The following is a 144,179-nucleotide window of genomic DNA, read 5'->3' on the forward strand; positions in this document are numbered from 1 at the left end:
GTCGTGTAAGCATTCTGACAAGACAATATTTCAAATTAACTGTAAAAAAAATTATCTTACCTGGTAGCCATCTTGAAGTAACTGGTCCATGTGCTTGGTCACTCAAAATCAAACTTTATTAAAATTCTGTATGTGTGCTTAAACTGTTCTCAAAAAGTGTTGCGGAGGATGAGAACATCAGGCATGGACACATCATTTTCCTAATTTTTCTTCATTATTATTATACATGAATATTCAGTAAATATTTTTTTCTGTCATCTAAAGTAGTCTAGCAAAACATCCATTTATTTTTTTTCTAAATATTTTTGTGTTAATTTGATTAAATTACAACATAACGCATGTTCAAACACAGCCGGACACATTGCGGTAATGAGAATTTCAGCAGAAAATGAGATAAAATTGACAAATTATAAATTCTTATGTTGAAATCACACATTGTGCAAGGTAGAACACAGTATTGTGTTAATTCTGATGCTTTTTAATATGACTAAATTACACATTTTATAGCTAAAATCATTAGTGCCGTGGTGTTTCAATGGTTTCGTGAGAATCACCCATATCCTATAATAAATCTGCAGAAATGTTGGCAAACATCGGAAAGATCTAAGAATGTAGTTGTCATATTTCAACCTTTTAACAATAGCAATAATGTGGTGAGAGTAGTTTATTCATTTGTGACAAGAGTATGCAGCAAACCGTTGACACCTAGTGGCCGTTGTTGGTAAAACGACTAAATGTGTGACACAAACCTTACATTTTTACCCTTTCTGGCGTGAAACATTTTCAATTTTATGTATACAATATATACTTTATTGCAGTATTTTTATTTATTAAAGTAAATTTAAACTGCTATAACAATTTTCTTATTTAATATTTTTACATCCATTTAAAACCTTACACATGCCTTTAGTGCATTTATCAAGCTGTATTTAAATGATGTAACTTGTTTTTAATAAGACTGAGGTCAGAGTGAGTGAATAACGTAGTTATAAACTATAGTTATTTCTATTATTCTTTCTTTCTAAAGTTTAGATTTGTTGGAAAGCTTCAGAATGGCCCTGTAAATGGTAAGGAAAGGGTTAATTTACAGGATGTTGAATCAGCCCAGCCCTCTTATTTTACGCTGGGGGTCTTTCGAAGAAACGAATCGGTCACACAAATGAATCTTTTGAATCGTCTTGTTCACTCGACTCACAAAAACAAAGCACAATGTATTAATTCTTGATCAGTAACGTTACCAATTGTTAATGGATGATGTTCATTTTAAGTGTCATTTGTGGGAAATGGTGAGGCTTTGTGAAATCCTTTTTTTTTTGCCATATATGCCGTAAGAAAAACACAGTGTTTTATGTTAATCTTAATGCGTAATTTTGTTTACTAAAATATATATGTGAGAACGAATTATTTCTTTATTTTTGGGTGAATCATCTCAGATGGACTCATGAGTCGCGAATCAGTAAAGAGTCGCTTCTCTTTACATTCGCGCGCAACTGATCATCGTGAACGTGCTTTTGTGCTGCGCGAGCTCTCCGTTACATCCAGGTGTGTGTTTTGTGAGCGAAATCTTTTATGATTGTGATAATCTGAGCAGATTACTAACATTTCTGTACTGATTGTTTCTCTTTAGTGTTTGTTGAAGCTTCATTTACGCTTTCCAAATCATCTCAAAATAACTCAGGCAAGTTAATGTATTTCATTTATCACAATGCAATCTTTTAAAGTATTTCAATAGTAACAATATATATATACGAGTTTGTTTTTCGTGTTAATTTCTTTGTTTTATTAATTGTTTGCATGAGAACTGTGTCTTGCCTTTGCCTGTGTTTCATTAAGAAACGTTTGTTTTGTGGTAATAAATATCTCTATGTTACAGATACAGTATATATAATGTATAGTTTGTGTGAGTGGTTACAGAGAAGTGGGATCTATTCACTTCATGTCTGGGCTTGAATAACAACAGCTCGACCCGCAAACTTGCAACAGTTTTATGGCACTCTTTGTTTGAAGTTGTCTTTGAAGTTTACTTTATAGAGTCCACTGCTTTTTTGTTATTATCTCATGAAAACATCTCCAGGTCATCCAAAACAAAAGATTTCATTGTGTTATTAGATTCTTATTTTTGTAACAGAGATTTACAGTTTTACCCACAAGTAAAACCCATATTAGTACAGCTTTGTATGCATATTGTTGGCTGTCAATGTAATAACTCTAAAATATGTAATAACTCTTCCATAGCTAAAAACATGATATGATATGATGTGACCTGGATGTGAGCAATTTCATGCAAGTGTCAATTTTACCATGAAAATGAACTTTAACCAAATTTTTAAACCATACTGATATCTCAGATGTTAATATCTGGTGGCTTAAATACCAGTGCGAGCTCTCTATTATTTTTATAAATTATTTTTCATAGTTAGGTAAGTGCAGTGTTCAGAATTGTCACATCCATAACATTGCACAGGAAAATGAAAATATATTAAATATTATTTGTTTTTTAAGAGCCATACGTTCTCCATTTGTTGGGTATTATTGCTTCTGGTTTGGCCATTTTTATTCACAGAAATCCTACAAAGTATGTTGTCTCCTAAAAGCGTCTCATTTTTGGGTGACATCCATAAAACATGAGCAATTCCAGCATTATGGTTGTGACATTTGCAGTCAAAACTTGTAATATAATTGATCAGAGAATGCATTTATTACCAATACATTACCGTGAAGACATATACAAATATCAGTCTATGTTTTCTATTTTAGATGAGGGAAACGCATGCGTTATGGATGTGACAAGAAAAGGACACAAGTTTTTGGGAGACAACATACTTTGTAGAAATTTTGTGAATTAAAACGCACAAACCAGAAGCAATAATACCCAACAAATGGAAAAGTAATGGCTCTTCAAAGAACATTTAATATTTATTCATTTTAAGTTTTGTATGCGCATTTCTGAGCAAGAAACAGTGGGTCTCATTCACTTAGCATGCATACGCACGTATTTGTTCATGAAATATGAGTTCAGACGTTTTAACTAACAAATCATGAATCAACAAAAATTTTTATACTAAAATTTCCTCTAAATGTGTGCAAGAACAACGTAGACGCAATAATCATAAACAGGGAAAACGAACCCTGTAATATATATCTGTGTTATATATTTTATATATTTTTTCCTTGTTCATGATTATTGCATATGTGTTGTCTAAGTTGTTCTTACTTTTTGCATACATTTAAAATAAATTTTAGTATGAAAGTTTTTGTTGAATCATGATTTGTTAGTTAAAACGTCTGTACGCACATTTTACGAGCAAATTTGTGTGTGGGCATGCTTAGTGAATGAGACCCAGTGTTATGTATGTGATATTTCTTCGTTATGGGCTTGACAATTCAAAAATTGGCACTTACTTAACTAAAAATGCTTTAAAAACATTATTTCAATAGTTAAGTGCAAAATGTCACATCTATAACACTGAATCGCTGTATTCTAGACACATGTAAATGTTTATATATGTTAAATGAATATATGTTATGTTGTATGTGTAGTATGTCAGTCATATGGTCTCTGTCGGTGTTTGTTGTGCTGTTTGCGACTGAAACTCTCATCACAGAACAAAATGAAGCTCTGAAACATGCAGACACACAAAACATCATGGATCAGGTGAGGAGGTTTCACTTCTGAATGAATAAAATATACTCAGGATTGAAACAGAAAGACGTCTTTCATCCATGAATGTGTGAAGTGTCTCATGTTTGTGTTTGTGTGAAGAATGAAATCACCATCAGCAACTTCAGTCAGACGTCACAGGAGTCTCCATCACCAGGTCGCACACATACACAATAATACACGATGTTATATATCCATATCTTTCTCGTCTTAAACCCCATCAATCTTTCATCCTGTCACAGGATTGGCTGCTGGTTGCCATGGAAACCAGGTTCAAATGGATGGTAGGAATTGTTCGTGTGCTGCAGGCTACAGTCAGATTGAGATGAATGAATGTAAAGGTACATCATAAACACTTGGCTGGAAAACTCAAACTTTTAAATTTAAAGTACACAACAATCTCAGAAAATCATAATTTTCTTTTTTAGATATAGATGAATGTCAGCAGGGTGAGCCTTGTGGTTCAGGTGCCAACTGCACAAACACACCTGGATCTTACCTGTGCAGTTGTCTGCGTGGTTACCTGATGGGTCCAGACGGTTGTCAAGGTCTGCAGATGTGTTCAACATATTTACATCCAGCACAAATCTGTGCACTTTAACATTGCATTTGTGTGTCTTTGTGTAGACATAGATGAGTGTGCGTTAGCTGCAGTGACTGGACTCCGTGCGTGTGGAAACCGAGCCGAGTGCACAAACACACGTGGATCTTTCATCTGTTCATGTCCGGTCGGATACGTGCTGGCGCTGGATGGGCACAACTGCGTCGGTCTGTTTGCTGTTATTGGGTTTAATTGCCGTGTTAATATAAAGTCGATGTTAAAACGTTCTCGTTTGCCTCGATAGATATCGACGAGTGTAATTTTGAAGAGAGATGTCGCCGGGAACTCGGAAACATTTGTGTAAATACAGAAGGATCATACAGGTGTGCATGTCAACACGGTTTCAGAGAAGTAGACGCCACCTGTGCAGGTATAAGTCTGTCTCTCTTTGTCTGTTACAAGTCTTAATTTACACGCCATGATTAACGCATGTAATCGCCATATTCGTGTTGGTTTGAAAAAAAGTAAAAAAAAAAGTAGTTTACAATGAAAATAAAAATGTGTGCTTACATTATAATGTAATGGTTTAAAACTTTATTTTTAATGACGTCATCCATGAACATGATTTTTGAGTCCTGGCACATTGATTCCTATGGACATTGAATGTGAAAACTATAAGTCCCATCATTTAACGCTCTTTAACAGCATTATTAAGCTGAGGCGATTGTTGTTGTTTAGTGACCTCTACAGGCAAAATAACATTACATATTACATATTGTGCCTTTAATTCAGAAGCTGAAAATTTTCATTACAAGCTGGGTTTCGTAAAGCGATTATGTAAAAAATTTGCAAAAAAAGAAAAACAAAGAAATGCAAATTAGGCACATTTCCATCAAGTTGTTCCATCAGTTACGTGGGTTTAATGTTTGCTACGTCAGAATTTTTTCGGCAAATGTGTTTCCATCTCCCATTATTTGCATTTACTCTTTTTCGCATAAATCAAGTTAAAGGGGACATACCATGAAAATTTGACTTTTTTCATTTTTATGTGCTATAAATGGGTCCCCAGTGCTCCTTTTAACCTAGAAAATGTGAAAAAGATCAACCCAGTAACTTAGTTTAGGTAAACCATTTAGTGCAGATTATTTGACATCTTAAAGCGAATTTAGGGATTTTATTTGACATTCTGCATTTCCATCACTCGTTTCTTATGCGATACTTCATAAGGGGCGGTTCACATTTTGCAAATAAACCGCGCAGAAACCGCGACCGTTGGTTGTTTCTTGTCACATGATCTGCGGTGCGCTTGCAGTATTCTGAAAATGTGAAATGTTTTTATCTCGGTGCGGACGTGTCTGGAAAAAAACGAGCGCGTCGCGACCTCGTCGCTTCCGTTATGTGCGCGTATACCGCACGCCTACATTTGAAATATAGAACTTGAGGGCACAAAAGACACGATATGTGAACCGCCCCTTATGCGCACAAAATCAGGGTGATGAAAACCCAGCTACAGATGATATATTTTCAAAACGTGTCTGTATGTATAGCAATTTATGTATAGTTTCAAATAAATGAATACATTTAGACAAAAATGCATCACATTATGGATTCGGTTGTATGTTCTGTGTTTATATACATTTGCAAACACGCTGATTTTGCTGAGTAAAGAAATTTTCCTGTGTTTATTTTAACCTATCATAACCTTGCACTAAAGAAAAATAACAGATGGATTTGTAGCCCTCAACCCAACAATGGCACTAAAATCTAACCCTAAAATCTCTCATCGTTGCTTTGCTAACTACAATGTTGAGTGCTTTGGCTGCTGACTTACTGCTGCTTCATTCTGTCCACATTGTCTCTATCTCTCTCTTTCTCTATCTCTCTTTTTCTGTCAGGTGGTCTGTGTGCAGGTGTTGTAGTTTGTGCAGGTAGCTGCTTTCATCTCTAGAGCTGCTCTGTTTGTTTGACACTTTACATTTGACATTGTATTTGCAGCTTATTTCTGTCTCGTATTAACATTATAGTAGGGCTGTCAAAAGATTAATCGTGATTAATCGCATACAAAATAAAAGTTTTTGCAGAATATTTGTTGGTGCACTGTGTGTAATTATTTTGTATATATAAATACACACACATGCATGTATGTATTTAAGAAACATTTATTTATGCAAACACAAACTTTTATTTTGTATGCGATTAATCGCGATTAATCTTTAAACAGTGCTTACTCTGCCTGGTGTGTAATTTAAAATGACCCAATCATCACTGCATTTTACTGGAGTGACTTGTTTTTATAAAAAGTCCGTTTGTCCAGTGCTGGTTACTTTGTTTGGTGTTTCACAGATGTTGATGAGTGCATAGAGGAGCAGAACGCTTGCGTCGGTCGAGGGGAATGTGAGAACACGTTGGGCAGTTACAGGTGTGTCTGTCAGCGAGGTTACCGTGGAAACGGCACCCACTGCTCAGGTGAGGCACATAAACACCTGTGTGTGTACAGTCATGATACAGGTACTATACCACAGTACAGTGGTGTACCGGAATTTACAGGGTTCAGTGTGGTTTGATTAATTTCAATTTAATTTACCTTCATTTAAGTGTGATTATTTGCCCTTGTTTGTGTATAGACATAAATGAGTGTTTGTCTGGCGATCATGGCTGTGATATCAACGCTCGCTGTGGGAATATCATTGGTTCATATTTCTGTCAGTGTCATCAGGGATACAGCGGAGATGGATACGCCTGCTACGGTCAGTCTGTAAGACTTCTGGAAAACAGAATCTCAGTAATGTTTAATGCTGTAATGATGTGACTCGTGTGTTTGTTTTATGTTCAGATGTAGACGAGTGTGCTCAGGATAATGGACTTTGTCAACATAACTGCACAAATCAGCTGGGAACATACAGCTGTAAATGTAGTACTGGATTCACACTTACACACGACCTACACAACTGTACAGGTACACGTCAATTACATTACTGCCTTCTCTCTCTCCTTTTCTCTCTTTATCTTTCTTATGGAGTTTTCACACTGAGTCCATAATACTCGTACAAAAATTTTTCGCAGGTTAAAAAATAAATACTCACGTTGGGTCAATCACGTGTACACACTGCCTCCGAAAAGTTTGTCCATCATAAAAAATTTGGATTGGGTTCAATTTTATGTGTTTTTCGCATCCGAAGCTTTTTGACGCATTGAAAATCACAGTTTAATATTTTATGTCCCTGAAATTATTTTTGTGGTAAAAAAAATAAATAAATCTGTCTAATAAGTTTACCATGAATGAATACAATACATTATCCCTTAAATGCCGTCTTGTGCAAAAAACTATGTCGCATGTGCGTGCCTGCGTCAAACTAATTCTGGCTGGACAGGATTTACCGCAAGTTTTCAAAATCACGGTAATCAAACACGGTTGTAATGATAATTAAATTTTAAACGATAATACTAACCGTCAGGACATTTTATCGTGGTTTATCGTGAAACCGGTAATCGTCCCATCCCTAACGCGCATGCGCGACCTACACGTACAATGTACGTACACTGAGCCTGCGGACACGAAAAAAATCGACCAGAACAAAACGGGGTATGAAAGATTATACAGTATTGTGCTCAAGTTAGCCAACAATAGCTTGTTGCTAATGTCATTCATTTATTCGTAGTGAATAGTGCTAACTTCATGAAGACTCCATTTTGTATTGTTTTGCGAATTTTATTGCAATGGATCAATGAATACATATCAGACTCTTGCACAGATTTCTGACGAATTTTAAGGATGATGAATACGAACGCATAGGAAAATTTTAAACTTCAGTGTGCAAAGATCTTTACTCTCTTTACAAGCAGTATGTCATGCAGACAAACCTCAATCGCTAGCAGTACAGCAGATTACTGAACTATACATAAAACTATCGGTGTTCGTTTAAGTAAATAAAGTTTCTTGTGACCGCAGATGTCGATGAGTGTGTGCGCAGTAATGATACATGCGAACAGATCTGTACGAACATTCATGGATCATACCTGTGCTCCTGTCGCCATGGATACCAGCTGCACATAGATGGACACAGCTGTGTGGGTCAGTGTGTGTGTGTGTGTATGTGTGCTATACATTATAGGTAAACATTCAGAGGGTATTCACTATTGTGTGTGTGTGTGTGTTTGTGTGTGTTAGACATAGACGAGTGTAAATTACAAAATGGTGGCTGTTCTCACGAGTGCACAAATACTCTGGGAGGGCATCTGTGTCACTGCCCTTTACCCCTGCTTCTGGACCATCGCAACACCACCTGTGTCAGTACGTACTGTAATGTATTTTATATCAGTGATCTAATCATGATTTTTACATTCATGTATTTGTATGCAATGTCTAAAAATGGCTGATTGTGTGTTAATAAATTCATGATTGTGATGTTTGAGGACCTAAAGGAGGCATTTTTGAATTTGTTAAGTTTATAGTACACATAAACCATACTGTATTTATTACAGTCATATGTTTGTTTTGCTGATGGCAGATGTGAGCTCATGTGTTTTGAGGAATGGAGGATGTGATCATATTTGCTCACTGGGATCAGAGGGTCGCATTCACTGCAGCTGTAAAGCAGGATGGGAGTTGAGCTCGGACCAAAGAACCTGCGTCGGTAAAACACAGAAACATTGACCTGAAACACTTCACGCAAGATTACGAATGCAACACTGGTGATAACTTGATTTTATACATGTAAAATGTTAGTAAGTGTCTTCTTTCTCTTTGCGTCAGATGTAGATGAGTGTGTGAGTTTTAATGGTGGATGTGAGCAGGTTTGTGTGAATGACGCCGGGTCTTTTACCTGCAGCTGTCGCTCAGGTTTTGAGTCACGTAAAGACGAGCCCACGAAATGCCAACGTGAGTTGCAGTCATCATTACATACACACACAGAGCCGGCCTTAAGCATCTGGTGGCCCGTTTCAATAACTAATAGGAGGCCCTACCCACATAAAACATAAGCATAATAGAGCAAAAAGCAAGGATTCCTGTTGGTTTGCATCAATGGTATATTATTTTATTACGTGCACTTTTAGCTTCACGAACAGGCAGCTCAAATGAAATGATCCAACCTTATTTAATTACAACTATACAATTATAGTTGCCTCGCCCTTTCATGGACGCTAAATTCTCTGCTTAATTGATTTGCGCAGTATATTTTCAGCTGTCTGGGCTGACTTTAAAAAAAAACATCTCAAACATCCCCTCAACTTGAATTATTTAACAAAAGCAAACAAGACAAGTGTCTGACTGACACTGAACCGAACTTATAAATAAGGATGGGCTCCGCGTTTTTTCAGCACCGTAGACAGCTCACCTGGCGGCGAGCGTAGATTTCACCTAAACCTTATTAGAAATCCACCTTTCTGTGTTTGGGTGCTGAGAATTCCCTGATAAGTTTATCTTTGTCCAGCGATTTTGTCACCTCGTGCTCAATAAAAATCTGAACGAGAGCTGACGGCATCTATGTTCAATAGGCTATTATAAAAACAGTTTACATTGTTATGCGGGAGCAAAACAAAAATAGACGATTTCCAAGCCACTGTAAAAAAAAATCACCCCTCATTTATCTAAAGTTCTTGGTCATTATGTTCATTTAATGGAACATTGTGTGGATGTTGCGTTAGAGGAAAATGCCGTCATGCACAAAATATATTAAAGGCAGTCAGTAAATGCACACAGATGTTATACACATATTTTAAATACAATTAAATACTGCATTAAGGTTAGTATAAAATCCAATAATATTATTTAAAAAAAACCCCATTGAAATCAGTCCCTAAAATAATGTATTATTAAAAACCTGGAATCGCACTTGCACAGACAAGCCTGATGAGAGAGAGCATGGTCGAATTCAAAACTGCGTTTTTGCGCCCTTGAAGGGCACTTCGGGAAGGGAGCCGCTTAAACTTTCACTCCAGATAAAATGAAAATGACGTTGCTTTCATTGCTCTATTCTCTAAGTGTATTTTAGCGGTCACAGTCACGCAATGAGACACAATTGCGCAACTCTCTGCACAGCTCTGATATTTGAAGGGAATAAATAGGGCATATAGCGATGAGTACTTCAAATTGATATTCTCTCCATTTGTGACGGAAAATTTGTCGGAATGAATGCGCACGGGCTAACTACGACAGGTAACACATTTAAGAAATGTCGGTTTTCACAAAAATAAGGCTATTAAGCTCTCGTCTAGTGATCCCGATGCTAAAGAATAATTAAACCTCTAGAATTATCCACATGTGCACGTTTTCTTAGAGTTTTTATGAAGCACTGTGATGCTGCTGTAAACGATTCTACATTGATTTATAAAAATGAAAGAAATTACTTTTAAAAATAATTTAAATGACATATAATAAATATTAATGCAGTTCTATATTTTTTTTATAAAATACATTCATTTCATATTAATAATCCGATTTCTACAGGCTAAAGCGCGTATGAACGTCCGAGAGAAAATAAAGAGCAGAAATTAATTGATTTAAAATGAAAGATATGTGATTGCTTAACATCCACAGGCACTGACAATGTGAGCTCCCTCGTGCAGGAATCATAGCCCCACGTTCAAACATTCTTGCGCCGGGCTGGGGCCCTCCTTTAGGGCGGGGCCCGTTTCAATTGAAACGGTTGAAACATAGCTAAGGCCGCCTCTGTACACACACTGATGTGTTTGCACACAGATTCATATACACACTGATTTACATGTGCATACAGAGAAACACACACACACACACACAAATTCATACACACACTAATGCACATAAACACAAACTGATTACCATACAAAGATTCAAGCACAAATACATAATCATACACACACAGATTCATACACAAAAGTGATTCATACACACTGATTCAAACACAGATTCATACACCAAAACTGACACATTTACACACTGATTTAAACATAGATTCATATGCTAATATAAAATAATACACAGACTGATTCATACACAGATTCATGCACAGATTCATAAACAAATACATAATCACACACAAACTGATTCGTAAACACAAGCTAATTCATACACATACGCAGATTCCAGCACAGATACAGATTCATAAGCACACAGATTCATACACAAAAGCGATTCATACAAACACTTATTTATACACAGATTCATACACTAAAACTGATTCATATAGACACTGATTCAAACATAGATTCATATGCAAATATATAATCATACACAGACTGATTCATACACACTGATTCATATGCAAATGTAGAATCATACACAGACTGGTTCATACACACTGATTCATATACTATACAAACAGATTCATACACAGATTCATATGCAAATACAGAATCATACACAGACTGATTCATACACACTTATTCATATACTATACAGACAGATTCATTCACAGATTCATATGCAAAAACAGAATCATACACAGACTGATTCATACACACTGATTCATATACTATGCAGACGGATTCATACACAGACTGATTCATACACACTGATTCATATACTATACAGACGGATTCATACACAGACTGATTCATACACACTGATTCATATGCAAATACAAAATCATACACAGACTGATTCATACACACTGATTCATATACTATACAGACAGATTCATACACAGATTCATATGCAAATACAGAATCATACACAGACTGATTCATACACACTTATTCATATTCTATACAGACAGATTCATACACAGATTCATATGCAAAAACAGAATCATGCACAGACTGATTCATACACACTTATTCATATACTATACAGACAGATTCATACACAGATTCATATGCAAAAACAGAATCATACACAGACTGATTCGTACACACTGATTCATATACTATACAGACGGATTCATACACACATTCATATGCAAATTTAGAATCATACACAGACTGATTCATACACCCTGATTCATATACTATACAGACAGATTCATACACAGATTCATATACAAAAACAGAATCATACACAGACTGATTCATACACACTGATTCATATACAGTACTATACAGACAGATTAATACACAGATTCATATGTAAAAACAGAATCATACACAGACTGATTCATACACAGATTCATATGCAAATACAGAATCATACACAGACTGATTCATACACACTGATTCATATGCAAATACAGAATCATACACAGACTGATTCATACACACTGATTCATATGCAAATGTAGAATCATACACAGACTGATTCATACACACTGATTCATATAATATACAGACAGATTCTTACACAGATTAATATGCAAATACAGAATCATACACAGACTGATTCATACACACTGATTCATATGCAAATGTAGAATCATACACAGACTGATTCATATGCAAATACGGAATCATACACAGACTGATTCATACACACTGATTCATATGCAAATGTAGAATGATGCACAGACTGATTCATACACATTGATTCATATACTATACAGACAGATTCATATGCAAATACAAAATCATACACAGACTGATTCATACACACTGATTCAAATACTATACAGACGGATTCATACACAGATTCATACGCAAATACAGAATCATGCACAGACTGATTAATACACACTGATTCAAATGCAAATACAGAATTATATACTGATTCATACACACAAACTAATTCATACACTAAGATTCCAGCACAGATACAGATTCATAAGCACACAGGTTCATAAACAAAAGCGATTCATACAAACACTTATTTATACACAGATTCATACACTAAAACTGATTAATATACACAGTGTTTCAAACAGATTCATATGCAAATATAAAGTCAAACACAGATTGATTCATACACAGATTCAGGTTTCTACTCGCATACAGATTTATATATACACACCTAGATTCATACATAAAAATGCACACACAGATTCATATTTACACTGATTCATACACACTTTCTCCATATTGTTTCTAGCTGTATGTGAGCCTGCCTGTCAGAATAATGGAGTTTGTGTTGCACCGAACACATGTGACTGTCCGCCTGGTTACCCTGGGCCAGGATGCTCAGGTATAGTGTTGTGTGTTTGTTTTAAATGGATTTTTCTGGCATGTACATCAGATTTGATAGTGAAATGATTTTGAATTGATTGTTGCCCTGTTTATGTTATCCAGCAATGTGTTCTCCACCCTGTGCTCATGGTGGTTTGTGTATGAGGTGGAACATCTGCTTGTGTCCTCCAGGCTGGACTAGTGATGGATGTCACACAGGTAACAACTGACCGGACAGAAATGTACACACACATGGCGTGACTTTGTGTTGATAAAATATGTGTTTGTCTCAGCTGTTTGTGAGCTTCCGTGTGCTAATGGTGGACGATGTGTCGCTCCAAACACCTGTCAGTGTCCTTCAGACTACACTGGACCTCAGTGTCTGATTCGTGAGTATGTGTGTGTCATCCTAAACATTACTTCTGTGAATGTGTTTCTGATTTGAGTGTGTGTGTGTGTCTGTGTGTAGCTCTCTGCTCTCCCCCGTGTGTTAATGGTGGCAGATGTGTGGACATCAACACCTGCAGTTGTTTGGATGGTTGGAAAGGAGCTCGTTGTCAGATAGGTGAGCACACAAACACATTCATCTGACTTAACGTTGAGGTAATATGGGTAGAATTACTAGAGACAACCTGAGTTTTGAGCAGAACAATACAAAGTTTTGGCACTTTAAGAAGTAAGTACAGATATAATTCAATCTTTGAACTGATTTTTGATTTGAATATGTTTCTTAAGTAGTTTGTCATTTAAACAAACGAGATTTTGTATTTACAGATAATGCTCCTTCAGATCACAGACACAGGTGTACATGTGTGTGTGTGTGTGTGTGTGTGTGTGTGTGTTTTCTTCGACAGAACCTATCAAATGTGTGCCATCATGTAGGAATGGTGGGGTGTGTGTTGGGCTGAACAAATGTCAGTGTATGGATGGATTCACAGGAAACCTTTGTGAGACAGGCATGTGTGACATCATTAATCCATTATGACATCATTTATTCAATCATCCACTGACATCATTTATTTGTTGTGACTTTATTTATCCGTTCATTCATTTATTAATTCATTCAGTTCATCCATCTTAGCATCTTTCATCCATTATGACATAATTTGTCTATTATGACATCACTTTTCCATTGTGACGTCACTTGTCCATTATGACATCGCTCGTCCCTTATGACATCATTCAACCATTATTGCACAGTTTGTCCATAATGACATCATTCCTCTGTTATGACAAAATTAGTCCATTATGACGCCATTCGTCGATTATGACATCACTTATCCACTGTGACATCTCTCGTCCATTATGACATCATTCATCCGTTATGACATCATTCATCCGTTATGATATCATTCATCCATTATGACATCATTCATCCATTATGACATCGCTCATCCATTATGACATCGCTCATCCATTATTGCACAGTTTGTCCATTATGACATCATTCATCCGTTATGACATCATTCGTCCGTTGTGATATCATTCATCTATTATGACATTGCTCATACATTATGACATCATTCATCCGTTATGACATCATTCATCCGTTATGATATCATTCATCCGTTATGAGATCATTCATCCATTATGAGATCATTCATCCATTATGACATCGCTCATCCATTATGACATCACTCATCCATTATGACATTGCTCATCCATTATTGCACAGTTCGTCCATAATGACATCATTCATCTGTTATGACATAATTTATCCATCCATGATGACATAATTCATCCATTATTGCATTATTTATCCATTACATGACATAATTTATTAATTTATCCATTGACATCATATCATTATTATCTTGTGTGTTTGTTTAGTTTAGTGCTGTGGTCTTTCATTCATCCAGTAATGTTTTTATCAGTAAAAATCAGGGTAGTATTATTAAAAATGTGTGTTTATGTTTATAGGTGTCACTACACCATGTGTCCCACCCTGCCAAAACGGGGCGACCTGTGGCCCGCTTAACACATGTGTGTGCTCGAAGGGAACCAGTGGCATACGTTGTGAGAAACTGTAAGAAAACACAAACAAGCACACACATGCACATCTACACACCTCACAGTCACCTGTGATCCTCATGCACTAAAGATTGTGCTGTGACATTCACCTGTTTACTGTAGCACGTGTCCTGTGGTGACTACGGTCGTCAGTATGGCTCGTGCAGTACGTAAAGGATTCAGAGAAAGTTATGTGGACCGCTGCGGACCTCTGGGTGTCCAACTCTGCACTAAATACAGGTAACAGATCAGACATATTCTCACTTATATACATTCTCACAATAGTTAAACTCTTCTGTCTTTGTAGGATAAACCAGGCGCGTGTGTACGTACAGGCGTACAGGGTGGGTTATAAGATCCAGTGTGCAGACAACACAGGAAGATGAACCACTGGACACAACACTAAACACAGTTAAACACTGTATCTGCATATTATGCTATAATCACAGATTGATAAACATGCAAAATTGATGCCTGATTTTAAGAGGGACCTTGAAAATGTGTGTGTGTGTGTGTGTTTATGTTTATAATAAGTGTGTTCAATATCTGTGCACATTACATAATTGTATATAGTTGTTTTTGCACATTTTCTATGCCAAACAAATAAAGAAATGTCTCATGGGCATGGAGTTATACATTAAAACATTGTGTGTCACTAAAACACGGAAATAAATTCGGTATAACAAAAATAATGATTTATTTAAAACAGAAACATTTTTAAGTGTTAAAAAAAGTTCTTGGGGCAAAAACCAAAATACATTATTGATATGATGCATATGTCTTCAGCTTTATTTCTATGATTAATTTTATGATTAAACTCTTTGACCGACCAGAGTCCACAGTGACTAAGTTAAAGCAGTGATGTATTCAATGAGCAGGTAGTGTGCGTGTGTGCGCGCGCGTGTGTGTGCGCGCGCGCGCGCGTGTGTGTGTGTGTGTGTGTGTGATATTCTGCAAACAGAACTTAGACAATCAGTATGAAAGACATGTCTGCTGTGAGGAAGACAACCAGAGACCTGACACCTGATGAAGAACTTCATGAGCAGGCTGAAATCATTACACATCAGCTTAAAGAGGTGAATAACATACATAACAGTTTAATGATCAGTTTCAAACACAGCTAAAGTATTTTGTGATTTACTGTTTTCTACATTAAATCATACTACATGATGTTAAGATATCCTGTAAAAATATAATCTTCATATCTTGAATATTGACTTAGGAAGATTGAAATCAGTGTGAAAATAATTTTTAAAGGAATATTCCACTTTCATTAAAAATTCTTGTAATTTACTCACCCCCCATGTCATCCAAGATGTTTATGTCTTTCTTTGTTCAGTCGAGAAGAAATTGAGTTTTTTGAAGAAAACATTTCAGGATTTTTCTCCATATGGTGAACTTTAGTGGACCTCAACAGTTTCAATGCAGCTTCAAAGAGCTCTAAAATATCCCAACCCAGACATAAGGGTCTTACCTAGCCGAAAAAATCTTAATTTTTGGCAAGAAAAATAAAACGTACTTTGAAAAGTAGATCTTTTTTGGGTGAAAATACCGATGATTTGGCTAGATACAGAGGTTTAAAAAGTACTCAAAAATGTTACTCAAGTGAAAAATCAAGTACTGAGTGTTAATTTTACTCAAATAAAAGTAAAAGTATCTGGCCAGAATCATACTTGAGTAAAAGTAAAAAAAGTACCACATTACAGTTGTACTTGAGTATTTATAAAGTAAAATTAGCTGGAAGAATAAAAAAAATTGAGATTCTTGTTTAAGCTTTTAATCTCTAACAACATACAAGGTTTTATCCTGCTTTACAACTGTTTGTATTTAATTATCAAACTATAATTTCAGTATGCAACATGCTACTCAAAGTTGTAAAACCTCAAAATTGTGAGTATCAAGCCTCTCACAGCAGCCGATGCTTGTTCACACTGTCAGTCCAAATCCGAAAGTACTTAAAGATTAAAAAGTACTTTTTTTCTTTAAAAAATGTAATTAAGTAAAAGTAAAAGTATTGATTTTTAATTGTACTCAAGTAAAGTAAAAATCCACAAAAATAATACTTCAGTACAGTAATCAAGTAAAATAATACGACTTAAAAGTGCTTTTAACCTCTGGCTAGATAAGACCCTTTGGTTGTGATCGTTTAGATCCCTTTGAAGCTGTATTGAAACTGTAAACTGTTGAGGTCCACTATATGAAGAAAAATCGTGAAATGTTCTCCTCAAAACTTTTCAGAATGTTTTTTAGGAAAGTAGAGTTATTCCTTAAAATCAAACTTTGATGCTCCAAATCTCAGAATTTGATTTAGAGATGTATAAGCCTTTGTTTTACAGACAATGTCAGACGTTATTCTATTAAACTGAACTCTTTCCAGTGTGATGATTGATCATACAGATGTAATTTAATGAATAATTTATATTTTAAACAATCTCTTTAACAAATATTGTTATAATAAGGTTATATGAAAACATTCACTACTGTTATACACTAAGATTTGACTTCAAAAAGATGACAGGGTTGACAGTTTTAGGTCAGAAAACTACAATACTTCTTAGAAAGAGAATTCAGTGCTGATATTTCTACAAATACATCCAATTACTTACTGTATGATTTTTCTCACAATAGAAAGCATGCACATTTACATGAAATTATTGTTAATTTGTTGTAAAAGCAAAAGTATACATGCATGCATGACATTTAAAATAATGTTCAACACTTTATAGATGTCTTGCAGAATTGTAAAAGTACAAGAGTGTATAAAGTTACACTCGTGTGCAAGGTGTTTGTTTCATCATTTTCCTCTCGGTTTGATTCTGCTCAGAGATTTTTAATTTTGCTTTAACAGCAAAGTATAAAGTACAAAGCACAGTGTGTGGTTCTAGTAAGATGGTATATTAACTTGATGGTATATTTTCAGAAGAGTTTGGTTCCAAAACGAGATAGGCCTAAATGTTTGTCATTATTCTGTTATCATGTTTTTATTGTGCTACTAAGCTGTTTATTGTTATGAAGGCTTAAATCAAATCAAACCAACTGCAGTTTCATTGATATTTATTGAAATGCACAATCAAAAAACAAAATATCTTATTTTGAAACCAAACTCTTTATATATTGACTTGATTATACATTAACTTTCTATTATTTAATCAATCTATAAGCATGAACTAAAACACCTGACGCTCTATCTTTCTAAGACTTTGTTGTCTTTCTTTCAGTCATGGTGTCTTCATTTAGTCTCATTGCTGTATGAAAGATATTATAGAGTGATTTTCTTTCTAAAAGCAGATGACATAATATGTATTGTGTGACAAGTGATGAAGTTTGTTTTAATCCGAATATAAAGGAATTAAGTATAATCTTACTTTACCATTATGTTTTCTATATGAATATAACCAGTTATATGTATCACTAAGTTTACCAGTGTTTGTGTGTAAGAAATTTACCAGCATGCATTGCAGTTTGTTGGTGAGAATCTACATGCTGAAGGCCTAGACAAAGGACGTACTGTAATCTTGACAAAGTGATGCCATATGTTTTCTATATGATACAAACCATATGTTTCTGAATATTAGACCAATGTATGGAGTTCACATTTATGGGGGTGGGTATATATACCACTGGTGGTACAGTAAAATTTTAGTGGATCTTGCAAGATCTCCTCACGGCTTTATTTCGCAAACAATAAAATCCATCCTTGAAATCAAAACCTAAGACTGAAGATTGTTTCATTTGAGGAAAAGGAAAACCACAACACAAGACAAAAATATCATATGCTGTGCAATGTTCAAAACTGATTTGCATCATGTAGGTCTCAGTGAATTTTACATCTTTATTCTCAGGGTCTGACTGTGAGCAGATCCTTTAACAAAGTTCTGGATGTGAGTTCTGGTGATATTCACAATGCTGGATTGAAGCCCATAACCTTTGTCAGACAAGTCAGTGATTACTTCCTTAAAATTGTACTTTAACAATATTGCAATCTTATGTAATAATTTACTCAACAACAACTTTCTTTGTTTTATCCAGGCCATGCTGGCTGCTTGTCATGGTCATTAATGTTAACCAAAAGCCTGAAACATTGCATTATTTAGTCAAAGTTTTTTTCTTCTGTTGTCAGTAATGCATTGTGATCATAATAGGAAATCCATGATGATGTTCTGACCTTCAGCCTCCTCAGAAGTGAATGCTGGTGGATGTTCAGGGGTTTGTGTGTTTATTTTTGTCAGGTCATCGCTGGATGTTTGTATCCCAATCTTCTTCATGGTGATGATTTTCCACCTGATGTTCGAATGAGAGCACAAACGCTGCTGGATCAGTGTGATGGAGGCAGTGTTGGTGAGATTCAATGTGTTTTTGTGTGAAACCAGAACCACAAAAACACATCTTTGTCATATTTCAAAGGATTTTAATACTAAAGATTTATTTTCTAGACCATGATGCTTTTATTTTGAATTGTGACATTATTTTCAAATAGTCAATTGAGAATCGATGTTAATTAAAGAGCACCTATGATCTGATTCACGTTTTTACCTTTCCTTTGGTATGTAAGTGTGTATCAATGTTACAAACTCCAAAGTAAATGATGACACCAGTTATCATCTCCAACGTAATTCTCTTTTCTTGGACCACAACAAACACACGGATTGTAGGCAACAGTTTACCTCCTGTTATTGGTAATGTAGAGAAGGCCGACATTATCATAATTCCTCCCTCTTTAGGCTCACAGCCTGTAAGTTAACTCCTGTTAGCATTGCATTGTGGGCGAATCTTTCAAACACGGTCAATGCATGGACGTCAGAGGTATTCAGGCCAATCACAACGTACAGATTAGCTGGCCAATGAGGACACAGAGCTTTTCAGATCGATGAGTTTTGTACAAAATCCGTGCGTTTCAGGAAGACAGGGATATCTGGAGCTACAAAAATGTGGAAATAATGTGAATAAACCACGCAAACACATTGTATTATACCAAATACACAAAATAACATTGTTTTTAACAATAAAATAGGTGCTCTTTGAGCACATAGCTTATTCTTATATGAAAAAAATTAATCTTATTATTATAATAAAATAATTTATTTTAACTAAATATTTATATCATTATTATATCATTATTTGATCCATTTAATTTGACATCTTTTTTAATTTTGCTGGGAAACTATTCTTAAAATAATACATATTTCTTCAAGTATAATTGATTATTGGCTAACTTTTCACTTGTTTGGTCAGGTTCATACACAGCTTCATGTGGACTGACGTATCTGAGAAGCACTGTGGCAAAGTCCATTTCTCTCCGAGATGGCGGCATCCCGTCCAGTCCAGAAAACATCTTCATCACCTGTGGATCCCAGAGAGGATTAATGGTACGATCCAGAATAATTGATTTATGCTTTTTATTCAAACTGTATCACAAACATGCTATTGGTCCTCAGGTCATGATGAGATTACTCTGTCAGTCAGAGGGTTTGACAGCGGTTCTGATCCCAGACCCCGCCCCTCACACCCTGACTCGCATCCTTGAGAGGGTGGGCGTGGTTCCGGTGCCCTATAGACTACAAGAACAGAGTGGGTGGAGCCTGGAGAGGGCGGAGCTAAAACAAGTCATCCAGACCTGCAGAAAGCACTGCTGTCCACGAGCAATTTATATAAGTAATCCCGAAAACCCTACAGGTACAGATCAGATATTCATAATATATTCATTAATATTATGCTGTAATATTATTTTAATAGGGCCATTAATTACACTTCAGTACAAGGACATTAAAGTTTTTGTGTTCAGCTTTTGTGCAGTTACTCAATTATCTCTAAATGAATTATTGACATGTTTCTAGTAAAAATAAGCTTAAAGTTTTGTATTGCATGCATTTGTATAATTGGTGGGTTGAATATTAAAAGTAAAAACCTTTGTAGATTTGTAATCATTTGCACATGTTTTATAATAAGATATAATGTTTGTGCTTAACTAACAGGCCACATTCAGAGCAGAGAATCTATCCAGGACGTCATCCGATTCGCTGCTGAAGAAAATCTGTTTTTGTTGGTAGAAGAGGGAAGTATTTTATTCTTGAATAATTTTGCTGGCTACTATTGGATAGCTTTGTAAACGTCTTTATAATGCTACACTGTAAAAATAATCTGTAGAATAAATTACAGTATTACTGGCAGCTGGTTGCCAGTAACTTACTGTAGTTTTTACATTTACGTTATTTTCTGGTAACAGTTTGTTTAAAGTTAAATTAACATGAAACGTTTTCAGTCTTTATCTTCTACAGTAAGTTACTGGCACCCATCTGCATAATTACATCTCATTGTTTACAGTATACGTTTATCTCTTTGTATCTTAATGTATTGCAGGTTTATCAGAACACAGTTTTTGCAGATGGTAAAGAGTTTGTGTCATATAAAAGGGTTCTTGCGGAGATGGGTGACCCTTATTCTGACCACATACAACTGGCTTCCTTTCATTCACTGTCCAATGGCATCATAGCAGAGTAAGATTTCATTTCAGTCTTTCATGATAACAGACCTAAAAAAAAGCTCTTACAATAAAAGGGTGATTCTCACAAATTCTTGGTTTTAAGATGCAAACGTGATGTTTTTTTTTTAAATGCATCAACAAATTTCCTTATTATTCATTAAATTAAGTTCTAATATGTTTAAAGGCATTCATGTAAAACCTTTTACTGACAATTTAATAATTTTAGTGATGAGATTGTGAATTGCAACCATTTACCCTCCCTTTCCAAGCACATAGAGAAGCTACAGTAGCCGCTACAGGGCAAACATGTCATTGACTGACAAAATTTAGTGGCGAAACGCGCTTTGTAGAGCAGTTTGTCCGTTTAAGGATACTGTAGAAACATGGCAGCGCAAAATGGCAACTTTCATCTTAGTGGGACCACAGTGTATGTAGATAAATAAATACGCCTCTTTCTAACGTAATAAAAACATAACAGTTTATTATGTAAGGTCTTTATACACGACCACTGATAATATAATTATATACATTTCTGTCAAGAGATCCTCAAGATGTACACACTGCACCCTTAAAAAAAATCTCATTACCATAACTATTTTAAAATTGTTTTGCTAAAATAAAGTGCAACATGCAACATTACACATGCAAGTTTTATTATGTATATAAATTATACATAATAAGACATTAATGAAGTAGGAAATTATATATGTAAATGTGGAAAACACAATTATGTTTGTTATGATACATTTTATTGTGTTACCGAATTATGTTTTATAATAAAATCTTACCTTATTCCCCGCCAGCAATTTTTTTTAGAAAAGTTGCCCGCCATAATTTTTTTGTGATTTTCACAAAAGTTTCACAAAATGCCTTCCAGGACAATTTTCTTCTAAAAATATATAAACATACAAATATATCAAATCAAACAACAGACCCTCTGCTCTCAAACTAACAATAAACAAAACGGGGGGAAAAAAAACTTTTCGTTCTATCTATATTTTTTCTCTTATATACTCTTAAATATGGATATTTTTCTTAAAAAAAAAAAAATTAAGCAAAAAGCTAAAAAAAATTGCCTTTTTGTGAAGGAATTTTGTTAGAGATTCAGAACGATTATCAAAAAAAAAGTTTAAAATTTGTAAATAATTTTTTGCTTCAGTTTTTTTATAAATTGGGTCAATCGCTGTATTACAGATTAACATAAAACCTCATCAGGAACTTGTTTTTTTTATGCAAATGTTTTCGCTTAATTTACGAGATAACTCGTCATGGCGGGGAAAGAGTTAACTGCTATGATGTGGTTTCGAGAGACGGACCAAAAATGCTAAAATATAATGAGGATTTTCTTATCAAACACCATTAATCTTAATTTAAAATAATACAGTAAATGAGTTATTGAAGAGGAAATTATAATGCAAGGTTAATGTATATGTTTGTTTGTGATTCAGGTGTGGTTTAAGGGCAGGTTACATGGAGTTGATCAATGTTGATCAAGTGTTACTGTCATACACTGAAGTTCTTCTGACGGGGGATATTAACACCCCTGTTACTGGTCAAATCGCTCTTGATGTAATGCTTGATCCACCCTGTCCTGGAGAGCCCTCCTATGATTTATACAGACAGGTAAAACATATTAAACAGATCTCTGAAAGGTAAATGATTGCATGAACCACAACTTTGTTGTGAAAGATCTGATATTCAAACACCCGTGGCTCCACATGCATTGAATTTTAAACCAGCAAGTTGGTACAATATGTTGTTTTAATTATAATGTGGGTTTGTTCAGGAGGTGTCGTCCAGGCTGAACACACTGAAGTTAAACATGTCAAGAGCTGTGAAGTTCATTAATGATTTACCAGGATTCACCTGCCCATCAGTTCACAGTGGCATCTTCATATATCCTCACCTGAGTCTATCTCACATAACAGACGCACACTCACAGGTACACACACAATCATTATATCACGGTATACCGAAATAACAAAATGTGTGTGGGATTGTGTGAATAATGATACCATTGTGTTATAAAGAAACAGTATTGTTGTCATGAAGTGAGGACTCATGTATTGTGATGTATTTCTTACAGCAAGCTACAGTAAAAGCCAAGGCTGGGTTGTGTTACTGCAGGAGACTGCTGGAGGATCAGTGTGTGTGTGTTGGGTTCAGTGAATGCTGGAATAAAAATCACACAAACAAACAACAGTCCTGCTGTTACCTCAGGTAAAGACACACACACACACACACACACACACACACACACACACACACACACACACACACACACACACACACACACACACACGCACACACGCACACAGGCGTGCGAACACAGTCTGAATCCTGCCATTGTGTGTTACAGGATCTGTGTGATGATGTCATCAGATGATCTGGAGGATTTTCTCTGTCGCCTTCAAACTTTCCACCTTAAGTTTCTCCATGAATGCTGAATCTCAGGAGATATTTACTGATCTCCAGCAGAACATATCAGTAACATAAATTAATTTAGAAATATACACTCACCTAAAGGATTATTAGGAACACCACACTAATACTGTGTTTGACCCCCTTTCGCCTTCAGAACTGCCGTAATTCTACATGGCATTGATTCAACAAGGTGCTGAGAGCATTCTTTATAACTATTGGCCCATATTGATAGGATAGCATCTTGCAAATGATGGAGATTTGTGGGATGCACATCCAGGGCACGAAGCTCCCATTCCACCACATCCCAAAGATGCTCTATTGGGTTGAGATCTGGTGACTGTGGGGGCCATTTTAGTACAGTGAACTCATTGTCATGTTCAAGAAACCAATTTGAAATGATTCGAGCTTTGTGACATGGTACATTATCCTGCTGGAAGTAGTCATCAGAGGATGTGTACATGGTGGTCATAAAGGGATGGACATGGTCAGAAACAATGCTCAAGTAGGCCGTGGCATTTAAATGATGCCCAATTGACACTAAGGGGCCTAAAGTGTGCCAAGAAAACATCCCCCACACCATTACACCACCACCAGCAGCCTGCACAGTGGTAACAAGGCATGATGGATCCATGTTCTCATTCTGTTTATACGCCAAATTCTGACTCTACCATCTGAATGTCTCAACAGAAATCGAGACAGGCAAGATTTTTCCAGTCTTTAACCGTCCAATTTTGGTGAGCTCATGCGAATTGTAGCCTCTTTTTCCTATTTGTAGTGGAGATGGGTGGTACCCGGTGGGGTCTTCTGATGTTGTAGCCCATCTGCCTCAAGGTTGGGCGTGTTGTGGCTTCACAAATGCTTTGCTGCATACCTCGGTTGTAACGAGTGGTTATTTCAATCAAAGTTGCTCTTCTATCAGCTTAAATCAGTCGGCCCATTCTCATGACCTCTAGCATCAAAAGGGCATTTTCGTCCACAGGACTGCCACATACTGGATGTTTTTCCCTTTTCACACCATTCTTTGTAAACCCTAGAAATGGTTGTGTGTGAAAATCCCAGTAACTGAGCAGTTTGTGAAATACTCAGACCGGCCCGTCTGGCACCAACAACCATGCCACGCTAAAATTGCTTAATTCACCTTTCTTTCCCATTCTGACATTCAGTTTGGAGTTCAGGAGATTGTCTTGACCAGGACCACACCCCTAAATGCATTGAAGCAACTACCATGTGATTGGTTGATAATTGCATTAATTTGAACAGGTGTTCCTAATAATCCTTTAGGTAAGTGTATATGTAAATAATAACAGGTCATTGAATTATTAAATAATAATGCACACCCAAGGTGGTATATAAAATTTTCAGCATTTTTCATAATGCAGGTCACAGAAACACTAAGGTCACCTGTCCTGTATAAGATATTTTGGCAATTACACAAAAATTTAACATTTTGACCACCACAAAGGCATAAATTAGGGGTGCACAGACATTTCTGCCTCCAACAACATTTGAATGGTATTAAACGGCCCTGGTGCAAAATTATGAAAAATCATAGAAAACTGAACCTTAACGGTTCTGCTTTCGGCAGTGGCTGCAGTAACTTCTCTTCCGACAGGCGCAAATTCAAAATATGTGTTTGGGGTCTCGTGTGTTGCTCGTCATGTCAAAATATGTGTTCGGTGCATCATCGTGCTTCGAAGGGGTTTATGATAAAAGAAACTCTCACGTTTTACAAAATAATTGCAAGACACTAACTTAATACTAAACTCTTGATTACACATGAGATTAAGCGAGTATCTGGCAAACTTGAGGATCTCTTTTATCATAAACCCCTTCGAAGGGTCTGCAGCAGACACTTATTTTGACAAGCCACACACATGACGAGTTAAATACATGTTTTCACGAGCTTCGCATCATGTGCCCTCAAAAAAGAAGTCAAAGAATTCTTAGTATTTTTGTCTAGTTTTCAGTAAAAATATCAGAAAATTCTTAAATTAAGATGCTTTTTCTTGATGAGCAAAACGACCGAAGAAATTAAGTGATTTTGTGCAATAAACGAACAAAACAAATCTGCCAATGGGGTAAGGGAAAAAATCGTGAAAATTTTTCTTAAACACTAAATTCAAGAAAAATTCAACATAAATTTGCTTACCCTATTGGTAGATTTTTTGCTCGTTTTATGCACAAAATCACTTAAATTTTATATTTTTCGTCTAAAAACTAGACTTATTTTCTTGGGTTGTTTTGCTCATCAGGAAAAAGCATCTTAATTTAAGAATTTTTATATATTTTTACTGAAAACAAGGTGAAAATATAAGAATTTTTTTCTTCAAAATCATTTTTTGCAGTGTAGCCATCAATGGCTTTCGATACTAGATATATTAAGAAAATGTAGTAGCCTATAAACCAATCACTGATTACCCAACTTCAGAATGATATTGTCATTTCAATACATTCTTTTTATTTTTTTGTCTGTCATTGTGAGGATAAGCAGTTGGCATAAATCACATGATATAATAAAATACATTTCTTAATTTATTATTTAAAAAAAAAAAACAAGATAAAGGTTTTTTTGTCATACGTTTTTGATCAGTTGTGATTTTCCCACAATGGCGCCCCCTTGTGTGACGCCCATGTACTGCATACACCGCAAACCCTGCAAACTCAAGATCAATAAAAATGATCTAATTAATGTTGTTTGTATGTTTTTGGAAAGGCGTTGTCATTTTTGTTATTTGTACCTACACGTGCTAAATAATTTTTGCTTCAGTATGTGAGTCATTCTACGAAACGGGTGCCATTTCCACTTTGCAATTTTCCAAATTTTCATTAAGAACAAACTTTATTTTTTTTACTTACAACTTTAAATATATTGTTAATCCTCCCAAAAAACATATTTTCCCAGCTCAGGTACAAAATTGTTAATAATATTATCAGTTTTATTCTGGCACAGAAGTCTTTCTTTTACCACCCCGTCACGGACAATATGTATGCCATCTGTGTAGTAAAACAAGAAATATATTTATAAAATCTAATGTTTTCCTAATAGTAAAATGTCCCTTTCTTGGAAACCATCAATAGAAAGTCTATAATTTAATTTAAATAATTATTATTCGTTTTTTAATCTTGAAATTTGAATTCGACATTTTAATGGCCTCATTGTTTGTACAAAAACATACGAATACACTTAAAAAATACAAATAAACTTACATTTATTTGATTAGTCCACACAACAAGAACATCATTCAACATTAATTTATTAAAAATTTATTTTCTATTACATAAGTTTTTAACAAAATGACCCCGTGACGGGGTGGTAACTGATGTCACAGATAGGTTCACTGTGACAAGGTGGTATGGACAAAGTGTGTATCTATATATGGTATGCTTGTTTTAATCTTTATAAAACTGGGGGAGGGGAAACATTAACATTGGAAACTTTGGTCATGCTGTGAAAAACTAAAATTAGAGCATCATTACAGTGAGTGAGTGAGTGAGTGAGTGACACAGTGAATGAGTGAGTGAGTGAGTGACACAGTGAGTGAGTGGCACAGTGAGTGAGTGAGTGAGTGAGTGGCACAGTGAGTGAATGAGTGAGTGAGTGAGTGAGTGAGTGACACAGTGAGTGAATGAGTGAGTGACACAGTGAGTGAGTGACACAGTGAGTGAGTAAGTGAGTGAGTGAGTGAGTGGCACAGTGAGTGAGTGAGTGAGTGAATGAGTGAGTGACATAGTGAGTGAGTGACATAGTGAGTGAGTGACATAGTGATTGAGTGAGTGAGTGACCCAGTGAGTGAGTGAGTGAGTGAGTGGCACAGTGAGTGAGTGAGTGAATGAGTGAGTGACATAGTGAGTGAGTGACATAGTGAGTGAGTGACATAGTGATTGAGTGACAAAGTGATTGAGTGACATAGTGAGTGAATGAATAAACAAACCATGTTAAGTTAACAGAAACAATTTATTAGTCTATATCAGAATCACCCCATCACATCCCTTACCACCACGTCACAATAAAACTTGTGACGGGGTGGTATGTGACGGGATGGTAAATATCATCCCAAAATGGCCGCAGATCTCCCATGTGGTCAAGTTCCTCACCAAGCATACATGCATTCTATCAGAAATATAATTTTATTTGCATTAATAATGTAAAAAAATATATCGAAATTAGTTTTCCCTCTCTATCTTGCGTGACGGGGTGGTTGCTTTGAGCTTGACGGAGCCTGTCTAACACGAAAAATCAACAAATAAAGAATGTAGAGGAATGTCAGTACTTGCCTGTTTTTGTTCTTGGTGGCAACAAGGCTCCAATGATGTCACTTCTGCTTTGTGATCTCATTTAAAGCAACAGTACATTATTTATAGATAAAACAAGTTAGTGTGACGGGGTGGTAAGTCAAATTGAGGGACGCACACAAATCATCAAATATTTACAAAAAAATAAGGTTTATTTTGAATAAAATGTATCTTATGTGAAAAGGGACACAAATATAATCATGAAAACAATATATTTTTTTTTAAAATACATAACTTATTTGGTGATATTTTGGATGCAAATGTCATGTTGGTCAACACGGACATGTGAAAATGGCTATGTACTAATGCAAAATTATTAAAAATAGTATGTTATTCTTTAAGAATAGTGTTTTTATCATATATCATATTAACAAGAACCCTTGAATGAATAACTTTAAGCTTTGTAAGAACATGTTGGGACATTTTTGTGCCTTATGCATCTCATCAAATGTTGCGGACCCAAATGGCACCCGTTTCATAGAATGACTCATGTGTCACTGTCATCCATGATGATGACTTTCTAGAATGAGTCAGCTGTAGGAGAAAAAAGGTCAAGTGAGGTAGATATACCGCATACGTTATGTTGTAATGCGCACCCAACTGAATGATCTGAGATCAGTCTGCCGCTATATTACGTTTGCCGTGAAATCCAGCTTTCTTTCAGACGCGGAATGAGGGAAGGGCAAAAATCATTCCGTCCATCCAACCAACCGCATCTGTGCCAGATTATTCATCATCCCGAACACGTCATCCCGGTTAGTAACCGTAGTACGGCAGCAGCTGCCGCGGCGCGTCCGGCACGACTGCACGCGTTCTGGATGCCGTCCATCCGCGTCTCCTGCATCCGTCGTTGTGGTTACGAGTCCCTGTCTGTAGATGCGTTAACGCAATAAGGAGGGGTCTTCGTCCTTCCTTACGGAATCTCCGCCGGTCTCTCCATCCCTCCTCCTGGTCTTTCGTGTCTCGGTTAGCGGGGGCTGTAGCGGGGGTCCCGCGCGGTCCTGATGGCGGCAGCGCCTGAGGATGACGATGTGGACCGGCGGCCCATCAGAAGAGCTCGGTCCAAGAGCGACACCCCGTATCTCACCGAAACCAGACTGTCATACACGCTACGGACAGGTGAGTTGGCGCGTGCGCGCGCGCTAGAGTTTATATATAGAGTAGCCTATACAGTGTATCTCTGATACCATCATAACACTCAATGTACCCTTTACAGCAGTGGTTCACAAACTTTTCATTTTGCGACCCACTTAAATAGGTATAATCTGTCCTAGGACCCACTAACATATTTTTAAATGAAAAGTATACATTTTTAAATGTAAGTTTCATTGAAATATCAAAATAATTGATGGGATATCCAGTGATGTAGTGCAGGGTATACGCAGGTACCCACTTCTTTATTTGATGGCATGGGGTATACTTTAAAAAAATGTGGCCATAAATTAAGAGTATACCTACACCACTGGGTATATCATATCAAAACCATTATGATTACTAGTCATTAAATGGACTAAACTGTTTGTTGTGTCATTCACCACAACAACAAAGCGACTTTGGTGACCCACCTTATCCCACAAGTGTGTCCCGACCCACAGTTTGAAAACCCCTGCTGTACAGCACCTTTATTTATAAGAGTATATCCCACAATATTGTTTTATTTAAATGAGTATCATGATTAGCACAGTGTAAGTACTTAAAACAATAGGTGCAATGTCGGAAAAAAATACAAAACTGTCCTTTTTCTGTAACTAGGGTGGTACCCCTTAAGGTTCTGTTTTGTATCTTAACAAGTATATGAAACAAAATACAATGTTGTACCTTTCTGGTTACACTACTGTACCTTAAGGACCTATTGTGTACCTTTAGATAAGCCTAACAGTTTAATGTTTTGTTGCCCTAACATTTAACTGATACATTAAAAAGGGTAAGGGAGAGTGGGGCACAAAGTAGCGCTTTTGGCTTTGGCTCTATCATTCAAAAAATATTTAAGTTAGCTGAATAATTTTTTTACACAATCACCACACACATCTCTGCTACAAACAAACACTTAAAGTTTGTTTGTGAGATCTACTGTTATCGTACAATGACACAGAAAGTGACAGGAGTGCAAACGTTACCCCATAGGTGGTGTTCACATTGTAACAAACAATTTTTGGGTTTGTTGTAACACCTGCTAGAAAATTTAGTTTAAACACAAATAATTCAGTCAAATTGTACTAAAGGTGGATATTGTTTATATATCTGCCTATAATAGATGGATGTCCACACATTCATTCATCCACAATCCTTCATCTAAACATCCTTGTATTTTGCAGCAATGGATAAAAATAGATTTTTTTAAAAGGGCTGCACGACAAAAAAGCATCATAATTGTGAGTTATTTCCACTGATATTGTATTAACAGTTATCATTTTGATGAGTAGTATTTACATTGTTTTCATTTCATTATCATTGTACACCTGAGGCTTCATTATAAAACTGTGTGACAACTAACCCCGCTGTGTAAAAATGTTTTCAATCCCAGCTATCAGTTACTAGGAGTCGCTGACATGTTTCAAAATGCTGTTATGTTTTAAGTAACAAGACAGAGATTAAAATAATACAAGGTTGGATTTGGTGACTTACACACCCAACTCAGAAATTAAAAAATAAATAAAAATGCCTCCAAAACACTTTTTGTTCAATATCTTAACCAAAACACATTTTTTTTACAAATTCACTGGAGATCTTCTGACAGTAAGAAAAAAAGCACAGATTGCTCAGCTCTGTAGAAATATGTGAAGTAGTTGTGTCACAATTAACCCTGCGTCAGTTTGGCCCAGCTCTTTCCTACTTAGGGTATAATATTGTACCCAAAAAGGTTCATCAAACCCATAAAGGTACATAAAGGGAACCTTTGAGGGTACCACCCCAGTGACAGAAAAGGTACAGTTTTGTAGGCTATTCTTTTATTTCTGACAGTATGTATGTCAAAAACATGCTATTACTGTTTTAAATTTGTTTTCATCTATGATAGTAATGTGTCCAAAACCTGGCAATACAATGCTGCTGAATCATTGTCATATTTACATACCACAGTGTTTGCAAGGTAAAATTAAAGGAAAATAAAGGTTCCCTGCGGTTCTTTGATTTCAAGAACCTTAAACATGCACAAATCCTTTCTGTTTAAAAAAAGTTCCAGTAGTACAAAAATCAGGGTTCCCACCGGTCCTTGAAATCCTTGAAAGTTTGTGAATCTGGGGAAAAAAATTCAAGGCCCTGGGAAGTTTTTGAAAATTAACATATAGATACAAGTCATTGAAAGTGTTGAAAGTTTTCTGGATATAATAATATATAATTCCCTGTGTAGGATAATATCATAGAAATTCTAGACTTTTTAAGCACACGTGCTAATCTTCTGTATGTGAATGTTGATTCATACCAAAATGCTTTTTTGCATAGTTGTGTTTGAACCATGAAAACGTCTCTGGTTACGGATGTAACTGTTGTTCCCAGAGAAGGGAACGAGACGCTGTGTCTCCCTTGCCATACTTCCTGCGTCCCTGTAACGCTGTCTTTGACAATGTTTCAGATAGCGATATACTTCCTGGCTCCCGCGTCACCCTGTCTTTGTCGTTAAGCCTCACCATTGGTTGAATTTGATATACACATTCAGACACACTTACCCCTGGAGGCGTCCCCAAAGTGTCACTGCAGTGACGCAGCATGAGTTCCCTTGAAAATGGTACTGGTACTGTATACATGCTGTTACCCATGCTAAAACCGGTTTTATCTGTGATGGTACCGTGGTAAAGTGTCAAAAAAACCACAGTATTTACATGGTTCTCTAAAATAATGGTAATACTTTTGTGATTGATAGATGTATGTGTTGAGTCCATGGGTTAAATAAACTCTGTCATTTACGTCAGATGTGCTCATCTTACACGGCTTGTGGATCTTATGTGTCGTGGCGGCACTATAGACCCCTGTGAGGATTTAGCAGACTGACGTTCATTATTGCATGAAAAATTAAAAGTTTTTTCACACTCTTATTTTATTTCATGAAACACAATGGGAGAACATCTGAGCTTTTGTTAATACACTGCCTTGCTGACTACAGAAGTATAAAGTAATGCATGTGATTCATGCACTATACTGTACTGCACTGCTTCTGATACCTTTGTGTGAGGATGGATTTCAGTCTTACGCACGTTCTAGTTTGTGTCATGATGATCTAGCTTTGTTTTAGCTTAAGGTGATGATGACGTCAAATAAATGCGCATGGAGTCGCAATAACAGCTCGTGGGTTTGTGCACATTGAATCTGTCCACTGGATAACTGATCTGAATGCCTAATGAAGGGGGTTTTAGCTTAACTATGAAATATATCAAGGCTCATTTTCACCATGTATTTTTATGTGTATAGACCTTTGAATTAGCACAAAAGGTCATGGGTTTGAACACACTGACAAAAATGTATAACTTTATAATGCACTGCAAGTCTTTGGTGCTTGCCAGATGCATAAATGCAAATGTTTTGTGAAGGTTAATCCTCATAAAATCTGTCCCTGTCATGCTTCCTTCTTATTTTCTGTGTGCTGATGGTTAAATTGTTTCACTTTAAATCTCACAGCCCACCACTGCATGCAGAAAATGCGTTTTACATTCAATTGTATGCTAATAGAGTACTGTTGGAATAGCCGTTTTAGGATTTCTTGAATAATTGAAACCGTTTCCATCAGACTTTCACTTAACAACATGATTGAGGTCTGCATGCATGCATGGTAGTAAATAGTTGCCAAGGTGTTGCTATGTGACTCCTATGATGTTTAAGGCCATTGCTGTGCAGTGATTTGCGTGAGTAGATTACATACAAAGTCAATGCAAAGACGTGATCAGATGCATCCTCGCGGGGGGCGATGCGAATGACATGATATGGGCGGTGCGTTTGCCACGAAAACATGTGCTATTCGCCTCAAACGCGTCTTTGCCCAAGTTGAAAATATTCAACTCGAGGGAAAAATTCGAAAAGTTAAAAATTGGCACGAAGTTGAATTTAGAGCGAGTAACACAATGCCCCGTGTTTGGTGTGTATGTAGCATAAGTCAAATATGATATTCAAGTCTCCAGATATGGCTCAGGTCTTTCCTTCAATGTAAGCATGCAAAATCACTTATTAAAGTGATGTCACGGCTGTCCACAATGAGCTGAAGGATTTTAGGACCACTCAAGTCAACCTCTTCTGCTGAATTTACACCAACCAAGCGGCAAATTCACGTCTACCGCATCTAGTTTGCAGCTTGAATGCATTTTGAATGCATTCATGCATCTAGAGCGAAATAGACGCGCGTAAAAAGCAAGCATCTGAAGCGAAATTGATACGCGTCCGAGGCGAAATCCGCTTCTTGTGGGAGGGGCAAGTGCTAGGCGGTTGTCTGTTTGCAAGATGGCTGATGTTAATCGAGCATTCATCGAGAGAGTTACCGCTTTGTATTTGTTCTCGAGAGCAGAACAGTGGCGTAGGTGTCAGCGTCGCCGTACTCTGGTCCACCAGACCCTCCGGAGGTGTTCCCAGTGTGGCAAGTTTCATCATTTGCTCCAGGAGCTGCGCCTGGATGACAGCTTTCAGCAATACTTCCGCCTGTCTCGTGCCTAATTTGATGACCTGTTGCCCCACGTTGGAGCAAGGATCACCCTCCAGGACACCAACTACAGGCACTTTATCCCGGCTCCTGATTGGTTAACGAATTGACACCAAATGTCAAATTTTTCGACTCGGTTGTCAGACGCAGATTCGCATCAAACTCGTAAATGCACAAGATGCACCATTCGCATGTAAAGCCCGATTTATAGTCAATCCGTAGCCTATGCATAGCTCTGCGTAGCCTGACGCACACCTCACAAAAATTTCAACAGCGCGTCAGTTCTACGCGGACCGCAAGCGCTGTGATTGGTCCAGCAGAACCCCTCCCGTCAGGTAAAAAACTGCGTCATAGGTATTTTCGTTTGCAACGGTGAAAACAAAGATGAGCCAAGTTGAGGAGTGATTTCACTCAAACTGCAACAAAAGTCGCTGTTTATTTACTTCCATCATTGCTGGACTTTTCAAATCATACACAACAAGTTGCTGTTTCTTCTTCGTTTGTGGGTTAACTTGCCAGGCTGCTTCTTTGACGGTCGCGCTGCTACTGTGGTTACACGGGTGGATACTGCCAACCAGTGGTTTGCGCGTGTGTTTGCACGTTGACGCGGACAACGACGCAAAAGTATAAATGAAAACCGACGCGGGTCCTACGCCATCGCGGCTACGCACAACTATACGCACAACTATAACGAGCCCTTTACTCGCACTAGATTACTCGTGGGATTTAACTTCGTGTCATGCGAATTTTTTGCTCAAGTTGAATATTTTCAGGCGAATAGCACGTGTTTTCGCGGCAAACGCGCCACCCATAACGCGTCATACGCATCGCCCCACACGAGGATGCGTCTGATTGCTTCTTTGCATTGACTTTGCATGTAATCTACTCCCAGAAATCGTTGAACTCGCGTTTGGTGTGAACCCACAGTTAGGGTGAAGGGTTTGTTCACATCACTTTTCACACAGACATTATGGAAAATACACGGAAAATGTATCTGGGATTTGTCCGGGATTGTTTGATTTTTGGTTCATTCACACTGCCAATGATTTTCTGAAATCTGTATGTCCGTTCACACAACTGTTTGGTAAGTGATATCACTGATGATATGATACACTACAGTTTGAGATTTGACAATATTTTAAAGCAACAGAACTGTATTGATGTTTCTCAAACATTCTCTTCATTAGGGTTTGTTTTAAACATCTAAACCTAAACATCTACACTTAAATCACCATGAATGTATACAAAATCCATTTAAACTTTGTGTTGTTAATAACTTTAGCTCTCTTCCCAGACAACAGACGACTCCGGGTCGGATCCTCTCCAAAGACAAGTCAGCAGCTCTGGTGTGGATCCGGTGCAGATCCCACACGGAGTCGTCTGCTGTCTGGGTTGGTAGTGCGTTTTTGTGTGAAAATTTTTGTTTGAAAATATCTCATTCACTTAGATTGATAGAATGTTTAGCATTGAAACTGTTACTTAAAATAATTTCGAATATTTAAAGGGATAGTTCGCCCATAAATGAAACTTCTGTCATCAGTTACTCACTTTCATGTTGTTCTAAACCTGTATGAGTTTTTTATTCTGAAGAACACAAAAGAAGATATTTTGATAAATGATGGTAAACACATAGTTATGGGTACCCATTGACTTCCATTGTATTTGTTTTTCCTACTATGGAAGTCAGTGAGTGCAGTCAACTGTGTTATCATTATTTACTAACCCTCATGTTGTTTGAATCATAGATATGTATAACTAGATACGACATTCGACCACTCACAGCTTTTCACTATTTAGCCTTTGGTAGTTTGGTTGAGAATCTTGTACTAACTTAGTATTACATTTTTTTTAAATACAGTAACTTTTTAATGCGGTGTTCGGTAACACTTTCGTCTTTTTGTATTGTGTAAGCAGTTCAAATGTTTGGGTCTACACAGCAGCACATAACATTTGATAAATATAGGCTACGGTTGTTGGCGCACGGTCAGCTTGCTTGCTCTCGGGCTTGGCAGGGTTGCCAGATTTGTAAAAATCAAGTCTATCCCATGTACCTTTTCCCAAATACCAAATTTTTACTTTCATAAATAAAATAATATTATCTTAATATTTACAGCAGGTGAACAAAATCCTTCCACATTAAATCTGCGAGAAAAAAACATTAATGTCAGATTCTAAAGGAAAACCACCAACTTGGCAACACTGGCTTTCATACTGCCTAGGACCATTCCAATATGGTGGACGACTTACACATAACGCCCTGATTAAAACAGCTGCTAATGATGTATGTAGTTATACATATCTATGGCTTGAACCCCCAATGTGTTTTATTTAAACTCAAACACATTTTATTTAAACTGTTGTTTGGGGGTTTTCTGGTAACTATGCGAGTGGATGGTGACCACCCCATCCTAAAACTGTCTAAACAACAGTTCAATGTGCACTGAAAAAAAAACTGGGTTATGATGAACAAAGAAAGACAGTAGGGGTTCAAACAACATGAGGGTGAGTAAATAATGACAACATTTTCATTTTGGAGTAAACTATCATTTTATTTACTCACCCTCATGTTTAATGTAGCGCATTTACAAATGTACATTTTGGTCTTAGGTTAAGAAGGAAAACATAACTTGCTTTGTCAATCCAACATATAATAATAGTGTCAATGTAATAAGATCACAGCAATGCTTAAACAAATGTAAGAAATGATTTGACAAGATGTCTAGTGGTTGTATTAGATATCATATGAAATATCACCTGCTCAGCGTTCTTCAGTGATGAGGTATTGTACTCAGTTTTACCGTGGTGGTGTTCTTGCGGTTGAATGAGCTCATGAATCAATATGGTTTGCGAGTGTTTTGCTGAGGCCAGACACAACAGTGTGACTGAGGATTTCATACAGACGTTGACAAGCCTGCGGCTTCTGTCCGATTTCACTCCACACAACATCTGTGTGTTTGTGTACACGTGTTTGTGTAACAGTCAGAGGTGAGCTAATCACTGAATCGTGTGTGAATGTCAGATGGTATTAACACTCGCATGTGTGTGTGTGTTTAAAGGGGCTAGCGTTGCATAACAACATGGATTAAACAGTTTGTCTTTGTGCCAACACTCATTCTGCATTTCTGACAGTCTTGCACAGCTATTTGGATCATAATGATGGCCGTACACATTTCATTTCACATTGCACACAAATGAAGCCAATAAGTTTACAAGAAGGAATAGTAATAAAGCTATCAGTTGACAGCATAAAGACATTTGTTGAACATTAGTTATAAGTTAGGTGTATGCAGAAGATATCTTTGGTTGTTTTTAAAGCATTCACAGCCAGTAGGGTGTAAGCTGACAGCTCAATCATCCAGAAACGAAGAGAGTTTAGGTAAATGTTAAAAATTGTGATGTGTGAGGGAACAATGAGGTGTCGTTCATTTTCTGATGGCAGGAGAGAATATAAACCTATAGGAGTGAGTTCAGGTATGAGGGTCCAGATACAGTTTTATGGTCCTGAAATATCAGTATGATATCAAGAGGGGTTTGACACTGGCTTTCATTAACCAGACAAATAATTTGCGGGGCAAATACTGTAATTTACTGTAATTTAATATACTTATCTTGTGCAGTGTTCCTTTACAAAAAAGCATGAAAAAAATCATTTTCATAATAAACCTAAAAAGTCATGAATATTATATGTGCAAAAACATAAAAACTTGATAATTTTCATTTGAATCATATGGACAGTGTGTCACCACATGGGTTTCACATGAGAATTTAATTCAGTTCAATGTTTTAATGTAGCGCTTTTCACAATTGTTCATTGTTACAAAGCAGCTTTACAGGGGAAAACAAAGAAAAGTACAAGGCAATTTTAAGGGAATGTTTCAAAATTCATTTCATAGATCACATGTAATTATGCACGTGTATGAATGTGGTTTTTCTGTAAGGTGTTTATTACACTGCAAAAAAAGATTTTCAAGAAAACTTTTTTTAGTATTTTAGTCTTGTTTTCAGTAAAACTATAAAAAATCTTAAATTAAGATGCTTTTTTTTGATGAGCAAAACGACCCAAGAAAATAAGTTTAGTTTTTAGACCAAAAATATCACATTTAAGTGATTTTGTGCATAAAACAAGCAAAAAATCTTGAACATTTTTCTTAAATGCTAAATTCAAGAAATATTCAAGAAAATTTTGCTTAAAAGATTTTTTTGCTTGTTTTATGAACAAAATCACTTAAATTTGATATTTTTGGTCTAAAAACTAGACTTATTTTCTTGGGGTGTTTTGCTCATCAAGAAAAAGCATCTTAATTTAAGAATTTTTAGATAGACAAAAATACTAAGAATTTTTTTTCTTAAAAAAAATTTTGTGCAGTGTAGGTAAATAGTTAGATGTTACACAATGAACAAATAAAAAAATGACTTTCTTACTTAGTATTTTTGTCTTGTTTTTAGTAGAAATATCTAAAAATTCTTAAATTAAGATGCTTTTTCTTGATGAGCAAAATGACCCAAGAAAATAAGTCTAGTTTATAGACAAAATACAGTTTAAGTAAATTTAAACTTAAAACAAGCAAAAATATCTGCCAATGGGGTGAGAAAAAAAAATCTAAAAATAAGTTTTCTTGTTCTTAAACACTTAATTTATGCTTTTTGCTTCACTTAAATTGTATTTTTTTGTCTAAAAACTAGACTTATTTTCTTAGGTCATTTTGCTCATGAAGAAAATACATCTTGATTTAAGAATTTTTAGATATTAGTAAGAAAGTCATTTTTTGCAGTGAATAAACATCTAAAATCAACAGAAAAAAAAAATATTATCTTAAGTAAAGTAAAAATTATGCCTAGTTTGAGAGTATTCATAAATTGTGACAAAACAAAATTTTGATCAAAGAACATAATTTTAGTGATTTCAGTAAATTTGTCATTACAAAATGTTAGACTTTTTCTCCTAATTATTGACAACAAATCAATTATTTTACTCCAAATCATACTATTGAGAGCCATATGTAAATATTTGGTGTATATTAAAGTGATAACACCTTACTAAGGTATGAAAACAGGCCCATTTTTTCCCTTAGATTTTTTTTTACCTGAAAATTTGCCTGTTTTAACAATACTACATTGTTAAAAAAACTGCAAAGACAGCATCATACTGTATGTTAATCATATACAGAATTAATTATGGACAATATTACAAACGGTTTTCAAAGAAGGTTAGACACACAGTCTCTCTCAGTGGAAAAATATTACCGTCATTTATTTTATTTTAATACTTTTGCCTGGGTTTGAATAGCCGCAGCCTCTGCCGGTGCGACACTATTCGAAATACAGTGACGTAGACGCGGTCTCTCGGTAGATCCGGTCTGGATTCTTTTAACGGACTGAATGTCCAGTGAATAAACGTGTTGTACTATGGCGAAGCTCGGCGTAAAGGACGTAACCAGATTAATATTCATAAGCCATTCCTTAACCCACTTACGACAGTCAGCCAATCAAATAGGCCGGACGTCACGTTACATCCTTAATATTCACGAGCCAATGTTTTAATTATTCAACAACTGCCAACCAGTTCTGTCTACAGGGCGAGCCTCACAGACGGTACGTAATTAATATTCATGAGCCAAGCCTTTCGCAACGTCACGCTATATTCATCATAAGTCTTCGCTTTAGTAGAGTTTGTATACTCGTTCCCGTTAACGGCGGATTCCGGTCCGCGTATTTTGACGCGGCATTGCGTCACGTTGATGAATTTGAAGTGATGCTACCGAGAGGCGCATCTGCTCGTGTATGATAAACAAATCTGCGCCGCCCTTCGTGTGTTCTTATTTCGGGTTAATTCGCGATTAAATATCGAGGGATGCTGATGAATTATTACCGTGAACGGGGGATATTAACGGCGTGATATATTAACGACAGTACCGAAGGAGGAAAGTAGCTTACATCAGCTGGTGTGTTATACACACTCAGGTGGGCCAAGCGATTTTTGCGCGTGGCGTCGGTGGTCTCGCGCTCGGCACGGGAAAATCAACCCAGTTCGCGCGTCTCGGGATGGTCGGTAAGGCTCATGAACGCGCTCTTCCGTTCGATATCCGTACCATCCCGGGGTGTGACAGATAGACACGGATCCGCGGCCGCTGCGCCCATGGCGGGTCCCGCATTCACGGGAGCGCACGGGACCTGGATCACATCTCGGTTGCGGGAGGACGGCTCACCTTCATCGTCGTTATCGTCATCATCCGCAGAGAAACCGCGCAAACGGAGAGCCTTTAACTTGGTGAAACTGCGGCAACCGGCCGCCCCCGGTAACAACAACACTCCGTTTGTAATCTCCGGCCATATCAAGCACATCTGCAGTAACTGCAGCCGCGGGAATGAGATCCGGGACGGTGAGTGATTTACCAATGATGCTCTAAAATCAACATTATTATTACAGATGCTTGCGAACGTAATTCAATGACAATCTATTTATTAAACAAAATATGCATTTAATAACCAATGAAAACATTAAACCATAATAGGCCTTAAAATACAGAACAGTTCACTTTAGTAGCCTATATCCCTAAATCATTGTAGGCCTCATTAGCCAAACCAACAAGCATTATTTCATTTATTCACACTATAAAAAAGTCTGGGTTATTTTTAACCCATGCTGGGAAAATATTAGACGGAACACATGCTGGGTTAAAATTGACTGTTGTGCAAGCATGGGTTAAAACCCAGCAGTTGGGTTAAAGGGGCCATGGCACAAGACTTTTTTAAGATGTAAAATAAATCTTTGGTGTCCCCAGAGCACATATGTGAAATTTAAGCTCAAAATACCATATAGATAATTTATTATAGCATGTTAAAATTGCCACTTTGTAGGTGTGTGCAAAAATGTGCCATTTTGGGTGTGTCCTTTAAAATGCAAATGAGCTGATGTGCAAACGCTGATCACAATAATGCTGGGTTGTTGCAATTGAAACACAATTGTGCTTTCAATGATTTTCTCTCTCCTTCTTTTTCTCTGCACTAAACGGCAGTGCTGTTATTGGATAGTACAGATTAAAGGGGGGTATTATTATAATAAGAGCTCCTTATGACATCATAAGGAGAACAAAATTTCAACGACCTATTTTTTCATGTGCTTGTAGAGAATGGTTTACCAAAACTAAGTTACTGGGTTGATCTTTTTCACATTTTCTAGGTTGATAGAAGCACTGGGGACCCAATCATAGCACTTAAACATGGAAAAGTCAGATTTTCATGCCACGGCCCCTTTAAAACAATCCAGCATTGGATGATATGAGCTCAAATTCATTTCAAGGTATTTTCAACTCTCCAGCCGGTATATCGGTATTGCAGTATATTGCCATATGGGAAAAACAGTTTGGAATCACATTGAAGTAAACCTTAGTTAAATGACTGGCAGAATATGTATTTTTTTTACCTTATATATCTAGAAAACACTGTCGGATTTAAATATTGTGAGGCGGTTTCCCAGACAGGAATTAGACTGGTCTAATAACATTTTTCCTTCTGGATTTTCCTTTAAGTCCAGTTTAACATCATATTCACACACTGCAAAATTACTACAAAGATACACTTATTTCTAATCATATAAATTATTTTCTAACATGGGCTCAGGGTGGCATTTTGCAGGGGGTCGACACAGGGCGCCCACGAAAAAGAAACTAAATACAGCCTTGACTGGGTTTTATCTCTAATTTGCACGACACATCAATTGTTTAATTTGCACTCAGTTACTCTATACGGACTCAGAGCGGTGACAAGAGATGGATGGCATTGGTTTTGTAAAGGTATAAACCCTGTTAGTGTTAGAAGTTGCAAAGAGGACCAAATTGAACAATGTGTATTAGGGCTGGGCGATATGACAAAAAAAATTATCGAGAAAATGTTTTCCATATCAGTCGATATCGATAATTATCATGATAAATAAAAAATCTTTACTCCTGTCAAATTTAAAGGCGGATTTTTGCTCCTGAATGAAAATTGTAAAAACCAGACAGTTAATAATGGTTTTAAACTACTTTTTATTCAGAACATGACACATACAAATACTAAAATCTTGTTTTAATGCATCTGTATTAAATGTAAATCTATTTGTTATGAAATCAACACATTTCTGACACAAAAGCAGCAGACTACTGTCACTTTAAGACCCAAGACAGACTGCTTTACGTTTCAATATACTGAGTAACGGCTGTTTATGTTCACTTAAACAAGAAAGAAAACTTAGTTCAGTGATCACGCGTGTGTTATACATATACGAGCTATAACTCGCTGATAAATGGATGTCAAGAGTGTCACGTTGCTGTGGGAGCGCACATACGCAAACACTATATTCACTGCAGTGGTGGATCTGCTGCTTTTCCTCAGTTTCTTGAATTTGTGAATATCCAGTAAATATACTTTTAAAGCTGTGCGGACGTGTGCGTGCGCAAGGCGGACGCTGAATGAAAGTACAGTATACTGCACGCACCTGTGTCTGCTGTGTTTGACGAACCCTGTTTGCGTGTCCAACATTACACACAAGAAAATGTTTCCGCGCATTTGGATTCCGTGATTCCGTCCGCGTTATCCGCATCACGAAAATCATAGGTCTCTACTAATAAATGAGTAACTTGCCTCATCTTCCACTCCTTCAAGTCTAACGGTCACTGTGATTGTAAACCAAGAGCGCGTGCCGCATCCGGAAGTGCTCGCGCAACATTACGGACAGTGCGTAAACATTATCGATCACTTATCGAACTGTCCTTATCGTTTTATCGAAAAAGTTTATATCGGTAAAATTATCGTTATCGAATTACCGCCCAGCACTAATGTGTATGTAACGGTATCAATGGGATTGCTAAATCCGTATCATCAAGCAACACAATACCAGTAATCACTTTCATACCGGTATATCGTCCACCCCTACCCAGAACTGGGTTAATTTCCACCCAGCGGTGTGTTCTGTCCAATATTTACATTGCAGGTATCAATTCAAGTTACACGTTCATTTCATAGTTTGTTATTTATTTTCTGTTTATTTGTAACACTTTACAATAAGGTTGTATTTGTTAAAGGGATAGGACACCCAACAATTAAAATTCTGTCATCATTTACTCGTTCTCAAGGTGATGTTAACCTGTATGAGCTTTTTTATTTTGATGAACACTAAGAAGATAAATGATTGTAACCATTGACTTAGTGGGAAAACAAATATTATGGAAGTATTGTGATTAAATGATAAAGAAGATATTTTGATAAATGATGGTGAGCACAAACTTGACGGTACCCATTGAATTCCATCGTATTTGTTTTTCTTACTATCAGCTGTGTGCTTACCATCATTTATTTTTGAAGAATAATTAATTGTTTGGAGATTGTTAATGGACGTTTCTGAGTGGTAAGTTTGTGGGGTTTTTTTCAGTATTGACCTGCCAAATGTACTTGTAACTTCAATAGTATACTTTAAAAAATACTATGCTGCCTTAAAAAATTTTTGTTGAATCAACTCGGATTTACAAGTCATTTCAACTTACTATTATTTGTCTTGACTACAGATGAGTTGTTATAGCTACAGGTGAGTTGTTTTAACTTATAAAATATAGTTGAAAAAAGTCAACTTAATTTTGTAAGTTGTAACAACTCATCTCTTGTCAAGATAAATAATAGTAAGTTGACATGACTTGTAAATCTGAGTTGATTTAACAAAAAATTTTAAGGGAGCAAAGTATTTTTTACAGTGTAGAACTTCAGCCTAAATGTTAGCATATAGCATTAACTAGCATATAGCATTAATTAGCATATAACGCTTATTCAGCAGTCACAACTTTGTAAAAACATTGAACATAATTTAATTTGTAATTTAATGCTGAGGCGTACGTCTGGACTGTGACATCACAATTGCTGTTATGTTGTGATTGGTCTGTTTTTCAGCATTCTTTTGCATGCACAAGGTTTACATAAGAAGGAGAAAACAATGGTGTTTGAGGCTTACGATATGTCATTACCATATACAGAACTCTTATCATTCGTCTAGATAAATAAAGTTTTACATTCTACGGCACCTTTAAATGAAATTTGAGTGCACAGAATGGCCTCTGCTATTTATATATAATCATATATATATATATATAGGTCACTCTATTTATCTTCAATTTATTACCAACATATTATCAACAATCCACTTATAAATCAGATCATAGCACAGGCACAGTATAAGTGTAGTTATTTGTCGGTGTAAAGGTTTAGTAAAGGATCTGATCTAATGTTCAACCTCCGTCAGCACTAAAGCTTTGCTGGAAAATAAGCATGGCTCTTTCCATTACCTGCTGACCTGTTTGTAATGAACTCGGACTATTTTTACTCTTTCTCTGACAGTCAGTCTGTTGTTGTAGTACATAACGAAAAAACATTCAGTGCGTCTGTTTAGACCAAACATTTACAACTGCTGTATCCCGTCATCTGTTTGTTTGTCCTTTAAATTGTGCTATTTATATTTTCACATAACATTTGGACTAGAGATGCAGCAGTTGTGATTATTCAAGGCCAATTGTGATTTTTCTTCAAGCAACAGCCGAACAAGAATGAGCGTGAATAAAAATAGATTATGAATTATCAGTGCATGTTATTCCAAAAATAACTCAATTATGTCTTAGTATCTTTTAACATACATGTAAAGAACGTTTCCCTTTAATATCCTGTTAAACTCAAACACTCACAGTGTCACATTACAGAAGTAAAATGGTTTGTAAAGATTATTTCACCTTAACTGCAACTACAGTCATGTATTAAAACCTTTTGCATTGATGTTATTTACTTGTTTATGTTTCTGCAATATTTTTGTTGATTATTATAGAGTAAATATTTCTGTTTTGGACTGTTTTCATCTTTTTGGACAAAAGATCATGATGATATGAAGTGTTTGAGAGCATTTAACATTTTATATTTATGCATTTGGAAACACTTTAATCAGAAGCGACTACAGTTCATTACAAGATGACACAAGAATGTACAAGTCAGCAGATTGTGTTTTTTGTAAAACTTTGATTGAATAAGTTCATAGATGCGTCTGCTTTATTTCATCTCATTTAATAAATGGAAAAAAGTCTGAAACCTTTAAAGTGACGTGAGACTGTATGGAAAAGGGGTTTGAAGTGTAATGTGTGTTTTAGTCATTTCTGGAGATTATTGAAAGTTTTTTCCAGTGATTTGATTTGAAAGATATTTGTCTGCTCTGCTGTTTCATTTGTGACTCACTAAGATTCCTTTAAATACATTCTGATAATGATTTAAACTTTAATGATTAAGATCTTATGTTTTACATGATTTGCTAAAAGTTTTCTCTTTCTCTCTTTCTGTCCTTCATTCTTTAATTCTTCTTTCGTTTTTTTCCTTTATTCTTTCCTTCACTCTTTCCTTTTTTCATTCTTTCCTTCTTTTTTCCTTCCTTCTTTCTTTCTCTCTTTCTTTCCATCTTTCTTTTTGTGAATCTTCCTTCTTTTTTCATTCATTCATTCATTCGTTCGTTCCTTTTTCTTTAATTCTTTAATCCCTTCTTTCCTTTATTTTTCTTCCTTTTTCTTTAATTCTTTAATCCCTTCTTTCCTTTATTTTTTCTTCATTCTGTCTTTCCTTCTTTCATTATTTTGTTCTTTCCTTTACTCTTTCCTTTTTCTTTAATTCTTAAATCCCTTCTTTCCTTTATTTTTTCTTCATTCTGTCTTTCCTTCTTTCATTATTTCGTTCTTTCCTTTACTTTTTCCCTTTTTTCTTTCATTCTTTCCTTAATTTTTTCTTTCCTTCTTTAATTTTCTCCTTCCCTTTTTCTTTCTTTTTTCATTCATTCTTTCCGCTTTCCTTCATTCTTTCTTTCCTTCTTTCATTATTTCCTTTTTTTCCTTCACTTTCTCCTTTTTTCTCTCATTCTTTCCTTAATTCTTTAATTTTCATTCTTTCTTTCCTTTTTTCTTTGTTTCTTTTTCCTTCCTTCCTCCTTTCCTTCCTTCTTTCTACTTTCATCCTTTTTTCATTCATTCTTTCTTTCCTTTATTCCCTTTTTCCTTCTTTAATTATTTCCTTCTTTCGTTCTTACCTTCTTTTTGATTGTTTCTTTTGTTCCTTCCTTTCTTCTTTTCTTCCTTTCTTTTCTCTTTATTCTTTTCTTCATTCTTTCTTTCCTTCTTTTAATCTTTCCTTTTTTCTTTATTCTTTCTTTCTTTCCTTCCTTCCTTCCTTTCTTCTTTTCTTCTGTCCTTTTTCCTTCTTTCCTTAATTCTTTCATTTTTTCCTTCTTTCTTTCTTTCCTTTTTTCCTTTTTCCTTTCTTTGTTTCTTGCTTTCTTCCTTCCTTTGTTCATTCTTTCTTTCCGTTTTTACTTCATTCTTTCTTTCCTTTCTTCTTTCTTTCTTTCAGCAGAAGGTGCTGAGCGTTTGGCAGCGATGCGCTCAGATTCTTTGGTTCCAGGGACTCGCACGCCTCCGATCCGCAGACGGAGTAAACTGGCCAGTCTGGGGCGACTCTTTAAACCGTGGAAATGGAGAAAGAAAAAGAGTGACAATTTCAAACAGACGTCTGCTGGTAATCACCATAGACTGTAAAAAATATGGACGTTGTGTCCGTGTTGTCACCTATAGGTTTGTGAAGAGCTTTTTTGAAGCTTAAAGTAGGCCATCTTGGCCGCGCGTCACCGTGCATCACTCGCAGATAGGTAAAGAGCGGGACGTGGGTGAAGCTGAGGTGACTGGTTTCTAAAACCACGCCCGTAGCATGACGGTAGTGACAGAAGTGGCAGTTCACCCGTCACTCAAGTGACAACACCCTTAATTATGCAGAACTTTAAGGCTTAATAAAATTTTAACTAATGAGTTACAAAAAAATGTACCCCCCTTACAGTTGTCATGAAGGGCAAAATTAGCTGTATAGAGCAAAAACACTCTTTGTACCAGGCTATAAACATATTATTTTCTTTTGGAGCCCACCTTTAGCGGTCAGTCGATGAATTGCTGTTTAACTCACTTCCGTATTGTTTTCATTAGAGAGATCGGAAGGTTGACACTCTGTAATCACGCATGCTGTAAAATACTGTACATGTGTCTGCATCTTGAATTGTTTTCCTGTCTTATGTGTGTTATGTCTGTAGTGCTAGAGAGGAAGATGTCGACCCGTCAGAGCAGAGAAGAGCTCATAAAGAGAGGAGTGTTGAAAGAAGTGTTTGAGAAAGGTAAACTGTGGTAGATGTTATAAACCAAATCTAAGCAATTTCACTAAAAACTTTATATTGTAGTAATTTATATAACTATTAATAATGCTAGTAATTTTTACCGAAAAATCATGTTTGTTGTCACATGTTTAAAGGTGTATTGATTGACTCTTTATCAGTTTAACTAAAAATGTTATTAATCCTCCATTAACACAGTTACTGTGATTTAATTATTTAGGAATAATAATATAATAAAATTGTATATTAGATTTTGTCTTTAGATTTTGTTCAGAACATGTTTCTAAATCATCAAAGAGAATTTTTGAGTACAGGTTTATAGGATTATTTTTGTGCTAATAAAAATAAATTCAAACTTTCAATAAACGAACAAAGATATAAAATCAGAGCAAAGAAAAACCCTCTGAAAATTAAACTATTTTTTTTATATTGACTATAAATAATTTGCGTTCTTTTTAGCAAATCAAGATGGAGTCCATCAAAGGGCTGCATAACAATTAATCACGACTAATCATTTGCCAAATTAAATTTTTAGTTTACATCATTTAATATAAAAATGTATATACACAAATAAATATTTCTTACATATATTCATGCACATGTGTGTATTTATAAATACAAAATTATTATACACAGTACACACATAAATGGTGTAAACAACAACTTTTTTGCAAACGATTAGTCGCAATTAATCGATATGCAGCCCTACACTAGAATGTAAAAGACTACCCAAACCTCAAATATCAATTACTAATTAATAACCTAACTACATACGTTACACAAACACTAAAACTATACAGACATCTTCATCCACATCGCTCTGCAAAATCCACTGAAGTCTAAACTTCCTGACCAAAGAGCTGCCAATCCAAATCTCATTAGCCAGTGAGAGTAAAGCATGGTTAAGTCCCGTCCACGCAAGAGGATTGTGCCAGAATGGCAAACGTAAACTTGTGAATCATAAATGCAAACTCTGAAAGCGTGAATGAAAACTCTGTCAGGAAATGAATAAATCTTGATTTGCTAAAAAGTTGCTTAAAAACAGAACGCAGTTTATATAAAATCCATGTTACATTTTTGCCTTTGAGTTTATTTTTATTTTCAGTGTCTTCTCCTGATTTTACATCTTTGTTCATAAGAATATTTAATAATTCCATACAGGTTGACATGAATCTTTCAGGCTTTTAGTGCATTTAAAATGTTTTGTTAAATCTTTACAAAACCTTGAAATCCTGCTAGACAGCCTGGCAAACAAAAGTGTTAAAATAATTACAGTTTTGAAATCTATAAAAAACTAAAATACTGCTAAATGTAATAGCTGTAAATCTCAAAGGTTTTCTAAATTGCAACATTTAGCATAAAATCACCCACACATGTTAGCATACACACACACACTCATACACACAATGTTGTAATGTAAGTAAGTCTCTCTCTCTCTCTCTCTCTCTCTTTCTCTCTCTCTCTCTCTCTCTATAGAGGAGTTGAGTGGAGAATCTGGACATGTGTGTGCTGTGGATCTGGACAGACAGACCATCATGAGTCCGGTTTCAGAGTCTCCAGAGAACAACCTCACAGGTGCAACCTTTTTTTTTCCGATTATTTTTTAATGGCTTTTTTTAAGATGTCAAATAAATCTTTGGTGTCCCCACAGTGTGTATGTAAAGTTTTAGCTCAAACTACCATATAAATCATTTATTATAACATGTTAAAATTGACACTTTGTAGGTGTTAGCAAAAATGTGCCGTTTTGGTTGTGTCCTTTAAAATGCAAATGATCTGATAATGTAAACACTGATCGCCATAATGGTGGTTTGTTAAAATTGAAACTTTATTATGCTGTCAATTATTTTCTCTCTCTGCACGAAATGGCAGTGATGTCATTGGATAGTGCAGGTTAAGGGGCGGTATTATTATAATAAGATCCCCTTCTGACATCACAAGGGGAGCTAGTTTCAATTAGGGCTGGGTATTGGCAAGGGCTTCACAATACGATACGTATCACGATACGTGGTACAATGTATCGCGATACGATACAGTACGCTGCGCGTTGCTATACATTGCAATACTTTTTATTTTTTATCAAAAATGTAAAAAAATAGAGCTGACTTTTTTTTCTTTTTTTTTACAACTTCCACATGTCGGCTTTGAAAGCTGCAGGTTTTTTTTTTTATTTTCTGCCATTTCCGCACTCCCGCTAACTTCTGAGACATTCGGTCGAATGGCCGTATATGACAGACAACTGGACAGTGACAACTACAGCAGCACCGGAGGAAGACATTTGATGCACACAGAGGGATTTGATGGGGTTTTAAAATACCGATAGTAGAGATTAAAATACCGATACACTATCGTGGAAAAATTATCACGATAGTTAGCTGTATCGATATTTTTGCACAGCCCTAGTTTCAATGACCTATTTTTTCACATGCTTGCAGAAAATGGTGTACCAAAACTAAAAATAACAAAAATAAAAATAGCAGCCCATATGTCAGCCACTGCAATATATCAGTCTATCACTTTTTAAACAGGACGCATACAAAACGGCTTTATCACAGTTTGTTATCAGTTCAGTTTTTGTATGTAAATGACCTATAGTACATAATAAGATCCAGATAAATTAAAGTAGAAAGAGGTCCAGTATGTCTGACATTGTCTTTGTTTTTATGAAGTTTCCTTTTCAGAAGCGCAGTCATCTGGCGAAAGTTTGTCGTGTCTCACAGATCTCCCCTCAAAGCCATCTCAAGCCCCACCCTCTGTCAAACCTGTGCCGCTGGCAAGCGACAGCGCTGACATCACACACGTGAGACCAGCGTCACTCAAACAGCCACCTGCCTTACCGCCAAAGCCATACAGCAGAATTCACAACCACCTGACAGGTGAGCTCAAACGAGGAATCAGACCTAAAGTACGAAAGCAACTTGTTCATGACATCACAACCACGTGCACTTTTACATATCTGCCCACATTTACAACAAAGCTGGACGATACAGTAGCATGTTTATTGAACGGGTCGGAGAGAAGAAGGAAAATTCTCATGAAACCAAACAAAATGGGAATTGATGTTGTTTCTCTTGTTCTTTGTAGAAACCTTTGCTAGACTGTCGCCACCTCTTCCTCCAAAGAAAGTCTTGATCTGTGATCCTGCACCTTCATTTCCTCTCAAATGTCTGCCGTCGCACCCGCACGCACACACACTTACACACTCACACATGCAACACTACGCAACCATACCTTTGTCTCTACATCCACCGAGTCGCATCATAGAGGAACTCAATAAAACCCTCGCTCTTACAATGCAGAGACTGGAGAGGTGAGTACACACAAACGCACACACACACACACACACACACAAATGCACATGTGCACACAATTAGTGCTGAAAAGGGGTCGACATTGGGTTCGGTACATTTGTGTTTACATTAAGTGTTTATTCATGTCATTATATACATATGCAGAATAAACAATGGGTGTGTCTATTATGTTTTGTGTGTTTCTGATCTCTCGGCTTTGTGTGTGTGTAGTTCTGTTCTGCAGGCGGTCCCATCTGTTCTGGTGGAGATGGAAGAGGAGAAAGAGAACAGAGACTGTATGCACCAATCACCAGCCAACACACACACACTCATCACACACACCTTCAGCACACACACGCACGAGGAAGATGAAGAGGAAGATGATGACGACGATGATGATGATGATGACTCTTTGTTTACAAGTACAATCTGTTATTACGGTATTTTGTGTGTTTAGTGGTGGATTTGATTTAGTTTTTAATAGCATTGCAGTTATTAAAGGCACAATATGTCATTTTCGCCACTAGAGGTCGCTAAACAACAACAAAGGTCACAGCTTGGTGATGATGATGATGATGATGTTAAAGAGCGTGGATGATGGGAGTTATAGTCTTCACCTTCAATGTCAATAGGAATCGATCTGACAGGACTCACTTATCATGTTCATTGATGATGTAATGAAATAGTTTTATAATCATTACAATTTAAACTTGGCATTACTATTGTACTTCCGCATGCGGCACTGCGCAGATGGGTTGACGAATGACATCTGGGTGATTCTTGCGAAATTAGACCTATGAGGTGTAATGAAACATTTTGATAAAAAGTAAATGCAAAGTAAGAGTATCAAAATAAGAAGCATACAGTTACAAACATCTCGTCATGTACTATTTTGCACATGATTTCAAATGACATCATACAAACCAATTTTGTTGTTTTCTTTTCACATTTAAGGAGAAATTTTTCCATGACTGGATTTGGGTTCTTTGACATGGAAATATTTATAATTAAAAAATCTAAAAAATAAAAAGCTTCAGTGCATGTTATACTATAAACATTTACAGTAAAAAAAAAACATGTGGTATTTGTAAATGTAGAGACAATAATAAGGAAAATAAATGTGTCTAAGATCAATTTTCTCATCCTCCGCAACAATTTTCAATCATTGTTTAAGCCCTCAAGGAACTAACATTTTTTTTTTTTAATTGTTGTAAGGGACATAAATATCTGTGACACTCAAGATGGCTACCAGGTTAGCATTTCTTATTTTTTCTCTCCAAATAAAAGTTGACATTTTGTTTGTCATAGTACCTAGACAACTTTTTAGTTCTCATTACCGAAACATGAGTTTGTAAATGCATTTTTAAATGTAATAGCATGTTGCGGTAATGATAATTTTTTATAATGATAATCTAAAAATGTAAGTAATTCTATAGGAAATCCTCTAAAAAGAATGGTTATAGTAAGTTCAGACCTTAATCATATATTTGCAAAAAAAATTGGCTTCAAGGGTTTTTAAAAAATTTTTAAGTCTGGATTTCGTGAGAATCACCCACCTATCGTGAGAGTACTGCATCGTACGAATCACTATCGCAATACTTTGACGTCATACACCTATCCGTGCATTTGAGATTAAAAAATAAATAACAGTGTTGTTTTGGATATTTTCATGCAAAAATTTTACGTATTGTGCCTTTAACAGGTTGTTTTTTTAGTAATTATTTATTTAATTTTAGTATTTACAATCAGGTAAATTCCCAGCAGTATAAATACCACTAACACAATCTATCTTAACACAATGTTGGCAAAAATCTCTAAATCTATAACTAAAGATAGACTGGGCAATGCAGTGACAAAAAAACACATACAACATTTTATAATCAAATCCAGTTACATTGTTTCAAAGTGGCTTTACTTGAATGCCGGCTGCCACTGATACTAAATGTTTATGTATGAATTATGTTTATATAATTTATATAATTTATTTCTCAAGGGGACCCATGTATGTGTGTATGATTTTTGTTTGTGTAGGTACATTGGCTTTAAGAATCTTGCGGAAAGATTCATTGGCGATTAAACTGAGCAATCGACCATCAAAGAGAGAACTGGAGGATAAAAACATTTTACCTATGATGTCGGACCAGGAGAGACTCGAGTCCAGACAACAGATCGGCACCAAACTAACCCGGTCAGAACCCAAACACACAACCAGCAAACACTTATCATCGAAAAGTTGACCATTTGAAAAAGTACTGTATGCCTCCTAGACTTTTATTCTGTAAAGCACAGTGGTCGACTCTTGTTTTGTTTATTTGTGCTATATAAAATGAATGAATGAAAATAAATTAAGTTAACTTTTGATAAGAATAAAGTGCTTTTCCTGAGCTCAAGGCATTTAACACAAACCAGAATAAAGATGCTTCATTTATTGTCTGTCTGCAGTCGACTCAGCCAGAGACCTTCAGCAGAAGAACTGGAACAGAGAAATATCCTCAAACGTATGTCATGACACACATTTCAGTCACGTCAAATATTTCACACATTTTTCAATTAAATCAAGATTTGACCCCAGTCATGACCCCATACACACGGCAAAGTTTCTGGAGTGATGAATGGCAGGAGTAATCACGAGTAATATTACATAATCACAACAGCCGTGACCAAAATTAAAGGGCTGTCTGGGGGGGTTGTGGCTAGAAGGGATACAGCAAATGCCGAAATCTAGTAAAATCACACCAGATGAGTGCTGTTTTTATCATAATCTCATGAGATTTAGGCGTTTGCTGTATCTCCTCTAGGGCTGTCAGAAGATTAATCACAATTAATCACATACAAAATAAAAGTTTGTTTTTGCATAAAACTGTGATTTTGATATTTTATATTATAAATAAAAAGATTTTGTATATTATTTATATATATAAAAAAATTCTTAAATTAATACATGTATGTGTGTATTTATATATACATAATAATTACATACAATACACACAAATAAATGATGCAAAAACTTTTATTTTGTATGCGATTAATCACGATTAATCTTTTGACAGCCCTAATCTCTTCTAGCCAAAACCCGCCTGGGATTCATCTATTTCTGGTATTTTATTGTATTAGTAGTTTTTTTTGTTAGTAGTTTTTTTAATGATAAGTAGTAGGTCATCCGAGTACTTTTCGTCTACTGTATTCAAAAACTATAGGTGTGTTTACGCCATGTCGTGATTACTGTGGTGACAAGATTTCAAAGCAGATTTTACGAATTTTGGAGACAGCAAGAGACATTTATCCCTCGTGTTGAAATAGTCATCAACAACTAGGGCTGTCATGGTTATGAAATTTGGCTGACGGTTAATTGTCTAATAAATTGTGACAATTATGACGATTACTTGCCTGTTTTATTGCTTTGACGTTTAATTCGAAGAAAACTTAAATTATCAGTGCAATGCTGGCGCTGGCAACTTTTTTTCAAAAATGCTGGCGGGGAAAGAGTTAAAGTTAAGCATTTGAAATTATTTCAATTTATCGTGGATTTTTTTTTGTTCATTTTTTTATGTGCAAGATCAAAGTCAATGCTCGAAATAAAGTGAAGCTTGAAGTCTGCTTTTGAAACTGTATCTCCAGTATAACAAGCGACCTCAAAAATCACTCAATACACTTGTGGAGCAGTGTGGTTCAGTTTAGATGTTGTGTGTTTTATATGTGAACACATCAGTGGTGTGCAGCAGTAATAGTGTTTAAGGTTTCATGTGTTGGATTTTCTCTCGTTCAGCTCGAAACGAGCAGGAGGAACTGGAGGAGAAACGTGAGCTGAAGAAAAGACTCTCGAGAAAGGTGAGCGGAGATTTGAGGGTTTTCGGACAGCGTTCCTATAGCAACACACTATTTCGGGTTACGGCACAGATTAGATTAGAGTTACACAACAACTTTAAATAAATGTGTTGTTTCTGCTTATGTGCTTTGGTTACTGTATGTTGGTTGCATTATACGATATGTTACCGTTAGTAAATACGATAAAATAACAAAGAACGATGCGTTTACATTTTAACAATCCTCTGTGTTTGCATGCGTGTGTAGTTGAGTCAGAGACCGACTGTAGAGGAGCTCAGAGAGGCGAAAATTCTCATCCGCTTCAGCGATTACGTGGAAGTGGCGGAAGCTCAGGATTACGACCGGAGGGCCGACAAACCCTGGACACGCCTCACTGCTGCAGATAAGGTTCATCTGTCTTAACCTGTCCACCTTTGACAACTATGATTATGATGCGGAAAGTCAATGCAAAGTGGTTATTCCATTACTAGCCTGGGTAGAATGGAATGCATAAAAATTAAAATCACTCTTGGAAAAGCTTTCTCATTTGCTTTGTGTCGTTTTTTTTTAAACACGTTTTTAATGTTTTTTTACACTTTCTTTTAAAAAAAAATTTATGTAATGCTCATTAAAGTTTTTTACACTTTTTTTATTATTAAAATGTATGTTCCTTTTTATGTATGTTTTTTGCCTTTTTAATTTTTATGCCTTTAATTTTTTAAACGCTTTTAATGTTTTTTTTTTGTCTTTAAAAAAAAAAAGCTTTTTTATGTTTTTGAAAATGCTTTCTAAAAGTTTTTTACACATTTAAAAAAAAAAATTAAAAATGTTTTAATGCGTTTTTAAATTTTTACTTCTTTTTTATGTTTTTTACACTTTCTTGCTTTTTTATGTTTTTTTAAAAGCGTTTTAAAAGTTTTTACACTTTTTTATTGTTTTTATGCTTTTTTACATTTTTGTTTCTTTTTTTGCTATTTTATGTCTTTTTTACATGCTTTTAATATTTTTTTAACTATTTAAACGGTTTTTTTTATTTTATGTTTCTTTTTTACGCTTTTTTTGTGTTTTGCATGTTTTTGCCTTTTTACTTTTTTATGCTTTTTAAGGTTTTTTTTACCCGCTTTTAATTTTTTTTTAACAACAAACAATTTATGCTTTGTTTTTTTAAAATGCTTTTTAAAAGTTTTTTTTACACATTTTTTAAAAATGTTTTTATGCCTTTTAAATTTTTTTTACAGTTTTTTAATGCTTTTTTAAAAAAAATTACACTTTTTATGTTTTTTTGCTTATTTACATTTTTGTTTCTCTTTTACGCTTTTTATGTCTTTTACCCTTTTTCCACCTTTTTTACATTTTTTACACGCTTTAAATGGTTTTTCCACTTTTTAACTACTTTTTATGTTTTCATTTTTTTTACTTTTTTAATGTTACACTTTTTGAATTTTTTTTAATGCTTTTTATGTTTTTTTTTTTATAATTTTAAAACGCTTTTTATGTCTTTTTAAAAAAGCATAAAAAACTTACAAAGGTAAAAAAGAAACAAAATGTTTAAACGTTTTTTTTACATGTTTTTTAAAAATGTATGCCTTTCTAAAAAAAAATTCTTTAAGGCTTATGTTTTTTTTTTTTTTACACTTTTTTGCCTTTTTAATTTTTTTTATGCATTTTAAAATGTTTCATTTTTATGTTTTTATCTGCCTAACTTGTAGACTTATCCACATTCCAAACAAAACCTGATGGATAAAATTTTTTCCTAACATCTGTTTCTCGTTGAATTTCCCGTTTCACTCAGTTATAAACGTTACGTTGACTTTATAAAGTTTTCTTTGCATTGCACTGGTAATAATTTGGCATAATTTGCATGGTTTGTGTCTCTCACAGGCTGCCATTCGTAAAGAACTCAATGAGTTCAAGAGCACAGAGATGGAGGTGCACGAGTCGAGTCGACATCTAACCAGGTGATCAAACACATGAGTATAAAGATTCCTGCTAGTAGTTAAAGTCTTAAGAGAGATTTAAAATGACACATTGTATTAGTTTTGTATTATTATAGTGTGTAAATAATAATACAATCTCTTCATTGCAGGTTTCATCGGCCGTAACTGAAGATTTTAACTAATAGATGCTCATATGGAGCCGTTTAATAAACTGAGACTCTAAACAGAGACCGCCGTTAATTTTCATCAGGAATCACAACAGAGCGACACAACACTCGAACTGAATTCGGAGCAACCGCACGGGAATTTCACTCCGTGTCCGCTGGCAGATTCACAGTACGATGAAGGATAAGATTCAAGAGCCAGTGGAACAGAACGAGAGAGCGGTTTATGTGCAGATATATGTGTATATTCTGACGAAACCTTTCAAAACTGATGTCTGTCAGTGGTATGTGCTATAATTTTGTTTTTCAGGTCTGTTGGCTCGTAATGCAACAGATAATCTGATTGATTTTCTATTTATAATTCAAGAGAAATAAGTCACAGAAATGAAGCAGATATAAAAAGACTTTTATAAAATGTACATGTCGCATTACTGATTTATGAATATCTGTGTTTTTGTCCATATATTTAATTTCTTTTTTGACAAAATCATGTTTTTTTATTTTTGAAATGAATGGTGACCGTTTACAGTGAAGATGTCAAAGGGACGCACTGCAGTTAAGTGACAGCAGAGCAATAACACAAACCTTCAGTGTTTTATCGTCGGCTGTGTGTGTGTTTATAGACCATGTGGGAATGTTTTTGTCTCAGATAAAGTTAAGGTCCCTACAGTCAAGTGCATGGCTGTAGTGTGCTAAGTAGGGTGTATTGTTTGCAGTGTTGGGCAGTAACTAGTTAACTAACTAGTAACTTAGTTACTGTAATAATATTATTTTCCCTGGTAACTTGTAGTGTAAATAATTACCAAAATTTTTTATATTACAGTTACCATCCCAAATTTGGCCACAACGTCACCAACACAGGACGCTATAGCTCTTTTTCGTTCTGCCAACATGTTTGGTTAATTCCACTTGAGCTTGAGCCCTGTTGCAGATTTTAGTATACGTGTTACATGTTTTATTTAATTACAGAAGGTGTTTAAAAAAATAATTTAAAACATTTGTCATTTATCTGTAACTTTCATGAATTCAAAGACTGCAAAAATTAAGCAATTACCTTGGGGTGTAATGGAAAAGTAATGTAACTAGTAGTGTACTAATAACTGTTGGCTGGGAGTAATTTAGAAATACTATTACTTTTGAAATGAGTAACTAGTAATGAGTAATATATTACATTTTTGGAGTAACTAGCCCAACACTGATTGTTTGGGACGCACCCTTTACAGAAGCATTCGTTTGCCAAAATAAAACCAAAACATTTCACGAGTTAAGTTTTACGAGTCAGTGTTACATTTGTTTTTGTATTTATTTTAATCAGAGACATTGCAACAATGTGAAACTTTTTATGTTGATATTTATATTTTGATACTGAACATAAATACACAAAGTAATAGCTGCACCTGATGGGAAAATTCTGTCATTGTTTTCCTACATTAAGTTTCAAACTGCTGCTGTTATCTGAAAGTAGAAATTCAAGAATCTTCTTCGTATTTCCATGAAAAACCCAAAACTGGATCTTGTCAATAAAACAGAAAACAGTGATGCATCTTCTTTGTGATCCACAGTAGAAACAAGTGACAGAATTTAGATTTTTGGGTGAATTATTTCCATCTCGAAAAACAGAAGGCGTCACGTTTTGAATGATTGATGTGTTTTTTTATTTCAACGTTCTGCTCTTGTGCTGCCATCAGCTCAGATAATCCAGGAAGAGAGCAGAACGTGCATGTTACCTAATGTACCGTCACTCCTGAATGATGTATGCAGATTCTGATGTAAAGGAATCGTAATAAAAATGAACTGCGCACACAGTTGTGAGTTTGACTTCATCTTTAGCTTCTACTGCACCGATGTCCAGTATGAAGCTCGAGCGATCTGTAGGCGATCTTGAAGCATCTGGATTACACAGCGGTCTGTTTCAGTCATTAACTGTAGTGTGGTGCTCTTACACAGAATGCATGGGTGTCCCGCAGTGTTTGTGCCAGAGGTCTATGGCTTTCGTAACTATAGCATCTGTATTCTCCTGTGGCATCTGTGAAGAAAAGGTGAGAAGTTTACAGGAGAAACAAGCATGTTTGGTAATGATTCATATCATATGAATCACATGTGTTGTTCTAAACTTGTATAAATTTCTTTTTTCTGATGAACACAAAAGAAGATATTTTGAAAAATGATGGAACACACAGCAGATAGTGACCATTGACTTCTATAGTAGAAATAAAAAATTGATGGAATTTAATTGGTACCGTCAACTATGTGCTTATCATCATTTATCAAAATATTTTTGTCTTAATTTTTTACAATACTTCCAAAATATTTTTTCCTACTATGAAGTCAATGGTCTCTATCTGCTGTGTGTTTACCATCATTTCTCAAAATATCTTCTTTTGTGTTTATCAGAAAAAAGAAATCCCTTTAAAACAATCAAATAGAGCAAAGGCAGATAAAAACTTTAAATTGAACAAAAAAGAGAATAATACAAATAAGTTGTTAACTCTTTCCATGCCAGCGTTTAAAAAAAGTTGACAGCACCAGCATTTTATTTTTATTTTTACAAAAGTTTAAGAAAATGTTCTTCTTTAAATATATAAACATACAATATATTAAATGCGCAGACCATCTGCTTTCAAACAAAAAACCTGTTTCATCCTATCTTTATTTGTTCTCTTTTTATCAACTCTCAAATATGGGCAGGTTTCTTTAAAAATACCAAATTTTGAGCAAAAAGCTTAAATTATTGCATTTTCTAAGCAATTTTATGAGATTTTACTGTTTTTGAATCAGTGAATGCTTCCGTGTTTTATATGTTGCGTAAGAGCGCTATCTAGTGGATAATAGCAGAAATATGGATTGCCATAAAAACTCATCATCGGTAGGGAAGCGTTTTCTCTTAATTGATGAGATTACTTGTGATAAATCGTTAGTTCTCAGACACGTAAATGCTACAACTCCCATCGTTCCACGCTTTTTCACAGGGTCATTAAGCTGCGGCCATTTTTGTTTAGTGACCTCTAATGGTGAAAATTGCATATTGTGCCTTTAAAACCGCTTTTTTTACTGCACACGACCGGTTGTGTCTCATAAGTCTTGAAAAGTGAAGCCTCTGGCTCTTTGATCACCCCCTGGTGGCTGGCTGCAGTACAAGTCATAAACCCCGCCCTCTACATTCAAACGAATGGGACTCTGCTCTAAATAAAAAAAATTTACACTTCCAATAAAAGTTTCAGAAAGATGGTTTTGGTCCTTTCAGGTAGTTGTTATCATGATATGAACATATATCTTGATATATGTTCAAGTGTTCATTTTTGTGCTAAGTTTCATTTTAGCTAGTAATTTAATGTTATAGAAATGGGGCGTGTCGTTATGATGGCGTGGTTGAATTAGGCGCGCAAGCATTTGGCGGAAGTTTGATACCGGGGCTCCGCCTCTGGGTCCACGAACGATTCCTTCTACGCATGTCTTGGCTCCAAACTGACGTTTTTACATAACATGGTGGCGACCATGGTTGGACATTTTTGGCTTCAATTCATTACAATGGAGGGAGGCAACTTCACGTCGTCCATCTTTTTTTACAGTCTATGCACACGACATTCTGACACGATTTCTGGAGTTTGCCCCCTAGTGGCAGTCGTAATGAAGTTTCAGTTTAATCGTACCATGGGAGAGAAGCTCATTTCAGCTTGCAAAAATGCGTCATTCAAGAGCCTTCATTGTAATATTTACCAAAGTGAAATAAATAAATGAATGCAAATGAATGAAACAATAAATAGCTATGCATATATGACAAAGACGTGTACATATTAAATGAATAATTTATTACTTAGCTATCAGTAATCAATACTTTTTTAAAAGATTCAAATATTATTGACACAGTTAAACAAAAAGGATTAAATAATTTTCACATCACACAGTGTTTTGATTGGAATTCACGGAAATTCATCACTTCCGGTCAGCGTATCGCATGCGATGTAGTCGCACGTTAAAAAAATTTTACGGATCCAACTTAAAAAAATGGATCTGAAAATTACGGATCCCAGACGGTCGGCACCTTACGCAGCCCCTGTGCGACTCTCTATAGGAAATGAATGACTTCCGGTTTATTGGCCGTCGTTTGCCGTGTGCAGTGGAAAGGCGGCTTTACAGATAAAATTTGTGTACTTACATTAGACAGAAAGTTGAAGACTCCATCAGGTTGACTCATTCCCATGAGCACGATCTTATAATTGAGCAGAATCTCCACGGCAACAAACACCAAGATCTTACAAGATCCACTGATCACTTTATCCCACACCCTGCCAACCAATCACATGACAGCAAAATCAATCAGCACATGCTTACCCCAAACTGTGAATGTATATAAGTACCTATGACTGCAGTGTGTACTGGGGACAGTATGTGAATTTTCATAATGTGCAATTTGTAGTACAGATGTTTGTCTTTTACTTCCATGATAGTGTGCATTGTGTGTACAGAACAATACTGTGTGTGTGTTTGTGTGATTGACCTCTGCAGACTGGACTCTGGTAAACAGCCCGCGAAACAGCGTCTGAACCACAGACAGTACGGTAATGAACCCAGACAGCCAGACGTCTTCAGATGAGCCAACAGACCGCTGTCCTCCTGAGACAAGAAGTGCTCCAAACTCTTTGGCTGAGAAAGAGAGAGGAACTAAATATTTCAAAACAAACCTAAACAAATAAATAAGTGGCTGTGCTGTAATGTAAACTAAAGGTCTAGTAATATAAATGCTAGTAAACAGCATTGTATATTTGCTGCAGAAACTTTTACATACATATAATACAAGTACATTTACCAGGTGAGGTATGGAGTCTCCAAACTTGTGATTAAACTGGTTAATAAAACATCGGATCAGCCAATAGCAGTCCACGGGATCATCAACGATCTCTTCCATCGCCTGAGCCACAGCCAGGAAATTTTCGTCCCCTGCGTCCTGAACAAAAACCATAAAACGCTCTTAATACATCAGTACATGGGAAATGATCCTCAAACACAAGAGAAAGTCCTCCTTACCGGAGGTTTAAGCTCAGATCTCCGGGGAAGCTGCAGGAATTCTAGCTGGTACATGCGGAGGTAGACTTCTGTAGGGGGCGTGGCTGAGCTGATGAAACGCATGCTTGTTAAAGCCGCACTGATGTCTTCAAACTGCTCGGTACGGTATCGAGATACCAATGCATGAGAATCAGTGTGAGGAGGTAAAATACCTGCAGACACAGAATCATCAGCCATTATATACAATGAGAGACGACTTACGGAGTTTATTTATGGTAAATAGATGGGTGGGTTAAAAGTGGGCATATAATATCATACACTGTGAGTTTGCAGATAAGTAACAATACTTGTTCATCTATAAATGAGATACTGGCGAAATCTCTTTTTAGATAGTATGGTTGCAAAATTCTGGGAATTTTCAAGACTGGAAACTTTCCATGAGAATTAACAGGAATATACCGTATTTTCCTGACTATAAGTCGCATCAGTCAAAAATGCGTTTACTTTTGAAGAAAAAAAAACATATATAAGGCGCACTGGACTATACGTTGCGTTTATTTAGAAAATTATTTCACAAAATCCAAGCCGAAGAAAAGACATTTAATCTGGAAAGGCAAGTTATTCAACTAAACAATAGCACAGAACAGCAGGCTGAATAGATGTCTGTACATGTTAAAGTAACATAAACAGTTATTTACAAGATACAAAACACAAGTTCAAAACGTTCCTGAAGTCATTCCACATCACAGAATCCATTGAATTACATAAATACAGAAGCAGCATATGGCAGACTCTCACTGCTGTAGACGGTAATGGTTTCACTCTGTTCATATAAAAAATATTGACGTATAAGTCGCACCTGACTAGAAGTTCCAGTACCCAAAAAACTATGAAAAAAGTGTGACTTATAGTTCGGAAAATACGGTATGGGAATAATTTTGGAATTCGAAAAAATTCGAGAGTTGCCTATAACAGGGAACTTAAATGTACGGCCCGCCGTCAATTTTTTCTTACGTGAAGACAAATACACTGACTGAGAAAACATTTAGGTGAGATCATTAAAGAAAGTACCCAAAAACACCCAAAACACATTACACATTACTATTTTTAATGTTTTTAACGGAGTCTCTTATGCTCATCAAGCCTGCATTTATACAATCAAATATATATCATCAAGAATAATTTCTAAAGAATTTTTGATCAAATTAATCACCAACTTAATGAGCGTAACTAAGTATCAGGAATCTTCAAAATTTGTATTACCTTGCATGCATGTCTGCATATGGTTAAACTAAATGTTTATTTATGTTTATTACACGGCTCTCTGGAATGCTTGATTCTGATTGGTCAGTGGAGACATTTGCAGGTTCGTTCTTTTCAAATAATAACCGCTCCAAATTAATAACGCATAGCCGGACTACTTGCACGAGTAAAATCGCTCCGCGCCAATAAAGATCAATAAAGATTACTGTCTGTTTGGCGCCATCTTGTGACAAACACTGGACAACCACGACAAGACACAGACAGCTTACTGAGACTGAACTTGACGAAATAGAGCATGACAGCTACGAAGCCAGCTCACACAAAAATACAGAATGGGGATTAAAACTTCTCAAAGACTGGTTAAAGAGAAAAAAATGGAGACAGACAAGTATGAAGCAGAGGATCTTAATAAGGTATTACGATCATTTTATGCATCTGTGAAAAGTTTCGCGGAAGGATAAAAATGTTAATTTAAAACAAATATGCCAATAAAATGTTTAAAATTCATATTCATGTCCAGTTTTTTTTCTTATGTGGCAAGTAGCAGTGTAATAAGCGGGATAATGTAGAGGCAGCCGGTAGTTATTGGGAAATAAGCCCCTTCAGTGTGATACAAGACCCTCCGCTTCGCGTCGGGTCCTGATCACACTGTCGGGGCTTATTTCCCAATAACTACCGGCTGCCTCTACATTATCCCTTACTTGTAATATATGATATAGTTTATATAAATGTCCCTAAACTTCCAAATAATTCCCATAAATTCCCATTATGTTTCCATTTTGGAATATTTCCAAAATTCCCCAGATAAAGTCCTCATGGAAATTTTCCACCCCTTTGTAACCCTACTAGTTAGTAGGGGTGGAAATTGGACAGTTTATGACGACGCGAAACAATATCAGTTTTCTTCGCCAGTTATGCGATATTATTTGCAGATACAGTGTGTGGTTCTTCAATGCAATTACAATTCAATTAATTTATTAATTTTTTAATGTTATGTGCCTAGTTAAGCAGTTACATTTTTAATAACTTACAAATGCAACTAATATATAACATTAACGTTTAATTAAACTCTTTAAAAATGGCACAATCTCTGTCTCAATTGGAACATTTAGAACAAAAAACTAACAAAAAAAGACACTTTTTGTGTTAAATAAAGAAAAATGAATAATGAGGGTCAAAGTCTTTCAGTATTTTATGCCAAAATGTGCAATAGTGACAATCACTGAGGTAGTTTCATAATAATGGGGTGGTGATAGCGCAGTGGATAAGACACTGACCTTTGGTGTGCCTTTGGTGAGACCCGGTTTTGAATCCACTGTCACACACCATTGTCTCCCTGAGCAAGACACTTAACCCATAGTTGCTCCAGAGGCGTGTGACCTCTGACATATATAGCAATTGTAAGTCGCTTTGGATAAAAGCGTCAGCTAAATGAATAAGTAAGTAAGTAGTTGTGGAAAAAAATAATTAAATAAAAAATAAATTAATATAAAAAGCTGTTAAACTTAAGCATTTGATTCGATTCAATTCCTCAGGTAGCTCATATCAATATTTTATGTGTGGGATCGATGCATCATATCGTCAGAAATATAATCGATGTATCAATCCATACCGATGTATCATTACACCCCTAGTAAGTAGACATGTTGTTAATTTGATCAGGACAATATGTTTATGCATTTCATAATAATTCAAATTCTCACCCAATAAGACTTTCCACACATGTATTCTGTACATAGAGGGCAGAGGAAACCTCTGACTAAAAGTGCTCAACTTCTCCACATCTGAAAGAGAGATTCAATTCATTCAACAAAGCTGATCACAGTAACTCTACAGTAAAGCTGGAAACACTGACGACTGGTGTTCACCAACATGATACTCAATACTTATACAGTTAACAAATGTATGAAATGATATATGTGATGATTGTTATTAATCACGGTTGGTTTTTTACCCAGTGGATTGTCCTTCAGCAGAATCTCCAAAGATCTTTTCTCCTCCACACCTCTGAAACCCACTTTCTCATAATACGCCGACCTGAAGTTTCTCTGGGGATCTTCGGCCATGATCACTGAAATCATAACACAAAATGTGGGACGGTATGACCAGATGGTATAACACATACACATGACCAGATAGTATTACTATGGTATTGCTACAAATTCTAATAAAAATTTTCTTTATTACTGTAAACTATAAGGTTACTATAGTAAAAACATGGTAATACCATAGCCCTACTGTATTATTGTCAGTGTTGGGTACAACTTTACTTTTAAATGATATTAAAGCAGACTTCCCACACCCATAATATATTATTTAATACGAATATAAAACAAGTCTGGCAAAATATCATAGTTAAACCATGGTAAATATTTGAAATAGCTACAACGGCTTCTACTGTAACCTGACTTTTGTAGCGTTCGGAACATTTACTCAATAAAAATAAAAATAAACTGACTTTAAATGACTAATGACTTAGATGCACATTTATCTATTTTTCTGGAAAAATAAATCCTTAAATGTTTGTTCACCTTCAATGTGATGCGATCGTGGGCCTCTGTCAGTCACATCTGCGGCTTCTCTTCACGCGAGTCTCCGCTTCGCTTTATTTAATTGAACAATAAAACATCAATCATATCGTAATATGAACTGAATTATTATCATATGATGTACAACAGACTGTAAACGTTATCTAACCTGTAGGTAAGCATGCATAGGTCTGTCAGCTCTGTACTCGGAAGTAATCCATGCCCTATATTTTTGTACTTCCGCTCGTGACCGGCAGGTGGCGGGAATGCCTTGATTTGCTGGCCGTTTCTTAATCCAAAGGATGCAGCCTGCGGAGGTCGCATTTGCAGGCTCCATACGTCATCAGCCTGTTTTTTAAAGTTAACTGAGCATTACATTTGCTAATTATAAGCATATTGCAATAATTCAAGATTAACTAACAATACTAGTTAACTTTATAATTGTCAATATTCTGAAATAAGACAGTCTTGATGATAGAATTGCGACCTCCGGAGGCTGCAACCTTCGAAATGAGAAACGGCTGTTGCTGCAGGGCGCGTGATCGGCGGATTGAATGCAAGTAGCCTTAGAATTCGTCTAATTTGAGGTAAGAACATAGTAAAATTATGGTGTTTTCCTTTAATCTGGGCTAAAAAAAAAAGATTATGTAAAGTACTGGTCTCGAACACACGTGGGGATGTTTGGCAACTGCTAGTGGGTTTTGCAAGCTCAGAAATGCGATCCAAAAAAAAAACAAATGACACAAGAATAGTGGTATGTACTTTATCAGGTAGCATCTTCTGGAAAATATGAAGAGTTTGCTTCCAAAACGCAATAAATCAATTTTGACAAATTTCGGTAATAACGTGTTTTCTATACCAAGAAAGTGACAAGATGAAAACCACTATTTTCTGTTACAAACTTTCACATAGCATCTTTGGGTTATAAAAACATAAAAAATTCAAATCCATAACTTGATTTTCAAAGATTTATTATAAAAACGAATAATTTTTTCCACAAAATGCAATAAATCCATGACAAGTTTTTATTCAAAAGTCTATAAATCTATTCAATCAATGTATAAATGTGCATTCATTTTTGCCATTTTATATTCATTTAGTTGAACAAACACTGATAAAAAAATTATTATTAATGGCATTAATCAAAACACTTTGTCATATTAGAAACACTGTCATTGCTGCGTGGTTTTACTTGATGTCGTCGCATAACATTTTTTAAAGCCATCAGCTGTGATTCTCGTTGACTTTGAGTAAAATTAAGGAAAGTTTTTCATAAGACCCCCTGGGGTCAATGTGTTATCACGGGTAGATGCTGTCAGGAGAACAAGCGATCGTCTACCGAGTGCCTCTCGCATAAATTATTAGATGTTGATGGCTTACGTTTCTTTCCCATCACAGAAAACCACAGGTTTATCAATGCTATTAAAGTATTATTTCGTGTTTGTTTGTTTGTTGATCACAAAGTACAAAGTAGATGAGGAAAACTAGGACTCTGTGTATTCAACGTGCCGCCATTGTTTGTTTACATTGCATGGAATGGTGCTCTGTAATAATTTGTGGAGCGGATTTATTGCATTCTGTAGAAAAGGAGGACTGGCGTTTATTGCGTTTTGGGAAAAAAGGGAGAAAAGATGAAAGATTAACACGGCGGATATTGGATTTTGCATAAAATTTAGAATTTCCTTTTAAATACTGACCTGATATAATACTGATTTTGGCAGTAACTCATTTTTTTTTTTCAAAAATGGCATTTATTGCGTTTTGGAACCAAACTCTTCATATATTATATAATCTATATTATTTAATATTTCCTTTTATTAAAACTTTTTGTTAACTTTTAATAAAAACAACTTTTCACTTCCTAGATTAATTTATGGCATTTTTTGGACGAACTAAAACTTCCCAAAGTGAAAGCATGCTGTCGCTGATGTACTCTAAAATTTCTAAAGCGATATTTAATTTACCTAATACAAACCAGCAGATTGCCTGCATTAACATCAACAGCAGCACACAGTTCTGAATGCCATATGTTAATTTTAATAGAAATGCATGAAGAAAGTGTTCCCCTATTAATACAAAAAGATACATAACATCTTTGGTGTCCCCAGAGTACATATGTGAAGTTTTAGCTCAAAAGACCCCACAGATAATTAAGTGTGCTTGCAAAAAGCACACTTTTTTATTATCTTCATAAGTTTTCTTATTATTATTCCGCCCTAATTTTTGGCCAGCTCCTGCGACTAGGCCATTTTACACAGAGACCCCGGCCCGTTCAAACTTTAAAACGTTCGGGCAGTGCCGGTCTAAGTTGCTTGAGGAGATGACATTACGGATCAATGTCGTTCTTTTCCGCCATATTGGATTGAACAGAAAAAAAAGATTCACAGGTCACAAATTTTGTCCAAACTTCACAAAACTGGATGTACATGATCCTTGGACCAAGCCTCACAAAAGTTACTAGAAGAAATTTTGATTTTTGGAAGAGTTTGCCAATCACAGCCCAAAGAAATCTGCAGCGTTGCATCCAAAACAGGAAGTCCTTCATATCTCAGGAATGCTTTCACTTATTGAAACCAAACTTTGTACATGAACTTGGGACTCCAATGTGCACAAGAAAAAAAAAACTAAATTGGTGGCACCAGAGCAAGCACACTTTCGCAGTTCCTCCAGAAATGCATTTTCTATTTTTTTTATAGCATGTTAAAATTGCCACTTTGTAGGTGTGAGCAAAAATGTGCTGTTTTTGTGTGTGACTAAATGCAAACACTGATCCCAATAACGGTGGTTTGTTGAAACTCAGCTGTGCTGTCAATTATTTTTTCTCTCTCACTTTCTCTGCACTGATTGGCAGTGCTGCGGTTGGATAGTGCAGATTAAGGGGCGGTATTATTATAATAAGATCTTCTTTCACAAAGAGAGCCAAATTTCAATGACCTTTTTTCATGCTCGCTGAGAAATGTTTACAAAAACAATGTTACTGGGTTGATCTTTTTCACATTTTCTAGGCATTTAAACCCAAAAGTCTGATTTCAGGACCATTCGGATACAAAAATCAAATATTTTCCAATGGCAAATCTTTAATCTTAAAGGGACATTTAACTTTTGTTGAAAATATTTTTCATTTTCCAGCTCCCCTAGACTTAAACATTTGATTCTTACCGTTTTGGTATCCATTCAGCTGATCTCCGGGTCTGTCGCTAGCACTTTTAGCATAGCTTAGCACAATCTATTGAATCTGATTAGACCATTAGCATCTCGCTAAAAAATAACCAAAGATTTTCGAAATTTTTCCTATTAAAACTTGACTCTTCTGTAGTTACATTGTGTACCAAGACCGACAGACAATTAAAAGTTTTGATTTTCTAGGCAGATATGACTAGGAACTATACATGGCTGCAGCAGGCGTAGTGATATTATGCACGGTCCGAAAATATATCTGAGGAAAATGTAAGGGGTGACCCTTCATGCAAGATGTTGAGTGGTTTTTAGCCCTTTGCTATGTTTTGGCATTGCTAAGTCTCTCTGTGAACATAAGTTCTTCTCTGTTTACCGCACATACATACCAGCAGAGTAAGACACTTTGACTCTTTCAGGAAAGATACGTTTTTCATTTGTTGTCAATTCTAACATGAACCCATATTCTTAAGTTCTGTCCTGTCCAATGAGGTCCCACAGAATAACACTGCATTCTTCTTGTGAAGAAACGTGCATTGCCAGTCCGTCCTTTCTCTCTACCTCTGGTGGGGCGAGGGGGAACTCTGGGCTGCCTTTAAACCAGATCTGTTTGGCATCGTATACTTTTCTTGCATTAGTAAATGCACACGTGATACGGGCACATCCTGCTCCAACAGTTATACGCTTCTGTTCCAGTTCCAATTCTATATCATCAGCTGCAACAGTTAGCATAACAAATGAGGAAACGCTTCACAGCTGTTTTGCGAATTATTGCTTTTCACCGAATCAATATTTAGTCTTACTTTCTTCATCAAATTACCAATTTGTTGATCCGATCCACATATGCATAACACAGATCAGAACCAAACCCACTGAAGACGTCATGCTAAAGTGTTTTTATAAAAACAGTATTTAGTTTTTCCAGCATTCTAAGGTTGATCATAAGCTTTGAAAACTTGCTTACCGTTGCATCTTTTTTTTTGTCGATTTGGATCTCCACGTTGCAATAAACACAGATATTCCTCTCTCCCCACTTCTGTGAGATGGAGTGCTAGAGAACTTTGGGTCCACTTGTTTTGTAAAGGAAGAACTCATAATTGGCTTGATCTGAAGCATACATCAATAAATCATGACTTACGTAAATCTGACTTTTCCCAGTTTTAGTTTTCACGCCCTTCTCAAGGACGGAGATTTAAAATCTTAAAGTTGCAATGAAATTAAAATGAAAAACATAAATGTAAATGTAGTTTACAGAAAATGAAAATGTCATCATTTGTTTTGAGGGTAAGTAAATGATGACATTTTCATTTTCTGTAAACTACATTTACATTTATGTTTTTCATTTTAATTTCATTGCAACTTTAAGATTTTAAATCTCCGTCCTTGAGAAGGGCGTGAAAACTAAAACTAATTTCTCAGTAAATACCTCTATTTACATACCTCATGTAGGAGAGGTCTGTCTAATGTAGAAGTTGCATAGTTATGTTTAGTGTTGGGGAAAGTTACTTTTAAAAGTAATGCATTACAATATTAAGTTACTCGCAAAAAAGTAACTAATTGCGTTACTTAGTTACTTTTCATGGAAAGTAATGCTTACATTACTTTTGCGTTAATTTTCGCACTTGGCTGAGGCTTGATCTCTTTCAGGCCTTGCAGGTGGCTTTTATGACTGAGAAGTTCTGCATTCAGAAATTGCACATTTTCATCGCAAAAATTACTGAAACGTACGCATATAGCGTGTACATTTATCAAGTAATGCGTTACTTTACTCGTTACTTCAGAAAAGTAATATTATTACGTAATGGACGTTACTTGTAATGCGTTATCCCCAACACTGGATATGTTTAAGGGCCAATAAAAATGTCCAATAATGAAGCATAACAGCCAAAACATCAATGAAATATTAAACACATTCTACATTTTAAAACATACTTTTTAAAATATTTTTTTACAAATATTTATTGTAAATATCATTCTTCTGACAGTTACGCCCCCTTTTTTGAAATCCCCACAATAACTACTCACTCTACAAATAAGTATTATTTTTTTTTAAATAAGTAGACAAATATATTTTATGTCATAATATCATGGTAGCCCAGTTTAAGAAAGTATTATAATACGGCAAAAAAATAGATTTTTTTGGCCAATAATATATTTTAAATATATGCTAAATACATTTTGTAGAAAGTAATGTTCAATTGAATATTTTTGTTTGAACCTTCATATATCAACATATATTTCAAAATATTTCAGAGGCAAGCAAATAGGCTACATTCCTAATTTTACATCCAATATGGCAAAAATGTATTTAAAAATTCTGCTAAATAGGTTATAAAGTATATAAATTAAAAATATATTTAATTTTAACATTTTTAAAACTGTTTACATGTTCGTAACAACGTTTTTCTTCCATTGTGACATGAATATATTTCCTTGGATTGAAATATATGGAGGGCTAAATATATTTTTTAAAGCTTTAAAATGTATTTATTGTTTTAAATATATTACAAAATATACAAAAAATGGTCAAAAAATATTTCAATTAAAAATATGTAAACATTTTTACATCAAATATATATTTCAGCAAATATATTTTTGGCCATATTTTGAAATATATTTAAAAAATACATTTAAAATATATGTTTTGCCGTATGGGTGAACTTGGATGTACTTCAAATGTACTGGAAAATGACACTTGTTCAAGTAAGCTAATAATTTTATTAAGTCTTTATTTAAGCAATAACACTTCAAAATAAAAATATCAGAAATTGTGTTAGATGTTCACTTCACAGAGTACATCAATTCAAAAAACAACAAAGGAAGTTAAATTCAGAAAAAAGATACAGCAGTTACTAAGTGGTGCAAAAAAGTTGTATCCTCACCCATCTAATGTTATAAACAACTTTGAAATCTATGTAATACATTTTAGAAGCTGCCTAACCCCCAGATTGTGAGTAAACAGATTAATAAAATATATTTTTTTCTAAACTAATACATTCAACTTAACTACATTTAGATTTAAGATACATTAAATGGTATTGTTTCCCAAAAGCAAAGCAGTAAAAAAGTACTGATTGGTTCAAAAACATTTCCAGTGTTTTCTGTATTTCAAATGTATGATACTGTTTTAAAATGATAAATCTGGGTGAATTTGATGTTCTTATGGTGCAATCTAAAAATACTTTCATGGATACTTATAAAGAAGCACAATATATGTTTAGGAGAGCGAACTTGTGCTGAAAGAAGTTTTGTTGTAGCTGAAGCTGCTAAATTTTGAAGAGGAAGATGAATCATAGTCTACGCTTCCCCTGCGTGATCCGCTTCGAGATCCAGATGCAGATCCGGGGTTAGAGAGATTATAGGGGCTGCTAATTCCACGTGATGAAACCGTAGCAGCAGGAAGCATGCGGACTTCCGTGTTCTCCTCATTCATGCAACCTTCCAGAGCCTCCTTGTAGGATATCCTTAGCTTTGTCTTAGGGCAGGTTAAGGTCTTGGGGTGGTGGCGTGTATCTTGAAGCTTTTGAGCCTGTCTCATGTCTATCCAGCCCAACTGCAAAGCCTCGTCAAGCGAACGTCTGGTTCCATGTTCTGGGTCAAAGAGTCCACCGGTTAAATACTGGAATTCAAGGAAACGCTGGCCAGCTTCATATGGCAGCCATTTTTCTTTCACTGCCTCAGCGGCCGACATCTTACGCTTGCTTTTTACATCCTCAAAACCAATATAAGCTTTCTGTGCAGGTTTTACCCTATTAGCCATGTCGTCATCAATCACACCAAGGCGGGTCGCTTCCTGAATGGACACGCGGCGACCGTTTTCAGGATTCACAATCCCACCAGTGCAGGCCTGTGCCTCAAGCAATCGCTGTGCAGTGATGGAGTCAATGATTCCTCGCTTCAAAGCGTCACACACAGTGATCTTCTCAAGCTTCTCAGTGTCAAAGATAGCTCCAACTGGATTTTGTTCCTCTACCGTTTCTAACAATGGGGCCAGTTTGATTGACATGCTGGAAACATGCTTGGAAGTGTTTATTGAGGATGGCTCTTGTTGAGTGGATACAGTTTCCACAGATTTTATGGTTTCAGTTTTAAATGTCTGGCTTTTAAATGACACCTGGGATGTGTATGACGATGAGGAGGCCAAAGGGCTGAGGGGTTTGCTAATGGTCTTTGTCTTACTGGTGATCAGGTCGGCGAGCTGTGTGAGTGTGAGATCTCCTGAACGATAGCTGTTAAATACATCTTGGTCAATCACACCTTTTTTAAGCAGTTCTTTCAGGTCATACTGAGTGCCTGTCTTCATGTCCATTATAGCTGTTATGGAAGAGCCGTCCGAGGCAGTGAGGACCGTTTCTTCCCACTCGCATTCTTGCTGGGACAATTCCAGAAACGTCTCGTAATCTATGAGTTGCCTATCGAAGGCTTCACGGCATGTCATCTCTTTATTTGTTTCTGGATCGATAATCAAGACCCTCCTCTTCCTCATCGAGTTATTTTGCTGTTTCTTTTTCTTATCGTGAAGAGGAAGAAGCACCAGTCCCGTCTTTTTATCTGTAGTGCAGCGGCTCTTTAGCTGTAAGTACGTTAGATTTTCCTCCGTGTTGGGCTCAAAGAAACCCTTTGTGTCATCTCCTTCATCTTTCAGAATCTGGTTCATCTCCTTACCAAAATAGCCTCTTTGATAGGCAACATCTACGTCAATTCTGTGACTGTGTTCAGGATCAATGATGCCACCGCTGGCAATCTGTGCCTCTAACAGGCGAATACCATGACCTTTCTCTATGATACCCTGCTCAATGGCCTCAAAAAGTGAGATGATCTTATTGGTGCCTGGGTGTTTGTACCCAGTGACTGCCCTCTCTGCAGAAAGAAGCTTGTCTTTGAACTCCACACCTACCAGCCCTTTCTTACAGGCCTCCTCCACAGTGTAGTATTCGTTATGGATAGGGTCAAGCATGAAGCCGGAGGCAGCCTGGGCCTCCAACAGCTCCAAGGTAGTTCCTGGGCGCAGAAGCCCATTCTTCATGGACTGGTAGATGGTCAAAGTGCAGTTGTTGGCCTCATCATAAACTCCAGCAATGCAGGTTGAATCGCGTAGATAAGCCCGAAGCCTCTGTTCTATGTCTTTGCTGGTAATCTTGCCCTCTCTCAACTGGTCCATGTCTGACGCATCCAGCAGTTTCGCATCCACAAGGTCTGTTACGTTAACTTCGGCACGCAGCCCCTGTACAGTTATGGGTTTTTCAGGGGCTGGAAGGAGGAGTAAGCCGGTGCTGAGGTCAGCTTTGCATCGCTTCTTCAAGGTAACATATGTGGCAGAAATATTTGTGTCTGGATCAATGTAACACTCTGGTCTAGCGTTTAGAGCTTGATAAAGATCCTCGTCAATGAGTTCACGGTCCATGGCAGCATCTTTAGAAAGATAAACGCTTAGGGTGGGATCAAGGATCCCACCGGCCGCCTCCTGTGCCTGCAGCAGACGAAGAGCTGTGTCCATGTCGATTATTCCCTTTCTCATGGCCTGGCTAGCTGACAACAACTTGCCAGTTTTTGGATCCCTGAACCCAATACAGGCAGCCTCTGCAGTCAACAGCAGCTTCTTGTCAGATTCATCCACCAGTCCATTCAGACAAGCTTCCTCAACAGTCATTCTCACATTAGCTCTGGGATCTATGATGTGTCCAGTGGCAGCTTGAGCCTCCAGCAACATGTTTCCGCTCTCATCTGAGAGCAACTTTTGTTTTTTGGCTTCCGTGAAGGTCAGTTTTCCTTTAGGGCCACCTGCCAGCCCTGCAATGGCTCCAGTGCCTTTAAGATTGAGCCTGATATCAACGGCTACATCTTGGATGGTCCGCTTACCGTTTAACAACTGTTCAATTGTCACTTTGTCAATCACACCACAGTCCTGCAATTGCTGTGCCGTGACCTTCTTGCGGACACCATCGAAGACCAAATTGGAAGAGTCGAGTTGGTCTGTTTGGGTGTATTTGTTAGCACCATCTGGTTTCTGTGGAACTGTCAGCATCTTATTTTGCTGTGACTCTTTAACCACTTGCAACTCAACTCTCTCTCGTTCCCATGTCTGTGATTGCACTCTGTAACGTTCCTCATCCTCTTTTAGTTGCGCCCTTAGCCTTTCCATCTCGCTTTTGACAGAGGTCAACTGGCTCTCCATGGCAGAGCGCTCCGAGCCAAGCTGCCGTATTTTGTTCTCATGAGTCTCACATTTGCTCTTCCATTGGGCAAAATCCTTCTTGATCTTCTCATTATCTTCCTGTAGCTGTAATTTTAGTCGCGTTTCTGACTCTGCCGAGAGTTTGAAGCGCAGTAGCTCCTCTTCTAGACCTTTCAAACGCTTCATATCTTGTTCCATGGTTTTCATTCTCGAGATGAGGTCATCCCTCTCTTTCTGCAGTTCAATACACTGATATTGGCTGGTCTGGATTATAGATGAAGTCTGTAAAAAAAAAACAAGAGAGAGAAAATGTATTTAGTTTCACTGTTAAGGAGAAACTGCACAAAACATTAGGAAATAATGAGTAAATTAAAATAAAGCAAAACCTGTATGATTTTCTTCAATGAAACACCTCAAAAGATATTTTAAAGAAACACTGACACAGATTTTTAACATACAGTGACAGTGAAGGCTTACTCTAGCTGTTCCACAAAAGAAAGTCATATTGGTGAGGAAAAGACAGAATTTAAATTTCCAGGTTCCCTTTTACAGAAAATGAGTGTACATGATGAACGCTGCAGCTGAAAACTCACAACACAGAAGCACACAATGATAAGAACCTCTATTAAGATGTTAATCTAATTATCTGATTGTGGTACAGAGATAGGCCAAACATGCAAATCATTAATACATGCAAATGCGTGGCACGTGATTAGTGCAGAATATTTTGCATCTCAGAGCATCAAGGTAGTAACCATTGACAGCAAGCAGGATGAGAGAGAGCCAAGCATGTATCTAGCTACATCCAAGTCTACCAACGGCGCTTTAGTTTCCTAAAGACTGTGCAGCAGCCTAGTACCTCACTGGCTTGTTTTTGCGTATTTTCTATCTCCAGCTGCAGTTTTTCTCTCTCTCGTGAGAGCTGCCGCATAAGCCTGTCATGCTCTGTGCTGGCGCGCTGGCTGGCTTCAAGCTGTTTCCGCAACAAAGCTATTTGCTCGGCCATTCCACGATCTTCATTCTTTTTGCTTTTAAGCAGTTCCTCGCCCTCCATACGCACACGCCGCAACTCCTCCTCGAGGCGTTTGAGGTCTTTGGTAAGAGTATCATTGAGCCTCTGCAGACGCTGGGTCTCGGACGTGCTTACGTTAAGTGCACTGGTCTTCTCTTCAGTACTACGACGAAGGGCCTCGTAGCGCTGGTTGCTGTCTTGGACACGACCCTGCTCCTGTGTCAACTGTAGTTTCAGAGTAGTCATCTCAGCTTTCAAGGCAGCCAGGCTCTGAGAAGTCGCTTTGTTCTCCTTTAAGCTACGGTCCAGGGCTTCCTGTAGCCTCTTGCGTTCATCGTCCGCCTGTTTGGCCTCAACATTGGTCTCTTCCTGGCTCTTACGCAGTGTGTTAATTGTAGTGGTGTACTCTCGCATAGTCTGGTTAGTCTTTTCAAGTTGCATCTCGATTTTCCTACGTTTGCCAGTCTCTTCTTCTCCCGCTCTACGTTGCTTCTCCAACTCGCTTTCCAGCCGCTTCAGCTCCTCCTGGAGTTCTTGAATTCGTGTTTGTAGCCGCACAATAGTCTGTTCAGACCGGCCCTTCTCAAGGGCGTGGGCCTCTAATTCCACCCTTATTAGGCTCAATTCTTGATGGGATGAGCGGAGCTTCACCAGTTCCTCACCAGAAGCTTCATTCTTGGATTTGAGGTCACCCATCTCTTTTTCTAGTCGGCTTTTCTCTGCCTCCAAAGCTCGTTTCAAGCGTCGCTCCTCCTCGAGACTGCGCGTGAGTTTATTAATCTCAGTATTCTTCTCTTGCAGTGTCCGATTGGAGCTCTGCTGTACCTCCTTCCATTTGTTCTCAGCTTCATGGTTCTGGTTAAGCATCAGCTGGACCTGAGATTCCAGTTCCTGCCTCTTCCGACCTTCCTCCATCCCAGCGGAACTAAGTTTCTGCACCTCTCCCTCCAAGTGCTTCCTCTGGACCTCCTCCTGGCTTAAAGAGAGACGAAGCCTCTGCAGCTGCTCCTTCAAATCCCTAGACTCACCCTCTAATCTTTCATATTCCAGACGCATGGCGTCCAATTCATTTTCCTGCTGCTGTGAAAGCTTCTGCATGTTGGTCTGTGTAACAAGGATTTGAGACTCGAAGGTCTGTTTCACCTCCTGCATCTCTGTGCTATGCAGCTGCCTTACCTTCGCAAGCTCCATCTGTGCCTCCTTCATCCTTTGAGCCTCCTCCTCTAACTCCTTGCGCAGACGCTCCACCTCTTTGATCCGCTCTGACACGCTCTTCTCCAGCTCCAGCTTGGCCCAACTGGCCTGCTCCAGTTCCTTAAGTTTCTTACTCATGTTTTCATCGTATTCCTTTTGCAAAAATGTGTACCGCTCATCCACAATTGTCTTCTTTCTCTCCACCTCCTCCAACTGAAGCTTAAGCCGACGAATTTCCTCCATAAGCTCTTGGAGACGACTCTTAGAGGAGTCCAGGCTCTCCTGTGTGGCCATGCACTTTAATGTCTCGCTCCTCTTCACCTCCTCCAATGAAAGCAGGTGGTCCTGAGAATCATTAAGCTCTTTTTGGTACTTCGAGACAGTCTTCTGCAAAGCGGCATTAGTCTCACTGTGGTCCCTGATGGCATCTCTCAGTTCTTGAAGTTCTTCTTCAAGTAGCTCAATCTTGGTGTTCCGAATCTGCAGAAATCACAACAAAAACAATCAGGGTTATCAGGTGTTAAGATAATGTGTGAAATTGCCAGGTCAGAACCCAGCTGTACCTTCATTTCTTCCATGTTCTTTAGGGCAAGCATGAGAAGTTTGTAGAAATCACTTGAACGTGTAAGCAACTCCAAATAGTGTGCATTAAGAGATGAGACCTAGGGTGCAAACACAAGCAACAGTATTACAAATCGCTGCAAAACATTGAATCTGTCTGTGTTGACTGAATAGGTAAGTGTTTGTTGCTGTACCTCTTTCGCAATGGCAGAAGATGGGGATTGCAGGACCGTTCTCTTAATGGGAATGTTGAGCAAGGTTTCCAGTCCAGCACTGTAAGATGCTAATTCTAGTTCATAGTTCTATAGATAGAAAACGTGTTTATTAATTATTTCAATGTTTAATCAAATATGCTTGCACCATCCATTATTGTGGGATGGGATAGTACATATTAGGTAGATATGTAAAACAATTCATAATTCCTATTTGGCTAATGGTTAACATTATCTATGATCACTCACAGTCTAGGTGACATTAACTTTGGTCAAGACTTCTTGCAATTTTGAAGGAACATTTAAACCAAGAAATACCTTGATGGCATTAATGCAGTCATTCCCATCTTTCTGGACAGTTTCCAGTAGTTCTCTTTTAGCTTTAATTTCAGAGTTTAATGCCTGTACACATTATAAAGCAGATAATGAGTTCAATGTCAAATGAATATCCAAGGTTTGAATGACTGGAATAACTTGTTCAGGTATAATAATGTTCTCCTGGACTTACTTTTTGTTGATTGAGGAGTTGGGTGTAAACTGTGCTGTCATCAGTCTTGATAGCCTGCTTAGTGTCAATATGCCGTTGGGTTTGATTGATCCAATCACTGAGTTGAGAGCTGGACAGCAGGTATTGCTTGAGCTTGGGCATGTATACATCCAGATCATGATCCCTGACAGAAGTCAAAATACAATGTCAGTAGTGGATAAGCCAACTGTAAACATTTATTTAGGTCAGGAGTTTATCTCACCTGTTGCTTATTTGTACTTGGATACGCTTCCATCGGTCTGATAACTGATTCACATGCTCGGCATACTGTTCAGTGTTCACAACACACCTGTAACGGCTCTGGTCTCCCTGTTCATTAAACTGATGAATTTTGTTCAACTCAACCATCTGTAAATCCAGTACGTCCTTTTTCTGTTCTATGTTGGTACGCATAATCTAGATATGGAGAAAATTGTTAGCGTAAAAGGTCAGATTAGACATTTAAATTTACTTAGGGGTGAATAGATATGCCACCATGAGTTCACAGGAATTCATACGTATTTTATGAGTTTCTCATTTTATTTGCAAATAATCTGTTCTTGTTTGTGAATAAACCTCACTTAAATAAAAACAGGATTTGCAAACACGTAGAGTGTTACCATCTCATGAAAATGTGCTTCTCATGTAAATTTAAGTATGTGTAAGCCGAGGTCGAAACTACAACAGACATTAATTACAAACAATGCCTACTGTATTCAAATGTACTTCATATAAATGTTAATATAACCTGAAGCTCATTCTGGTACTTCTTGATTTCTTCTGGATCGAGTGAGGCTGTTTCTTTCTCAGTCAGTCGAGCCTCATTAACTTTGACAATGTCGTCGACCTGCAGTAAACCCTTCAGCAGAGACCTCAGCGAATTTAACCTGACAATATAGAGATCTCAGGATTATTTTCCAATGTTGACATAGATTAAAGAGTGTTTTACAGTCTGTGTCTCATGTCTGTACCTCTGCAGATGTGTAGCATTGTACGTCTCCAGGTGAAGAAGTCTCTGATCGATGATGTCTAGCTGACCGCGCAGGTATTTGGCTTTATCTGTGTTATCTGCGTCCTTCAGTTCATCCTGCACGTCGTCTCTCAGCCTCACAAACTCTCCTCTCAGACTTGCCAAATCTTTCTGAAAGGCCTGAACGCAATATGGTCACATTAACATAACTCCGCCTTAAAGATGTTCAACTTTAAGAGAAGATTTTACATTGGACATAAGACAACAAAATGTCTTAACCTAAAATGAATTAATCCAAGCAAGCAATTTTGCATTTAAAAGATGTCTAATAGTTGTCTAAACACAGCCCAGATGTCTAGGGTAAAACAGTGAACAGGCTGTAAGTGAAGATATAATAGACGTCTAACCATATCCCAAAAATAAAATTAAGGGGGGGGGGGTTAATACCATTTTATGCATTCTGACTTCTTAACACAGTTAAAGAGTTGTAGTTCTAATGCTTAACAAGGCAAAGTGTCAAATAACCAGTTAAGCGTGTATTTCTGGGCCAAAATCACGCCTCCTCTTTTCTACAAGTTTCAGAAAGTTTTTTTTCGAACATGGGTACCCGTTACATGCCATTGACCCCATCTTCCTTTTATGGTAGTCTTCCCCTGGAAAAGCACGCCCACATGTCAATCAGAGTAAGAGCGAGAACAAGGACGCTCATTAACATTGTTTCTTCAAGTAAAAGTCACAGGCATCACTGCCAACGACAGCTTTGTTTTATATCAAGAATCAACAATGGCATGAAAGAAGAAGTGTGTTTTTGGATGTAAGGAGAAGAAAGCCTTGTCAGCCTTATGGAAACAATGAATATAGTTAGCAGCGGAAATGGGTGGTCCTAACCTGGTCATGAGTCACAGGCGGTAAGTAAAACTGAATCAAATGTCTGTGTTTCGTTGGCAATCGGCATGTAAGTGCATATAATGTAAATGTCTGCACAAGCCTAATAACCAAAACATAAACAGGACATTAACAACAAAAAAATTAACATGTATGTTTTTTTCTTGAATTTCAAAGGTTTTATGTTTTAAATAATTCCCTGCAGAACACTTTTTGCAAAATAACCTGTACTTAAAGCATCCATAATACTAGCCATTTCTGCGTATCTGATGTTAATCTGGAGTACCTATAGAGTAGTATTAATCCTTCATATCTCAGAAGAGTCTTGAGTTTAATCAGATTCATAAAAGACAAATCGGATTTACAGATTCCTTTCGATAACGTCCGAAAAAATTGGAAGGAGGAGTTACGAACTGCGAGAGGAGCAAGTCAACACTTTATACTGGATAACTTATGACTACGTATTTGTGTCATTTATATCATTGGTTTTCAATCTTGTCCTAGGGGACCCACTGCTCTGCACATTTTGCATGTCTCCCTTATCTAACACACCTAATTCAGATCATCAGCTCATTAAGGGAGACTGGGTGTGTCAGTTAAGGGAGACATACAAAATATACAGAAGTGATCCCTGTAACTTAGCATCCTCTCCCCGCTGATTGACGTGTGGGTGTGGTTTTCCAGGGGAAGTGCCCATATAAAGAAGTGATACGTATTACATACCCCTGAAACGTCAGCTGGACCCGTATTCGAAAAAAACTTTCTGAAACTTGTACGAACCCTGGCGAAGTGCATTCGGCACAGAAATACTCTGTAACAGTCCAACTGCATTTGACACTTTGCATTTGTTTCGCATGAGGAAACAACTCTTAAACAGTGTTAATAAGTCAGAATGCATGAAATACCATTGAACCCCCTCTTAAATATAGTTATGGTTGTAAATAAAGTTTTTTTATAATTGTATGAACCTGTGTGGCAATGATGTGGCGACTGCATTCCTCAGGTGCGTTCTCTCCTAACGGGATGTACAGGAATGTATTGAAGAAAGATTCGGTCCCGTCAAGCTTCAGCTGAAGAGCGTTGAGATCATTTAACATTTTCACGCTCACCGCCACTGTATATTCAGAGCCTTCTCCTCTAGCAGCTACAACACACACAAATCATTCAACAGTATTACTTTAAACAGCATCATTTATGTGTATTTCTGAGTGATGATGGCAGTCCAATGATCGCACCATCTGATCAAAATCACCAGGATTACAGACAATAACAAGTAGGTGTGTTTGATTCAGAGTGTTTGATGATGAAGTAACATTATCATACTACTATAGAAGAAAACATCACTGATCCGGATTCAGTTGTTAGTAGAGATGTACAGTACATGTGTGTGTGTGTATACTCACTGTATGTTGGCAGCTGTACAACCAGTTCATCGTAGTGCTCCGTGGCGACTGTGATTTGAGTCTCAATGACTTTTTGGTCTTCCGCCCCAAACAGCTCTGAACCCTTTGAGTGTTTTTTGAATTCCTGAAAGTGCATCTCCAAACTTTTGAGGATGTTGTTGTACTCGTCTGGGCCCATTTTAGACAACTAAACAAACAAACAAAAAAACAAACAGATTATTTGAAATGCTTCTTAGTGGCAGTACCTGGTAAATGCAAAAATTAAATTAAATTAAATTAAAAAATTGAAGATTAGATTACATTACATTACATTAATAACATTAGATTAAACATTAAAATTTAATTTAATTACATTATATTTAAAATTAAAATTACATTATATTTAAATGTTTTTAATAGATTTAATGTTTCTAAATTTAAATTAAATTGCATTACATTAAAAAATAAAATGTTTAAATTACATTACATTACATTACATTACATTAAATTTAATTACATTATATTTCAAATTAAAATTACATTATATTTAAATGTTTTTAATAGATTTAATGTTTGTAATGTAAATTAAATTGCATTACATTAAAAAAATAAAATGTTTAAATTAGAATAGATTACATTAAAAATAAAAATTTAATTAGATTACATCATCAGATTAATTAAAAAAATTATATTACGTTACATATTCATTTAAATAATTTAAAATAAAATGTCATATGTAGCCCTGCCTGTAAACCCAACCAAAGTCATTTTGTTTGTGATTTGCATGTTCAAAAAATTAAAGTAAAATAAATGAGCCAAATCAAACTTTGATGCTCTTAATCCCATCATAGGACTATGAGACTTTAGCGTGGATAATACAGGCAGTGTCACATATAATACATATAATAATATTTGACTTTAGTATTTTAACTTTCAATTTTTTGAAAACGACATGTGTCATTTATTTATTGACTTTAATGTGTAGAGTTTTTTTTATTCATATAAAATGACACTGATCATTGCCGTATTTTAGGATTTGTAATAAAATAACATTCCCATTTCCATAAAATAAAATGTAATGTGTTCAGCATTTCGTTAAAGTGCCGAGGTTTTGACGTGGTTGGTTTACCATAGTAAGGGTAAGCGAGTTGATCCGTTGAATGTCAAGCATACAGTACTGCCATGATATCATACTCTTGACATTAATATACAGCTGATTCCACACGGATAAAATAGCCTCATAATACTGAGAATTCCTGTTATTCAACACAGAAACAACAACATATAGTTAACATACATACACATTTATATGCATTATACGCATACTGCTATATATGCATGTTCAGAAATGAACACTAATGAGGTTTACGGTTTATTATTTTGTGTAGAAATGTCTTGTGTTGTTTGTGAAACAGTATCAAAGTACAAGAGCGGCCTATGCAGAAGTTGCTATAGATTTGGGTGCTTAATGGCCCAAATCAAAAATACCCAATATCTTCTGAGAAACAAATCTGGTTATTTGTAATCAAAAAATTACTGCATTGTACAGTGGCAAGAAAATACCCCCTTTTTTACAGTGATATGCCATAAAATGAAATCCGATCCTCATCTAGGTCACAACAATAGACAAACACAATGTGCATAAGCTGACAACACACAAACAATTTAAGTTTCTTGTGGTTTTTTGAAAACACCCATTAAACATTCACAGTGCTGGAGGAAAATGTAAGTGAACTCTTGGATTTAATCGCTTGTTGAACCTCTTTTTGCAGCAATGACTTTAAGCAAGTGCTTTCAGTAATTCTGAATCAGACCTGCACATCGTTCGGAAGGAATTTTTTTTCCCATTCCCCTTTACAAAACCACTTCAACTCCGACAAATTTATAGGATGTCTGGTGTGACTGATTTATTTCAATGCATATAAAAAATTACCCCACTGTAAAATAATTAGCAAATATGCAAGAAAAGGTTTGTACTCTTAAATACTTTATTTGTTACAAACAAGAGATAAAGAATTTACAAACGTGCGGAGAGCCATTTCAGCACCCGGACAGCGCCATGTTTTTTTTTTTAAAGCATTACCTTAAAATGTTTCTCATCTCATCATATCCACAGGTACATCAGATACAATACATCCGTGGGGTAGCATTTAAAAAACATTTAAAAATAGATGCATTTGTTTAAAGCAAAGCATTTATTTACTTACCTGGCTAAAGGTGAAGCAGCTATTTACGCCTTCTAACGTCTCATAATCGGTCCTCGTTTATGTCCAAGAGACTCAATAATATTATTTTACATTTTTATTATTAAAAGGGTTGTGTGCTGCTGTGCATCCAGCAAATGCGCATTGTCGTCCCGTTTGTAGGCGCATATTGCGCTCATTAAATAATGAAAGCAATATTGCGCCATTAACTTTAGACCAGGTTTTTGTCGGTCAATGAAATAGTCTATTTAAGTTGCCTCAAAATAGCAACACGCCAACAATGCACCTGAACACACCTCATTTTCAGACCAGAACGCCCATGGGCAAAAAATTGGGTGCAAATGAAAATGATAATTGCGCTGGGTCGAAACTAGCAGAAGACACTTGCGCCGCGCATTGGCGCCGGTTGCATAATAGAGCCCTGAATGTCTAATGGATGTTTTCAAAAATGACACAAGAAACTATAATTATTTGTGTGTTGTGAACTCATGCACATTGTGTTTGTCTATTGTTGTGACCTAAATGACGATCAGATCACATTTTATGGCAAATCACTGTAGAAAACCAGTTCATTTATAGGGGATCACACATACTTTCTTTTGAAAATGTATTTATGTATATGTGTAATATGTAAAAAAAAAAAAACAAAGAGTGTGGGGTGTAAACTGTGAATCTGTGGACATGTATGTGAGTTTCTATGTATGTGTGGTAGGGTTGCAAGAAGATATCGATACATGCGAGTACTGTGATATTTTGTTTGGCAATACTGTATGGTATAGATATTTTTAAAATAAAAATCATACAAGATTCATGACAGTCATTTGGAGTTTACATCCTGACCACAAAATAGCATCCTTCTTATCTCTGAACTTAAACAGTGACAGGAAGTACAAGCATAGGGGCGTGACACCATTTTTTTTCCCCAGGGCTTGCATATGGTTTACTAAAATTATATCCTTGAAATAGGAAATATCTGAATATACCAACTCATTTTACAGTATTGCAACATATTGCACCGCAACCCCTGTACTGTGATACGTATCGTAACGCAAGATACTTGCCAATACACAGCCCTAATGTGTGGGTAGGTTTTGCATGGCAAAGGAGTTTAGTGGCGACGTCCCCACAAGGGAAGAAATTCTGAAGTTAGTTTCGTTCATAACAAATGTGTATTTCATAAAGATGTGACAAAAAGTGTCCAAACTCACAGCCGCTTACATGATCGTGTGTGTTATTCTTACTTGTTGGCCAGACTAACAGCCAGTGGATTTGGTGGTGGGACTATCAGACAAACCGATGGCACCTGCATGTCCATCCCTCCAGGTCCTGTCACTTGCCATGTGGTTCGCTCAGAGTTGTCCTTCAATATACCTTCATCTCCTTTATAGATGGTTTTCTGCTCAGACGCACAAAAAATTTGTTGAATGAAATTTGTTGAACGAAAGACGACTAGCATATGATAATTGTGCGTGTTTGTGCCTCACCTCGTCTTGTCTGAAGTCACATAGCGCACGCACGAGGATCCGCTGGCCTGCGACTTTCTCCTCAGGGTTTCTGGGTTTGAGCCTGATAATGTTCTTAGACTTGACCACCAACTGCTGGACCTTCTCCTTCTGTTCGATAAATCGCTCACGTTCTCTCTGACAAACAAAGACGCATGAAAAAATCCTCATCTCTCGGTGAATGTGCTGCGGTAATAAACGACTGAATGTTTGTTACCTCCAGGCCTTGTAAAAGCTCCAGTAAGGAATGCAGAGGAGTGGATTTATCACAGGTGAAGCTCTTGCGGATGTTGTCGTGCTCTTTCTGGAGTTTACGGTTCATTTCGCTTGTCTCTTTGAAAAACTGTTGAATAATGTCAAGTACTGTGGTTATTAAAATGAATCTCCCAAAAACAAATTCTTGTCAAATCCTGGTTGTACAGTATATGAAGAGATGTGATGCAAAACCATATAGGTGCATTTGACATGTTATCTTGTGAATGAGCATTTTTATCAGACTCTTATGTGTTAGTCATTTCACTTTAATGGCAATGAAAAAGTTATTTGTGAGTAATTGAAATGCATTATTTTATTACTTATTTCACGTTTATTATGTCATTTCATTGGTATTTAACAAATTTGACTGCATTTTGCTGCAAAACGCTCTAAGTGCATGCAAGCTTTTGGGGCAAAAAATCCTCTTCTTTGGACAAGTCATAGTAATCAAAAAGATGCAACTAGAAACATCGCAACTGATCAAAGTCAGAATTTGAAATGTAAAAAAAACTGAAGCACCCATTAGGGGGCGTTGTGATGCTTGTGACTGCCGCATTTGGGTTGTATTCTGGTCCAAGTACTCACAAGGGACCAAGTTATAATGTGATCTACGGCGTTTCATATTAGTCTTCGGTGCACTTAGAGAACTAAAAAAAAAAAAAAGGCGTGGCGTTTAACCAATATTGCCAACAAAGCAATATTTCTGAATGGCCTGATGCCAGGATTAAGGATTAAGCAGCTTTTGCATCTGAGTTCTTCATTTATTTTTATATACAGCTGCGGAAAAAATGTAAAAAGACCACTTTGAGATCATTTTCAGTTTTTGTAAATGTACTATTAGAGTAAAATTATAATAACAAAATGCTAATTTTTTTGCATGTATTTTAGGAAAATTTCAGAAATATACATTTTATGGAAACTGGGGTGGTCATGGTTTCTTGATTTTTTCTGCGGCTGTTTATTGTAGGTGAGATATTTTCATGACAATTAAACATATTTTGTAACCAAATTTACGGGTTTATCTGTATTAAAACGTGCTTATGATAGTACTCAAGTAAAACCTGTAACCTCAGTGTCTGCAAACACACATCTGTGTTTGCACATATATAAATGTTACCTGACTATATTGAGCATTTTCCTTCAGATGCACATGAATGCATTTGGTGATCTGTAGTAGCCAACTCCACTGGGTCTGTAATGTCTCCATATACGCCTTTAAAACACAAATGAGTTGTCTGAGCAAAAAACACAAGAGTAATGTGACACAAATCAAACAGAAAGACGTATTTACTTGGATCTTATCAGACGCTGGATGTTTGTTTTTAAGCAGGACGTCCACTTTCCCTCGCAGAACGTTCAGTTGAATGTCCTTTTGCTCCAATTCACTCATTAACTTCTGCAGGAGCAACCAAAACAATAATAGACTTAGAAAATGTATTGCATTTTAAATTAATCACAAAAAAATTATATCAGCAAGTATTATTACAGTAGTTTTTGTAAATATTATAACAACATTTACCTGACAAGTGAGATGGCTTAAAATCTAAAAGTTTATGTATCTTATATGTAATGTATTTTGTTTTATTATTATCCATATTAATAAATACATTTGAAGGTGTTTTGGTGCATGTGCATGTGCGTGGACTCACAGAAAAGCTCTCCTCTTTTTTGGGAATGTATTGATCGATGTTTTTATCGCCCCAGTCAAACACCAGCTCTTCTTCTTCTCTTTCATTCACCCACATAATCTGATTGGATATTTCCTCGATGATGTTTCTCAGGTCATTTAAGTTCACACCCCGCTGATACGCTACTTTCTAAAGAGATACATATAAAACTTATTGACACTTTAAGTGATACATTTGCAACATAATCTCCATACTATTACATTTAACCTTTAGCTTTATTGTATGATTTGAACTCTCACCTGCAGACTGTCCCATTCTTGCTCCAGTTTATTCAGGAAGGGTTTGTTTATATCTGGGTTTTGGTTGTTGGATTGCATCTAAATCAATAACACAGTAAATTCACTTAAATATCTTTGTATCACCTCTCACTTGATCTCTTCAAACGCTTTATCTTGTTAAAACTAGTGGCTGAACCAGGTCACATATTTAATAATAAGACATTATAATGTGCATAAACAATAATGAAGCATGTAAATACAATCTAAATATAATAATGTACAGTACTTTAGCAGTTTTGTACTATCTGCTTGATACTATCTGCTTTTGAGCATCAGATCAGACTATTGACAATTAATTATTATTATTATACAAATATTGAACAACAGCAGTATATTGTGCATGTCATGCAATTGATCATCATGCACATGTGTGAACTCACCAGTTCAGCCCGAGCCCGATCCACTTCAACGCTTCTCTTGATGGAGCTTTGAAACGAGCTGTGATTGGTTATCTGCTGCCCGATGGCCTCCAAATCATCACCCCATAGAGACGTCTCTATCAGACGCTATACACACAAAAACTGAGATGTCATTTCTCCACAGAAGAGTAACCGGCATTATTTCAACAAACCTTTCACTACTTGCTTTCTGAAAACCCTTTTTTAACTCTTTCCCCGCCAGCGGTTCTTAAAAAACGTTGCCAGCCAGCGACAGCATTTTCACAAAATTTTAATGCCTTCCAGAAAATGTTCTTCTTTAAAGGAACAGTATGTAGGATTGTGGCAAAAACTGGTACTGCAATCACAAAACTGGTGGCCAATACACAACATGACAACATAAACATCAGTTGAGGGCTGCAACTCCACTTTAAAAAAAAAAATATCCTGGCCAGACCACTGTTGTAGGTGATATAAGTATTTGGTATACTTTTGGGCGCTTTTCCATTGGGTGCAGTACGTAGTACCCGATACTTTTTTTCGTACCACCTTGGTGGTTCCAAGCGACCCGAGCTGATACCAAACGTGACGCGAAAACACTGTAGATCACTGATTGGTCTGAGAGAAGCGTCATCGCTATAATGTAAATATTAGCTTTAGCTTACTGCTAGCTTGCGCTGTCTCAAGCAAACATGTTGTTATCTGTGTTCTGCTATAAGTTTCCAAACACCCTTTTAGCGATAAAAAACATCCACAGGTTGAGAATCCAGGACACCATAACAGTTTTTTCCAGACTTGCAGTTTGTGGTCGGCACATTCGCGACGTGCACGTCCGCATTATTATGCTTAAATGCAACTTGAATGAGGCTCAGCGGAGCGCCGTCGACTGACGCCACGGGTCGGGTGTTTGAACAGAAACTGTCATGTGAGACAGAGGTAGTTATAAACGCGATGTGCAAACATTAATTTTGTGGCAGACTGAGAAATAAATGAATGTATGGGAATGTACAACAACGCTCTCACTAGTATGATGTCACAGCAGTAGGCAGCGTAAATATAACGACACGCCTATAATCCCTCCCACTCCGAAGTGATACTAAACTCGATGGAAAAGCTAACCACGCCAAAGTGAGGTGAGCTGACCCGACCCAAACTAAACTAAACCGTGGGGTACTATGCAATGGAAAAGCGCCATAAGTTGGGTAATGCTACGTACACACCAAATGCGGGGCATCGCGTTACTCGCTCTAGATTACTCGCGGGATTTAACTGCGTGTCATGCAAAGTTTTTGCACGAGTTGAATATTTTCAACTTGGGCGAAGACGCGTTTGAGTCGAATAGCGCGTGTTTTCACGGCAAACGCGCCGCCCATATCTTGTCATTCGCATCACCCCACGCGAGGACGCTTCTGATCGCATCTTTGCATTGATTTTGTATGTAATCTATTCGCGCAAATCGTTGAACTCGCTTCTGGTGTAAACCCACAATAAGAGTGCCACCTGGTGGATAATAGCAGAAATATGGACGAACGTAAAAACTTGTCATTGGCAGGGAAGCGTTGTCTCTTAATTGACAAGTGTAAGCGGTCTTAAATACTTAAATTGCCAAAGAATGTATTGAGAATGTTGGATTGCGTCTAAAATATGTGAAGTTGTTAACTGATATCTACATAGAAGGTTTCTGATTTAATTAAGTGCAAAAGTTATCCAGAAACTTTTTAAAAACTCTAGGATTTGCCTTTATAGTGAAATGATCTATTATAACCTTATTTGGAAGGGTCATGAATAATAATGCTCTGTGTGTGTGTAAACAGATCTCATGTTTGAGTCTGTATCAGATGAAGATACACATTTTGAGGAATAATCAATTGTTTGGAGATTGTTAATGGACGTTTCTGAGGTGTAAGTTTGTGTTTTATTCAGTATGGACCTGCAAAACGTAACTGTTACGCCAATAGTACAACTGCAGCCTAAACGCAAACATATAGCATTAACTAGCATAATTTAATTTTGGGGCGCACATCTCGACTGTTACATCACAGTTGGTGTTATGTTGGTATTGGCCTGTTTTCCAGCGGTCTTTTGCATGCACAAGATTTACAGGGGTTTTACATTCTATGGCACCTTTAATACTCCGGGAAATAATAAAAACATCTGGATTAATCGTGCATATCCATTATATTTAGGCACCAAAACGTGGGCCAATATTTATGGAAGAGCTACACCCAAAATTTGTTTACTAAAATTTAGTTAGTAAAAGTGAAAAACTTAATTTGATAGCAATTAGAAATTAATTTTAAATAACGTGGTGCATCGCAACACATAAGCATGCCGAGTTATAAACAGTGCCGTGAACCTAATACATGAAGCAGAATCTGCACAACATCATGTTTGCCAGTTTCACAAGTGTCAGTCTGTTGTTCATTAACCCACTGACAGATGAGGCGTGTGAATGACCCCTGCACGAATATAAACATGACAACAAGTGTGAGAGACACCAGGACACTGAGGAATGATGTGTGGAGTCTGGTGTGTTGTGTAGTAGGGCTGCTCGGTTATGGGCAAAATCCTAATCATGATTATTTAACACGATTACTCGGTGACTTTGAAAACATGCATTTATTTTATCTTTGTATTGCAGCACGCAATTTATAATTGCACAATAATTGTCGCACAATATTTGTTTTACCTCGATTATCTGAATTTTGTAATTGTTTGAATCTAAAATTTAAAATCAAAAATGATAAATTGCACAGCACTATTGTGAAGATGTTGTGTTTACCTTCTGTTGTGTAATCCAGGCCATAGCCTCGCTAAAATACTTGGGTTCATCGCGGCTCGAACTGCGACGAAGGGTTCTGCTGCTCCACTTCTGTTGTGGAGGCCCAGTCAGAATCACACTCAACTCCCTGATCTGCTCTGAAAACACATTTATACTGGAGAGAGAGAGAGAGAGAGAGAGAGAGAGAGAGAGAGAGAGAGAGAGAGAGAGAGAGAGAGAGAGAGAGAGAGAGAGAATTACAGTAAAAGTATGTACTTTATGTAGTATGCAAATGACTGCCAGACCAATGCATTATAAAGTGTGTGGTCACTGTACAGGTGTTTACTTGTGTTAAGAAGTTCCTTCAAACGTCTGTTACTCAAATTCTCCTCCATCATAGAAAAACAAACATGTGCACCTGCAAAGGTGTGTGTTTGTGTCTAACCTGTGCACGAGACCGTCTGTGGGCAGATTCTGATGATTGAGATCTAAAGCGAAACCTTGGAGCTGTTCTGTGATGTCACTCGCTGCCGCCAAACAGTTTTCAGCTTCAGCTAAAGCTCGTGGATCTCCACCCTGCAGAGAGCCAACACAAACACAATGAAATGACCATCTGGAAAACCACAGGATTAACATTTCTAAACATTCATTTACGTCACTGCCGCCCAGTTAGTTTGAACTGCAGTACAAAATCTAACAAATTCTGCAATGCGTGCACTTCTTTTATTTACGTTACATCAAATACAAAAAATGTGATGCAACAAAGTAGCAATGCTTGTGCAACTTAGCTACATGTGTTGGTAGAGCATCACGTTTGCTGTGCAAAATTCCCAGTGAACTTGCATACTGACACTGAAAAAAATATATAGCTTGAATGCTTTGCATAAAAGCGGTCAAATGCATACATGTAAATGCATGTAGGAGTGTAAACGCCATTTTATCTTATTTTTACAAAGAAGAATTGAAAACTGCATTGAATGTCAAACAGGCATTAATGCTCTTCTTCATCAACACAAATATTAAAAGTCAAACAATTCTGTCATGATGTTTTTATTGTGCTTTTACTTGAAAGCATCAGTAGTATTGACACAGTAAACACTTGCTGGGCTGCACTTTCGTTTCTTTAGAGGTGGAGTGAATATTTTCTTACATAAGAATTATGTTTTTATGTTTGTGTGTTTAAATTATTGAGCTTTAAAAGCATCAATCAGATGCACATTCCAGTCATACATGAACTTTAAAAACACTTGAGCTGTAAAAGCACGTGTGACACACTCGAACATCAACAAACACGTATGGGGCTGGGTTCCCGGACAGGGTTTAAGTCAAGTCTTCCAATGCTTGTTTGAGCTGTACTACCTAAACACAGCTTGCACTGACATATATCAGTGTAATTGTTTTGCACTAAAATAACTAAGGCCTAGTCCTGGATTAATCTAAACCTTGCATGCAGGGTTCCCACACCTTAGTTAACTTCAAATTCAAGGACCTTTCAAGGACTTTCAAGGTCCAATAACCTCAAATTCAAGGACTAAATTTGTGGACACAATTTAAGTGAGAGCAAGGTTACATCGTGTTATCTTTTAAGATACATTGTTACAGTTCCCTTTCGAGGGAACTCGCGCTGCGTCACTGTGGTGACACTTTGTGGACGCCTCCAGTGGTAAGTGCGTCTGAATGTGTATATCAAATTCCACCAATGGTGAGGCTTAATGACAAAGACAGGGTGACGCGGGAGCCAGGAAGTATATCGCTATCTGAAATATTGCCAAAGACGACGTTACAGAGATGCAGGAAGTATGGCAAGGGAGACGCAGCGTCTCGTTCCCTTCTCAGAGAACAACAGTTACATACGTAACCCAAGACGTTTTCATGTGTCAAACACAACTATGCAAAAAAGCATTTTGGTACATTTGCATACAGAAGTGAATTTAAAGCAAACAGTTTAGCACGTGTCCTTAAAAAGTCTAGAATTTTATGATTTTATCCTACACTACACAGGGAATATGGATTTTTTTTTTTTGAAAACCTCTTGCATAAAATAGATTCAAGCACTTTCAATGACCTGTATCTAAGTATGTATATTTTCAAAAACTTCCCAATTATTTTTTCCCCAAGATTCACAAACCTTCAAGGACCCATGGGAATCCTGTGCCTGGGAAACTGCCCCATAAAATGTTTCAAATAATATTTAAGTGTTATGTTTAAAATTGCAAAACAAACAACAGCATATTTGAAATGCAATGTTTACTTAATGTTGTTTACTAAACCACATATATGATAAACAGTAACAAAAATGAAACTAACAAAACTAGAAAGTTTGTATCCCTTACGGCAAAAACAAAACTTTCTAAGGCCATATATATTATGCTAATTACATTTTATACATGGCAGTCATAGCCTAGTGGTTAGAGAGTTGGGCTTGTAACCCAAGAGTTGCCGGTTCGACCTTAATTAAATATTTTTGAATTTGAAAATATATTTAGTTTTAACCCTTATTTATTAACATGCAATGCATATTTCAGGGGTGAGCAAATACATTTTTTAAATCTCACAATAGCCATATATTTAGGCTATTAAAAGCAAATGTGTTACATAACACACAATGATTTTTTATATAGTTTAATGTTACCACTTTGTGTTTATTTAAAATGTTGTGTTCCTAGCTGATGGATGTTTTCTTATAACAAATTCTGTTGAAACCTGTTAGGCGTGGCGGTGTTATAGACAACAATAATGTTTTACTTCAAATGTGACATGTGAATGTATTTCCTTGTAGGCCTACTGATATATTTGAAGGCCAAAATCTATTTTTAAATTTGCTCATTTGTTTTAATGAAAAATATTAGGTGGTTTCCAGGCATGTCACATGTGTTTTAAATCAACCTATGTGAAATTGACTCATTTAAGTCGGGACGACATGAATAATTTGTGTTGTGTTAAAGCAATATTGCTAAAACTTCCAGTTCCCAACATGCCATGCATGAGACTGAATTATTACTCAGATAAACTTAATTTAATTGTGCTAAGTTAACTAAAAACAATTGAGTAAATTTAACTAAATGCATATATTTAAATTTAGATAATTTAATTCCATGCAACCACTTACCATAAAAAAATTGGATGAAGTGTAGGCCTACATTCTTAAATATATTTCTGAACGGTATGTATATTTTTAAATATATTTAAAGATATGTTTAAAACTATATCTTTTTTGCCATATTGGGACAATGCAAACTGAAATGTATGACCTTTAATATAACAGAAAATGTGTTTATACTCACAGACTGTAAAAGTATTGCTGCCTTGTCCAGGTAATCCTGACACTGGGTCTGAAGAAATGGGATCCTCTGTTGGATTGAGGCAATGGGGGGGCTAATGATAAAAAAAAATGTATAAAGTCAATGATGTCTTCTTTAACACACAAAGATCATGTGAGCAATGCATCATAATTACACCAATCATCTAATGAATCAAATCGCTCATGGTTTGACTGGTTGACATGACCCAGTTAGTGCATTGTTTTGCTTTTGTACTCATCCACAGGTATTTTCCAAATGCTTTTTATGCTAATAAAATATATTTTTGCTAGCAACATAAAAATGCAAATATTTCATTTTGTAGTAGCCGTTTTAAAAATGTCTGACTGTTTTATTTATAGTCAATATGGTGCCTTTGATGTCACAACATTCCCCTCTTCTGAAACAGATGCATGCTCAACCTGAGGCTTTTAAACTGTAAATTTTATGACAAGTCTATTGGAAAGTTGTCAGAAGATGCATTCCTCAATCTTCCTACAAACTTTCACAGACCAAAGTCCCAACCTGAAAGCTCCTCATAAAACCTAAACTAATCCTCATATATTTAACTAATCCTTACGTATTTCTACATAAAATCATTCTACATAATGTGAAGGACATTGTGTAAATATAATCTGATCTCTTTAATATTGACTATAGGGCTGCATAGCGATTAATCGCAACTAATCGTTTGCAGAATAAAAGTTTTTGTTTACATCATATGTGTGTGCACTGTATAATAATTATGTACAAATAAATACACACACTCTTAAAATGTATGTTTGTTTTTTACCCATAATGGGTAAATATTGGACAGAACACACCTCTGGGTTAAAATAACCCAGCATTGGGTCAATTTTAACCCAGCGGTGTGTTCTGTCCAATATTTACCCAACTGCTGGGTTATTATACTCCATGATTGCATAACAACAACCCAACATTGGGTCATTTTTAACCCAGTAGGCATGGGCCGGTATGATAACCTTAAGCTAAAATACCACGATTTCACTGTGTTGCAGTATTACCATTGCAACACTAAAATGTGTTATTTTCAAATGTCTGCATACAAACAACAACTTTTCATCTGGACACAATACATTTTATTTTTAAGCAACATACAACATGTATGCCTGGTAAAAATAAGGTCTAAATTATAATATTCTTTCAAAAAACTATAAAAATTATTAAAAAATATCAAATAAAATGTATTAATAATAATAATAAATAATACATGTAAACATCAAATCGATTACATTACTTTATTATTTAACTTAATTTTGTGTAAACACAGCTTATACCTTCAAAATGGTTAAATAAAATTTGAGTGGTTTTGAAACCTTGACTCTTTAAAACCTCGGTATACATTGAAACTGTAACCGGCACATGCCATGCATGTGTTCTGTCCAATATTTACCCATTATGGGTCAAACATAACCCAGACATTTTTAGAGAGCACACATGCATGTATATATTAGGGAGGGATGCATAACGATTAATTGCGATTAATCGATAGCAGAATAAAAGTTTTTGTTTACATCATATAAGTGTGTGAACTGTGTATAAAAACTTTGTATAAATAAATGCACACACATGCATGTATATATTTAAGAAATGCTTACATGTGTATATACATTTGTACATTAATGTATAATTTATTTTATATATAAATATAAAAACTAAATATATAAATATATATTTTTCTTAAAATTATACATGCAGGTGTGCATATTTATATATAAAAATTAATTATACACAGTTCACACACATATGACGTAAACAAAAACGTTTATTCTGCTATAGATTAATCGCGATTAATTGTTATGCATCCCTAGTATATATTTAAGAAAAAAGTTATATATAAATATAAAAATGTATATACACATGCAAATATTTCTTAAAATGATACATGCATGTGTGTGTATTTAAATATATACAGAATTATTATACACAATACACACACAGATATGATGTAAACAAAAACTTTTATTCTGCTAATGATTAGTCACGATTAATCGTGATGCAGCCCTGAGTAAGATCGTGTCAAAGGTTAAAAATTAATGTGAAATCAAACTTTGATGCTCCTTATCTCAGATTGTATAAAACTTTAGCCTGAATTTCACAGACAGGGTTACATGTGGGCTTTACTCATATCAAAAGTTTAGAATTGATAAAGAAGTCGATATAAAAATAGTTATGTGGAAATGGAGTTCTTGATGAAGTCATATATGGGTCATAGTCTGTATACGAGAGTACATGAAAAAATGAAAAACCAGATGATTATCTGTAATGTGTCTCAATGATATAATCTGCATGTGAATGAAGCAGGCAGTCGTATTTCAGTTTTATTGCCGGTTGTTTCAGATGACTCGTGAAGCGCCACAGGGCGCTCGGATACCGGAGGCGTCTCCTTTCCCACGGGCCCCGTCTTCATTTAATCTCAATAGATTTACTCAAAGCTCATAAGATATTTCACCAATGTACAATACAGTACGTGTGAATGTGAAAGTGCACTGTAAGCTCTCACAGAAATGAAAACAAAGTAGCTTCACACAGTGTCGATATGGATTGGGTTACACATCTAACACAAGAGTCTTTATTCACTGACTGATCCACTGATCCTGAACACAATTCAACTTCAAAGCATAAATGACTCATTTTAGTATACCATTAAGTCATTTCTATTCAAAATAATGTTTCATTTTAAACCTCATGTCAAAACTTGAGTTCATAGAAACACCAATAATACCAACTTGACATATTTAACTTTACACTATGTATGGAAAGTAATGCGTAAAAGTCATATAAAGCCTATTCTTCACAGGCCAGGAAGAAATGATCTCAACAGCTAAGCCAAGAAAAATATAAATGCACTAAAGCATCTGATCTGTTACATTTGCACATGCACCTATACACGAGTGCCAAAAATAAAATGAAGTGCACAGGTTACTAATAAACAATTTGAACTTATCCTTCTGCAAACTTATAAATGATAAATATTAATTAGATTTATTTATACTACTTATACAAACGTGTTTGTCTTTCATGGACACATCAAAGTAAAACTTTAAAAAAAGCTTTTAACACCTCTTGATAAATATTAATTAGATTTATTAATACTACTTATACAAACGTGTTTGTCTTTCATCGACACATCAAAGTAAAACTTTTTAAAACAAACAAAAGCTTTAAACAATGCTGTAACAGGTGTTTACTTACACCTGGCCTGCGGTCATTGATCCTCGAGAGAAACTCTGGCTGTATCCTTCCATAAACTCCTGACTGTATCCATTATTACCCCGCTGAGGCACCACCTCACTGCGCGCATACGGATACGCGGGCGGCTGGTTCAGATCGCTCCGGGACCCGGCGCGTCGACTCGGGTTGAATCCGCGTTGCGAGCTGTACAAACTCATGACTGCGCTCGGCTTACACGAATAAAATGGCGAAGTTTGAAAAGCGGCGGCAGGTTGAGATGAAACCGGGCGCGCGACGACGCAAATGTCCCCTCCTCGCGACCTGCGTCCAGCGCGATACAGTCAGTGAAACTGAACAAGGAAGAGCTCGAGTTTTTGGGATCAGGAGGCCACGCCCACAGACCACCGACCCCAGGCTGCACTAATGTGTTTTTTTTGGTGTAAACACACCTCTTGATGCCTGGAGGCATTCATCTCTCCTTTCATTTGTGTGGCCAAAACAGTAGAACAGAAGTAAAATAATTAAAAATGCACACTTGCAGTGCAAATGCAATGAAAGGCTATGGGTCAAATACAGGACGCTGTATTAAATTAAAAGATAATCAGCAAATGTGTACAATGAAAAAAATATGTCCTATGAAATATAATACAATATTGTTATGAAAACACATAGGTCTGTGTCAACGTCACACTTAAGTCAGAGTCAGACTTAAAACATTAAGGAATTGAAAAGATAAAAAAATCTAAATTACAAATCAGCGTAATGAAAAAATATCTTGTTCTTGTGACTGTGATGCAAATTCAAAATGGTGTATTAAAATGATAACCAAAATAAAATCATACTTGTAAAATGTCTATTAAAGGGATAGTTCACCCAAAAATGAAAATTCTGTCATCATTTACTCACTCTCATGTTGTTACAAACCTGTATAAATTTCTTTGTTCTGATAAAGATGAAGGAAGATATTTAGAGAAATGTTTGTAACCAAACCGTTCGTGGACCCCATTCACTTCCATAGTAGGAAAAAATAATACTATGGAAGTAAATGGGGTCCACGAACTGTTTGGTTACAAACATTTCTCAAAATATCTTCGTTTGTGTTCATCAGAACAAAGAAATAAATACAGGTTTGTAACAACATGAGAGTGAGTAAATGATGACAGAATTTTCATTTTTGGGTGAACTATCCCTTTAAGTACTATATACAGAAATATTTATTATTGTATTTAAAAAAAATAAAAGTAATATGTTTTACTCGAATAAAGCAAAAATGTGCCATATTATGTCATCTGCAAATTAGGAAAAGCTCATTGTGCTAACAAGATTTTTTTTGTTGTTGCTCCTTAGGCTTTATTATTTTTATTATACAAAAATATTATATCTTGTTCCTGTAATTCAATTGGTAGAGCATTGACCAAAGATTACAAATATTGAATAAACCATAAGGTTTGGATAAAAGTGTCTGCCTAATGAACAACTGATACCGCAGAAATATGACTCATAGAGCTCAAGCTTTTTGGGATTAGGAGGTCACGCCCACAGACCACCAAGCCCAGTTTTTTCGTGTAAAATCACCTTTTGATCCCTGGAGGCGTTCAGCTCTCCTTTCAGTAGTGTGGCCAAAACAGTAGAACACAAGTAAAACAATCACACTTTAACACTTATATTGCAAATGCAGTGGAAAGTATGAGTCAAATATAACGAAACTGTATTAAATGTGAACAAAGAAAAATAAGACTAAATATTATAGTTTGAATGCACTGTAAGTCGGTTTGGATAAAAGTGCCTAATGCATTACTGATACGGCAGAAATGTGACCCAAACTTGTTCTTGACATTTTTTATTAAATTCTATCAGGTATGTGCATGTCCAAAGCTGGATGTGCATTCATAAGATTTACTCCAGTGAAATATACATTAATCAGATTTGTGCATAATGTTTCAACACGCTTTTCATTACCCTGAAAATGTTTCGGGCCATCTCTGCACACTTTACAACTCTGCACACAAGATTTCGAAGCACTTTCCATTACTGTTGGTTCAGGGTTTACAGGAAAGTCGAGTCTGTCTTGTAAATACCCTGCAGTCAGTTTCTGATTAACTTGAAATGCCCTTGGCAAGAATAGACAGATATTTCAGAATCTAAACATGTTAACACATGACATGGCTCATGCATGCACATCAAACTCCAAATATCAAATTGCATCCAGATCTGTGATCTTACTGAATAAACTGGCTTGCACTTTAGTTTTCTGAATTGATTTGAGTGCAGTTTTTGTTGCGTGCTTGTGTGTTTTTATTTGCTCTGAATCTTTGGGGTCATGCATGGCATTCTGCTTGCAGTAAATACTTTAGGGACAGAGTAAATATTTCGGGACAGTTCATTTCTGAATACAACTAAAGTTTAAAGGCGGGGTGCATGATTTAAAAAAAAAAATTGGAAAAGGGAGTCGGGCCGAGTACCAAAACTCACTTGTAGCCAATCAGCAGTAAGGGGCGTCTCTACTATCCGACATCGTTGCCTAGGTTGTGTATGTGTGGGGCGGATCATTCAAAAGAAGGTCCAGATTTTATTGGGGTAGGGGCGTGTTTGTTAAGGTGATCAACATTGGTATTCAGAGATCATGCACCCCGCCTTTAAAGCAGCATGCAATTCTGTTGACTCTCTGATGACAATAAAAGTTTCAGTATTTATTTCGAACAGTTAAGTTGTAGTCATCTTTCATCAACATGTGACTTAATCTGACTCTTTGCTGTTTGGCGGTTGTCACTCACCATCCAATCCTTATCGTGGATAAGTCCCACCTACAATCTTGTTTTATTTAGAAATACATCAGCATACAAAAATAAAATTGTCATGTGACTTTAAAAATACTTTCAGGATTGTAGCACGTCTATGGCTGTGGGTGCAACACACCCACAGTTGTGATATTTCACACGCAGATGTGCACATTTGACCGATCATACCGGCCAGAGAGTTAGACAGGAGAGAGACAGACAGTTCAGTCTCACACATTCAATGCTTTGGGCACATTTTTAAATGCATGCACTGCATGTCCCGACCTGAGGAGCATTAATATACACAGAAATATAACCATGTGTTTGTGGTGACCTTACAGATGCATGTCATTACTGCATAAATAAACCCGTAAGAAAGAGAAATCACAAATGAGATCTTTTAATGTCCCATTATATGTTAATCTGAGACTGATAAAATAGATTAAATGAAGAGCAAATGCTAGTTTGAATTATTTTTCCCCCGGTAAGGTCACAGGTGTCTCCTCTGGAGTATAAAGAAATGTCAGCAATGACTTTTAACTCTGATGTATTTAAAACGCTAAAGTCTGAGAACTCAATATGAACGCTGTCATTTCTCATCAAACTCTTACTACTTGCAGGAAAAATTTTAAGGAGATTCATATGAGATAAAGTTAATACTTATAAGAGTTGATACATTGCAGATTCACATTCAGATATTGATTTGCTTTTTGCTGTTGTATGTTTCCCAGTACATTTGAAGGAAAGCATCATTCACACACTTAGACATGCAAACGTGTTCTGTCATTTTCATGTCGCCTGTGGCGAGGGTGGAAATGTTTGAGCGTAGCCTAACAGTCAGATGCATTTTTTAGCTTCAGAATGTACAAACATGCATGAAATATGGGCCATATACAGGTGAATCTCACAAAAACTGTCAAGAAGGTGTCAAGTTAACACAGTCAAAAGAATTGAAAAATGCTTTAAATAATAAAGAAATTAAATCTGATTATTGCATTGTGGCATTATGTTCATTATGGATGCATATTTTTCCTCCAAAAACATCCAATTACCATAATGCAAAAAAACGTAATCTCATTGCTATAATGACACAAATTAAAAGTACTTATAAAATACCTTTTGTTGCATCTGTAATTTATGTTGATTTGCAATGCATTTTCGATAAATTTAGTTAAAAGTTGCACACTGTAAAAAATACTTTAAAAAGATACTTTGGCGCATTACATTTTTTTTGTTGAATCAACTTAGATTTACAAGTCATTTCAACTTATGCCTACTACTATATATCTTGACTAAAGATGAGTTGTTATAACTATGAGTTGTTATAACTTATAAAATATAGTTGAAAAAAGTCAACTTCAAGTTGATTTAACACAAAAATTTTAAGCAGGCACATTATCATAATTTGGAAGGCACAGCGTGCAATTTTGCATTTGCAGCCCAAATTTTGCATTGCAGCCCAAAAATAAATGAAATTAAATAACTAAACAAATGAATGAATGAACAAAACAAGTTGTTATCACTGTTGACTTTGCTTACATGATGGAAAATCATCTCACAAGTTGCTTTGGCAAAAATGATATGTAATGGTTATTGTTTGCTTCAATGTATAAAAATAACTTCATGATGTGAAAGAAAAGAAATCTTACCCCACTCCCAAAAGTGGTTTGTTGTATTAAAACATTTTCAATGATATAATCTTAGTCTAATTACAGTAACACAAGTGGATATCAAGTGTCTATCAAATGCATTTTTTATGTGAGAGTGAAATGCAGTGTGTAGTTTAACATGTTTGCAATAGAGGTCATCATCTTATATTTCTCTGCGGCTTTATATAGGCTATGCTGTATTAAGAGACGCTGTCATACGTGATCTAATATGCAAATGAACCCGGCCTGTTCAGCAACTTTCCAGAAGGCCACACCCTCAGTCTGGTTCAACTTCACACTAACCAAATGAGCCAAATGGAAACTCACCACTGCTCCTTACTGAATAACAAATAGCTGAATGGGTTTCAGTGTCTTTTCTACATCTTTCCCATACAGACCATAATCTAAATGAAACTTTACTTTTGATTTGCTTCAGTCTTATTCATTTAAATGCAGAGGAGGATATTATTCATCCATTACACAATATATATCATTTATTTAACAGATGACAGCACAGGGTTGATCCTCGACAGCTCACAGACAGGAAGTGACTAAAACAACAGATGCTTAAGTCATTCATCTGCTCAAGTCATTCATCTGCTCAGTGGCTCCTCTCCCAAATCCCATCTGATTCACCTGAGTGCCTCCTCACCTGGGACTTCTGATAGAAACTACTTTCACCTGAATGCATGAACGAAACACCCAATTATGTTTTAGGCTTACATAGGCAAAAACTGGGATTATTATTCGTGTCATTGTAAAAAGTTGCACTAAAGTCAAAAGAAAAACTAAATTTTTATTCTCTCACACTTTTAAAGGGCAGAATAATAAACTGTTTCTTATTTCTATTCCTCAAACAACATAAACATTTGGTCACACAAGCGTCTCTCATATAGACTGTGCCTAATGCAGTTTAAATGAGGGATATCCTCCAGAAGGCCATTGTGTTATCACCATAGCCTACTGTTATTCTTTAGGAAGGGAATCCTGAGAAATCCTCTCTGATAATACCTGCTAACAGTTATTTCAGGAAACATACAGAGAGAGAGAGAGAGAAAGACGCTGTGTTTGTGGTTTGCTCCTGAGAGTTTAAACCGATCGTGTTACAAATAACCTGATACTCTTAGTAAACCAGGCCTTTCTCTCTCTCTCTCTGTGTGTCACCTCATTGTCTTCTTCTCAGGATTCAGGAAGTATTATCAGCATAGTACAATTACATACATGCAAAGTCCTACCAACATTACAGCATGGCTAACCACAAAGCGTTCAGAAGACACTTTTTAGTCTAGATCTAGTCTAATCCCTGTCTGGGAAACTGTCCCATAAACTTTAAAGTTGCAATATTAGTGTACTCCAAATAATAAATGATTACAAATGATATTAAATTATTCTAATGCGTGCATAAAAACAAACACAATCTCACGAGAATTCTTACAAGATGGCTAATTTGTATTCATTTGTGCAATGTCATTTGTGCATTTTAGTAAGATTTGCATTAACCCCCATGACGTTGGAGTTAAGGGTTGGTCTTTGTCGTTGCTTTTTTAGTAATCGTACAACTTTGGTGATTCACACCTTATGAATTTATATGAATTGGCCAACTTGTAAAATATGTTCATGAGATCAGGTTGAAAAAACAGCTATACAAAGAAGGGTGTGCATTGTTTTTTTAATAATTCATCGGACTAATTATGCAACTTATACCACATTGTTCAGGTTTTTGTCCTTAAAATACTTTTGTGAGTAGGATTTCTCATGCAGCTCATCTAAAGCAATCACTGTTATTCATTTTCTTATATTTTTGCTCATTTTATTTATTCTTTTCAATTGATTTATTTCGCTACCACCCAGGTAAAAAAGTAGTACACTTCCATAGTGTACTTAAAGTGCTTTATTTTCACACACTAATTTTGTACCTACTATACTAAAAATTAATCTTTAGTACTTTTTAAGATGTTCTTAAGATTATCTAAGTGTACTTCACTGTGCTATTTTGAGACACCATGAATATGAACTAAAATAGTATACAAAGATGGGTTCAAGTTTACTACAAGTGGTGCCTAAATACATTTTTTAAATACATTTTAGTTTGCATTTATGGTGTCTCAAAATAGCACAGTGAAGTACACTTAGATGATCTTAAGAAGTACTAAAGATGATTTTTTAGTATAGTAAGTACAAAATTAGTGTGTGAAAATAAAGCACTTTAAGTACACTATGGTAGTGTACTACTTTTTCACCTGGGCACACATATATTTATGTTTTATTTGTTGAAATTAAACAAATCCACTATTGTAGTTAAACTTGGCATAGTGATAAGAAACTGTGGTCCTGGAACTACTTCATATGTGTGTTTACTAAAAAATAATGCACACCCTTACAACACTTGTCAACCAATCAGAATGAAGCATTCAGTAACCCTGCGGTATAACAGAATGTATGAAACTGTAGTAGTTTGAGAGGAAGATACTTGTTGACTCTGTTTGACTCTCATAGTCATGATAGTAGTAAATAAAAACAACAGGAACTATAAGATTTATGTTGTGAATCAAAATAAAACAATTTTATTAAATGTGAGTACTGCTCAAAGTAGCCAGCTAACTCTCATTGTTCCATTGGCTTTGAACTCTACATTATCAGATTAATTTAGGGAAGTACACAGACCACTCAGCATACAGTACATTTTTCTGTAGGCTATAATCGTTTAGAAATTATTTATACTGACAGATACCCTGGAGCAATCCCAAACACATCCACACGTGTACAAACACTCACACACAGATGTTGCATAAGCCTGGTGAGAACAGGTTTGTGTGTATATGGTGGGATGGAGGTTTACCTTCAGTCCAATGAGATAAAACAAACATTTCATCCTGCAACAGTTTTACTGCAAGACATAACTGTGCATGCAGAAATAACAGAAGGAGGTGGAGTTATTGCACATTTGTGTGAAGTGTATAAGCTCTGACAGCATGCACTCATCTCAATGTGAAAAAATACATCACACTACTTTAACCCCAAACAATCTTTCCAGCACATTCAATTTACACACAACAATACATAATAAACGCTTCCCTTTTGAATGCATGATGTCACAGCAGGCAGCCGTACGCCCACTGTCATCAATTATAAATGACACTGTTAAACAGTGGAAAAACAAACAAATGAAATTGATTTTTAAAAATAGTACAGTGGTAATACCACCCTATAATTTGAAGAGAGAGTCAGATTAGATTTATTATCATTTTAACCACCAGATACATCTTGTTTCACACAACATTTCTCCAGGGCCATTGTGCTACACAAGACACATATTTAACATTACACGTCTATGGAGTAACATGTCGACTATATTATAATGTCACAAATACTTACAAAACAGCTACCCCGCACATTAATTCATTTTTATTAACAATGCCATCTACTGGTGAATATTAAAAATCAGAATCTGGAAAATGCAATTACCAACACGCGCCTGTAGGTGGAGACAAACAGCAGCATTTGTGGCTGGCAGCTGAACCCTAAATATATGTAAAACTTTTTTAATGCATGTAAATGTTTTTATTTTATTTTATTATTAACCATTGGCACGTCATTATTGATATTATCATGGATAAAACCTCTCAAATCAGTATTCTTCTAAAAAAATAATATATTTTATAATATGTAAGATAAAAAAACGTTACTAGTTAATATAACCCTTTTTTTCCTATAAAACAAAAACGTTATCTTAATTTGTCCTGCAGAGGGCGCCCGACGGATCGTGTGCCGCATTCAAATGTACATTTTTTTTTTTTAGACATTTTTACACTTTGAAGTACAATCGTTACAATCGTCAAAAACCATTGATCTTTAAGATTTGCTGCAGACATATATAATAGTAATTTGCCTGAAAATCATTGTAAAAAATTACTCATTCATTAAAGCTCATTGCGACAACGCTAAGAAAAGTAACAGATATCACGTGACAACTACGTCACCACGCCACTTGCGGCGCAGCTAGAACTGACAGGCAGATGACGCTAAAGTACCGCGAGAGCGAGACGAAATTAGACTTCTTATGATTTCTTGAATCGCTCTCGCGGTACTTTGACGTCTTCCGCCTGTGCGGGACTGCAGGAAGTCGAACAAGCCTATTCTTATCAAGTTTTTTTTTGAACATCTAATTATTTTTATTTTTAATACTAGAATCAAAAGTAAATAAAACATCAAAGCCCTCAAAAAAAAAAAAAAACATTTAAATAGGGCGAACAACTTTTAATGTTTACTTCATACAACTGGATGACTTAATTTAACTAACTTAATAACTTAACAAAATATACATTTATATAAAAGTTTTACTTCAAATTAACATTTAGGACGCAGTTTGTGTTAAATACTTTGCAAACATGAACAGAGAAAAACATCTATAAAATATGTTTTAGTAAGCCGACTGGTTGACGGTGACTTCATTTTAGCGTCATTAAATAAGATTAATTACTTTGTCCATAAAAAAAAGCGAGATCTATCATTTAAAATGACACTATGGTAAGACATATGTATTAGTTAATAAATGCTCTGGCAATAATAATGTATCTGGCAAATCTCTTCAATTTTTAAAAAATAAAAATATAAGTGATGAATATAAAGCAAAGTTCATCCAAAACATAAACACATCTCGTCCACTAATAGTTAAATCCCATTGAAGTGTTTTCTCTGAGCTCGTGGGGGCAGATGTCACACAAAGGGTCTTTGTTGTGTTTGTCCAATCACACACAGTGGAGGACACACAACCCGTGTGTGGGTCTGCCAATGAACGCGCTCGATCTCTATGAAGAGGGAGGATCTTACATTTGGATGCTGTAAGCGTGCAATGCTTTGCTCTGCCCTGTACGGTTTGTATGTATCGGTCACCGGTGCGAACGGGCGGACGGAGTGCGGGCTACTTTGCGTCGAGGGTGTAATACAAAGATTAACCCTAAACTAATACGCAAGGCTGCGTTTAAAGGCAACTTGGTACCCGCGAGGATGCGCTCAGCATCATCCAGTGATGTAATGTGATGGGAATAACGCAGGATACAGTGATGGATACACGGGCCACACCTGTGCTGCGGATGGACAGGTGCGTTACCTGTGGACCTGTTGGAGACCACCGGGCACAAATGCGCAGCACTGGGCATCACACGACCCAATGATGGCGTTGTGACACACCATTGGATCGAACAAAGACCTAATGGGTCCTATTCGTGGCACTCGTTTTATATCGATGATTAGATTCAAAGCACTGGATTCAGTTCACACTGGCCTTATATTAACTGGACGGAGCCGTCTGCGTTTCATCTGCGTGCGTAAAAGCTTGAATTCGAGACAAAGACCGTGTGGATGTAACGCGCACCGGTGAAAAAACGCGCTATGGATGCGGTTCGGCTGGACGCGCTCAATCCGCCGGCCGAGAACGGCAATGTGTCGCAGTCCGAACCGCGCAAGCGGCTCTCGCAGGTGGACACGGTGGTTCTGCCGTTTCTCGGGGGGTTCGGGAGATATCAGCGGCGTCTGGTGGCCCTGACGTGGATCCCGGCGGTGCTGATCTCGTTCAGCCAGTTCTCCGATTACTTTCTGCTCGGGGAGCCGGACAAGAAGTGCGTCCGCCCGGTTCATGGCAACGGGACAGGATCGGCCCGTGTTTTACTTTCGGAACTGATTGCTAACGGGACAGAAAGCGACACCGGTTACGGTTCGGCGTGCATGTGCTCGGAGTGGAGGTTTGAACTGCAGTCGGGACTGCAGCAGAATGTGGTCACCAAGGTAAGAGACTCTGCTCTCAATGTCCTTGGATGGGATTCCCCTCTGGGCTGATGGAAATAAACGTTCATCCCAAAAATAACAAACTGACATCATTTACGCAACCTGTCCTTGCAAATCTGGACGACTCACCAAAGAGATGCTTAGCAGAATATTATGCTGTGAAGTGCAATGTTATTCTCACAGTGAAACTGAAATAAAGAGTGGGGCTGTCAGTCATTACAATGATATAAAAACATAGCTGAGATTAAGTTTCTCATCTTGAATCTTCAATTATTCCTGACACAAACTTTAAAGGATTTAGTGTACACTTAATAGGGACTACTTTTATCACTTTCTTGCTATTTTTGAGATCAGTAACCAATAGGGCTGCAAGATATATCAAAATAACAGAAATATTTCAGTATGCACATTTTGCAAAAACGGAATGATTTTAATCATTCAGAAAGTTATGTTTAGTGGGCAAAGTTTTTGAGTTGATGCAGATAGCAGAAAGATTTATTTTCTAAGAAAAATGCGAAACATATTGGTTTTAAGTTTTTAACTTTACAAACTTCAAGCATTATTAAGTCACATACAGTCTTAAAAATAAAGGTGCTTTAAAGGTTTTTCACAGCGATGACATAGAAGAACCATATTTGGTCTTTCAATGAACCATTCAGTCAAAGGCTCTTAGAGGAACCATTTCTTTTTAATAACCTTTTATGAAAAGGTTATTTACGGAACCATTCAGCCCCAAAATGGTTCTTTTATGGCATCATTTATTTTAAGAGTTTACTGGAAGGTGCTTTCATGTCTATGTGTTTGAATCCTTTTATCATCAGACCTGAAGTGAAATGGCTAATGGAAATGTGTGTTAGTTCAAAATCTCCACTGGGATTGGTAAAATGGGCAATGAAGTCACATTTCAGATTTGAGTTTAATTCGTGAGGTCTCATCTAACATGCACTGTAAACATTTAACCTTAAACGAGCACACATCAATAACCGTATGCTATTTTGTCCAGTTTCGAATCATTACACGTTAATAATAACATTCATGATAAAATGCCACAGTTAAGGGAGGAACTACAATGGAAAAGAGAAATGTCATGCAGTTCATCAGCCTATCAGGTCTCCTACAGACTGATCATTCAGTGTCACACCCAGAGTCGACCCGAGCAGATAACCTGGTAAAATCCTCCCCCGACAGATAACTGAGGCCCTTCCTGAAGCACAGTTCATAAACACTAACCAGTTGAGACCCCTAAAACTCAAATGTTTACTACAGTCATCTCTAAACTATTCTTTCTTTTCCAGTAGCAGCAGTGTTCTGGTTTAACTGTTGTTAGCCGAGTAGAGCGACTGACTGATGTTTTCATGACCTGCTGTGAGGGTTTGCGTGACCTTTCTCACACTGATTGCCTCGTGTCTTTTCTGACCGTGTTAAAAGAAGCTCATTCATACCGGCAGTGGTGCTAACAAATGTTAATGAAGCGCTTTGGCCTGTTCAATGTTTGAGGATGTGAGAATACTGCAGGACCGAGATCTTTATTGGTCATTATAAACCCCGCAGTGCTATTTTTGATCACATTTGTCACTGGGATTGTCAGGTTCATTTAAACAGTTTTGGAAAAAACTAAAAAGTTTTTATATTCTCAATCCTACTTTTGAGGTCTAAACCATATCGTTTTTTTTAAGTAACAGGTTTAAATTGATTGCGTACCAATATGGAAATTGATTTTTGTATCAGTTTAATGAAAAATTAACCAATTTTCATACAGATCTCTATAAATAATATCGGTAACACAATTAAGTTGTATTTGTTAACATTAGTAAATGCATAAGCTAACATGAACTAACAATGAACAATGAGTTTTGCAGGATTGATTAATATTTAAAGAGCTCAGATTCAAAAGCCGCTAAACACCACCTCTGTCAATAATGGGATATTGGCCAAATGCTCTTGGCACATATGATTATATGATCATCAAACACTTTCACTTCAAATCTGCTGAATCAAGCCATTCAGAAATACCGTTTTTGTTGGCAGAATCCTCTAACGCTACGTTTTGTAAGCGCACAGAAGACAACTTGGAAAAACGTTGGCGTGCGTATCCCACATTTCAGTTGTCGAGCTGCAAGAGTTTTTTACCCGGTTAAAGGTGGTTTACTATATGTAGTAGGATATTGACGGAATTGTGTAGCCTTTTACATTTATTCAGAAAGAAATGTGAAGAATAACGAGACTTTTTTTAAGAAGCGGATACTTTCGCTGAAAAAGCTTGCATGCACTTAGAGGGTTTTGCAGATAATGATTTAGTGATTTTCATTGGTATTAAAGTGACTCATGTGACTCAAAATGACTCAAACTAAACACAAGAGCTTGATAACAATGCCCATTTACAAGAAACACATGTCAGGGTTTTGCATCTGAACTCTTTATTTGTCAAAGTTAGTTAAAGTCAATGCAGTTGTTCAGGTTTGTTTATTGTGCATATATTTGTACACTCAGGTTTTTTATTGTTGGCTGGATATTTTTGGGGGAGCAGAGCCAAAATCTGGGGTGGCAATGCCCCCCCTAGACCCCAGCCAGTGCTATTTTATGTTAGCTAATGCATTAAGTAAGCAATAATTGACGACGGGCCATTGAATTATAAGAAAATAATGCACACCCAAGGTGGTAATACGTTACACCGCAGATGTGCATTATTTTCAAATAATTCAAAGGACCGGAGTCAATTATTCCGCTTATATCACGGTTACCACAAACATTGCTCTTGTGTATATTTTTAAGACATTTGACAAGTTAGGTGTGCAGTTTACAGAAAAACAATTAACACCCATGAAACATTTCTCAGCCAATCAGAATAAAGCATTCAACAGCCCCGTGGTATAACAAATGTTAACAAATACAACCTTATTGTAAAGTGTATAACATGAGAAATGGATGGATGGTAAATGAAATGCATGCTTTAAGGGCCGTTCACATTATAACAATAACGTTAACTATATTAGCGTCCACACCACCGGACGAACTTTATGCGAATTTGCTTCACGAGGCACAGTACTCGCGCAAATCATTTACCTTCAATGGCATTAACTAATATTACATATTTCTTTTAATAAAAATGCTTGTAATCGCTCATGTCATTAAATGTATAAATATGCTGTTCTTGTTGCATTTACACAGCACTGCAGGTATAACCAGCAGATGTCCTTAAAGGGGCAATAAGTAGGATTTACCCCCATCTAGTGGTGAAATTGTATTTTGCATTCAAACGAACAGTGCTCTCTAGCGCCTCGCCTTTTCAAGTGCATGTTGCAACTGCGTTAGCCGTGATGCACTCACTGATCTCCTTTCAGCTGGTTGACGTGTTCTGACGCATTGGTAGGCTAGTGCTTTTTGTCCCTCTCTGCTATTATAGTTTATCAGTATGGCGGAACGATATGGATGCGTCATTGGAGAAATTCTAAGCTTACAAAGAAAAGTCAGATCACTGGCAGAGGTCATATTCATGAATAAAGACATTGATTTTGATTAATAAAACACTTAAAATCCTACTTACTGTCCCTTTAAACCCTGCGTTTCACGTATCTTTAAACCGTGAATCTACTTTGTGTAATCAAAAATCTTACCTTTTGGTATAGTCAGTGTTAAGTTACTAGAATAAAAACATTATGAAGTCAATTTCACTGCAACAGTGGTGAACACCTGAGGTGATTTTATGTAATGGACCTCAGGAATGAGCTTCTCCACAGTGCCTGTCATGTCAATGCACATGCACTTTAGATTCAAATAGATTTGATTGGCTGTCAACGGTTATCGTTCATCAGTTAGAAAAAAATGCTCAGCAAGTGATCCCAACGATATCTTTCATTGTATCTTTATCGTTATAGTTCTTGGGTGAACGTTAAAATAAAATGATTTTTAAAACAACATTTTTACATAGTTATAATGTGAACGGCCCTTTACCCTCATAATATGTTTCTGTTTGGATTCATGAGCAATGAGACAAAATCTTTAAATAATCTGAATTATCCACCTATATTTCTATGTATCAACTTGAATGTCCTGTATATTATGTTTTATAGTGATATATCTAAATCCTCTAATATTACTTTGTGTGTTTCTCTTGTTTTTCCTTTAAAAGTGGACGCTGGTGTGTGATGGAGAGTGGAAGGTTCATATTGCAAAGTTCTCTCTGTTGGTCGGGTCGATATTTGGTTACTTGCTGATGGGAGCGATGGCAGACTGGTGAGTTACGCGCAGTAAGTGTGTTTGACAGATACCTGGCAGGATTCTCCTCACAGTAAAGTGTTTTTCTCTCTCTTAGGTTGGGTCGTATCCCCGTGCTGCTGGTGTCTGTGCTCTCTTTGCTGGTGTTCGGGTTAGCCATGGCGTTTTCTGTGGATATGGCCATGTTCAGCACACTGCGCTTCTTTGAAGGCTTTTGTCTAGCCGCTATCAGGTTATCTCTTTACGTCCTGAGTAAGTTCTGGTTTTGTCCTCTGTCCTTTTTGGATTTGTTCGTATTGCGGCTAAGTTCCACAAAAACATTCATTTTCATCAGACTTTTTAACTATACACTATGTATGTGTTTTTGTAGCTCAGTTGGTAGATCACTGTGTTAGCAGCACAAAAGGTCATGGGGTCAATCCCAGGGAAAACACATAGTGATAAATTGAATAAGTTGTAATGCAGGGGTCTTCAAGTACTCTTTGTTCGAGGGCCAGATTTAAAAAATGTAAATATGATGCGGGCCAAACTTTTACTTTATTTTTAGCTTTTATACATTTCTACTTTTACCTATTATATATATATATATATATATATATATATATATATATATATATATATATATATATATATATATATATATATATATAATTATTATTAAATATGTTAATTATGTTGTTTTTGTTATTTTTTGTTATATATTTAAAAAAAACATGCATTCTTAAAACAAGATGCACACATCCAGTATTTTGCCTTTTAATGACTGAAAACTCATATTTAATTTTTTTATGTTTTAAAAACAATTTCAACATTGCAAGAGCCAAATGTTAATAGTTCAACTATGAACATTGCACAAACAACTTCTTTTGTTTATAACTGTTTAACTTTCAAAATTGTTACATTTCAAGTATTAACAACATATAGCCAGTGTTCTCCTAATGACTAAAATTGCACTTCATGTTTTCTTTATTAATATTTTTAAAGTATATAGGCCAAACCACCTTTCAATTGTACACTACATTCAGACACGACTGTCGGAGTTCTCCCCCTAGTGGCAGTCGTAATGAAATTTCAGTTTAATCATAAATTTGTGTCAACATGAGAGATAAGCTCATTTCAACGCAAGAGCCTTTAATCTACGAATATATTTATACTTAATAACTTACTTATATCAGTAATCAATAGTTTTTAACTCTTTCACCGCCATTGACGAGATATCTCGTCAATTAAGAGAAAACGCTTCCCCGCCAATGACGAGATTTTCCGTCTTTCCGCAATACCGCTATTATCCACCAGGTGGCGCCCTTCCGCAACTTTTTAAACCCGGAAGTATTGCCCTATGGCAAGCGGCTGCATGTCCGTGTCTGTTTTAAAGATCGCTCTGAATGGGATCTCTATGAAAAGTCCGTCACAAAAATTGAATTATCTCTGCTTTTTGCTCAAATGTGGTGTTTTTGCAGAAACCTACCCATATTCAAAAGCTGATTACAAAAGAACCACTAAAGGTAGGAAGAAACGTTTTTTTTTGTTTGAAAGCAGAGGGTCTGTTCTTTCATTTGGTCTATTGTATGTTTATATATTTAAAGAAGAACATTTTCTAGAAGGCATTCAACTTTGGTGAAAATCATGAAAAACGCTGGCTGGCAACTTTTTTTAAAAACTCTGGCGGTGAAAGAGTTAAATGATTCAAGTGTTACTAATAAAGTTTTCCGACTCTCCTTCCGGTTTATCGGCCATAATTTGTCATGTACAGTGAAAAGGCGGCTTTAAAGGAAAACACCACCGTTTTTCAATATTTTACTATGTTCTTACCTCAACTTAGACTAATTAATCCATCTCTATCTTTTTTCAATGCGTGCACTTTTAATCTTTGTACAGCGCATTGTGAATGTGTTAGCATTTAGCCTAGCCCCATTCTTTCCTTAGGATCCAAAAAGGGATGAATTTAGAAGCCACCAAACACTTCCATGTGTTCCCTATTTAAAGACTGTTACATGAGTAGTTACACGAGTAAGTATGGTGGCACAAAATAAAACTTTTGTTTGGAGCCATAGGAATGAATGGGGCTAGGCTAAATGCTAACACATTCAAGAAGTGCTGTACAAAGATTAAAAGTGCACGCATTGAAAAAAGATAGCCATTTATTAATTCATCTAAGTTGAGGTAAAAACAAAGGAAAATATTGAAAAACGGTGGTGTTTTCCTTTAAAGTAACCACGCTGATTTTAAATGATCCGGTGCGACAGATAAAGATGATTGGAGGGCCACCACTTGACTAGCCCTGTTGTAATGAATTGTAAATGGTTTGGATTAAACAGTCTGCCAAATGCATAGGTGTAAAGGAAGTACATAGACTTTTAATAACTTGATGTGGCTCTTTGAAACCTGCAAGAATATTTACCTGTACTGTATTTGTATCGCCTTTATGCTGATTTAAATAATAAATACATCATTGTAATATAGTAATAAGAATCTAATCAGAATAATGACAATGACAGATTTCAGGATACATGAATGGTTGAAATGTGTTTAATTGGCTTAAACCTAATGTCACACATAAATATAAAGGGTAAGCGTTTTTCTTTTGATTTTAGGGTCAAATGTGAGCAGTTCTCCAAAGATTTACTCAAAGCACTGTCACTGGTTTTAAGCACAAGGTTTTTTATTGATGGTAGATTTAATGCTCAGTGTGCGGTTTTCTGATGAACACACACACACACACACACACACACACACACACACACACACACACACACACACACACACACACACACACACACGCACACACACTCCTGTAAGTGCTGCTGATGAAGTTACTTTCAGACGTCTCTGTGTTTGTGTTTAATTGTGTAAGCACCTTAGAAGTTCATTAATTTTCTCTAATGGAGGCACTTTCTGCTTTGTTCAGACTCAAATAATGATTCTGCTCTTTTACAGAAAACATCTCCTCTACAGCCTTTGGGCTTTAATCATTTACAGTGAAAATAAAATAACATTTACAAGCCTTTTATTGTCAGAGAGATTGAAATGTTGTACAGATGTTTGCTAAGTCAAGCATGACTGTAAATATTGCTCACAGGGTTAGAGGTTTGTTTACATTATTAACCCTCATAACTCAATTCTGTACACACATACAATATGAATAAATCCTCAAATCATACAGCTTGTGCTTTAAGCATTTTATAAACATGCATGTTTGAGCTGCCTTAATTTAAAAACATTTTGCATTAAGTACACTCACCTAAAGGATTATTAGGAACACCACACTAATTCTGTGTTTGACCCCCTTTCGCCTTCAGAACTGCCTTAATTCTACATGCCATTGATTCAACTGAAAGCATTCTTTAGAAAAGTTGGCCCATATTGATAGGATAGCATCTTGCAATTGATGGAGATTTGTGGGATGCACATCCAGGGCACGAAGCTCCCGTTCCACCACATCCCAAAGATGCTCTATTGGGCTGAGATCTGGTGACATTGGGGGCCATTTTAGTACAGTGAACTCATTGTCATGTTCAAGAAACCAATTTGAAATGATTCGAGCTTTGTGACATGGTACATTATCCTGCTGGAAGTAGTCATCAGAGGATGGGAACATGGTGGTCATAAAGGGATGGACATGGCCAGAAACAATGCTCAGGTAGGCCGTGGCATTTAAATGATGCCCAATTGGCACTAAGGGGCCTAAAGTGTGCCAAGAAAACATCCCCCACCCCATTACACCACCACCACCAGCCTGCACAATGGTAACAAGGCATGATGGATCCATGTTCTCATTCTGTTTACGCCAAATTCTGACTCTACCATCTGAATGTCTCAACAGAAATCGAGACTCATCAGACCAGGAAACATTTTTCCAGTCTTCAACTGTCCAATTTTGGTGAGCTCGTGCAAATTGTAACCTCTTTTTCCTTTAGTGGAGATGAGTGGTACCCGGTGGGGTCTTCTGCTGTTGTAGCCCATCCGCCTCAAGGTTGTGCGTGTTGTGGCTTCACAAATGCTTTGCTGCATACCTCGGTTGTAACGAGTGATTTTTTCAGTCAAAGTTGCTCTTCTATCATCTTGAATCAGTCGGCCCATTCTTCTCTGACCTTTAGCATCAACAAGGCATTTTCACCCACAGGACTGCCGCATACTGGATGTTTTTCCCTTTTCACACCATTCTTTGTAAACCCTAGAAATGGTTGTGCATGAAAATCCCAGTAACTGCAGATTGTGAAATACTCAGACCGGCCCATCTGACACCAACAACCATGCCACGCTCAAAATTGCTTAAATCACCTTTCTTTCCCATTCTGACACTCAGTTTGGAGTTCAGGAGATTGTCTTGACCAGGACCACACCCCTAAATGCATTGAAGCAACTGCCATGTGATTGGTTGATTAGATAATTGCATTAATGAGAAATTGAACAGGTGTTCCTAATAATCCTTTAGGGGAATGTATATCAGTGCCATTGTGTTGTTTTGCACGCCAGTATTGTTTTTTTAAGGTATTTTTTTAAAAAAAACTACTTAAATGTCCTAATATACCTAAGGCCTAGTCCTGGATTATTCTAAACCCTGTTCGGGAAACCGCCCCAATGAGTAAAAATTCCCATAGACTGACCCATATACAGATCAGAATATCATAGAGATTTGAACCAGTAACCATTTAGCAACACTATAGCAACCACACAGCAATTCCTTGTGATGTCAGTAAGGGCTGATAATATTGCCTTCTGTAAAATAAAAATCTAGCTGAAAGTAGTATGTCATCCAGGCACTTTTTGCATACTGTTTTTCAAATACTATGAATTCAGACGTACTACTCGCCCCGCATACTGATTTTCGCATGCTATATAGTTTGAAAGTAGGTGATTTCAGTTGTCCTAAATAAACTTTTATTTGTACAGATAGTTGTGATCAGAACGATTGCCATTGTTATATTTGTTATAGCTTGCATGCTGCGAGACTTACATTTTAATAGATTTTGTTTGGCTGTCAGTTTTTATCATTTATCAGCTTGCAAAATACTGCTCTGATGGTAATTCCAGCGATATCAGTCCTCTTTTTCATTCTCATTATAATGTAGTTGTGGCGACTCTCTTAAATTTATAATGATTTTTTAAAAACTTTACCGTCCTTAACCCATCAATGTTGTTGTTTAACACACAGAACACAAAAGCATCTCATCTTTCCTTAATATCTGCTTAAGGTTTGATAAATTGATCTGTTGGGAGTAAGTATATTAGGAGCGTAACAGCAGGGAAATGAATGAGATGCTTAGATGTTCAGATGTACACAAAAAGCATGTGAGGCGAGTTATAGTATTATGTGACGCTCTTGTCTGTCTGTCTGACCCCTCCTGCTCTCATCCACCTACATGTGCTGTATGTAACCGGGTAAGACAGAGAGATTTGGTGGAGTTTTGAGGGATTGAGGGTTAATGTCTATCTAGATTGGATCCGTTTCTTTTTAAGGGTCCTGTCATCGGCTTCAGAGACCCTCGACTCTGATGAGCTGAGATTATAAGTGGGCTCTTAGGAAAGAGTCACATTGCTAGTAAACTAAAAACCTGCATATATTTGCATATTTTACTGCACACTAAAATGTATACAATTTGCAGATGATGTACTTTTGCAGTAGTATTAATTTATACTGTATTGTAGTGTTGAAACATAGTGCATGAACCTAAAGTCCGCGTAAAAATACATTCACAAGTCTTTTGATTTCTGTAAAATAAGTTCGGTTTGAGATGATTAACCAAAAAATATAGATGACAAAACTTATTCCCATTTACTATACATTACATTTACATTTCGCGCTTCACACAGATCTTCTCTAGATCAGTCAGGTTTCTGGCCTGATGCTGAGAAACACAGAGTTTGAGGTCCCTCCAAAGATTCTCGATTGGGTTTAGGTCTGGAGACTGGCTAGGCCACGCCAGAACCTTGATATGCTTCTTACAGAGCCACTCCTTGGTTATCCTAGCTGTGTGCTTCAGGTCATTGTCATGTCGGAAGACCCAGCCTCGACCCATCTTCAATGCTCTAGCTGAGGGAGGGAGGTTGTTCCCCAAAATCTCGCAATACATGGCCCGGTCATCCTCTCCTTAATACAGTGCAGTCGCCCTGTCTCATGTGCAGAAAAACACCCCCAAAGGATGATGCTACCACCCCCATGCTGGGATGGTGCTCATCATTCTTCTTCCTCCAAACACGTTTAGTGGAATTACTTTGTGGAATTACATGACTTTCTCCCATGACTCCTCTGGATCATCCAAATGGTCATTGGCAAACTTAAGACGGGCCTGGACATGTGCTGGTTTAAGCAGGGGAACCTTCCGTGCCATGCATGATTTCAAACCATGACGTCTTAAGGCCGTTTCACATGGTTCGCGGCAACCGCGAGTGTTTAGTTCTTTTTCAATAGGAGACGTGCAGAAAGCGGCAAAAAGGGGGGCGGAGTTGGTCCACACGCCATGCTCGTGCACCCAAAATCCTATTCCTTCTCCGGACATGGTACTACATGACAGGCGCCGTTGAAGATAAACATATTTGCACTAAATGCTGCACAAAATGCTTCCAATACAAGAGAAAAGCTGAAGCCGCGCGGCGATTTTACCGCGTACCATGTGAAACGGCCATTAGTGTATTACCAACAGTAACCTTGGAAACGGTGGTTCCTATATATCATATTAATTGATCGGTGCTTGCTATATATCATATTAATTGATCACATGTTTGATACACGTTTGAAAAAGTATATACAATTTTATTTGAATATAATCAATTTATAAGAACAATACTATTTGCAACAATACCATATATACTACTTATTTAATAATTGACCCATTTTTTCTCCGTCTTTCTTGTAAAGCTGCTTTGAAGCAAAGAAACGTTGTAAAAAACTGCTATACAAACAAATGTTTTTTCTGCCTATCAGGGATTGAGTTATGTCTGCCAAAGTGGCGTTTCTCCATGACCATGATCGCCAGTCTGATTGTGGTTGGTGGGCAGCTCTTGATGCCCGGTTTGGCAGCGTTATGCCGCGATTGGCAGATTCTTCAGATTACAATCATCGCTCCATTTGTGCTTATGCTCCCATACGTATGGTAAGATCTACGCCCTGAACCCTAACTTAAGCTTATAAATAAACAAGCTGCAAGCAATAACAATCAGATGTCAAGTTCACCACACATCAGTCATAGCAACATTTGCTGCTTCAGACTCTAAACTTCTTGTTTAGTTTATCACCTATAAAATTAACAACCTCCTTTATTTTCTGCCTTTACTTCAGGATGTTTCCTGAATCTCTACGCTGGTTGTTGGTCACTCAACACTACCAAAGAGCCAAACGACAAATGTACAGAATCGCCCAGAGCAACAACGTAGACACGACGACCGATCCGAGCGGCATCCTCTCAGGTGAACACTGACGTGTGCTAGATACTGATGAATACAGTACAGATGCCAATAGTGACAGTGCTTTACCTTAATGATGATGATGAGGATGATGAAGGTGTTTTTTTTAGAGTTGGAGGCAGAACTGCAGCAGACGCCTGAGACCTGTTGTGTAACGCAGCTGAGGAGCACCAGAAACCTGTGGAAGAACACAGTTGTGCTTTGTGTTAACTCGTAAGTGTATCAAAAAATAGTGAGCTCACTTGCTGTCTACATAGGCAAGTAGCATCACAAATACATAGTACACATACAGGTCTTGTATAAAGTAATACATTTCCAGAGCTCTTTTCCAAATAATAGACTGTACTACCTATATATTCAGCTCTCAAGGATTTGAGACACAACTAGGTCTTGATGCAAGTTAATTTTTAGATGTTCAGTTTTATGTTAACATGAAATCAATCTTTCCCATCTGTCAGGTTGACCGGCTACGGCATCCATCACTGTTTCGCTCGTAGCGTCTCCGAGGGCAGCGCGACTCATCTGCATTATTATGCATTAGCTGCGATAGCAACAGCGTCTTGTTTGGTGGTATTTCCCGTAGTAGGAGGTTTTGGCAGGAGAGGAGGTTTGCTTACCTTCATGATCATTACAGCCCTGGCATCTCTGCTGCAGCTTGGCTTGCTAAACCGTAAGAACACAAACACTTACAGTAATTGTACTCACTTGCAGTCTTGCCATTTATCCATCATAATTAAAAATGTAAACATTGTTTATGTCCCAGTGTTGTGAGCTATAATTGTGTATTAATAGCAGTCTTCTTTTCTCCAAACACAGTCATTGGAAAGTACAGTCTTCGGCATGATGAAGGTAAAAGCTTCCTGCGTTTTGTTTTGTATGACATATTGTATGTAAAGGTGTGTTGTGTATTTACAGTATGTTATTTTTGTATTAATAAGTTATATGTGTACCGTTTTCTCTTCTGATGCAGTTCTCAGAGACACTCTGAATCGGCGGTTCTCATACGCGTTCTCCATCATTGGAATGTTCTCATCTCATGCCGTCAGCACGCTCAGCATCTTTTACTGCGCAGAGATCACGCCAACTGTTATCAGGTCAGTGCCAATCTCTCCCTCCCTCTCTCTCTCTCTCGATGGAGATCCTGTTTGTCCTCCTGTATAAAATATTTACATCAATATTAGTGACAGTGATCTACTGTATCAGTAGTGTCTGCAAAAAGCATTTAATGCATTAAAATGATTTATTTTGTTCTTAAGCACAACAAAAACTGCAACAAAGTTGCTGTGGATAACACTGTCTATCAAATGTAAATAAAAGGATTATGTTGTTTTTAGCAAATAAAATTTAAAGGTGCAGTGTGTAATTAGAAAAAAAAAAATCTCTTGACAGAAATGCTAAATCATAAACAAAACTATATTATTAGGGGTGTATAAAGACCTTTTTATAACGAATTGTTATGTTTTTATTACCTTAGAATAAGATGTTTTTATCTATATACACAGAGGGTCCCCTTACGTGGAAGTCGCCATTTTGTGCCACCATGTTTCTATTGAAGCCCTTAACGGACAAACTTTTTTTACTAAGTTGTCTCGACGATGACATGTTTTTCCTGTGGCGGCTAGTGTAGCTTCTCTATGCGTTTCTAAAGCGAGGGGTGAGCAGTGGACTGAGTCGTTGGTTGCAATTCCCCACCTTACCACTAGATGCCGCTAAAATTTCCACACTGCACCTTTAAAAACAGTTGATTCATGAATACTGTCCAATGTCAGAAAGGATAAGGTAAAAGGGACAATGACAAAACATTTTTTTTAAAGTATAGTTTCAAATAAAACCAATACAATTCCAATTATGGCAAAAAAGATATCAGTTTTAAATTCTATTGTTTGTTTTTCAGCAGGTGATAATAACATATCAGGGATTTCTGATGATGGGTTATATTTGTTCTTTGTGTGTCACAGAGGTGGAGGTGTGGGTTTGGTGTTGGCCAGCGCAGGTTTCGGTATGTTAACGGCACCGTTGATGGAGCTTCACAATCAGAAGGGCTTCTTCCTCCATCACATCATCCTCACGTGCTGCACGCTGCTCTGCATCATCTGCATACCGTTATTACCGGAGACCGCCGGACAGCCGCTACCCGAGACCATCGCGGAGGGAGAAGGGATGATGCGGAGACCGATCATCCCCGCTGAGCAGCATCATCTCCTGTCCCGGACGGAAGTCAGGGAGTACTCACGCGTCCAGGACACGCCCCTTCACCAGGTCTTCAACTCTGGCAACGGGTCGATGCCCAGCAACAGCACAGCCAATGGTGTGAGGACTTCATGACGTTTACGCCCATACTCAAAGCCGCCAAACGGAGAACCGCGATGGCGAGCTGATTGAACTACCGCAGTGACGTTACAATTTGCCAAGATTTACGTTTTTATAAGCGTGGAAAGTGACTGATAAACGCCTCATTAACCAGCATCGGTGAAGATTACCATTGTAGAAAGCGAAAATATTATTTTAACTTTCATTCCGTGAAAGGAAGTCTATTTTTTCGAATAGCCACTAAGTTAGCTAATTTAACTTCGGCCGAACAAGAAAGGAATTTCGGAATTGAATGTGAATTTTGTATGTTTGGTAAATCGTGTATTTATTATGAACAGAACGATGCTAAAAGGTAAAAGACAAACATCGGCTTCCATAATGAAATAAACGTGTGTTCGATGAGCTGCGCAGATCGATGTGCGTATGACGTCAAAGTACCGCGAAAGCGACATACGAGCGTGTGGAGTAGTCTGCTCTCGCGATACTTCGACGTCGATCTGCGTACACGCTCAATGAAGACGAAAACGCTTATAAACACAACAAATTTGTGTACTTTTGTTGTTTAAACCAATTCTTCAAAAACATGAGCACAACAATTATTGTGCATTTAACATAAATGCATGCAACAGTACTTACATGAACTCAAAACACTGATGTGACAATTTACCTAAATGTAGTTTTGCAGAAAATTGCTCTACTTGGGTTTCATGTTGCACTGAACTGAACGCAACATTAAACATGAGAAAGGTCTAATTTACACACAAATTGGCTCTGATGGTTTTCATTATTGATGCCCAAGTATGTGTGCACCAATTCATTTTTTTTAGTCTTGTTTGTTTTGCACGAAATCTGGAAAAGCAATCATGAAGCGGCCAAATGAATCTGTAATGAGTGTATATGAAACCATGACAAGACAGATGATGGCTGTTGACAAGAAAAACAGCATAACTTAATAGTATGCTATAAAGATGCAAAAATAAACAAACCCACCTGTTACAGGTTACTGCAGCACAAGGCGTTAATTCAACAGCACCTGTCAAAGCACGTTTCATTGCAAATCATTTTCTCATAACATGAAGTCTAAATACGGTAATAAAGTCTATTTTAAACCATTAAGATTTTTTGCATTCCTACAATTTCTCTTTTTGTCCAAAACAAATATACAGTATTACAGTAAAAGGAAACACTGCTGGGGGATTGATTTCACAATGAAAAAATCTTAATGGTTGAAAAAGACTTAATTTATGCAAAATATAATTTTCCAGTCCCTGGTTTCCTTCTGGACCTATAAATGTGAACTGGAAGTTAATGCAGAGAGCGATCACTTGAAGGGCTGCTGAGTGTTTTCATGTATATTAATCCATTATCAATCTGTAGAATAGCAGTGCAGTAACTTAATCATCAGCATCTATCCTCAAACTATTCAGAAAAAACATTTCACTTCTTCATTACAAGTTGCATTTGTCACATTGTGTGAGTAATAGTGAGTATTAAGTAATATACACATTTCGCATTCGGCTAGTGTCCTGCATATGCTAGTAAACTCGAGCAACATCTTGACTGTTCATTAAGAAAAAAGCACATATGAATCTCAGAGAAAAATGTCCAGCTCATATTTAAGCCCAAATCATAAGTGAGAAAAAAACATGACCTAAGAAATGTATAAATTTAAATTTGTGCAGAAGACAAACGTTTTGAAGCATCAGTGTATTTTTCTGTATTTGCAGACTCCTGTGTGTCATTTTTAAGACTAGGATTAAATAGAAATTTCATACATTTTAATGATCCATTTAAAGACATTGCACTTGTAAATAAATACCTTTTTTAATACAGTATTTTTGTGATTACTGCATTTAATTATATAGAGAATATCTGGACAATGACTACACATATACCTGTAAAACCTTTGTTTAGTAAAGTATTTTAGTATTATACTAATTTAATGATTTTTCAGGCCTGGAAATCACAAATATTTTGTTTATCATCATCACATGAACCCTGTAATACACATTTATAAATATACATGAATGCCCCTTGAATATAAGTTATCCAAGAACAACAGTTTGCTATAATTCAGATATTTTACTCGAAACTGAAAAATGACCACACAATTATTAAAGTTTTATAACAAGACAGCTTTCTTTTACATTTATTGAGCTATATACAAAACAACCATACAAAAAGTGCAAAACAGTGAATGTTTAAAACTTGTGAGGATGAAGTTCCATCTCCTTTTTGATTCTGTTCTCCACCAACAGCAGGAGATTTGAGTCTGTCATGGGTAAATTGTAACTTACAAATACCTGTTTCTTTGTCTTCTTTGCTGAAAACAAAGCCAAAAGACAGATTATGCTATAGAAAAACCAATAATAGCTCTGCTCATTTAATCAGCTGATATTACACCAATCTCGATCTTGGCTCAAAGAAATGTCTCAGCGCATGGCCTTTGCACCTGCTGATCTTCATCTGTGAGATCGTCTAGCAAATGTAATACTTTTTAGGGTGATGCTATTAAACAGGGATGCAAGTCTCAAGTAAATAAAAGAAGCACAAAAATACCCTATCTGAGAAATTTGGTGTTTTAATTCATTTTAACACTCAAAGCTCAACAAAACCAGTTAATGATCCCAGTCAAGAGTTACCATTATTATACACAGTACAGATTTATGTCTGCTGTTTTGTTGAACAGTGTTTGTCTGCAGTCTGCCTAAATCTATACAACATTTCAGAAAAGTTATGTTCTCACTGATGCACATTACACCTGGGCAAATAATGCAAACAATTGATGAATCTGTTGGTTTATGTTTAAAGAATTGTTCTTACTTAGTCTCTGTGCAAGAGAGCTTGGTGTTGTGTCTGATGTGTCACCCAGAACAAGTGTCGACAGAGGCATTGAATCCTGGAGGAAAACAAACAACAAGACATATATGACGTCATTGATATGATATATGACATCACTTGTCAGCATAAACACATGACCTGCAAAAATCTGTGCCCATATACAGCAGCTTTTAGTTTGAGAACATTACATGATTTAACACACACACACACACGCACACACAAAATTATCTTTTAGTGTTTCTGCAGTACTTACAATAGTCAATTGTACAGTACGTATACTATAATACAATTATATTATATTATTATTAAAAAACACTGTATTGTCTAGGAATTTAACTACAGTTTAGTATATTAAATATTTTTCATGTGAGCTGTGTGATGCATTAGACATTTAACAGTAACGTTACTTAAAAAGTTTCATAGTAAAACGTTTTCTTAATAACTATCTGGTACCAATACCAAAGTAGGATGACTGACATAGCAGAACTCACATATTTACTGTTGATGGATACGGCCAGGTTGGACAGAACCGCATTAGATCCGACCCAGAGGAAGAAACCACCGTCGAACTTCATGACGTGAAAATGTACGTGCTGCTCCAGAATCTTCTCAGAGAAATCATGAACAGTCATGGAGTCAACAGCTTCGTGAGCACCACACTCTCCGTTCTCCATTGTTTTTATCTTGATCAAGCTTCACCTGAGAATTAATACATGCAGAAATCTAACGACTCATGCTGGGGATGGATAGTGAAAGCAAGCAGAGACACGTGACACCTGCGCCACTGCTCGCGTTCAGTGGCGCACAGACCACTGAGGGGTGAGTGGTGCCACCTACAGGACCGGAGGACGAGAAGCCTTTTACGAAAGATTTTCCAGAATATATCCATTTCTCTTTATATAAAAGGAATTAACTTTAAGCCCGTCACCGGTGTTAATGTAGTTGCTATGCACACAAAATGTTTCATTTAAAAAATAACCCTTAAATAATAGTAATAATGATAAAAATATCAAAAGAAAATATTTATTGTATTTAAATATCTACTTAATGTCGATTACAAGTGTGCAGAATAAATCTGATAGACCCCAAACTTTTAAAGAGCGATTGCTTAAGGAAATATACATTTTTATATGGAAAACTATACACACAATTACTTAACTAGGCCATAAATTGGCTCATGAAAAAAAATATTTCTTTAAATAAATCACTTAAATGTCGATCTTAATTAAATCTAAATTGTTTGTGGACATTGCTCTATGTGTTAGGGATAGAATACTGACATCTGCTGTTTTGTGGAAAAACTTTAGAAATTATAATGAAAGTGCAATGAACACATAAATCCAACAGAGGTAGGGACTCATTTCATTTTCACTTTTTTTGTTGACGCTTCAACTTCTCACAACGATATATATTTTGTGAATATATATTTAAACATTCTGAAATACATAAAAATTCTGTATTTTGTGACTGTGTATGAGATGGAAAGTTAATTCCACTTTTTATTTATGCTCCAGGACCAGACCTTAGTTTATATGTAGAAATTTTCAGATTTATAATAGATTTACTTTTTTTTTATTTACTTTTTTTTCATTTTCCAATTCATTCAAAATGAAATTGTTTTTATTTTCCCATTCATTTTCAACATGGGGTCAATTTGACCCCAAACACCTTAAACGGTAATTTTTTTTACACACCTTTAAAACAAAAAAATCAAGCCTAGTTATTTTGTGCATGTTTAGATAGATTATTTAGGAATAGTCACAGAGTTTCATGCCTCAGAGATGAAGGTAACAGTTTTAAAAAATGAATGAAAAGTCTGATTAAGGATTAAGAAAGCATTTTGTCTTAAGAGCCAACAATGAACACGGTATACATTATGCATTTGGCAGATGCTTTTATCCAAAGCAACTTCATGCATCACAATATAAATATATATTTAATCCATGTATGTATCGAACCAATGACCTTTTGCACTGCTATAGAGCTACAAAGCAATACAATACAAAGCTATGTTCACAAGTAGGGCGTTGCAGTCTGTAGATCACCGAGTGTTTGAGTCTTTATTTATCCACTCAATCAGTCATTCAGAAACTCCTCCACCAGTGTGTTAAATTCACTGGTATAACGCAAGTGCAAATTATGTTTCCCATCTGGTATGACATGCAACCTAAAAAACAGAAACAATTAGCAAAGCACTTAATAAACAGAAAATTTAGCAATGACTTTCTAATTTTGTTGTATAATTAATATTAATGGAGCAGACATGCTGTAAAAATTATTTTAAAAATCCACAAAATTTATATAAATTTGAAGGAGTTGCAGGGATGACGTATTTATGTATAGGCAAAACCCATGATTTAGCATTTTAACACTTTCAGTTCTCTCATCCTAAAGTCAGTGAGGTTTTTTTTAATGGAGTTTGGTTACATCTTGGGTTAATGCAAGCTTATAAAATTTTCACATTTTAGTCTACGACATAAAACACTTCAATAATAACCCCACCTTTAAATTTTTATGTGGGTTTAAAACTGTGGATGCTAACAAGTTGCTGCATGGGGCTACAGATGTTGTCTGGAACTTTAAACGTTATCACACACGGAAAACTCAAAAATACAACAAGGGCATAATTACCCAAAATAATATTTTCTCGTTTACATGTTTAATATGTTTTAAAGATATTTAGTAACGTTTTTAAAGAGTTGTCTGAGATTTGGTGATGATGACTTTGAAGTTGAGAATCCATGGTGTAGTTCACTTATAAGGTTAGCTTTTTATTTCTATAGAAAATGCCTTTAAACTTTCATGAAAGTTGTGTCGTTATGTGAACATTATACCGATTGATAAAACGTGTAAATTTCATAACCTTTTAGTGATCTCAAAGATAAATCCCATGGTAAGCCTACAAAAATATATGTCATCCCTGCAGCTCTCCATTGATAATTTGCATAAATGTGAACATAACATTAGTATACTATAAAAATATTATATTGTTTTTTAGCTTTGGCTAACTCACCTTGAATCTTTGATGTTTTTCAGAAGGTATTGTGGGTGAAAATAGGGAACGACAGGATCTTTAGCCCCATGTACAATCAGTGTAGGACAGTGAATTAAGTGCAACAGCTCTGTGCATATGTTACCTAGACCATAAAATGACATTAGTAAGATTTGTATGGTGGTATGAGAGATCATAGGACAATCTAAAAACGTTCATACATCTATAAATCTCACCCTGTGGATTATATGCAAACTGTCTCATGGCATCGACCCATTTCTCCCAGGTCTCACGAAAGTACTGAGCACCGTACATCTCCTCCATCGGCCGTCTCATTCGTTCACTCCATAATGACACGTCACGAATTGCTAAAACACAGATGTGCCGTTAAGTGTCTTTGATGTTCCCTAAATGAATTTTAAGGTACTATTACCTTACATTGATAAATCTGAATGTCTTCCTCTGAGACGTAGGCGTTGGAGCCCCAAACCACTAATTTATTAATGAGGCCATGATTTAACGCAGCCATTATCAAAGCAGTTATACCACCATCACTCCATCCTAACAGAGAGAAACGAGTAAAACCCAGAGCCTAGAAAACAAATGAAGACATAGAATTACACCAACAAAACACAAAACCATTGTACAAAATACTACAAATATAGAGGGGGGATAATCCCCCTAGCAAATTGCACCGTGAATACACCCAAATGCACTTACATTTTTACTCTGTAACTTCATTCTTAAAAATAAAGGTAATAAAGATAAAATGTATTAATAAAGGGTTCTTTAGATTATAAAAAGGTAAGAAAGAAAAACCACTGGTTGATATTAAACTCCTTCCTCTCATACTTGCATTAAATCCACTGCATCTTTGGCATCTCTGTGGAAGAAATCAGCAGGAAAGTCTCTGTCAGGAGGACGTGAGCGCCCGTATCCCCTCGGGTCCCATGCCACCACCGTAAATCGACTCTTGTTTAGTTTCTCAAGCTGAGGGCCAAAATCAGTCGGTCCACTTCCTGAAAACACACACAATCCCTAGAAGAAAATAACATGATCCCACCTGTTGTATATAAATGTTATAATGTTTATCTTCCATTGACCTTTACAGTAATTGAACCATGAATGAATTATGAGTAAGATAAAGACCTAAAGCTCCGGGCATCAGCAGTAGAGCGTGAGAGCCCTGTCCTGTGAACTGATAGAAGAGATTCACTCCATTTACTGACTTCTTCCCAGAGATACACATACTGTGAGACATGAAGTATAAATGTTACTTATGTTTCAGCTGTACAAAACAAAATCAATACATTATTGCTTGCATATAGAGAATGAAGATATCTACTCTGAAAAGTTTTTGTGAGATTCAGCCCATGAAAAGAGAGAACTAAAACTTTCTGCAATGCCACCCCACCTCCCATGTATGCACATGCATGCATATGCATTAACGTACATGCACGCGCACGCATATGCACATACTAGTAAGATTGCATGTTCGCATATTGATTTAAAAGAGCGAATGGTTTAACAATTAAAACAAGTTATGTTTACTGTGAAATCAATCAATGCCAAAATAAAGCCAAAACACATGCACGTGTATAATAAACGCATAGATTGATTTATCTGCACTCTTTAAACTGACACGTATTTAAAATCATGATCTAAAGTTTTACCAATAAAATCTTCGCTGTATTAAACATCTGAACACGCGCTGTCGAGCTAAGTAATACGTAAAAGTCGCCATTGCGCGAAAGTGCGAATGTGAAATCTGCGATGTGCTTTTGGGATGAATTACGAATCTTTTATTTCCCCTTGCCAGATTCCACACGTAGGGACGATTTTCTTTAATTCTGAAATGTGTTTGATTTGATTTTACGGATTTTCTTTGCCTGTTTTATATATTTTGCCTGTTATATATATTTTGCATTCACATCAAATCACAACATTATTGCTTCTTCCGTATTGTAGAAAAATGTAAATCATTATTAGATTGCATTTATTTGATGTGGCTGCATTTGAAGCTCTGGAGAAGATGATAAGCGTGTTTCACTTCCTAGTGGCTCAAACCCTGAAAGTCACTCATGGGGTTTCAATAACACTCATCTGTTTGTTCAAATGCAATAATGCCCACAGGTGCAGTAATATGTGGGGGTGTCCCCTATCAACCCCCTGAGGTTGATCATTCAGGGACAGGGCAGTGGAATGTTTACATATAAGTGCATGTACACTAGTGAGGGCACGGGGAACTTAAGGGGATTTTTTATGTCATTCTCATAGTTTTCAACAGTATGACAAAGTTTGACCCCGGAATGCGTCAGCAAAGTGGATGTGATGGGTTCAAAAGTCTAAGGCCAATGCTCATTTCAAAATTTGCTAGGCCTATACGTCCCCTTTTGCTTCAAGCTGGCATTTATGATCAATGTTTTCCAGAAGGATCTGAGAATGTTGAACACTTAGAGAACATCTCATGTAGGCCTACTTATAAATAAATAAGTAATAAAATATGGTTAATGACCTATAGGGCAAATGTCTTATAATCCATATAATAACTTTTTTCTTTTGTTTTTAATTACATTACAAAAGATTTTCAGATGGATTCAAACTGGTTATGTACACCTCAGTGGTAGAGCATTGTGTTAGCATCGCAAAAGATCATAGAACCTATAGGTAACACACATCATAAAAATAGTAGGCTACCTACTTTGTAAAGTCACTTGGATAAAAGTGTCTGCCAAATGCATAAATTAATGTATTAAATAAATATGAAATATTGAAATGTCTTATATGCATATAATAATTTTGGCGGGAAAGTGGTGAGTAGATTTAAATCTATTAACATTTAATCTAAACCATCCCTCCTACACATTGATCAGGTTCTACTAGTATGTTTTAAACCAATATATAAACTTTTAATCCCTAAATGACAAGTAATCATTCTTGTATTTACTGTATTAAATCTGATCTGAAGTCAGTTTATAGGCCCAAAGCCCAAACTTAACCCTGAGAACATCTGTCCAAGTAAAACAGGCTTTGGCTTCCTCTTGCAAACCCTATTTGATTAGGACATTTACTGTTTCTTGCTTTTGGGACAAGATGTTCAACTCTTTTAGCAACATTGGTTTTCCGGTTTGTCTTTCAGTTCAAATGAGAAAAGCCTGTGTGTGTTTTTTTTGGTATATGTGAAAGAATTGGCAGCAGATGTTGCAGGAATTTAGGAGAGAGGGGGGTAAAGAGGTCTGTTACCGGGCAAAAATGTTTGAATTTAGCAACATGACCTGATGCTGCGATTGGTTGAAGATGTATACAGTATAGCCTATGTGATGATGGACTGCAGTAATGATCAGGTGTCTGATCTGGATCTGTCAGGAGATTTATCATTAGATTTATCAGATCACTACTGTGCACTTGTTCATCTTGAAATGCAATGCAACCTGGCAAAGTTTGGTTCAATAAAATAAAATAAGTCAGCTGGCTCCTAAAATGCTCATTACCATCTGTGATTTGTTTTGTGTGCATTTATATGCTCTGTACATGCATAATGCATAATAAACATACAGAATTGTAATAATATCTTTATTTTTCTGTATTTTAAATCCCAATACTCATGCATCTGATTCTGTTAAAAGCATCACAGCTCGTGTTATTTAAGCAAACCCCGAGCATTAAACTTCAGTGAGAAACTTGTTAACTGTGCTATGAATATGAATGAGATCTCAATTCACACAAATGTGAGTTGTGGTGAGCTGTGGTATTATTTTTTTAAGCAATCAGAGTTAAAAGTTTCCTAAAACTTTTTCAGACATACACTGAAGGATGCTTTGAAAAATTTACCTTACCTTTTATTTATTGCGATTATGATGGAGAGGAATTTAAATGGTTGCAAGCACGCCATTGACAAAAAGAGCTGAGTTAGCCAAATGAAAACTAACTTAACAACAAACTGAATCCAGTCAGTAAACCGAGAATACTGATGACAAAATACATTCTGAAACAAACGCAGTGAAAGGTTTGAGTGTTTCACAAGAGAAATCCAAACTGAAAAACAAACTTTCCCTGTTTTCAGCGAGGAAAAAATATTACATCATTGAGGAGTGTTGAGCCTGTGTGAATACTGAAACACAATGAAGATATTACCATCCATTCACTGTCTAGGTTAACCCAATAGTCCATCTATAAGTAACCCACTTCTAGCCAAAATAAAACTGAATTTGGTTACATGTCGTTTTTGCCATAATACCTTGTGGGATGTCTGATATTCCATCATGTAAGCAAAGTTAAGAGTGATTACAAGCTGTTTGCTGTCATTTATTTTATTTCATTTATTTTTAATGTCTATTAAATTTTCACTGACAGCCCAAATTTTGCCTTGTTTTAGCCGAGATAATTTGATGTGACAAGGTTATGATCTTGCAGTAGTTGCACAAAAACAAATATTACATTAAAATTAAAGTTATATTTACACAAACCATGCAAGTTTCATGCAGTGTTTAACATCTATCACATGAAAGTCATTCACATGTGTTTGATGCTGGAACACATGAACTGTTTAAATGTGTAAGGTCATGGGTGGAAATACACGTATGAACATATTGTGTCATCTACACTTTAAAAATTCACATTTTTTGTCAAAATCAACACATATTTTTAAGTTACTTTAACTTAAAAAAATAAGTTAAACAATTTCAACTTGAACTTATAAGTTATGTCAACTTTTTTAAGCCAAAACTTAAAATAGTAGGTTGAATTGACTTTGATTGAAAAACCGAGTTGTTTTAACTTCGTTCTGGATTTTTTTTTACAGTGATATGTGTGTGTGCCAAAAGTTTGTTGAAACACAATGGTTGGGTGTATGATGGTTGGTGTTAGTCTCTGAATGAAAACAATCTTTCGTAACTTTCATCTTTTCTCACTAGGAACCCAAAATCTTTCAGTTTCCTAAATCAATCAAATCTATTTCAGATGAAAACAAACTGAACAACAACAACAAAACAGTTTGCATATAAAGAAACTAAAAAGATCAAAGTTATTGTCTGTGAATGAATCATAAGTTACACAAATGTTTCAATGTGACATGTCAGGAGAGTTTCTAATCATCTGATAATTGTATGAGCTGCACTAATAAAAAAAAAATGCAGCATGAAGTTGAAACAACTTGCTATTTTAAGTTTTGACTAAGTTGACATAACTTCTAAAATTAAGTTGAAATTGTTTAACTTAATTTGTTAAGTTAAAGTAACATAAAAATATATGTTGATTTGACAAAAATGCCTCATTTTTTACATAGTGTAAAAAATAACCATATGAATATTCATAGTGCCTAAATGCACACAACATTCTTGATTATCATATAAATAAATGCATTCATTTTTCCATTAATAATTCAATAAAACACTTCAAAAGTTAAATTTTTACACGCCATTCGTCAAGTTGGTCCCTTGTATCTTTTAAGGGACGCATTATATATATATTTTTATGACTTTTGATTAAACTAGAATTGCGATGTCATGACTCAACAGTTTTTTAAGTTTCATCCTGTACAGATGAGTTCAGATTTAGTTAACAGGTGGTGAGTTTGCAGACAACAGGATTCATTTGAATATCCGACCGTCAACCACAACTGTGACAGATTTCTGGGAAAATGCGTATGCATGCTTAAGTCTGTGCACATAATGTTATAAAACTGACTTCGGTTAGGAACCGTAGATGAAATAAAGAGCTGCTAAAGTCAAGTGCATATGAAAATTCAATGCACTTAATGATCACAACGTAAACTTCATTGCATCAAACTAGAATTATTAAGAAATTATATTAGCTTCAAAAGAAAGATTAGAGAGGTGAAAAGCTGTGTGTGTGCGTGTGCGTGTGTGTTGCTGAGTAATCTTCTGGTCCCAGAGGACTCAACTTGAAGTCCAGTCATATCATGAGGATCTTGCACATTCACAGGTGCACAACAGCACTAAATCTGCTCGGTCATTTCTATTCAGATGAGGGGAATTTGTGAGTTTAACTGTTGCATTGAGGTTCTCATCATGCCTGAACAATTAGAGAAATGACTCCTTAGTTTACCTCTCAACTAATAATAAAATCAAATACAGTAGTGGTTATAAGCACCTTCTAAATTTTTGTTTTTAACTTTATTTTTGCAGCGCTTTTCACAATTTTGTCATCGTTGCAAAGCTTTACAGCAAATGAATACAGGCCGCAGAGTAATAATAAAGAATAATTGTCAATATTTATGACAAATCATAAACTAAAATAAACTTTATGAAATTTATAGACTTGCCAATTATTAAACCTAACTAACTGTGAAAATGTAGGTTTATAAAACTCACACCAGAACTAAATCACTCATTTAACTTGCACACATACTAGAAATGCTTTAATATGGTCTGCATTTATTAAGTTTGTTGAATTAATAAGGACTCTTTATAAAAACAGTACATGATTAATCATCTTTTAATACATAAATTAATAATCACTTTAATATGAACTAATGATGAGTTAAGCCATGTAATAATCAGAAACCAACCATAATTATGTTATGAGTCATATGAATTCATGCATAAATAACAGCAATGTTAACTGCACGTTTGTTAAGTGATGAATTAATTAACACTTTGGGTAACGCAAATCAAACATGCTTTAGAAAAAACAAAAATAACTTTACAGTCAACATCATCGAATGTACAGTGATGCATTCATAAATAAAATGAGTAATTATCTCTCAATTTCTTTTGAGTGATCCCATTGTTGCAATTAAAGGGACAGTTCACCCCAAAAAAATGAACATTTTGTCATCATTTAATCATCCTCAAGTTGATAATTTTTTTGTTCTGCTAAACACAAGGGAAGAAATTTTGGGCAACCTATTTGGTGACTTCCATAATGTTTGCTTTTTTCTACTTTTGAAGTCAATGGTGCTCCTGTTTTCTACTTTCTCACAAATATCTTCCTTTCTGTTGAGCAGAACAAAGAAATTTGAGGATGATTTTATTTTTGGGTGAACTGTCCCTTTAATTGCAGCAGTGGAATCGCTTAATAAAAATGAGAGAAAATTATAATTTTTTATTCTGAATGCATCACAGTACATTTGATGAGATTGACTGTAAACATTGAGGCTTTTAACACAGAAATGTGTGTAAACCTAAACATTGTGCATATAAACAAGTTGTTTTTTCTAGAGCATGTTTGGGTTACCCAAAGTGTTCATTAATGCAACAACTAACTATTGTTATTCATGCATGAATTCACATGACTCATGAAATAAAGTAATTATTAGTTTAGGTATTGGTACATGATTATTCATAGTGTTACTGGATATTTTTAAAATTGCGCTCTTGCAAACAATAAAACTGCATTATGTGTTTTATGAGAGCATTTGAAGTACTTTATATAATGTGTTTTATGCTATATATACACATAGAAATTAGTCAAAGTCATGTTTTGCTTTAAATCTAATCATGTCAACAAAGTTGTGAAGGGTTTGAGGATATGAAATATTAACCAAGTCAATATGAAAGCTGCTGCGTCTTCTTACAATATAGCTTCTTGTGTATGTGTGTTTGTGTGTGTGTGTGTGTGTTGAACTTTCAAGGCTTTCAATCCAACATCTGTTTATAAGCTCCTCCCCCAAAAAGGCAAATAATTAGGAAAAAATGTGTCTCAAAGTGAACTACATGAGTTATCAAAACCAAATTAACAGCAACCTTCTCTTGGGTGAGACTGCAATAATCCCCATCACCTTACCTAAAATTAACTTTTAGGCACAACATTTTTTTTGAACATCAGGATTGCAGGAAAAATGTCTGTGGGATCAGGCAATGGGAAATTGCGGCAGTGGCTGATCGAGCAGGTGGATACTGGGAAATATCCCGGGTTGGTCTGGGAAGATAGAGAGCGGACAACCTTCCGAATCCCATGGAAACATGCAGGAAAACAAGACTATAACAGAGACCAGGATGCAGCACTTTTCAAGGTGATTCACATACAGATTAAATACATTTATACATTTGAAGACGCTTTCCCTTGGTTCAAACCCATGACCTTTTGCATTGCTAACACAATGCATTTGATCTATACAGAGGCACACAAAATTTACATTAATAAATGTTGCACATTGTATTTACACAAGTTTATGTAAACCATGACCCACTTCATAATAACTTCAGTAATACATTAGATTCATTAGACATATTTTGGTTGGACAAACCCAACAAGTTCATGCATTTAGATGAAAAGCTTATTTATTGCTTTATGTCAAATGCTTTGCTTTATAAATGATCTATGTGCTAATGTAAATGCAACTTAAAGGATTGTGATGCATTCATGCTTCTTATAGTTTGTCTGAAAAATTGAAAATCTTTTGGAAGCACTGCATTGCTATATTTAAATGTATTTTCTGGAGCAGGCCTGGGCTCTGTTTAAAGGAAAGTATCGTGAGGGTATCGATAAACCCGACCCACCAACCTGGAAGACTCGTCTCAGGTGCGCCCTGAACAAAAGCTGTGACTTCGAAGAGGTCGTGGGTCAGAGTCAGCTGGACATATCCGAACCATTTAAAGTCTACCGGGTTATTCCAGAAGGAACCAAAAGAGGTACGAGCACGCACATGCATTTCTATCTAACATCCAAAGGCCCTTTTTTACTCATTATATTTTTACATATTCATATCTCAGGACCAAAATCGTATGGGAACGTTTCTGCACCCTCAGGTCATCCTAACTACTCATCATACCCCTCATATGAACCTGTGCAGGGTCAGGTAAGTGATTCATTTCATGTACTGCACCAGAAGAAAGAGATGAGAGAGATTTCTGAGGGTTTTCTCCCTGCAGGTTTGTAACTTCATGTCTGTCACCGATCGGACCTGGAGAGACTTCATGTCTGAACCGAATTCACTTTCAGAGTATCACGGTTCATTCAGTCAAAGCTCACGCTGGGATGCTGGTACTGACTTTGTGTGTTTGTGTGTACATGTTAATATTTTTAATAATGTTTGGTCATTTAATCTGTATTTGTTATGTTCAGGGTATCAAATCAATGGATCGTTCTACAGCAATGATTCATTTGATTCACCACCTATGTTCACCGTGGACACCAGCATGAGATCAATGGAGACCATGACAATGTCAGGTACACACATCCAATCGATCAATAAATCAATCAAACTGTCTAGCAACAGCCATTCCAAAGACCTTAGCAACCACTAAGGACATTTTTCTGCATGCACACTAAATCCTCACCCATGCATGGTTCAGATCCTCGTCTGCAGGTGAGCGTGTTCAGCGGTGATGCTCTTGTTGCTGATGTGACGGTCACGAGCGTCGACGGCTGTCTGCTGGTTCCTTACGATGACAGCTGGACCTACATCAGTCCGAGCGGTCCGGAGCCCGTTCCTCTTCCACAGTCTGAGCAAGGAGAGCTGGAGGGTGGCGTTTTACTCTGGATGTCACCCGATGGCCTGTACGCCCGACGCTTCTGTGAAAGCAGAATCTACTGCAACGGCACTCACACAAACTTCACCACTAAACTCTACAAACTGGAGAGAGATCAAACCAGTAAACTACTGGACACGCAGCTGTTTCTAACAGGTTACAATAAATTTACAGAAAAATTCATTTTAACACCCAGCATTTTTGTCAAACCAACATATATTTTTGTTACTTTAAAGCAACACCAAAGAGTTTTTTTTACCTTAAAATAAAGTTTCCAAAAAAGTTTCGGTCATTCATCCACTCAAAACAGGGTGAACGGCACTTTCACATTCGCTTTGCAGCCCTCTATCGGCCAAAATCGCACTAAAGAAGTTTCCAACCGTCGGGTCGCGGTCCTGTAGTTCGAGTAAAAACTACAAAAACTTGCTTTATGGCAGACCTACAATCCAATCACAGCCAGCTTTGCTGCAGTATTTACGACAGTGCTAATGGACAATTCCGCTTCCAACCTGTAGGGGGAGCAAAGAGCAAAAACTCTTTAGTGTTGCTTTAACTTAAAAAAAAGAAGTTAAACAATTTCAACTTGTTTTTATCAGTTATGTCAACTTATTGGTTGAATTGACTTGCAAAACCAAGTTGTTTTAACTTGCTTTTATACAGTGCGACAAAAAAGACATTTCTTTGGCCAAAAATGTGTGTTATATATATATATATATGCTAAATACATTTTGTAAAAAAGTAGAGCTTAATTAAATATATATTTTGAATTTGAAAATATATTAAGTTTTAATTTCTTATATGTAAAGAATAATTGATGACGTTGAATTTAAAAAATAATGCATACCAAAGGTGGTAATGCGGCACTACAAGAATTCAAATAATTCAATTATTCTGCTTATACTATGGTTAGCAAAAACATCACTCTGGTTATTTTAAGACATTTGAATATATTTAAAATTATAATTTAAAATGTATATAATTTATACGCTTTTTGCATACTCAAAACCAGACGTTCTTAAAAGGTTGTGCTGAATGGTTTAAGATCTGAAAAACCTTTCTGTTTCACAAAATTTTCTTTATAGTAAAAAAGTTGCATTAGATTATAAAAAAGTATAAAACGGTTCTTCCAAAAACTTTTGACTCAATGGTTCTTTGAGGAACCAAAAATGGTTCGGCCAAAAATATACTGAAATATATTTTAAAATATGTTTACAAACATGTTTTTTTCCCCAATATTTTTTTGGCCATTTTTTGTATATTTTGAAATATTTTATATTGAAATATTTTATATTAACATTGCATTGGAAAAAAATCCTAGATAAATTTAAGAGTTTTTCAAACCGAAAACAACTTGCACTGACAAATCTTAATGCCGTTTGTTTTGCCTCAAAATGCACACAAGTAATATTTTTAATAAAGCATGTTTGTTAAAACTAGTAATATTTCATAATTAAACTGAGGCCTAGTCCTGGTTTAAGCTAATCTCTGTCCGGGAAACCAGCTCTTTATGTTTACAAACTTGTAAACATAATAGGCTTGAAAAGGTTAAAATTAAAATACTTAACTTTAAAAATATACTTATAATTTTTTTTGTTGTTGTTGTAGTATGGGTGTGAAAACCTTTAAAGCACAGTTATTTCTAAGAGTGTAAAACTTTCAACAAAAATGACATGCAAAAGCAGATTGTGTTTTATCTTTCTGTGTTTGTCTAATTCAGAGCTTCAGGGTTGTTTCTTGCAAGCTCGTCCTCCTCCACGGTTTCACGTGCAGCTGTATTTTGAGTCCTGTGACCCCACTGCAGACACGAGACCCCTGACAGTACAGGTAATGATCTCTTTACCTGTAATGTACAGTGTGCATCATTGTTCTAATTACAGTAAAGCTCACGTGAAACATGAAAGTTGATGCGGTTCACGTTGAGTTGTTTAACCAATGGTTGTCTCAAATATGAACAAACCCAAGCCTATGGATAAACCTATGCTGAGACCCAACCATAGATTGAGCAACACGGCTCTTCTGATTTTGCCATGTGATTGATGTTCTCAGAATCATGGCACATGGGAAACCCAGTCTAGTGAATGTGGGTGAAGGCATTTGGGACAGAGCCATAATCAAACTAAATGCATTGTCTAATCTGTTGTCCTGCAGGTGGAGCCACTTTTTGCTCGTCAGTTGCTGTTGCTCAGCCAGCAGGGGTCGGTAAATTACATCAGAAACGCCAATGACCTTTCACCTGTGACCCCAGATCAGATATTTCCAATCAGACAAGATTATCCTGCAGCCGTCGGACCGCAGACCCACGACAGTTTCTTACAGGAGTGATGTTGGATAAGATTTTGTGAAGAGATTAATGTAAATGTATCTATCAAACTGGCAATGAAATGTGCGGTATTAAAGATGTTCTGACTTGAATTCAACCTAAACTCTGTTAAAAGCATTAATGATTTAAATAACTGGAAAACAAGAAAACTAAACTTTCTACTCTCAGTTTGTAAAAGCAAATTATAAAAAATAGGGCTGCAAGACTATAAATCGCAACTAATCGTTTGCAGAAAAGTTTTTGTTTACATCATATGTGTGTATTGTTTATAATAAATTTGTATAAATACACACAAATGCATGCATTTAAAATATTTACATATGTATTTAATTTTTTATATTGTTATACAATTAATATTATATATAAATATAATTTAATATATACATCTCTTTTTTTTCCCTTAAGATTATGTATGTATGTGTGTGTATTTATATATACACAAATGTATTATACACAATACACACACGATGTAAACAAAAACTTTTATTTATTCTTAAACTTTTATTAGTTGCGATTAATTGTTATGCAGCCCTAATTAACTATTTCTCCGCCATTGACGAGTTACCTCGTCAATTAAGAGAACACATTTCCCTGCCAATGACGCTTTCCTGACGAGTTTTTACGGTGATCTGTAATTCCGCTATTATCTACTAGATGGCGCTCTTACCCAATTTATAAAAAACTGAATTCAACATTTTAAACTGTGTGTTTTGATAATCGTTCTGAATCTTCAAAAATGCAATTATTTAACTTTTTGCTCAAAATTTGGTATTTTTTTTAAACCTACTCAAATTTGAGAAGTGATAAAAGAGAACAAATGAAATAGATAGAATGAAACTTTTTTTAATCCATTTGTTTGTTTGTTTGTTTGTTTGTAAGCAGAGGGTCTTGTTTCATTTGATGTATTTGTATTTTATATATATTTAAAGAAGAACATTTTCCTGGATGGCATTTTGTGAAACTTGTGAAAATCACAAAAAATGCTGGCGGGCTTTTTTTTGTCTTGTTGGTAATGAGGCAAGTGGGTAATGTCTCTGGAAAGACATTTCAGGGTACAGCTTGTATATTAATGCTTATAATAATTTTTGCAGCTCAACCATTTATTTTCGTGTACGTTCCAGAAGATTGCTATATTTGTATGCTTTGTACTTTCCTTTTCCTCATTGCTTTATGTTTAAAAACTGTGATTCAGTAACATCTCAGGACTACTGCTTGTTATTGTGTTTTAAATTAAAGAATAAAGGCCTTTTCATGGCCGTTCAGTAACTAGTGATGAAACTTGTGTCTCTTTCATAAGTTGCATTTATTTGGTTTACTTTGAAACACAGAAAATACACAAATACATACATTGGCTACCACAGCACAGTGTTCGAGTTTGAAATCAAAGACAAAATACTTAAGAGTGAAAACATTCGTAAGCAACGTTTTCCTACAGGGACACAAAAAATGCTTTTGAAATGCCCACAATGCGGTCTTGTAGTGATATTAATGGACACTTTGTAAAATCTCCAACAACTTTTCCTTAAAAAACCCTTAAAATAAAGTACAACTAAAATAAAGCTTTGCATCGTGCATGTGCTCACATCAATCCTCAAACATGAAGTGTCATTTTTTGCAGTGAAGTGTTTTGTGTGTGTGTGTGTAGTGATATCAGTCGTGCTATTAACACAGATAATACTGGCATCTCTTCATTTCAAGTGCTTCCCTTTCAAATGAACTCTCAATTAGAAATGGTCCCCAAAATATCACAAAACAGTAAAACTATCGCCGAGTACGCATTTCACATTCAATACAAATTTATAAAAAAATCAGTTTAAATAGACAAAAATAAAAAACTGAATATAAAACTATGTCACGTGTGAACAAAGCAAATAAAATGCTTTGGTCGAAACAAAAATTTATTCCAGGAATACATCATTACTCGCAAACTAACGTGAAAAATACGGCCCACACGGTTTACAGACGAACTTCTGCACTATTGCAATTGACACAATGAATTTGGTCTACAAACAGCAGAAATAATTGTCGTCATCGTATTAAATTCTCCAGCAGAATGAATATCTCCCCGGTATCATTTACATCCTTCACCCTTTCGTCATTTAAACAAACATGACAATACGGCAGCCAAATGCATTAAATATCCACGTTGTAAACCATTAAGCACTTTCTATTCATACGACTGGCCCACAGTCGGCTCCTAAATAGTGGTTATCAGGTTTTTATTGTCTTAAAAGATACAAGTTTTCACTTTTTAAGTTTTCAGGCATAACACACTGTTCCTCATTCCAGTCCACATATACATGTGTTTATATACTGGGAACATTTTTTAGAAATATATTGCATGCTGGGAAAGCTGTAGGTGACATTCAATATTCAGGTTGCCACAGATATCCGTCTTGGCATTCAAGTCTAAAGCTCAGATCAGGCTGAACAGAGTAAAACCACGTCAAGTATGAGCGAATACTTCGTACGGTGCGGTAAAAAGCAACACCCGAGATCAAATAGATGGGGTGGGTCTTTTCGTACGTCATGCCGTGCTGGCCGTAGCGCGTCACAGTGCACATGGTAAAGCGTGTCTATGCGTGTTTCTGGTGTAGCAGCTCATTCAAACACCCAAACCTCGAGGTTCTGGACAATGAAGTCTTGTTTGGAGGACAGCAGTAGGTTATGAAAGGTGGAGCATCTGGACGTCGTGCCGTGATACAGGTCAGCGTCCAGCCACAGACCCAAACGACCCCTGGAAAGTAAATAGTCGAGTGTTAGGTCAACAGGAGTGAAGGACAGACGCATATATACAGCTTATGAAGAGGATGTCAGCGTGCTCACCCTCCACCTCCGATCTGAAGGGAATCTAAGTTTCCCTTCACAAAATATGAGTTCTCTCCAGACCAGCGGAAAACCTATGACACAGAGATTGGTTAAGTTAAATGCTGTCTCGAGAAAGCATTGCATGCAAGTTTCGGAGAGTATGCGCAACCAAAGCAATGTATTCAAACCTTAATCTCAGGGCAGAAGGTGTAGAGGAACGTCTCTCCTGTCCCATAATAATGCTCACTCACTCGGAAAGGATGAGTGGAAAACGCTCCAAAAATCTGCATGAGAAAACACAATAACACTCATGAGACGACGAGAACCACGCACTCCGAAGCACGCACTCCGAAGCACGCACTCCGAAGCACGCACTCCGAAGCACGCACTCCGAAGCACGCACTCCGAAGCACGCACTCCGAAGCACGCACTCCGAAGCACGCACTCCGAAGCACGCACTCCGAAGCACGCACTCCGAAGCACGCACTCCGAAGCACGCACTCCGAAGCACGCACTCCGAAGCACGCACTCCGAAGCACGCACTCCGAAGCACGCACTCCAGCTGAGGTGTGTGCGTGTGTACCTGATTGTCCATATCTCTGATGACCAGCAGTACAGGACTGTCTATCTCCAACAGGTTCCTATACATGGTCTTTAAACTGGTTCCATGTACCTCGGTACTGTAGACCAGACGCCATGGATATCCCTGAACACGGGCGGGCAAACGCGTGGCCAACTGAGGAAGTCACACAAAAGACAGATGTTTGATAATCTTGCATCAGACTTCAGCTTAAAGGTGCAGTGTGTAAATGTTAGCACCATCTACTGGTGAGGTTGCGATTTGCAACCAACGGCTCAGTCCACTGCTCACCCATCGAAATTCATAAAGAAGCTACAATAGCCGCCATCTGAAAAATGTCATTGTCGGAGAAAACTAAAAAAGTTTGTCTGTTAAACGCTTCCGTAGAAACATGGCGACACAAAATGGCAACTTCCACATAAGAGGAACCTCGGTGTATGTTAAAAGCTTTATAAATAAAAACATTTTAAAGATAAAAATTCTAAAAAAAAAACATTACTTTATACACCCCTGAAAATATAGCTTTGTATATTATTTTTCATTTTTGTCAAGAGATCCTTTTAAAAATTACACACTGCACCTTTAAGTATTTTGAGTTGAAAAAAAACGACCCATGTCGTAGGGCTGCGACTAAAGGCCGCGGTATACTTTTTTTCCGCGTCCGCGTCCGGCTCGCGCACGCGTCCGCGCAGCTTTTCGAGTATACTCCCCGCGGCTACATGCGGATGGCCGCGTTTGACACTATACGCAATACAAATGATTTCTTATTCAAATTATTAGTCTAACAGGCTGTCAGGGCAGCACTGATTTGGCGACATTTACAGTACATTAAAACATTAGGATAGGAGAAGAAAAGTAACTCATCCACCATTGCAAACACAGTTTAGAACAAACAACAAGACAACAAAGAACAGGAATCAAACAAACATGCTCCAGAGCTTTCTGTTCTTGGAAGAAGTAAAAGTTAAAGAAGAAAAACGATAGTGTGTGTGCAAATGCTGTCTATTTCCTTTGTATAATTGTTTATAGTGGAGTGCACGGTCTAAATATTTTCACGCGCATGCGCTGTTGTACGCGGACTGTACGCGCACTGTCCGCGCGGTCTCAAATTTTGGGCTGCACGCGGACGGTGCACGCGGACGGTCCGCACGGCCGGCCGCGGACCCTCTTGATGACGAAAATGACGTCATGCGGACGGCGCGCATACGCGGACGTCCCTAGTATACTTTCGGCTTAACTATTTTGTCAATTGATTAATCGGGCGATTCTTTTTCGATTAATCGACTAATCGGATAAAAACATTTTACTTAAAGGTCCAGTGTGTAATTTTTAGAAGGATCTCTTGACAGAAATGCTAAATAATATATAAAACTATATTATCAGGGGTGTATAAAGACATTCTTATAATGAACAGTTATGTTTTTATTACCTTTGAATGAGACTTTTTTTAGCCATTTTGTGCCACCAAGTTTCTACAGAAGCCCTTAAAGGACAAACTTTTTTACCAAGTTGACTCGGACGATGACATGTTTGTCTGGTGGCGGCTTCCGTAGCTTCTCTACGCGTTTGGTGGACTGAGCCGTTGGTTGCAATTCCCACCTCACCACTAGATGCTGCTAAAATTTACACACTGCACCTTTAAATAGAATTTTCATTTATTAAAGGTAAATAAGGCAATAAATTAGTGTATTCAGTCACAGGAAGAAGTGTACTTTTAAAAGTGCAAAAGCCACACACTACTACAGAGTTTTATTAATATAATCTTTTTGCTTTTGATTTTTTAAGCCTTAAAAAAAAGTTTGTGCAGCCTTTAAAAAAACATAAATGTCAAATAAATAAACAAAACGAATTGAGTCTATAGAGATGTGCTGGTGTAAAAATGTAGACACAGATTAATAAACTCACATTAGACCTTGAGGAGTATTTTTCGTTATAAACAGAATAAATAAGTCATATGATATGAAAGTGATATATCCTACATTGTTGTGTGGATTTCCCCTTTACTGTACAACAGATGCTTAGTTTCTTTCATTACTATTTTTATGAAAACCCAACAACAATTTAACTAATGCAAACTCAATTATATTAAAGGATGAAATTAAACCTTTATTAACCAACATTCTTTTATGCTTTTGCTTTCATCATTTCCCTTCAGGGTTGCCAAATCCACGTAACAAAACCAGCC

The 144,179-nt window shown here is 36.4% G+C and overlaps 10 protein-coding genes across 17 annotated transcripts in view; 5 read left to right on the plus strand and 5 right to left on the minus strand.

Annotated features, from left to right (window-relative positions):
* Nucleotides 1–3,318: 3,318 nt before the first annotated feature.
* Nucleotides 3,319–16,079, plus strand: LOC135738430 (uncharacterized). 2 transcript variants are annotated; one of them, XM_065256473.1, is made up of 22 exons: nt 3,319–3,655; nt 3,764–3,818; nt 3,904–4,002; nt 4,090–4,209; nt 4,289–4,429; nt 4,507–4,632; nt 6,098–6,130; nt 6,546–6,668; nt 6,827–6,949; nt 7,036–7,158; nt 8,152–8,274; nt 8,371–8,493; nt 8,711–8,836; nt 8,956–9,081; nt 13,138–13,230; nt 13,335–13,430; nt 13,505–13,600; nt 13,681–13,776; nt 14,066–14,167; nt 15,132–15,237; nt 15,345–15,461; nt 15,529–16,079. In XM_065256473.1, the coding sequence occupies exons 1-22, from the start codon at nt 3,506–3,508 to the stop codon at nt 15,605–15,607; spliced, it is 2,376 nt and encodes a 791-aa protein (XP_065112545.1). In that variant the 5' UTR covers nt 3,319–3,505; the 3' UTR covers nt 15,608–16,079. The 2 variants fall into 2 exon arrangements, with proteins under 2 accessions (XP_065112545.1, XP_065112546.1); XM_065256474.1 differs by lacking the exon at nt 6,098–6,130.
* A 119-nt stretch (nt 16,080–16,198) lies between these two features.
* gptl (glutamic--pyruvic transaminase-like) lies at nt 16,199–24,959 on the plus strand. Its single transcript, XM_065255797.1, has 11 exons — nt 16,199–16,297; nt 19,064–19,159; nt 19,451–19,559; nt 20,454–20,587; nt 20,657–20,894; nt 21,194–21,271; nt 21,577–21,715; nt 23,151–23,325; nt 23,489–23,644; nt 23,789–23,922; nt 24,062–24,959. The coding sequence occupies exons 1-11, from the start codon at nt 16,199–16,201 to the stop codon at nt 24,147–24,149; spliced, it is 1,446 nt and encodes a 481-aa protein (XP_065111869.1). The 3' UTR covers nt 24,150–24,959.
* A 3,955-nt stretch (nt 24,960–28,914) lies between these two features.
* On the plus strand, nt 28,915–58,240 carry phactr1 (phosphatase and actin regulator 1). 4 transcript variants are annotated; one of them, XM_065256470.2, is made up of 13 exons: nt 28,915–29,538; nt 46,436–46,600; nt 47,163–47,243; nt 48,717–48,815; nt 49,910–50,116; nt 50,325–50,550; nt 50,762–50,952; nt 52,562–52,718; nt 52,973–53,028; nt 54,297–54,358; nt 54,602–54,742; nt 56,216–56,292; nt 56,421–58,240. In XM_065256470.2, exons 1-13 carry the CDS (start codon nt 29,424–29,426, stop codon nt 56,434–56,436), a joined length of 1,593 nt encoding a protein of 530 aa, XP_065112542.1. In that variant the 5' UTR covers nt 28,915–29,423; the 3' UTR covers nt 56,437–58,240. The 4 variants fall into 4 exon arrangements, with proteins under 4 accessions (XP_065112542.1, XP_065112543.1, XP_065112540.1 ...); XM_065256471.2 differs by having other exon boundaries at nt 46,439–46,600; XM_065256468.1 differs by lacking the exon at nt 28,915–29,538 and adding an exon at nt 39,758–40,419.
* On the minus strand, nt 57,720–65,544 carry tbc1d7 (TBC1 domain family, member 7). 2 transcript variants are annotated; one of them, XM_065256472.2, is made up of 9 exons: nt 65,400–65,544; nt 65,234–65,305; nt 64,657–64,773; nt 64,406–64,486; nt 61,461–61,651; nt 61,243–61,380; nt 60,934–61,079; nt 60,592–60,721; nt 57,720–58,461 (listed from the first exon to the last, which is right to left on the minus strand). In XM_065256472.2, the coding sequence occupies exons 3-9, from the start codon at nt 64,766–64,768 to the stop codon at nt 58,375–58,377; spliced, it is 885 nt and encodes a 294-aa protein (XP_065112544.1). In that variant the 5' UTR covers nt 64,769–64,773; nt 65,234–65,305; nt 65,400–65,544; the 3' UTR covers nt 57,720–58,374. The 2 variants fall into 2 exon arrangements, with proteins under 2 accessions (XP_065112544.1, XP_073667477.1); XM_073811376.1 differs by having other exon boundaries at nt 65,234–65,458.
* A 5,572-nt stretch (nt 65,545–71,116) lies between these two features.
* On the minus strand, nt 71,117–97,240 carry dspb (desmoplakin b). 2 transcript variants are annotated; one of them, XM_065256467.2, is made up of 24 exons: nt 96,902–97,240; nt 93,671–93,761; nt 90,832–90,962; nt 90,408–90,561; nt 87,629–87,754; nt 87,210–87,287; nt 86,932–87,099; nt 86,574–86,678; nt 86,400–86,495; nt 85,245–85,370; nt 85,010–85,165; nt 84,767–84,921; nt 82,451–82,577; nt 81,343–81,529; nt 80,908–81,083; nt 79,056–79,234; nt 78,833–78,971; nt 78,308–78,501; nt 78,067–78,229; nt 77,877–77,960; nt 77,541–77,648; nt 77,349–77,447; nt 76,768–77,265; nt 71,117–74,861 (listed from the first exon to the last, which is right to left on the minus strand). In XM_065256467.2, the coding sequence occupies exons 1-24, from the start codon at nt 97,096–97,098 to the stop codon at nt 71,622–71,624; spliced, it is 6,777 nt and encodes a 2,258-aa protein (XP_065112539.1). In that variant the 5' UTR covers nt 97,099–97,240; the 3' UTR covers nt 71,117–71,621. The 2 variants fall into 2 exon arrangements, with proteins under 2 accessions (XP_065112539.1, XP_065112538.1); XM_065256466.2 differs by having other exon boundaries at nt 75,439–77,265.
* An 8,893-nt stretch (nt 97,241–106,133) lies between these two features.
* Nucleotides 106,134–122,852, plus strand: LOC135738425 (solute carrier family 22 member 23). Its single transcript, XM_065256463.1, has 10 exons — nt 106,134–107,090; nt 111,220–111,323; nt 111,403–111,557; nt 118,231–118,399; nt 118,585–118,712; nt 118,820–118,922; nt 119,168–119,379; nt 119,526–119,558; nt 119,680–119,803; nt 120,668–122,852. Exons 1-10 carry the CDS (start codon nt 106,698–106,700, stop codon nt 121,032–121,034), a joined length of 1,788 nt encoding a protein of 595 aa, XP_065112535.1. The 5' UTR covers nt 106,134–106,697; the 3' UTR covers nt 121,035–122,852.
* A 144-nt stretch (nt 122,853–122,996) lies between these two features.
* On the minus strand, nt 122,997–124,659 carry psmg4 (proteasome (prosome, macropain) assembly chaperone 4). Its single transcript, XM_065256464.2, has 3 exons — nt 124,352–124,659; nt 123,843–123,918; nt 122,997–123,342 (listed from the first exon to the last, which is right to left on the minus strand). The coding sequence occupies exons 1-3, from the start codon at nt 124,532–124,534 to the stop codon at nt 123,221–123,223; spliced, it is 381 nt and encodes a 126-aa protein (XP_065112536.1). The 5' UTR covers nt 124,535–124,659; the 3' UTR covers nt 122,997–123,220.
* A 251-nt stretch (nt 124,660–124,910) lies between these two features.
* bphl (biphenyl hydrolase like) lies at nt 124,911–128,619 on the minus strand. Its single transcript, XM_065256462.2, has 7 exons — nt 128,526–128,619; nt 128,002–128,102; nt 127,705–127,871; nt 127,291–127,444; nt 127,089–127,220; nt 126,874–126,997; nt 124,911–126,027 (listed from the first exon to the last, which is right to left on the minus strand). Exons 1-7 carry the CDS (start codon nt 128,594–128,596, stop codon nt 125,937–125,939), a joined length of 840 nt encoding a protein of 279 aa, XP_065112534.1. The 5' UTR covers nt 128,597–128,619; the 3' UTR covers nt 124,911–125,936.
* Nucleotides 128,620–134,574: 5,955 nt separating this feature from the next.
* irf4l (interferon regulatory factor 4 like) lies at nt 134,575–139,789 on the plus strand. Its single transcript, XM_065256461.1, has 8 exons — nt 134,575–134,827; nt 135,260–135,446; nt 135,528–135,613; nt 135,687–135,798; nt 135,880–135,984; nt 136,110–136,442; nt 138,004–138,110; nt 138,435–139,789. Exons 1-8 carry the CDS (start codon nt 134,654–134,656, stop codon nt 138,606–138,608), a joined length of 1,278 nt encoding a protein of 425 aa, XP_065112533.1. The 5' UTR covers nt 134,575–134,653; the 3' UTR covers nt 138,609–139,789.
* Nucleotides 139,790–139,885: 96 nt separating this feature from the next.
* Nucleotides 139,886–144,179, minus strand: part of ncoa7b (nuclear receptor coactivator 7b) — an 18,050-nt gene continuing 13,756 nt past the window's right edge. For both annotated transcript variants that reach the window (XM_065256460.2, XM_065256459.2), the window contains exons 13-16: nt 141,998–142,150; nt 141,603–141,698; nt 141,433–141,506; nt 139,886–141,343 (exon numbers count right to left, since the gene is read on the minus strand). In XM_065256460.2, coding sequence (XP_065112532.1) covers nt 141,208–141,343; nt 141,433–141,506; nt 141,603–141,698; nt 141,998–142,150 — 459 coding nt within the window. In that variant the 3' untranslated portion in view covers nt 139,886–141,207. The remainder of the gene's footprint in view (nt 141,344–141,432; nt 141,507–141,602; nt 141,699–141,997; nt 142,151–144,179) is intronic.

Source organism: Paramisgurnus dabryanus, chromosome 12, assembly GCF_030506205.2.
Source record: "Paramisgurnus dabryanus chromosome 12, PD_genome_1.1, whole genome shotgun sequence".
Classification (NCBI taxonomy): Eukaryota; Metazoa; Chordata; class Actinopteri; order Cypriniformes; family Cobitidae; genus Paramisgurnus; species Paramisgurnus dabryanus.

What these genes read in the sequence shown, in the direction of transcription:
- gptl (XM_065255797.1), top strand. Translation starts at nt 16,199, where the DNA reads ATGAAAGACATGTCTGCTGTGAGGAAGACAACCAGAGACCTGACACCT. An exon ending in TTACACATCAGCTTAAAGAG is followed by an intron (nt 16,298 to 19,063) that starts GTGAATAACATA and finishes CTTTATTCTCAG; the next exon opens with GGTCTGACTGTGAGCAGATC. An exon ending in GATCCCAGAGAGGATTAATG is followed by an intron (nt 20,588 to 20,656) that starts GTACGATCCAGA and finishes ATTGGTCCTCAG; the next exon opens with GTCATGATGAGATTACTCTG.
- LOC135738430 (XM_065256473.1), top strand. Translation starts at nt 3,506, where the DNA reads ATGTTAAATGAATATATGTTATGTTGTATGTGTAGTATGTCAGTCATA. An exon ending in CCCTGGGCCAGGATGCTCAG is followed by an intron (nt 13,231 to 13,334) that starts GTATAGTGTTGT and finishes TATGTTATCCAG; the next exon opens with CAATGTGTTCTCCACCCTGT. An exon ending in AGGAAACCTTTGTGAGACAG is followed by an intron (nt 14,168 to 15,131) that starts GCATGTGTGACA and finishes TTATGTTTATAG; the next exon opens with GTGTCACTACACCATGTGTC.
- psmg4 (XM_065256464.2), bottom strand. Translation starts at nt 124,534, where the DNA reads ATGGAGAACGGAGAGTGTGGTGCTCACGAAGCTGTTGACTCCATGACT. An exon ending in TATCCATCAACAGTAAATAT is followed by an intron (nt 123,919 to 124,351) that starts GTGAGTTCTGCT and finishes GTTTTCCTCCAG; the next exon opens with GATTCAATGCCTCTGTCGAC. An exon ending in CTCTCTTGCACAGAGACTAA is followed by an intron (nt 123,343 to 123,842) that starts GTAAGAACAATT and finishes CTTTGTTTTCAG; the next exon opens with CAAAGAAGACAAAGAAACAG.
- tbc1d7 (XM_065256472.2), bottom strand. Translation starts at nt 64,768, where the DNA reads ATGGCCGAAGATCCCCAGAGAAACTTCAGGTCGGCGTATTATGAGAAA. An exon ending in GCTGAAGGACAATCCACTGG is followed by an intron (nt 64,487 to 64,656) that starts GTAAAAAACCAA and finishes TCTCTCTTTCAG; the next exon opens with ATGTGGAGAAGTTGAGCACT. An exon ending in GATCTGAGCTTAAACCTCCG is followed by an intron (nt 61,381 to 61,460) that starts GTAAGGAGGACT and finishes GTTTTTGTTCAG; the next exon opens with GACGCAGGGGACGAAAATTT.
- bphl (XM_065256462.2), bottom strand. Translation starts at nt 128,596, where the DNA reads ATGGCGACTTTTACGTATTACTTAGCTCGACAGCGCGTGTTCAGATGT. An exon ending in GCTGATGCCCGGAGCTTTAG is followed by an intron (nt 127,872 to 128,001) that starts GTCTTTATCTTA and finishes GTGTGTTTTCAG; the next exon opens with GAAGTGGACCGACTGATTTT. An exon ending in AAAAACATCAAAGATTCAAG is followed by an intron (nt 126,028 to 126,873) that starts GTGAGTTAGCCA and finishes TCTGTTTTTTAG; the next exon opens with GTTGCATGTCATACCAGATG.
- irf4l (XM_065256461.1), top strand. Translation starts at nt 134,654, where the DNA reads ATGTCTGTGGGATCAGGCAATGGGAAATTGCGGCAGTGGCTGATCGAG. An exon ending in AGGATGCAGCACTTTTCAAG is followed by an intron (nt 134,828 to 135,259) that starts GTGATTCACATA and finishes TTTCTGGAGCAG; the next exon opens with GCCTGGGCTCTGTTTAAAGG. An exon ending in AAGCTCACGCTGGGATGCTG is followed by an intron (nt 135,799 to 135,879) that starts GTACTGACTTTG and finishes TGTTATGTTCAG; the next exon opens with GGTATCAAATCAATGGATCG.
- LOC135738425 (XM_065256463.1), top strand. Translation starts at nt 106,698, where the DNA reads ATGGATGCGGTTCGGCTGGACGCGCTCAATCCGCCGGCCGAGAACGGC. An exon ending in AGCAGAATGTGGTCACCAAG is followed by an intron (nt 107,091 to 111,219) that starts GTAAGAGACTCT and finishes TTCCTTTAAAAG; the next exon opens with TGGACGCTGGTGTGTGATGG. An exon ending in CAGTCTTCGGCATGATGAAG is followed by an intron (nt 119,559 to 119,679) that starts GTAAAAGCTTCC and finishes CTTCTGATGCAG; the next exon opens with TTCTCAGAGACACTCTGAAT.
- phactr1 (XM_065256468.1), top strand. Translation starts at nt 40,098, where the DNA reads ATGAACGCGCTCTTCCGTTCGATATCCGTACCATCCCGGGGTGTGACA. An exon ending in ACAATGCAGAGACTGGAGAG is followed by an intron (nt 50,551 to 50,761) that starts GTGAGTACACAC and finishes GTGTGTGTGTAG; the next exon opens with TTCTGTTCTGCAGGCGGTCC. An exon ending in ATCGGCACCAAACTAACCCG is followed by an intron (nt 52,719 to 52,972) that starts GTCAGAACCCAA and finishes GTCTGTCTGCAG; the next exon opens with TCGACTCAGCCAGAGACCTT.
- dspb (XM_065256466.2), bottom strand. Translation starts at nt 97,098, where the DNA reads ATGAGTTTGTACAGCTCGCAACGCGGATTCAACCCGAGTCGACGCGCC. An exon ending in AAGAATGGGACAGTCTGCAG is followed by an intron (nt 87,100 to 87,209) that starts GTGAGAGTTCAA and finishes GTATCTCTTTAG; the next exon opens with AAAGTAGCGTATCAGCGGGG. An exon ending in GCTGTTAGTCTGGCCAACAA is followed by an intron (nt 82,578 to 84,766) that starts GTAAGAATAACA and finishes GTTGAATAACAG; the next exon opens with GAATTCTCAGTATTATGAGG.